The sequence below is a fragment of the Aquarana catesbeiana genome, linkage group LG12 (assembly GCF_042186555.1).
Source record: "Aquarana catesbeiana isolate 2022-GZ linkage group LG12, ASM4218655v1, whole genome shotgun sequence".
Lineage (NCBI taxonomy): Eukaryota > Metazoa > Chordata > Amphibia > Anura > Ranidae > Aquarana > Aquarana catesbeiana.
The window spans coordinates 27,191,024-27,299,347 of NC_133335.1; the positions used below are offsets into that span (position 1 = coordinate 27,191,024).

Sequence of the window (108,324 nt, forward strand, 5' to 3'; positions counted from 1 at the left end):
CCTGCCCCAGGGGTCATGTATCAATGCAAAAAAAAGTTTTAAAAACGGCAGTTTTTTCGGGAGCATTGATTTTAATAATGCTTAAAGTGAAACAATAAAAGTGAAATATTCCTTTAAATTTCGTACCTGGGGGGTGTCTATAGTATGCCTGTAAAGTAGCGCATGTTTCCCGTGTTTATAACAGTCCGAGAGCAAAATGACATTTCTAAAGGAAAAAAAAGTCATTTAAAAGTGCTAGCGCTAGTGCCGGCTATTAATGAATTGTCGGTCCCGACAATACACATAAGTCATTGAAAGTCATTGAAAAAAAAAAAAAAAATGCATGGGGGTCCCCCAAAATTCCATTACCAGGCCCTTCAGGTCTGGTATGAATATTAAGGGGAACTCCGCGCCAAAATTTTAAAAAAAATGGCGTGGGGTTCCCCCAAAAATCCACACCAGACCCTTATCCGAGCACGCAACCTGGCAGGCCTCAGGAAAAGGGGGGAACAAGAGAGCACCCCCCCTCCTGAACCGTACCAGGCCACATGCCCTCAACATGGGGAGGATGTCCCCATGTTGATGGGAACAAGGGCCTCATCCCTACAACCCTTGCCCGATGGTTGTGGGGGTCTGCAGGTGGGGGGCTTATCGGAATCTGGAAGCCCCCTTTAACAAAGGGCACACCCAGATCCCGCCCCCCCTATGTGAATTGGTAAGGGGTAATTGTACCCCTACCATTTCACATAAAGAAAGAAAGTGTCAAAAACACAGGAGACGGCTCGGGACAAGTCCTTTAATAAAAATAAAAAATAAAAAAGAAGAGGATACCGGGGTTATGCCAGCTAGCTTCTGCCATAGCAACGATATCCCCCTTCAAAGTAAGGACGTATATCGGCGTGTGGCGGTCTGGAAGTGGTTAAGCTAGAGTATCTCAGGTCTCAGTAAAAATTATATTTATGTAGCACTGTTTCCACAGGAACTGCTGGAATACTTGTCCCCTGGGCTTCCCACTGATTATCCTGCAGCCAGTTACACAGTATTTCACACAGCCAGGTGCACACACTCTTCTACTCATTGTTTCCAGTGACCAGTCTAGGGGATTTGTTTTATTTGGAGAACTTGGATAGGAGAAGGGAATTGGTAGAATACGCCAAATGAACTATTCACAGGCGAGGACAACTCTCTCTGTAATACTGTGGAAGCAGATGATCTGCTGAACCATACAAGGTCTGTATGGAAGAATAAGTCCCTCTGTAGCAGAAGAGACTCAGTGGACTTTGTCAGTGCACACAAGTCTTCAAGACACTAACATACCTCCCAACATTTTGAGATTATTAATGAGGGACACCTACTAGCAAACGTATGTAGGCATATGACACGCCCCCCTGACACACCCCCTTAACCGGTTGAATATTGGGCATTTTCACCCCCTTCCTTCCCAGACCAATTTTTAGTTTTCAGCGTTGTCGCACTTTAAACAACAATTGCGCGGTCCTGCGACGTTGTACCCAAACAAAATTGACGTCCTTTTTTCCCCACAAATAGAGCTTTCTTTTGGTGGTATTTGATCACCTCTGCGGTTTTTATTTTTTGCGCTATAAACAAAAGAAGAGCGACAATTTTGAAGAAAACACAATATTTTTTACTTTTTGCTATAATAAATATCCCAATTTTTTTTTTTGAAGAAAACAAATTTTTTCCTCAGTTTCGGCCGATACATATTCTTCTACATATTTTTGGTAAAAAAAAAAAAATCGCAATAAGCGTATATTTATTGGTTTGCGCAAAAGTTATAGCGTCTATAAAATACGGGATAGATTTATGGCATTTTTTTTTTTTTTAATTATTTATTTTTTTTACTAGTAATACCGGTGATCGCGATTTTTTTTTTGTTTACACACACAGATCCACGGTCCGGCCCGGTTAACGGGGGAATCGCGGGTGCCCGGGGGACATCGCGGCCGCCAGGCACACGCAATGGGTCCCGAGCAACGCGGCGCACGCGCGCCCCCTAGGCGGCCGGGAACCCGAGGCTGTCATATGACGTCCACCCAGGATGGGAGATCCCATCTGTGGACGTCATTTGACAATAGGCCGGTATTGAAGTGGTTAAAGGAGAATTAACCAAAAAAAGAGGTTAATTAAATCCACAAGTGCTTTTTTTTTACCACTACTATTCCTTTATATCGGCTCTTAAAATTTACAAATGCAGCAATTTAGAAATCAGATGAAAGGTTAAACTCTGGGAAACACTTTTTGAAAGATAAAAAGTGCATTTTATATACAACTATATAGATCAGACCAAAATGATGGACAAATGATGGGGAATGAGGGACAGAGGGACTTTGCTCCACCAAATCAGGGACAGTTGGGAGCTACGCACTAGCCAATGTCTCCTTTAGCTCACACACCCAGTATGACTTCTATGATGAGGAACATTTTAGCAACACACACTCAGTTTCAAGGATCCCTTCAGGGTCTCTACTCACAAAATGTCCAGGGACAGCTGTTGGCCTCCTTCCAAGCAACACTCTATACCAGTGACACCCGACCAGATCCATGTATTTTCTCCCTCAGTCAGCTTGCACAGGAACCCTGGGTTGTAGCTCTCAGGCTTCAGATCAGGCATCTAAGGCCGCATGGCTGCCTTTGCTGGGGAGAGGCAGCCGCCGCCTCCTCCACCACCACCACCTGTACTTCTCTCCTCAGAGGGGGAGCTGGACTAGAACCCCAAGCCCATGTGCTCCTCAGACTTAAATACAGGCACCCAGCATTCCATGGGGCACATCCCCTTCTAATTGGCCAGGGCTGTATTTGTATCCATGCTCTCATCTGCTAGGTTTCCTCCCATTGTCCAATATGCCTTCTTGCTATTGGATCACTGTGAAACATTGAGACAGCATGAGTCGCACCAGAGCACACTGAGCAGACCTCACTAATCTATCGCTGTTCTCTGTTAAGCAGACAGTGCCTACATTTGCCTGTCTACTTCTCTGTTAAGCAGAAAAGCCAAAAACTATATACAGTGGGGATGGAAAGTATTCAGACCCCTTTAAATTTTTCACTCTTTGTTATATTGCAGCCATTTCCTAAAATCATTTAAGTTCATTTTTTTCCTCATTGATGTACACACAGCATCCCATATTGACAGAAAAACACAGAATTGTTGACATTTTTGCAGATTTATTAAAAAAAGAAAAACTGAAATATCACATGGTCCTAAGTATTCAGACCCTTTGCTGTGACACTCATATATTTAACTCAGGTGCTGTCCATTTCTTCTGATCATCCTTGAGATGGTTCTACACCTTCATTTTAGTCCAGCTGTGTTTGATTATACTGTTTGGACTTAATTAGGAAAGCCACACACCTGTCTATATAAGACCTTACAGCTCACAGTGCATGTCAAAGCAAATGATAATCATGAGGTCAAAGGAACTGCCTGAAGAGCTCAGAGACAGAATTGTGGCAAGACACAGATCTGGCCAAAGTTACAAAAAAATTTCTGCTGCACTTAAGGTTCCTAAGAGCACAGTGGACTCCATAATCCTTAAATAGAAGACGTTTGGGATGACCAGAACCCTTCCTAGAGCTGGCCGTCCGGCCAAACTGAGCTATCGGGGGAAAAGAGCCTTGGTGAGAGAGGTAAAGAAGAACCCAAAGATCACTGTGGATGAGCTCCAGAGATGCAGTCGGGAGATGGGAGAAAGTTGTAGAAAGTCAACCATCACTGCAGCCCTCCACCAGTCGGGGCTTTATGGCAGTGTGGCCCGACGGAAGCCTCTCCTCAGTGCAAGACACATGAAAGCCCACATGGGTGGGGTATGGGAAATATGGGATGCCCAGTAGAAATAATAGCAATTTGCTTGGGAACACTATGTACAGTCCAGTAGATTCACTACATTTCTCCTCATGCACATCGCTTCCTCTCTAATGTTCCAAGCACAAATAGCACATGGTGATCAGGCCTGACAGTGGCTCAGCCAGGCCTTAGTAATTGCCTTTTGCAGGCAGGGACTGCGGGCCCCTATAGTGTAGCAATAGAAAAGTTCCTGGTGCTAGCTGTCCTGTCTCTGGTTACTGGTCACTAAACAGTAACCATGCCTGCCCTCCTGGCTGCAGCTGCACTTTCCACTGCCCTTGACAACACAGTCCCTCCACTGGCTCTGCACCCATCCCAGACTACATGCTCCCAGTCCTCTCAGGCATGCCTCCACAGTCCTCCTGACTGCACTTGTCACTCATCAGCCCTTCTGGCTGCGACCAGTTGTTCCTCTCCTTGAAGACTTGCCCAGCAATGCCCTCTCCTGCTGTCCTCTTTGCTCCTCCTGTCCGAGATGCACTCATGGTTTCTTGAAGGGCCTCGTCCGCACCCGGGCCCAAGGTCGCCCCCGCCCCCCAGATTGGGGAGCTTGCTCGAAGGCCCCAACAGCCTAGCATTCCACCTTCCAGCTCTGAACAACTCCAACTCCTCCCCAACTGGGCTGACCCTGGGTACTTAATGAGGCCTCCCCCCTGCCAATCCAAGTTGGGGATTGGTCAGGGCTCATTAGAGTACCCCAGGCAGCTCCACCTCTCCTCCTCTCTTTCCAGTACCTTCCAGAAAGCTCTAGAAATAAGGCACTTCCCCCCTTCCTGCCCAATCCAATTTTCAGCTTTCAGCTCTGTCCCTGTTTAAATGACAATTGCGCGGTCATGCTACACTGTGCCCACAAATAGAGCTTTTTTTTGGTGGTATTTGATCACCTCTGGTAAAGACCGAAAATCTTGAAAAAAAAACAAACATTTTTCTTACTTTCTGTTATAAAATTTTGTAAATAAGTACATTTTCTCCTTCACTGGTGGGCACTGATGAGGCTGCACTTCACAGGCACTGATAAGGTGGCATTGATGAGCACAGATGAGGTGGCACCAATGAGGTGGTACTGATATGTGACACTGATGGACACTGATAGGCACCACTGCTATGCAGCACTGATGGGCACTCATAGGCGGCACAGATAGGCACTCATAGGTGGCACTGATAGGTGGCACTGATGAACACTGATGAGTGACACTGGTTTACACTGATAGATGGCACTTATGGGCATCGCTGCTATTGAGGCACTGGCAGGTATTGCTGGTGGGCACTGATTGGCATTATGTGTGAGCACACATTGGCACCAGAGATGCCATACCTGTTGGTCATCAGTGGTGGCCATCCCTGGTGGTATCCCTGGTGGTCCTGGGCGGGCATCCGCGGGTGGTGGGGGGGGCTGCGCTGATAAACAATCAGCACAGACCCACCTTGTCAGAGGAGCAGCCAATCGGCACCCTCTACTCGCGTCTGTCAGACGCAAGTGAGGAAAAGCCGATAAACGTTGCTTCCTGTTTACATTGTGATCAGCTGTGATTGAACACAGCTGATCACATGGTAAAGAGTCTCCGTCAGAGAGTTAAGGTGTGTCAGACTGACATGCCACAACAATGATCGCCGCGATGCGCGCCCCCGGGGGCTTGTTATCCTGATCATGTCCGGTCAGGACATAGTTACATAGTTACATAGTAGGCGAGGTTGAAAAAAGACACAAGTCCATCAAGTCCAACCTATGTGTGATTATGTGTCAGTATTACATTGTATATCCCTGTATGTTGCGTTCATTTAGGTGCTTATCTAATAGTTTCTTGAAACTATCGATGCTCTCCGCTGAGACCACCGCCTGTGGAAGGAAATATCCACATCCTTGCCGCTCTTACAGTAAAGAACCCTCTACGTAGTTTAAGGTTAAACCTCTTTTCTTCTAATTTTAATGAGTGGCCACAAGTCTTGTTAAACTCTCTTCTGCGAAAAAGTTTTATTTCTATTGTAGGGTCACCAGTCCGGTATTTGTATATTGAAATCATATCCCCTCTCAAGCGTCTCTTCTCCAGAGAGAATAAGTTCAGTGCTCGCAACCTTTCCTCATAACTAAGATCTCCCAGACCTTTATTAGCTTTGTTGCCCTTCTTTGTACTCGCTCCATTTCCAGTACATCCTTCCTGAGGACTGGTGCCCAGAACTGGACAGCATACTCCAGGTGCGGCCGGACCAGAGTCTTGTAGAGTGGGAGAATTATCATTTTATCTCTGGAGTTGATCCCCTTTTTAATGCATGCCAATATTCTGTTTGCTTTTTTAGCAGCAGATTGGTATTGTATGCCATTGCTGAGCCTATCATCTACTAGGACCCCCAGGTCCTTTTCCATCCTAGATTCCCCCAGAGGTTCTCCCCCCAGTGTATAGATTGCATTCATATTTTTGCCATCCAAATGCATTATTTTACATTTTTCTACATTGAACCTCATCTGCCATGTAGTTGCCCACCCCATTAATTTGTTCAGATATTTTTGCAAGGTTTCCACATCCTGCGGAGAAGTTATTGCCCTGCTTAGCTTAGTATCGTCTGCAAATACAGAGATTGAACTGTTTATCCCATCCTCCAGGTCGTTTATGAACAAATTAAATAGGATTGGTCCCAGCACAGAACCCTGGGGAACCCCACTACCCACCCCTGACCATTCCGAGTACTCCCCATTTATCACCACCCTCTGAACACGCCCTTGTAGCCAGTTTTCAATCCATGTACTCACCCTATGGTCCATGCCAACGGACCTTATTTTGTACAGCAAACGTTTATGAGGAACTGTGTCAAATGCTTTTGCAAAATCCAGATACACCACGTCTACGGGCCTTCCTTTATCTAGATGGCAACTCACCTCCTCATAGAAGGTTAGTAGATTGGTTTGGCAAGAACGATTCTTCATGAATCCATGCTGATTACTGCTAATGATACCGTTCTCATTACTAAAATCTTGCATATAGTCCCTTATCATCCCCTCCAAGAGTTTACATACTATTGAAGTTAGGCTAACTGGTCTGTAATTCCCAGGGATGTATTTTGGGCTCTTTTTAAATATTGGTGCTACATTGGCTTTTTTCATCATGCTGCTATATGGTGGGCGGCAAGTGGTTAAAGCTAAAATCCAGCCTAAACCAATATTGTCTAAAAATAAAAAACATGTGTATCCTTATTTGAATGTTGGTGTTGGTGTTGCAATTCTGTGCAGTAATCCAACGTTAAGTATGAACTTAAAAACTTTGGACATCAAAGTCGCATGATAAGCCGTTCCCCATGTTTTCCAATGATAACCATTCATATATGTGCAACGCAGCGACTTCAAAGTAGTTCATGCACTGCTTTGGTCCGACTTTCGGACCTGAATGTTACACACAGCTGTCCATTATCACTGGTCAAAGCCAAAGTCGTATGCAAGTCATACCCGTCCAAAGTAGCGTTAAAGTTGCACTCCAAAGTCAACGCAACTTTGGAATCATAGAAGTGTGAATGGAGCCTTACCAAATTGTCATTCAATTAGGGTTTACATATAAGCTAAAATCCACATTTGTATACTCCTCCTGCACTCCCCATTGGGATATTTCTTAACTTCTGTGACTATAAAGGCAATTGAGATACAATTTAGGTGTAATGAATGATAGACAGCGCCTGCTCCACCTTAATAGTATACTAAATCCCAATGTAATAGCCTGTGTTTGACTATATCTTATTTGTGTCATATGGATGTCAATGTCCTATAGTGGCTTCCATTAAATATACCAAATAAATAATACAACAGTGAAATTACCATATAAAAGTGCATACATAGATGACTGTGTGAACCAGAGTTAGATGAGAATAAATCCATTAATCAATTCAATAAATCTTTACAGTGACAATTTAAAGTGCATACATTGATAACTGTGCAAAACAAAGTGTTTTCCTTGTGAAAAAGTGCTGGTGTTCCCCCGTGTCCCATCGTTGTCAATACATCCACCTCATGGGGATTGTGAAATAATCCACACTCACCAGATATGTTGGATTCCTTTACCATATAGCAAGAGGAGTCTACTGTGCTTGCAGGTCATTAATGGGGACCAATCCCAATGTGATAGCCTCTGGTTGCTCTGTCAGTGATTGATTGCCTCCGATGATGGCTCCGGGGTTCCAGGGACAAAAATGTGCAAATTGCAGTATGTGGAAAAAGAAACTCCTCAGAGAAAAATCCTCAGATGGTTTATTTGAAAACAGCAGCATACATAAACTCATAAAATGATTCTTAAAACTGCCAATGTGACAGAACTGAACGTCACCAACAATAATGCATCAGCTCTGCTCATGTGTGAGATGTGGTCTCTGTTCACAACATAGCGTGCGTTCCACTCTCCGGGCTGGTAGTGACGTTTGGGAGAGTCGTCTTGATGCGTTTCCTCATCAAAGTGCGACGTTATCAAAAGCAGGAGTCTTTTTTATTAAAGTTTTCCCTTTTAAATAGTTTATTGAGAATAAATCATTACATATTAATCATACAATTTTTAACACTGTATAAAAATAACAAATACGTTTTCAGGAATAACTTCTCAAAGTAAAAAAAAAAAAGCAGATAATATAATATTGCAGTAGCGTAGATACAATATAAAAGGAATGTGGGAATTTTAACAATCAATATAAATATAGGATATGATTCTTATGATGAATATTTCTATAATAGATTGTATAAGGGAGATATAGATAATGTATCATATATTAGGGAGTAAAGGGTAGAGGTCAAAATATTTATTAATTAATCAGTTATCATTAGGATGTCCTAAAAAAGTATCCAGACATCCAGGGCCAAGGTCCGGCTATGTGGCCCGGTAAATCCCAGATGACGGGTACCTAACAGAACACCCCTATTGCAGATCAGGAAAAGTTGTTTAAAAACTGATTAATATCCTACTATCAAGGTGTAATTCGGTATGAGAGTAAAATAAGATATTCCCACTGTCGTTTATAGTGAAAGTAAAGTAACTTATGTGGGGAAATGGGGTGGGAACTGAAAGGAGGTTGGGAGGGTGTGGGGTCTTCAAAAGGGGGTAGGTTATCTCAATACAAGCATAGTCATATATAATTTTGACCATAAAATGGTGAAACAGCTAGGGTAAAAGTAGGGAGTAGTCTAAATTTGATGGTAGGAAATGGGTTAGCCATGGAAGCTAGAGTGTATTAAATTTATCAAGTTGATCGAGTATAATTGCTTCCATTGTTGCGTGTATCATAGCTTGTGTTATACGTTGTTTCACCGTAACTTCACAAAGTTTGTCTGACTTCCAAGCTTTTGCTATTGTCTGTTTTGCAGCAGTTGTAACGTTTAATAAAAGTTTAAATTGAAGTTGTGTGATGTTTCGTGATTTATTGTTTATGAGAGCTACGGAAGGATCTAGTTGTATAGTAGTGCCAAACATTGTAGAGAGAAAGTAAAATATTTTTGACCAAAAGGCCTGCGCTATGGGGCAAGTCCACCAAATGTGTAGATGAGTACCTGGGTCACTACAACCACGAAAACATTGAGGGGGATATTGGGGAAGAAATTTAGATACTCGTGCAGGTACTAGGTACCACCTAGTGAGAACTTTATAGTTTGTTTCAAGAGCTATAATGTTAGGTGTAGCGGATTTAGTATCTTTCCAGATTTGTACCCAATCTAATGTATCTGGGGTAAGATTTAAATCAGTCTCCCATTTGGAAGTGTAAGATGGAGGAGTGGAGGATGTATGTGTAAGCAATTGGGTATATAGATCTGCAATCAGTCCTCTTCTGTGTGGATCAGATATACAAGTGCGTTCAAAGGTAGTATAGTCCAGTGTTGTCAAGTTGGTGGGGGCATTTTGGGACAAAAAGTTTTCTAATTTGTAAATATCTAAACGTTTCATTAGAAGATATATTGTGGGATTTACTGAGCGTTGGAAATGTTATGATTTTATCGGAGTCATAGAATTGATGTGTCTGTGTTAGACCCGCAGTGTTCCAGGCCGAAAAGGAGGAAGGTAAAGTCCAAGCTGGATAAAAGGAGGGATTGTGTAAAAAGGAGAGGAGAGGATTAAGTGGAGATTGGAGACCAAACCTAGATTTGAGTCTATCCCATATTGAGAGGCTATGCTTAGTGAGCAGATTTGATATTGAACAATGTTGAGAGGTTGACAGCCATAACAGATTTGACGTGGAAAGTGGATCACAGTCCACTGATTCTATTGCTACCCAAAGGGGTGTTTCTTTTGTGGAATGGTATTTTGTTAGTTGGGCTAATTGTGAAGCATAGTAGTATTTTGAAAAATTAGGTACGCCCAGGCCTCCACAGATTCGTGGCATGAATAGTGTAGATTGTGGTAAACGTGGTTTAAGCTTATTCCAAATAAATTGGGCTGATCTGCATTGTAATATACAGAAAAAATGAGCAGGAACATTTATAGGGAGCACTCGGAACAGATATAGAATTTTAGGTAATATTGACATTTTAACCACTGTTATTCTACCCATCCAAGCTAACGGTAAGGAAGACCATTTTTTCATTAAGGTTGTTAGCTGTCATAGCATAGGTGGGTAGTTTGCAGAGTATAAGTCGGCTGGATTTGCAGTAAGAGAGATTCCTAGGTATGATACCTGTGTTGTCGACCATACAAATGGGAGGGAATCTTGTAATTGTTTTTGCATTTCTGATGATAATGAGATATTTAGGGTTTTGATTTGCGTTGGTTAATTTTGAGTCCAGATAAATCGCTAAATTTAGTAAGTATGTCGATGAGGTTTGGAGCTGATATTAGGGGTGAGGTTAGAAATCCCAATACATCATCGGCAAACATACAAATCTTGTGTTGGTGACCTCCCAGCTCAATCCCTTTTATATTTATATTTCATCTTATGAGTTGTGCTAGAGGTTCAATAGCTAATGAGAATAGGAGAGGGGATAAAGGACATCCCTGCCTGGTTCCTCTTTCAATCTTGAAAAGATCAGAGCGGTAACCTGAGTAGTATACATAGGCTTTTGGATTATGATAAAGAGAGGAAATCCATTCGGTTTAGGATTGTGGTTAGCTCTCCGAAGAGCTAATGCTAAAAATGTAGTTGGTTTGTTTGCTTTCATATATAATGTATGTTTTGTTCTACGAAGAGTCTGTACAGCCGAGTCTGTTAGGAAAAGGTCCTATTCCAATTTAGCTTTATCATAGATAAGTTTGGTGGAATTAGAAGGTGATTTCTGAAAATCTTCAGAGGCTTTATAGAAGGTATCCTCTAGGTTATTTGGAATATTTTGTTTAGTTTTACTGTGGTTTTACGGTGGTAAGAGGCTTGGCTGATACAGACTCTAATAGACGGCTTGAGAGCTTCCCATAAAGTCAGTGGATTTGTGTCTGTTGGTTTGTTGTTCACTAAGTAATCTTCAATAGCTTTTTGGATACTTAGACGATATGTAGGGTCAACTAATAAGTTGTCATTTATATTCCAGGATCTATAATTAGGTCTAGGAATCAGGGACGAGAAAGTTGTTATGACCATATTGTGATCTGACCAGGCACATGGGATAATCAATGAATTTTGTATTAGTGGTGCAGTACCAATATGGACAAATTGGTGGTCAATACGAGAAAATGTTTTGTGAGGATGAGAATAATGTGTGTATTGTCTCCTCTTGGGATTTTGTTCACGCCAAGAATCAATGAGTGCATGTTGTTCAAGAAGTTGTCAAAAATTAAGTCGTTGAGGTTGTAATGGTGTAGGGGATTTGTCTAAGAGAGGGTATATCACTTGGTTTGAATCACCACAAATGATAAGGGTACCTTGTTTGTGGGATTCCACTACTGAAAATAGATGTGAGAGAAACGAAAGGGGATTTCTATTTGGAGCGTAATATGAAACAATAGTTACAACATTATCTAACAATAGACCGGTAATTATTATGTAACGTCCTTCAGGGTCTTTTATTTCTTTCTGCATGGTGAAGGGGATAGTATTGTGAAACGATATTAGCACACCTCTTTGTTTCGTTAATGCTGATGCCATATAGACTTGAGGATATTGGCATTTTTATAAATTTAGGGGCAGATGAAACTGAGAAGTGTGTTTCCTGCAGGCATATAACATGTGCAGAAAGTGATGAGGAGTGAAAAGCTTTTGTTCTTTTTTGTGGTGAATTAAGACCCTGGGCGTTAAGCGACAATACGTTTTAAAGACATTTTTTAAAAGCAAATATATAGAATAATAAACACTTCTTGAAAATGTATAATTAAATCGATAAATAAATAAGTAAATAAGTAGGAAATAAAATAAAAATAAGGAATAACAATGAATAAAAAATAATAAATAAAAATTAGATGGGGAAGGGGAAAAAAAAAAAAAAGGAAAAAAAGGGGGGGGGGGGGGGGGTAAAGAAAAGGTAGGAAACGGAGAGTAATAGTAAAACAAATTAACTAGTAACTTAATATACCGATAAGAAAACTAAAAAAAGAGAAGTTATTATGACCTATAAAGAAATATAGCTCCTACGAGGAGCTTGTATCCAAGGGTAGGTGATTTTATCACCTACCGTTGGGTACTAACCATCCAAAGAGTATCCGGCAAAAAGGGTCCGGTAACTCGAGGATCAAGTGAGAGGTGCAGTGGATTGTCTCTGGGACAATTATAGCCTCTTCAAAAGTTGTATAAACATTTATTAAATAATACGAGTCAAGGATGATGTTTAAGGTATTATTAAAATAACTGAAAAAAGGATTAATCTTATAACCTAGGCTTCGAAAATCAGTAAATAAAGGCAATTTATTAAACTGAAAAAACCTGCAGAAAGATGCTGAAGCATTATGGATATATATATATATATAAAAAAAAAAAAGAGGAATCCATCTAAAAACTTAGAATATTACTATATTTATAAACTTATAAAGATAAAGTAATCAACCTTGAAAAGGTAGTATGGTCCTTTCCTTTGAGAGTTCTTATGACTTGTCACTATTAATGAGTGAATCGAAGAGCGAATGGAAAACTCCAACGATAGGTAATGTGATGGTACTGGAGAATCTGTAAATGTGGCTTCATTTCTTTTCTTTTGAGGAGAGTCTGTTGTGAAAGATCTTGAAATATTTGGTAACGCTGACCTTGAAAAATTAATGTGTCTTTATTGCGTGCAGCTTCCATCAGCTGCTCCTTTGTTTTGAAGTAGTGTAATTTTAACACTATATCTCTGGGGGGGCCATCTTCTTTTTTGGGGGTTAATGATCTATGAATTCTATCCATCTCTAAACGTTCAATGGGGATTGAAGGGGATAATTCCTGAAAGAGTGCTGTTATTGTTGATTGTAGATCTATTATGTTTTCTGGTATACCACGGATTCGCAGGTCTGACCTCCGTGCTCTGTTTGCAAAATCTTCTAAACGTAAATTAAGAATTGAATTCTCTTCTTTAAGGGCTTCTAATTCATCAGCATGAGCTGTGGTAATATCATTTATTTCCTCTATTTTGTGTTCTAATATTGATGTGCGGCGCCCTACCTCACGAATTTCTCTTGTAAGTTTTTCAGTTATTGTATCTGAGGTATTTTGGAGGGTTTTTTTGTAAGACACATTCAAATTGGCTTAATAAGTCAGGGCCATTATGAATATCTTGTAATGAAAATAGGAGTTAATCTGAATTCAGAATCAGTGTCAATTAACCACTTGCCGACCGCCTCACGCATATATACGTGAGCAGAGCGGCACGGGCAGGCAAAATCACGTACCTGGTACGTGATTGCCTTCCCGCGGGCGGGGGGTCCGATCGGACCCCCCCCCCCGGTGCCAGCTGCGGTCGGCATTTGGCTGGGAGAGTTGAGAGACGAGGGGGAGGCCATCCGATCGTGGCCCCCCCCTCGCGATCGCTCCCAGCCAATGAGAAACATCCCCTGCCTCTGTATAGTACACAGAGGCAGAGGATGTGATGTCATCTCTCCTCGGCTCGGGAGTTTCCGTTCCAGCGCCGAGGGGAGATGACATGTAAGTAAGTGCACAACACTACACAACACAGTAGAACATGCCAGGCACACTAAACACCCCCGATCCCCCCCCGATCGCCCCCCGATCCCCCCCCAATCACCCCCCCCCCCTGTCACAAACTGACACCAAGCAGGTTTTTTTGTTTTGTTTTGTTTTTTTCCTGATTACTGCATAGTGTCAGTTTGTGACAGTTAGCAGTGGTAGGACAGTGAGTGTTAGGCCCCCTTTAGGTCTAGGATACCCCCCTAACCCCCCCTAATAAAGTTTTAACCCCTTGATCACCCCCTGTCACCAGTGTCACTAAGCGATCATTTTTCTGATCGCTGTATTAGTGTCGCTGGTGACGCTAGTTAGGAACGTAAATATTTAGGTTCGCTGTCAGCGTTTTATAGCGACAGGGACCCTCATATACTACCAAATAAATGTTTTAACCCCTTGATTGCCCCCTAGGTAACACTTTCACCACTGATCACCGTATAACTGTTACGGGTGACGCTGGTTAGTTCGTTTATTTTTTATAGTGTCAGGGCACCCGCCGTTTATTACCGAATAAAGATTTAGCCCCCTGATCGCCCGGCGGTGATATGCGTCGCCCCAGGCAGCGTCAGATTAGCGCCAGTACCGCAAACACCCACGCACGCACCGTACACGCATTGTACACCTCCCTTAGTGGTATAGTATCTGAACGCATCAATATCTGATCCGATCAGATCTATACTAGCGTCCCCAGCAGTTTAGTGTTCCCAAAAACGCAGTGTTAGCAGGATCAGCCCAGATACCTGCTAGCACCTGCGTTTTGCTCCTCCGCCTGGCCCAGCCCACCCAAGTGCAGTATCGATCAATCACTGTCACTTACAAAACACTAAACGCATAACTGCAGCGTTCGCAGAGTCAGGCCTGATCCCTGCGATCGCTAACAGTTTTTTTGGTAGCATTTTGGTGAACTGGCAAGCACCAGCCCCAGGCAGCGTCAGATTAGCGCCAGTACCGCTAACACCCACGCACGCACCGTACACCTCCCTTAGTGGTATAGTATCTGATCAGATCAATACCTGATCCGATCAGATCTATACTAGCGTCCCCAGCAGTTTAGGGTTCCCAAAAACGCAGTGTTAGCGGGATCAGCCCAGATACCTGCTAGCACCTGCGTTTTGCCCCTCCGCCCGGCCCAGCCCAGCCCACCCAAGTGCAGTATCGATCGATCACTGTCACTTTTTTTTGTAGCGTTTTGGTGAACTGGCAAGCGCCAGTGGCCTAGTACACCCCGGTCGTAGTCAAACCAGCACTGCAGTAACACTTGGTGACGTGGCGAGTCCCATATGTGCAGTTCAAGCTGGTGAGGTGACAAGCACAAGTAGTGTCCCGCTGCCACCAAAAAGACAAACACAGGCCCGTCGTGCCCATAGTGCCCTTCCTGCTGCATTCGCCAATCCTAATTGGGAACCCACCACTTCTGCAGCGCCCGTACTTCCCCCATTCACATCCCCAACCAAATGCAGTCGGCTGCATGAGAGGCATTTATATGTCCTCCCAAGTTCCTCTACCCAACGAACCCCCCCAAAAAAGATGTCGTGTCTGCAGCAAGCGCGGATATAGACGTGACACCCGCTATTATTGTCCCTCCTGTCCTGACAATCCTGGTCTTTGCATTGGTGAATGTTTTGAACTCTACCATTCACTAGTTGAGTATTAGCGTAGGGTACAGCATTGCACAGACTAGGCACACTTTCACAGGGTCTCCCAAGATGCCATCGCATTTTGAGAGACCCGAACCTGGAACCGGTTACAGTTATAAAAGTTACAGTTACAAAAAAAAAGTGTAAAAAAAAAAAAAAAACACAAACAAAAATAAAAAAAAATAGTTGTCGTTTTATTGTTCTCTCTCTCTCTATTCTCTCTCTATTGTTCTGCTCTTTTTTACTGTATTCTATTCTGCAATGTTTTATTGTTATTATGTTTTATCATGTTTGCTTTTCAGGTATGCAATTTTTTATACTTTACCGTTTACTGTGCTTTATTGTTAACCATTTTTTTGTCTTCAGGTACGCCATTCACGACTTTGAGTGGTTATACCAGAAAGATGCCTGCAGGTTTAGGTATCATCTTGGTATCATTCTTTTCAGCCAGCGGTCGGCTTTCATGTAAAAGCAATCCTAGCGGCTAATTAGCCTCTAGACTGCTTTTACAAGCAGTGGGAGGGAATGCCCCCCCCCCCACCGTCTTACGTGTTTTTCTCTGGCTCTCCTGTCTCAACAGGGAACCTGAGAATGCAGCCGGTGATTCAGCCAGCTGACCATAGAGCTGATCAGAGACCAGAGTGGCTCCAAACATCTCTATGGCCTAAGAAACCGGAAGCTACAAGCATTTTATGACTTAGATTTTGCCGGATGTAAACAGCGCCATTGGGAAATTGGGAAAGCATTTTATCACACCGATCTTGGTGTGGTCAGATGCTTTGAGGGCAGAGGAGAAATCTAGGGTCTAATAGACCCCAATTTTTTCAAAAAAGAGTACCTGTCACTACCTATTGCTATCATAGGGGATATTTACATTCCCTGAGATAACAATAAAAATGATTTAAAAAAAAATATGAAAGGAACAGTTTAAAAATAAGATAAAAAAGCAAAAAAATAATAAAGAAAAAAAAAAAAAAAAAAAAAAAAAAAAAAAGCACCCCTGTCCCCCCTGCTCTCGCGCTAAGGCGAACGCAAGCGTCGGTCTGGCGTCAAATGTAAACAGCAATTGCACCATGCATGTGAGGTATCACCGCGAAGGTCAGATCGAGGGCAGTAATTTTAGCAGTAGACCTCCTCTGTAAATCTAAAGTGGTAACATGTAAAGGCTTTTAAAGGCTTTTAAAAATGTATTAATTTTGTTGCCACTGCACGTTTGTGCGCAATTTTAAAGCATGTCATGTTTGGTATCCATGTACTCGGCCTAAGATCATCTTTTTTATTTCATCAAACATTTGGGCAATATAGTGTGTTTTAGTGCATTAAAATTTTAAAAAGTGTGTTTTTTCCACAAAAAATGCGTTTGAAAAATCGCTGCGCAATTACTGTGTGAAAAAAAAAAATGAAACACCCACCATTTTAATCTGTAGGGCATTTGCTTTAAAATAATATATAATGTTTGGGGGTTCAAAGTTATTTTCTTGCAAAAAAAAATAATTTTTTCATGTAATCAAAAAGTGTCAGAAAGGGCTTTGTCTTCAAGTGGTTAGAAGAGTGGGTGATGTGTGACGTAAGCTTCTAAATGTTGTGCATAAAATGCCAGGACAGTTCAAACCCCCCCCCAAATGACCCCATTTTGGAAAGTAGACACCCCAAGCTATTTGCTGAGAGGCATGTCGAGTCCATGGAATATTTTATATTGTGACACAAGTTGCGGGAAAGAGACAAATTTTTTTTTTTTTTGCACAAAGTTGTCACTAAATGTTATATTGCTCAAACATGCCATGGGGATTTGTGAAATTACACCCCAAAATAAATTCTGTTGCTTCTCCTGAGTACGGGGATACCACATGTGTGGGACTTTTTGGGAGCCTAGCCGCGCACGGGACCCCGAAAACCAAGAACCGCCTTCAGGCTTTCTAAGGCCGTAAATTTTTGATTTCACTCTTCACTGCCTATCACAGTTTCGGAGGCCATGGAATGCCCAGGTGGCACAAAACCCCCCAAATGACCCAATTTTGGAAAGTAGACACCCCAAGCTATTTGCTGAGAGGTATAGTGAGTATTTTGCAGACCTCACTTTTTGTCACAAGGTTTTGAAAATTGAAAAAAGAAAAAAAAAAATTTTTTTTTCTGGTCTTTCTTCATTTTCAAAAACAAATGAGAGCTGCAAAATACTCACCATGCCTCTCAGCAAATAGCTTGGGGTGTCTACTTTCCAAAATGGGGTCATTTGGGGGGGGGGGGGTTGTGCCATCTTGGCATTTTATGGCCTTCAAAACTGTGATAGGTAGTGAGGAGTGAAATCAAAAATGTATGCCCTTAGAAATCCTGAAGGCAGTGATTGGTTTTCGGGGCCCCATACGCGGCTAGGCTCCCAAAAAGTGCCACACATGTGGTATCCCCGTACTCAGGAGAAGCAGCTGAATATATTTTGGGGTGCAATTCCACATATGCCCATGGCCTATGTGAGCAATATATCATTTAGTGACAACTTTTTGTAAATTTTTTTTTTTTTTTGTCATTATTCAATCACTTGGGACAAAAAAAATAAATATTCAATGGGCTCAACATGCCTCTCAGCAATTTCCTTGGGGTGTCTACTTTCCAAAATGGGGTCATTTGGGGGGGGGTTTGTACTGCCCTGCCATTTTAGCACCTCAAGAAATTACATAGGCAGTCATAAACTAAAAGCTGTGTAAATTCCAGAAAATGTACCCTAGTTTGTAGACGCTATAACTTTTGCGCAAACCAATAAATATACGCTTATTGACATTTTTTTTACCAAAGACATGTGGCCGAATACATTTTGGCCTAAATGTATGACTAAAATTTAGTTTATTGGATTTTTTTTATAACAAAAAGTAGAAAATATCATTTTTTTTCAAAATTTTCGTTCTTTTTCCGTTTATATCGCAAAAAATAAAAACGGCAGAGGTGATCAAATACCATCAAAAGAAAGCTCTATTTGTGGGAAGAAAAGGACGCAAATTTCGTTTGGGTAGAGCATTGCATGACCGCGCAATTAGCAGTTAAAGCGACGCAGTGCCGAATTGTAAAAAGTGCTCTGGTCAGGAAGAGGGTAAATCCTTCCGGGGCTGAAGTGGTTAAATGTGGAGAGGAAGGGTTAGAATTCCCCTTCTGTGTCATTTTCTGAGGTAAAGTTGTGCATGAGGAATGTGCAGCTGCCATTTTAGAAGCGTTTCTAGTCAGAGTTTCCTTGCCTGGTTGTTGTTTCAATTTTGTCTTTTTCCCATTAAACATGGTATGTCGTTGTGCTGTACAAGTTGGGGAATAAGATAGTTACCGTGGATATGCGGTTTTCGACCGTGACTCAATGATATGAGGCTGTTATTGTCCCGGTGACAGCGGAACTCTAAGCATCCATGTCTGCTCAGCAGCCTCGCGCATGTGCTCTCCTTATTAAAGTTTTCCATGTACAAAACAAGTTCAACAAGAACACAGAAAACAATACTATAAATATGCTTGTGTTGCCCACGCAGGGGTCATGTATTTAAAGCACATGATACAAATGCAGGTTGGCGGGAGCAACACCAAGTTAACAATGGTGTGACTGTGTAACCTTCACTGTCAGGTGCCAAAAATTGACATAAAGAGATGGAAACTGACCCAGTTTCCTGCACTTAGCACAACACAAACAGAAATCTAGCTAAATGTCTCTAGACCCTTCGTTATCTAGAAGCTATGAAGCAGTGGTGGGGTTTGTCAACCATTTTGTCAGGGATGGCTCAGCACTTCCTTCTCTGATCTGGCTGCTCAGCTGTCGGCTAATTGCCAGCTCTCATCTCTCTCCACAGTTTACCAGCTGTTGTGGATCTGCTCGTCAGTCCCGCCTACTTAAAGATCTCCAGCTCACTTCATTCCTGCCTTCGCCTTGGTCACATCACAAGAAACCATCTCCTGCGTTCCTGTTTAAAGACTGGCTTTGCTGACATCCCTTCTGGCTCCTTATCCTGCTTGCTGTTCCTCTACTTGGATCCCTGACTTCTGGCCTGGCTGATTACCCAATCTGGTCACTGAAATCTGGCTTGGCTGATTACCCGATCTGGTTACTGAACTCTGGCTTGGCTGACTACCCAATCCGGTTACTGGACTCTGGCTATGCTTTGACTACGCTTACTCTATTTACCTTTTTATTTTTATTAATAAACAAGTGTGATTTTACTGTACTTCTGTCTCGGTTTGGTTCATGGTTTCTGACAGTAGGCGAAGGCCATGAATTCAGAAGATACAGTCAATCCACTTGTTGGTAATATTTTTTCCACATTGGATGAGCAAGATCACCGCATGAATCAGTTTGCCATGGCGTCACAAACGCTCCGAGTCACGCGGCTCGCCTGGAATCCCCCACTGTGGCTGCTCCGGTACAACCTGAGTTGCAGGCCATCCCTGCTGCTGCGCCAGTCTCTGTGCAGGCACCTGCCTTGAGTATTACCTCTATAAGAGGTATGTCTGGTTCCGCCCCGCTTCCCCAGTGATTTGGGGGCAATCCAGTTCAATGCAGAGGGTTTCTCAACCAATTTGAGATATACTTTGAGATGCTGCCCCAGGCGTTTCCCACGGACAGAAACAAAGTAGGGTTCGTGATATCTTTGCTTTCTGAGAGAGCCTTGGCCTGGGCTAACCCTCTATGGGACACGCAAAAACCTGTTGTCTTGCGTTACCCTGAGTTTGTGGCCTCCTTTAAAAGGGTATTTGACATTCCCGCACGCTCCGCTTCTGCTGCCAAGTGCCTCATGTCCATCAAATAGAGTACGAGAACTGTTGCCGACTACGCCATTGAGTTCCGTACTCTGGCAGCAGAGGTTGCTTGCAACAATGAGGCCCTCGTGGCTGCTTTTTCTCATGGTCTCTCGGATTCCATCAAGTATGAGATAGCAGCCCGAGATATACCCACTGAGCTGGAGAGCTTGATCTCGTTTGCCATCCTCATTGACTCCAGACTCAGAGAAAGACTTTCTTTTAAGGAGCGCTTGCAGAAGCCTCCTGTACGTTTGCCTCCGAGCTTTGCAGTCCCACCCGTGCATCCCTCAACTCCCATGCCTCCTGGTACCGAGTCGTTCAGTGAAGATGAACCCATGCACTTGGGCTTCATGCGTCTCTCTGCGGATGGGAGAACCTTTAGGAGGAGGGAGAGATTGTGCCTTTATTGTGGCCAGGCAGGTCACTTTTTGTAGTCTTGTCCTACCCGTCCTGGGAACACCCGAACCTTGAGGTCCTGTCATGGACAGACCTTAGGTGGTGTTGTGTCATCCCCAGTTATCCAGAAGGATAAGCCCTGATTTCGGTCACCCTTTCTTGGGCTAAGTTGTCTATCGAGATACAGGCTCTAATCGACTCTCGTGCTGCAGGCCTGTTAATTGATGTTACCTTTGTATCAAAGCACTCGATTCCACTGCAGCTGCGTGACACTCCACTTGCCATTGAGGCTCTTGACGGGAGACCTCTACAGCCTGCCCATGTGACTCATGAGATGGTTCCGTTGTCCATGGCCGTAGGGGCTCTTCACCATGAGATAATCCAATTCCAAGTGATTTCCTCTCCTAAGTTTCTGCTGGTTATTGGTTATCCTTGGTTACAGAGGCACAACCCCTCTTTTTATTGGCTCCGTGCTGAGGTTCTCTCCTGGTCACCATAATGCAGTGAAACATGCTTCCGGAAGGTAGCCAAGGTCCTGTGTACCTCTTCACTCTCCTCCCTGCCAATGGATTACCATGATTTTAGTGATGTCTTTGACAAAGGTCAAGCCGGTAGTTTGCCTCCACACCGGCCGTATGATTGCGCAATTAACCTTCAACCTGGTGCCACTCCCCCTCGTGGCCGGGTTTACCCTTTGTCGGTCTTGGAGGATAAAGCCATGGAGGAGTATGTTGCAGATGCACTCTCTCTGGGTTTCATCCGCAAATCCTCATCTCCTACTGGTGCTGGTTTCTTCCTTGTGAAGAAGAAGAGTGGTGAACTGAGACCTTGTATTGATTATAGGGGTCTCAATCGTTTCACGATTAAGAATGCCTACCCTATCCCGTTGATTACAGAGTTATTTGACTGCCTCAAGGGAGCAACGGTTTTCACTAAGCTTGATCTGAGAGGGGCTTACAATCTCGTGAGGATTAAGGAGGGCGACGAGTGGAAAACTGTGTTTAATACCAGAACAGGCCATTATAAGTATCTCATAACGCCTTTTGGCCTTTATAACGCCCGGGCAGTTTTCCAGGAATTTATTAACGATGTCCTCCAAGATTTGTTACAGTTATGTGTGGTGGTTTATCTCGATGATATACTCATATTTTCCAGGTCCCTGGAGAACCACCACACATATGTCTGTCGTGTGCTTCAGAAATTAAGAGAGAACAATCTCTATTGTAAACTGGAGAAGTGTGAGTTCCATCGGGAACAGGTTTTATTCCTGGGCTATGTCATTTCCACTGCTGGTTTTTCAATGGATCCAGAGAAACTTTCGGCAGTCCTACAGTGGTCTCGACCTGTGGGATTACGTCCTCTGCAGCACTTCCTGGGTTTTGCCAACTATTATGGGAAATTTATTCGTAACTTCTCGTCTCTGGTCAAGCCCCTGACCGATATGACCAGAAAGAACGGTAACCCACAGAGTTGGTCTCCGGAGTCCATTAAGGCCTTTGAAAGTCTCAAGGCTGCCTTTGTTTCTGCTCCTGTGTTGACACATCCTGATCCTACGTTACCTTTTATCCTTGAGGTTGATGCTTCTGAGACTGGTGTTGACGCCCTTCTGTCTCAACATCCTACCTCTGAGAGTGCTATGCATCCTTGTGGCAACTTTTCCAAGAAATTGTCACCTGCGGAGTGCAATTACGAGATTGGTGACAGAGAGCTGTTGGAGATCATTTTAGCCTTGAAAGAATGGAGACATCTCCTCAAAGGTACCACTGTGCCGGTTCTCATTCTTACTGACCATAAGAATCTCACATTCTTGTCTGAGGCTAAACGCCTCTCTCCCAGAAGGGTGCGATGGGCTTTTTTTTTGTCAAGTTTCAATTACAATGTCTCATTCTTACCCGGTACTAAGAATGTAAGGGCTGACGCCTTGTCACGACAATTTCCCTTCACTTCCAAGCTGGAGTAGGTTCCGATTCCTATGATTCCTCCTGCTCGCATTCTGGCTACAGTTCGCACCAGTCTTACTTCTCCTTTGGGTGACAAAATTCTTGCTGCTCAGGTTGATGCTCCCCCTGAGAAACCTTGTGAATGCTGCTTTGTCCCCGAGTCTCTCCGTACTGCCCTGCTCCAGACTTGCCATTCTCCCAGTGCAGCTGGCCACCCTGGGAAGAATCAACTCGTTTGGCCCATTTCCCAACAATTCTGGTGGCCTAGTCTACGTGCTGATGTAACTGCCTTCGTAGCTGCCTGTTCTGTGTGTGCTCAGAGTAAGACTCCACGACACCTTCCAGTGGGCCTCCTACAACCCATACCCAATGGAAAGAGGCCCTGGACCCACCTGTCTATGGATTTCATTGTGGAGTTGCCCAACTCCCAAGGCAACACGGTTATCCTTATGGTGGTTGACTGGTTCTCAAAGATGTGTCATTGTATTCCACTTAAAAAGTTGCCCACTTCTAAGAAACTGGCTTCCATTTTTGCTTGGGAGATCTTTTGCTTACATGGGCTACCCAAGGTGATTGTCTCGGACAGGGGAAGTCAGTTTGTGTCCCGGTTCTGGTGAGCCTTTTGTGCACAGCTGGGAATTCAGCTTGCTTTCTCCTCTGCGTATCACCCGCAGTCTAATGGTGCCGCAGAACGAGCCAATCAGTCCTTGGAGCAATTCCTACGTTGCTATATTTCTGACCATCACAACAACTGGTCAGACCTATTAGCATTTGCTCACAACAGTGCCTTGAATTCTGCTTCCCGATTGTCTCTGTTTATGGCGAATTATGGTTTCCAACCTTCCATGTTGCCTGACTTGTTTGTTCCGCAGAGTATTCCTGCGTTAGAGGAGCATCTCCGTGGTCTTCATTCCACTTGGGCACAAGTCCAGGAGGCTTTGTGTCATGCTAATGATAGGTACAGACTCCATAATGACCGCAGACGCCTGCCTGCACCTTCCTACCAAGTTGGGGACAGGGTCTGGCTGTCATCTCGCAACCTCCGACTTCGTGCTCCCTCACTGAAGTTCGCACCTTGGTTTATTGGGCCTTTCCGTATCCTTCGCAGAATTAACCGAGTGGCTTACGCGTTGGACCTTCCTCCTAGTATGCGCATCTCAAATGTGTTTCATGTCTCCTTATTGAAACCGTTGGTCTGCAAACGCTTTACCACCTCGGTGCCACGTCCTCACCCTATACAGGTTGAGAACCATGAGGAGTATGAGGTACAATCCATTGTTGACTCCCGTAGATTCCATGGGCGCATACAGTACCTGGTGCATTGGAAGGGGTACGATCCGGAGGAACACTCCTGGGTCTCATCCTCGGACATACATGCCCCTGTCCTCCTCCATGATTTCCATAGACGTTTTCCCCTCAAGCCCGGTGGTCCTCCGAGGGGGAGGGGTCATTGAGGAGGGGGTACTGTCAGGGCTGGCTCAGCCCTTCCCTCTCTGAGCTGGCTGCTCAGCTGTTGGCTAATTGCCAGCTCTCTTCTCTTTCCACAGTTAACCAGCTGTTGTGGATCTGCTCGTCAGTCCCACCTACTTAAAGACGTTCAGCTCACTTCATTCCTGCCTTCGCCTTGGTCACATCACAAGAAACCATCTCCTGTGTTCCTGTTTAAAGAATGGTCTGGCTGACATCCCTTCCGGCTCCTTATCCTGCTTGCTGTTCCTCTACTTGGATCCCTGACTTCTGGCCTGGCTGATTACCCGATCTGCTACTGAACTCTGGCTTGACTGATTACCCGATCTGGTTACTGGACTCTGGCTATGCTTTGACTACACTTACTCTATTTACCTTTTTATTTTTATTAATAAACAAGTGTGATTTTACTGTACTTCCGTCTCGGTCTGTTTCATGGTTTCTGACAATCCATTTATCAACAATACTCTCTATGCCCTATGTATCGTATTGTATGTATTTTTCCCAATATGTTTTGCATAATATGTTTGAATATATGCCAATACTAACCAATATACTAATACCAATATACTAACATTTCAACATGAGTATTTACTTCATTTTTTCGTTATTTATAGCACTGTAAACACTACACCGGAATCTCCTGAGGAAGCTCTGATTGATCGAAACATGTTGAGATGGGTGGTGCCTATTCAGTACGCTTTCATGTAACAAGTGATCTTTTGATATGAATATAAATTCTCATTTTTTTTAGCTTTTGTAATAAAACTTTCATTTTATATGTTGTATTAGTGACTTCTATTCCTACATTTGACACCTTAAAAGTCCGAAGTTTGTTACCTCAAGTCCCTTCAAAAATGCGCACTGGAGCTCATAAACGGTAATTTTTTGGAGTTTGGGGTTTTTTTTTTTAACAGCCCATAAACTCCACTCTATGTTATCCTATGTGTCCATGCACACATGGACGTTTTTTAGCTTTTATCAGCAATGGAGTTTATGGGCTGTTCTCTGAACACCATAAAATTGCGTTCAAAGTGCCGTTCTTCTGACCACTAAAACGCAAAAAAACCCAAACGCGCATAAACTGGCATTAATTAGCGTTCGGCGTTCTAATTTTTCAATTCATTGTGGGAGTTTGGGAATGCATTCTGGGATTTTTGGAGTGTCCACTGTGTATTTTTATTAAAAACACCCATAAACGCTAACACTAAAAAACGTCCATAAACACTAGTACAAAACGCTGGTAAAATCTCATTTTTCAACCAGCATTTTCTGCCAGCAATCTGGCGTCCAGAAAAAGCTTTTTTGAGCTCCAGTGTGCATGTAGCCTAAAATGGGACTAAAACTAAAATGCCATTTTAGTCAAAAGACTAAGACTAAGACTAAAATAAATTTGACTTCAAAATTAACGCTGGTCTGTAATGTTCATACCTCAATACCATAAATAATAACATTATCGATTTTTCACTCCAGCAGTATATAATGAGTTTGGAAATTGTAGAGAAATGTTTAACTAATGCATTACAATTTAATTACACCCATTTGAATTTAGACGACTAAAATTAGTTTTAGTCGACTAAAATGTACTGGAGATTTAGTCAACCAAATACGACTAAAACAATTGCAGAAGACTAAAATGGGACTAAAACTAAAATGCCATTTTAGTCCTAAGACTAAAACTAAATAGAAATTTGCTGCCAAAATTAACACTGCTCCAAACTCTGCAAAGTTGTCAGTCGCTCAGGGATGGAGCTACAGATTGCTTGGAATTCCTAGAACACTTGATTATTATCTATTTAATTATTACAGGTACTTCTATAGTCCCGTTAATTTACTCAGCATTTTACATATATATATTTTACATTCACAGTCGTTTTCAAAGGCTGTGCATTTTTTCTTAACAATATAAAACACCAAGAAGAGCCATCCTGATGTTTGGCATGGCCTTAAAGCTGAACTCTAGGTATGATCTTAAAGCAGAGTTCCACCCATAAATGTAACTTCCACTGATTGGATTCCCTCCCCCCTCCGGCACGAAATTTGGCACCTTTCAGGGGGAGGGGGGAGCAGATACCTGTCAAATCGCCACACAACTACGTAATGTCCGGCCTCCCCCACCCCCGCTCCTTTCTGGGAGACACACAGGTCCCTGAGGACAGCAGGGACCATTCAGAAAGTGCAGCATGACACGCGCAGTAGGAAACTTCCTGTTTTCCTTAGTAATGATGCAGGCGCCTTCACCCGGAGCCGAGGGACGGTTCTGCTTTGGATGCCGACATCGCAGGCTCCCAGGACAGGTAAGTTTCCTTATATTAAAAGTCAGCAGCTGCAGTATTTGTAGTTGCTGAATTTTAATTTTTTTTTTTTACCCAGGCGGAACTCCGCTTTAAATTGCATAGCTACATTGGTCCAGCATGGACTAATGTATATATGCATATCTCATTCCTGAGGTGCTACTGCTGGGGAAGTTAACAATCACTGAAGCCCAAACAAAACAGGAGAACAAACCTAGCACCTCGGTGAAGATCAGCTCAAGAATATCCATTTATTTACAAGGAACATTGTAAAACAGCCGCATAGAAATCTTACGTGTTTCGGCCATTGGATGAGCCATGACTGAGGCTTGAATAGCCAAAACAAGTAGGATTCTATGTGGCTGTTTTCTAATGTTCCTTGGATATCCTTGAGTTGATCTTCACTGAGGGCTTTTTTTCTCTGGATTGTGCATGTATCTTGGTCTACAGAGACTATAATCCAGAGCACCAGTGATCCTCATTAACTGGATTGGAGAGTAGAGGTAGCTTGGGATATTTTACATTTTGTTCTTTAGTTTTTTTTAAATATGTAATCTACAAACTCCTTTTCTTTTCTTCTTCAGATCCAGAACCTCTTGGCGTCTCTTTTTTTTCCTTGTGACTCTTATGTTGGTGGCAATGTATTACTTTTGTCATCCACTGCCCCAGACTGCATTGATTGAGCTCCATTCTCCTGTTCGTCTTCTGACCCTGAATCTGTTGGTGGCTTTTTATTCTCCTTGTCATTGTCTGACACACAGTCCATTGGTGCTCCTTTTTTCTCCTCGCTATCTACTGACTCACTTTCCGTTGGTGGCCCTTTATTATCCTTATCATTTGCTGCCCCAGACTGCATTAGTTGCTCTCCATTCACCTTGTCTTCTGACCCAAACTCTGTTGGTGAACCTCTCTTCTCTATATCATCATTTAAACCAGACCTCATTGGTGGCCCACCTTTCCTCTTATCTTCTGACTCAGACTCCACTTGAGAATCTTCATTTTCATTGTCTTCTCTTGACTCAGTTGGGGTCTCTTTATTTTCCTTGTCACCTTCTGACCTAGACTCTATTGGTGATTCTTTGTTTACCTTCTCAATTCCTGAGTAAGACATTGTTGGTGTCTTTCTATTCTCCTTGTCATTGCCTGACATAGAGTCGATTGGTGTTCCTTCTTTCTCCTTGCTATCTACTGACTCACTTTCCATTCCTTTATAATCCTTATCATTTACTGCTCCAGACTGCATTGGTTGCTTTCCATTCATCTTGTCTTCTGACCCAAACTCTGTCGGTAAACCTTTCTTTGAATGTAATAATCTTTTTAGCCAATGGGATTTCCCTGCACCCTTATTTTCTTGCTCGCATTCTCTGGCTTTGTTTTGAAATTCACTGTCATCTTTTGACCTACCATTCTTTTGGAATCTTTTATCTTCATACTCTATGTCCATAGATTCTGACTCATTGTCAGGTTTTTCCACAGGTGCTGGAGGTTTGAATTTTCGGAGTGTCTCCATGGGTCCCCAGGTAAACTTCTCTTTTGGTTCGTAGTGCTCCCAGGCAAAGAGCACCAGCTCCCTGCGCTCACTCTTGTTCTTCACAGTGAACATGAAATAGTTCAGAGCACTTGTTTTTACATTCTTTAAGTTACCATGACACAAGGTCTCCTTCAGAAAGAACTTGACCAGTGGGACTTGGTAGCGTTCATAGCCTAGTTCCCCCAAACACTTAAGAATACGTGTAATCTTGAGGTTGTTGTGTGTGTTACTGTGAAAAAAAAATCAATACATCGATTGCGAAATATTTATGAGCATGACAACATTGTTCTTTATAAATAGTTATTAACAGCTGTTTTTACAGTGAAAGCACTAAAAGCCAAAATATTGCTCCTGACTAGTGGGCCAGCAACATGTCACAATTCATTCTTGCCCTTTCCAAAAGCACCTTTGGTAGTTATAAATGAATCATCCAGGCAACTCATAATTCCTTCGACAATAGAGCACCAATAGGCATATAGCTATGCAATCTGTAAAGCTGTAAATTAAGGGGTGATAACCACATAAGATGCAAGTCACTTAGAACAGGCCCGGGTCATTGCCAAGTTGTACCCCTGGACTTAGCACCCAATTACTATGCCAGAACTGTAAACCAGATGATCAGGGCAAGTTGAGGTCAAAAGCATCATGAAGCCACCAGCAAAGTAGGGGAGCAGCAGAAGTACCTAACAAAACACAGGGAGAATGAAGAACAGAGGCATGCCATAGGTGGAGTAAGGAACAAGCATGAGTCAGGGGTGACGTGTAATTAAAGGGGATCACGACATGGCAGGGTCAGCAATGAGGAACATACAGTATGAAGTTCAGTGCTGTAACTTTAGGGAAGAGCAACACAGATCTACTAGCGAGATCAACAAGTAATACAACTATATTACAGGGGTACTCAGAAAAAAAAAACCTGTTAATTCTTTTGACAGCCTGCACAATATATGTAATTTTTGATTTTGTATACAGTTCCCGAACTATGCCCTTGCAATGTGTAAACTGGCTGTAAAAGTTATAAATAAAGTTGCATAATTTAAACAATCTCTTTAAAGAAAATTATAAATAAACCAAGTGAAATTGAAACATACAAAGTAAATCGATCAAAAAATATAAACATATGGAGTAAATTGAGTAATAAAAATAAGTGTCCATATGCATAAATAGTGCATTATTAAATACAAAAATAAAGTGAATGTCCGTATACACCAATAGTGCAGGAAATAGTGTCCTTTAAAAAGCGTATACACAAATGATAAGTGTATGGAGGAATGGGTAAATTTGGACAATGAGGTCCACAACAGGTAGAAATTCCGGGTGACCGCCCTCGCCCTTTAATGCCACAACTGACAGAAAAGGGGTCTCAACCTGGAAATGAAGCTCTATATATGATAACCCTTACCAGAGCTGGTGGACCCCCTAAAGAGCATGGTCATAAAATCAGACAGATTAAGCCCTCTGCAGGGACACGTGGATCCTTCAATGTCTCTGGCCCTTTAATTGCCTCAGATAGCTGATGAAAGATTCGCCAAATTGCGATGATGCACTCATCAGATAGATGTTCTCAATCTGGAAAAAACACACTCGGCCTTAAAGCCAGTGAGCAAACAGAGAGGGACTCTGATCGTGTAGTAGGTTAAAAAGTAAAGCTTTAATGCTAAATAAAACGAGCGGAGCTCGCAAGAGGGCATATACAAATAGATTTACATAAAAAACCGGCTAGCTAAAAACAAAACAAATAGAACACCTGTCAGGAAAGGTCTCCTCCGCTGGTAATATCGATCATTTGGCATGCAGTACTGAGGTCCCCCAGCAGGTGTCTCCTGGCAGTTTGGAGCTGTCAGAGGAGCTTTTATCCTGCTGGTATTCTGTCACCTTTGGGCCGCAATACTGGCGTCCACCAGCGGAGGAATCCTGGCAGTATGGAGCAGGTATTCCCCTCTGCAGACAGGTGTCAACTGACCTTAATTAGCAGAGCTGCAGTATAAATACCCGGCAAGTGCACACTCATGTTGCCCTGGTATTGTCCTTGAGCCCTGACCTGCAGCCTCTCCTCTGATCCTGAAACCTGATTCCTGAACCTGATCCTGAAGCCTGATTCCTGATTCCTGGAACCTGTTGATCCGGTCTGTTACCTGAACCCTGGACTCTGAGCTTTGTACCTGACCCGTCCCTCCTGTGATCCATCCATCCTCTCTTGTCCTGTTTGCTTCCCTTCCCAGCTACTGATCTCCTGTTTATGACCCTGGCCTGGCTTGGCTACGATTCTGGTACTCCCTTTTGCTACATATGCTGGTTGTGTATTATCACTGTTTGGTTGTTTGGTTTGTTCACTCTGTATTGGTGGTGTGTTCACATGTATATGCATTTACCTTAATAAACTTACCTTCACCTATTTATGTCTGGCTCACTCTGTTGCAGTCCACACAGTTCTGGTCTTATCTGGTATATGACAGAATACCAGGGCCATCCCTGACCGGAAGTGGCTGCACAGGGGAACCATTTTGATTCAGTTGGTTGCAAACATGAATGCCGATGAGGTTATTTATTTTTCTCTGCTGGCATCTGAAAGTGGTGATTATTGCCGCCAGGCTTTGAAAGGATGGTCTAGTGACCAGTTGTTTGCAACTATACGTTTGGCTCACTCCCTGGTCGATCAGGGTTATATATTGTTTGGGGAGGTGCAGCCTTTGATCAAGATATGTACTGAGCTGGCCCTGCCCTGTATTCCAGAGGGCCGTGATGGTTTCACTCCTCCTTTTGATATGAATCAGGTTGTATCCCTAGTGTGGCTTTTTGAAGATGATCCCGACGATTTTTGTGAGCACTACTCAGCCTGTTCCCCACAGGTGATTGCGGAGTGCACTGTGTCTGCTCAGTCTTTTGTTAGACAGGGAGATTTAAAAGCACAGTTTGTACAACCTATACTTTCAGCATGGTCTGACATGATGCAATCAGCTCCAGTCAAACAAACTACCTCTGCCACCAAAAACCAGCCTACCCAAATGTATGTTTCCCCATCACCCATGTCAACCTCAGTTAAAACTCAGTATACGCTGCTGCCAACCAAATACTCATATCCGGTCTCTGCTCCCTGTACCTATCCTGCATTCAACCCACCTGCTTCTTCTCAGCTGCCTACAAACCCACAGGAACTTCCCCCAGCTACTGTTGCCTCTTCTCTGTCATATCCCAATCCTCCTTTCCAGTCTGCTGTACCCCTCACCTACAGAGCTTCAGTGGCTAAGCCAAAGAAAAAACGAAAGTTTTTTCCAACCAAGATGATCCTGCCAGTAACCCAGTCCGACCTCCCAGTGCTTGCTACCCAGTCCGACCTCCCAGTGCCTGTTATCCAGTCCGATGTCCTGAAGTCCACTTTCCAGCCGGAGGGGCCAGTGTTCCAGCCGGAGGGGCCAGTGTTCCAGCCGGAGGTGCCAGTGCCTACTTTCCAGCTTGATGAGCCTGCTCTCCAGCCTGATGTGCCCGCTCTCCAGCCTGATGTGCCCGCCTTCCAGCCTGATGTGCCCACTTCCCAGCCTGATGTGCCCACTTCCCAGCCTGATAAGCCCACCTTCCAGCCCGATGTGCCCGCTCTCCAGCCCGATGTGCCCGCTCTCCAGCCCGATGAGCCCGCTCTCCAGCCTGATGAGCCCGCTCTCCAGCCTGATGAGCCCGCTCTCCAGCCTGATGTGCCACTGTCTGCTGTCCAGCCTGATGACCCGGAGCTTGCTGCCCAGCCTGTGCCCATGCCCGCTGCCCAGCTTGAAGTGCCCATGCCTGCTGCCCAGCTTGAAGTGCCTGCTGCCCAGCTTGAAGTGCCCGTGCCTGCGCCCAGCCTAATGTGCCTGCTGCCCAGCTTGAAGTGCCCATGCCTGCTGCCCAGCTTGAAGTGCCCGTGTCTGCTGCCCAGCCTGATGTGCCTGCTGCCCAGCTTGAAGTGCCCATGCATGCTGCCCAGTTTGAAGTGCCCGTGCCTGCTGCCCAGCTTGAAGTGCCCATGCCTGCTGCCCAGCCTGATATGCCTGCTGCCCAGCCTGAAGTGCCCGTGCCTGCTGCCCAGCTTGAAGTGCCCAAGCCTGCTGCCCAGCTTGAAGTGCCCAAGCCTGCTGCCCAGCTTGAAGTGCCCATGCCTGCTGCCCAGCCTGATGTGTTCCTGCCCCCTGCCCAGCCTGATGTGCTTCTGTCCGCTACCCAGCCTGATGTGCCGCTGCTTGCTGCCCAGCTTGAGGTGCCCGCTGCCCAGCTCGACACCATGGACTTTCCCCAGCAACGGCTAGTTGGAGCATCCGGAGGTCACTCCTTCGAGGGGGGGTACTGTCAGGAAAGGTCTCCTCCACTGGTAATATCGATCATTTGGCGTGCAGTACTGAGGTCCACCAGCAGGTGTCTCCTGGCAGTTTGGAGCTGTCAGAGGAGCTTTTATGCTGCTTGTATTCTGTCACCTTTGGGCCGCAATACTGGCGTCCACCAGCAGAGGAATCCTGGCAGTATGGAGCAGGTATTCCCCTCTGCAGACAGGTGTCACCTGACCTTAATTAGCAGAGCTGCAGTATAAATACCCGGCAAGTGCACACTCATGTTGCCCTGGTATTGTCCTTGAGCCCTGACCTGCAGCCTGCTCCTCTGAACCTGAACCCTGAACCTGAAGCCCGATTCCTGGAACCTGTTGATCCTGTTTCCTGTCTGTTACCTGAACCCTGGACCCTGAGCCTTGTACCTGACCCGTCCCTCCTGTGATCCATCCATCCTCTCTTGTGCTGTTTGTTTCCCTTCCCAGCTACTGATCTCCTGTTTATGACCCTGGCCTGGCTTGACTACGATTCTGGTACTCCCTTTTGCTACATATGCTGGTTGTGTATTATCACTGTTTGGTTGTTTGGTTTGTTCACTCTGTATTGGTGGTGTGTTCACATGTATATGCATTTACCTTAATAAACTTACTTTCACCTATTTATGTCTGGTTCACTCTGTTGCAGTCCACACAGTTCTGGTCTTATCTGGTACATGACAACACCCGTGTGCCGGGGTCACATGTGGCGTGATTGCCCTACATGTTTCGCAATACCTTGCGTCTTCCTGGGGCCCTAAGAGTTCGCAAGGTATTGCGAAAACCTGTAGGGCGGTGCGTTGTGCTGACGCAATCACGCCACATGTGACCCCGACACACGGGTGTTCTATTTGTTTTATTTTTAGCTAGCCGGCTTTTTATGTAAATATCTGTCTGATTTTATGACCCTGCTCTTTAGGGGGTCCACCAGCTCTAGTAAGGGTTATCATATATAGAGCTTCATTTCCAGGTTCAGACCCCTTTTCTGTCAGTTGTGGCATTAAAGGGCGAGGGCGGTCACCCAGAATCTGTTGTGGACCTCATTGTCCAAATTTACCCATTCCTCCATACACTTATAATTTGTGTATACGCTTTTTAAAGGACACTATTTCCTGCACTATTGGTGTATATGGGCATTCACTTTATTTTTGTATTTAATAATGCACTATTGATGCATATGGACACTTATTTTTATTACTCAATTTATTTACTGCATATGTTTGTATTATTTGATCGATTTACTTTGTGTGTTTCACTTTCACTTGGTTTATTTATAATTTTCTTTAAAGAGATTGTTTAAATTAGCACAACTTTATTTATAACTTGTACACTAGCACCATTAGATATTAGCTGTTTTTTGTTGCTGTTTTTAGTTTTATTCTAGCGAGGTATAATTTTTTTAAAAACTGGCTGTAAAGAATAGAGAACAGCTAAAACTGTAATCAGATATGTATTTCAATTAAAGCTGATCTCCATGTTTCATTTAACTTTAATAGTTTGTTTGGACCAAACAAACTATTTTACTTCACTAATGCCGCGTACACACGAGCGGACTTTACGGCAGATTTTTTCCGGCGGACTTTCCAAATGAACGGACTTGCCTACACACGATCAACCAAAGTCCAACGGATTCGTACGTGATGACGTACGACCGGACTAAAACAAGGAAGTTCATAGCCAGTAGCCAATAGCTGCCCTAGCGTCGGTTTTTGTCCCTTGGACTAGCATACAGACTAGCGGACTTTTCGACCGGACTCGAGTCCGTCGGACAGATTTGAAACATGTTTCAAATCTAAGACTGTTAAACTTTTGAGAAAAAAAAGTCTGCTGGAGCCCACACATGATCGAATTGTCCGACGGACTCCGGTACGCCGGACCAAGTATGCCGGAAAGTCCCCTCGTGTGTACGCGGCATAACAGTTGCAGCAGCTGTCAGCTACCTCACATTATACAGTCCTGTGTCCTGGCAGTGCCATGAGAACTTCCCGTCCTGATCCCGATACAAAATAGAGTCAGGTTGAGTGCTGCTCAGCCATTCAGAGAAGGCTTTGTATTCTTTGAAGGCAGAGGCCTATGATGCGTCTTCAAGAGCTTGATGTTCTTTTACATATACAAAAAAATCTACAACTCACGTATTAAGGTTAGAAAATCTTTCTTTCCAGTTATCTGCCCGGGCCACTTTTCCAGTCTTAGAGTCTACTAGTTCAATGCCATAAAATCCCAGCATGAGCTTATAGGACTGCAGGAGCCTCTGCATTACGGCTTCATCTTTCTTCATTTCCTGAAACAGATGCAACAGAGAGTGGAGTGAGTAAGATCCTTAATGAAGAATAACATGACTGGAGCAGAGCGAGAGAGGAGTTCTGGATGGCACATTAGTTAAGGGCACATATTATGAATGGATTTATTTTTATTTTTTTTTGGTCATACTTAGTGCTGGAGGAAGATATACTTGTAATAATTATTGTTGTTACATTGTTTACTTCTGTATGCAAAGAAGCAACAATTATCATTTTTATTCTTTTTTTTTTTTTTTTTTGCAGGAAATGCAAGTTAACTGATGTAAACACATGAAAATGTAATAAAGTGTGGATCAGAAATCCCAGCCCCTGAATCACAGTGGTGTATATAATGCAGGACTGTTTGGTCAGGAGGTATGCAAACTTAAATGCCTCCACCCAACTGGACATACTTATCTTACCTCCACTCTACTGCTGCTCCATTTTCTCCCTTGAGCAAAGAGAAGCCCCGCATAAGCCCCTAGTCTTGCTTTCATGTAATGCTGCGTATACATGATTGGAATTTCCGTCCGAAAAAACGTGGATGGTTTTTTATTGACAGAATTCCGCTCAAGCTTGCCTTGCATACACACGGTCACACCAAATTCCGACCGTCAAGAACGAGGTGATGTACGACAGGACTAGAAAGTTCAATACCCAGTGCGCCACCCTTTGGGCTCCTTCTGCTAAGCTCGTGTTTATCTTGTGTTAGTAGAAGTTTGGTGAGAGACGATTCGCGCTTTTCAGCTTTCGTGCTTTTCAGTCCGTTACTGCTCTTCAGTTTGAGCTTGTGAGTTTGTATCTGGTTTTCAGTGCGTGTAGTTAGTTCGCTTCTGTTTTTCAGTGCGTTCTTGTCCACTTGTTTCTGATTTTAAGCTCGCTCTTCGCAGGCCTTTCTGTTCTTCAGTGCGTTCTGTTAGTTCGTTCTGACCAGCCGACCGTTTTGAAGCCATGTTGCGGGTACGTACTTGTCGTAGAGTTCGTGCTGTGCGGGGGCTTGGTGTTTGGGTTCTTGCTTTGCCCCAAGCCCAGTCCATGAACAGGGTGGGGAGGAGTTCATGGACCAAGAATTGGTTGCTCCAGCGTGACTAATTCTTTCATATGCCTTTGCTGCGTGAGATCCAGGAGAATAACTCTGATGATTTCAGGAATTTTCTCCGGATGAGGGACCCGCTTTTTCACCATCTGTTGGCTTTGCTGTCCCCTTATATTACGAAGCAGGACACCTGCATGCGGTAAGCCATCACTCTAAAGCAGAGGCTAGTCGCCACGTTGCGGTACTTGGCGACAGGGGAGAGGTCTACGGGACCTCAAGTAATCTACAGGCATCTCCCATCAGGGTCTGGGGTTCATTATTCCAGAGACCTGTTCTGCCATCATACAGGTCCCGCAGAAGGACTATATTGGGGTAATTTTTCTCCTTTAACATCACATTCTATGTATTTAATGTATGCTAATGTATTGTATTTCTTTCATCATTCCCTAATTCCATGATTGTAATATGCTGTGAATGTCCCCTTTGTCCTCATGCATGCTGTAAGCATTTAATGCTGCTTTTTTGTCCTTCATGCATATTTGCCTTCTATCCTGGGCCCATATACACCTAGCCTAGTCACTTAACAATGTATTTTGGCAGCTACATTGTAGTGCTTTACCCTAAACACCCCCTAAAATGTGTCCAAATGTTATTGTTGTCCTTAAATTCAGGCAGAGTGCCAGAGGCTTTTTTTGGGGTCCAACACTCATTTATAACCCCCCCCCCCCCATAAAATGTTTCCAATGGGCCTATCAGAGTGGTGAGGAATCTGATAAGTGGACCTTATATTTTTGTCTTTAAATTCTCCTTAAAATAAATGTTATACTGATGTTGTCCAAGAATGTTTGTGTCAAATCTGCTTGCAATGTTATGTGCAAAATTACTAATATTTTTTTTTTCTTTTTTGACTCCACAGTTTCCTTCAACGCCACAGAAATGGCAGACTGTGGCTTCCCAATTTGCTCATCGTTGGGACTTTCCCAACTGCGGAGGGGCAATCGATGGGAAGCACGTCCACATCATCCCACCACCCCACTCGGGGTCATACTATTTTAACTATAAGGGGTTTCATAGTATTGTGTTGATGGCGGTGACGTCGGCGGCATACGAGTTTCTCTATGTGGACGTGGGGAAGAATGGCCGGATGTTGGATGGTGGAGTCTTTGCCCAGACCGAGTTCTACAGACGTCTCCAGAGTGGTGGCTTGGGATTGCCACCTGTGGAAGAGAACGTTGAAGGACTCCCATTTGTTTTTATCGCTGATGAAGCATTTGGTCTGTGTAATCACCTGATGAGGCCATTCCCTCAGAGGACCCTCACCCCGGAGAAGAGGGTTTTTAATTACCGGCTGGCCAGAGCCAGAAAAGTCGTGAAGAATGTCTTTAGGATAATGGCCAGCCGGTTCCTCTTATTTCTTATGGCAATAAATATGGCAGCGTACAAACTTAACCACATAGTTCTAGCATGCTTCATACTTCACAACTTTTTGAAGAGAAATGCTCCGAATTATGTTGCCTCAGTTGGGCCTGAAGCCGGACTTCCAGAAAATCCACTGACAGCCCTGGAAACTGGCCGTCCTGGCTTGCCCCCCCAAAGCGCCCGTGAAGTGCGTCAAAAATATGTTGATTATTTTAAAAGGTAGGGAGGCCATTGCTATGCCATCAAATTTGTAATTATTTTAGATATTAAAAAAAATTTGATCTGATCAAATCTTTATTTTGATTTACTGCTTGTGTTTCTTTTAGCTGTCTCCTAGGTTCTCCTAGTGCACTTGTAGTGCCAAGTGGTTTTTCCATTATTAAATAACACCCATTGTCACTGTAAACACCAACTTAATACAAAAAATGGTATTGAGTGCGCATGCGTGCGGCGCCGAGAGCGGTCATGAACTGACTGGGCTCCGCTCACCTCCGGCTGGAAAGCTAATTTTAAAGCAATCAGAGACGATCGGACTGCCACCCGACCTCCACAAAGTTACCCGGGCGCGGATTATGCAGCGGGGAGCAGCAGGGAACGTAACAAACAGCCACAAACCCCCTAGAACGACTCGGGCCTCCAGGGCCCAGCAGCTGCAGCCCTCCTCCTCACCTAAAATGGCGCCGGGGAGGAGAGACACTGCACGCGGCGGCGTGCAGAAGCAAACTCCGCAGGAAACGGCACAGCCAGCTAAAGGGACTACAGAGCGCAGCAGCCCCCCAGCCATCCACCACCAGAACTGGACAATTCACCAGACGAACCAGGGAACCGCAGCTCAGGTTAGTCCTCAGACACAGCACAGCCCCCTCCAGCCCAAGATGGCGTCAGCTACAGGAGTTACTCTCTATGGGGGAGGACAGAAACAGCTGACTGCGGCAAGCTGCCCTATAACCACCTTCATGGCTGAAGTACACAGGGACCCTTTCTCATCTCAGTCTGAGGGGGGGCCTTTGTCCCCACGAAGCGAGCAGCCACAGCTATCCCCCCAGTCAGGCTCTCTGGACAGACCCCTATTCACAGATTCCCCAGCGTCCTCCACAGACAGACATATGGCAGAGATCGCTGAAATAGCCCTAAGCCAAAGCAGTGCGGCTTCCTTACAACCACCTGCACCCACAGAGGGATACTCAGGAGACACAGTACTCCTTGCCAGATTTTCGGCACTCCTGCAACAGGAACTATCCAAAGCATGCACTATAATCACCACAGGAATGAGAGATGATTTTCAAAACATAGGAGAGAGATTGGACACGATCGAATCTAAGATGGACGGGACAGTAAAACGTGTGAACCAAAATTCCAAAATGATAACATCCTTACAGGACCAATTGGATCAAGCAAACGCAAAAATCGAGGACTTAGAAAATAGATCGAGGAGGTATAACTTCCGCGTGCGGGGCCTCCCAGAATCGGAAACGGATCTAGAAGAATCGATTCACACCTTAATGAAACAATTGATACCAGACATCGCCCCTCATCAGATGGAACTCGACAGAGTACATCGGGCCCTGGCGGCCCCTCGATCGGATGGTCTACCACGCGATGTGATAGTAAAGCCTCACTTCTACCGTATTAAAGAAAAAATTATGCAAGAGGCAAGAAATCAAGGAGACATAAATATCTCAGGATATCCGATCCAGATCTTCGCAGATATAGCCCAGACAACGATCCAGAAAAGGAGAGCATTGAAGCCGCTACTTAACCAACTCATCGCTCGCCATATTAAATACAGGTGGTCGTTCCCATTTAGACTGTCGTTTTCCTACAAAGGCAAATCACATTCCTTTGCTACCTTCCAGTCAGGGGAAGCTATACTCCAGGATTTGGGACTTATCTCCTCGGAACCGCAAGAGAACAGTGCCCGGATGGACAAAGGTCGACCTGTTTCTCCCCTGTGGTCCCAGCAAAAAAGATCAAGAGCCAGAAATTCCCCATCAGGCACCTGAAGCCAACCTAAGACAACCATCTCACAATTAGGTCCAAGAGACCGTGATACACATTGGTAGCTAGTAACCACACTTAAAAATCCAGACATCTGCGTCTGGTAGTTCCTGAGATTCCTGTTTTACACTAACTTAACAGTAGACATTATTAGAGGTTATAAACTAGGTTTAAAATGTTTCCCAGATGGGAAGATGGCTGCTATTCAAATCTACACTATTGAATTTTCTCTTATTTTTCCTAATGATTGATCCCAGAATTGAGAGAGGAGGAGAGAGGGGAGAGTTTTTCTCCTTTTTCTTTGTTTGTTATTGTTTTTTTTTTTTTTTTTTCCTTCTTCTCTCTCTCTCTCGCAATTTAATGGTGGGTGGACCCGTTCGTCCCCCCTAGACGATAAGATAAATTTGGGCTGGAGGTGAACCACATGCCACTCAAGGTGAACTTGTCTCAACTGGACAGGGGAGACAACTTCACGACTATTACACAGGGGAAATACAACCCCTGCAGTCACACTGCAATGCAGTGTGCAGGCGCCTTTTTGGTGCCCTTTCTACTTTATTTGATTTTTTTCTTCTTTCCTTTTTATTTCTTGGAACTCTCTTTTTGCCATGGGTTCCATATGTTGAAACACTTAGACATAATTCATCATTGTAAAGGTTTTGATAATCTTAACTCTGTCTCTTTTCCCTCCCTTTATCCCATCTATTCCCTGGATGCACTCCTACCCTACGCAAAGATCCACGAACATAACTCTGCAGACTTCCGTTCAGATTTACCGCGACATCAAAAACGTGAGTACAGCCTTCCACATAAACACCATGACGGGTACGAATAAAACTATTTACACCATAATGACACATAACACACAGGGCTTGAATTCCCCCATAAAACGGACCAAGGCCTTCCAACAATACCACAAGATGGGGGCAGATATTCTGTTTTTACAGGAGACACACTTCTCACGGACTTCGGCCCCAAAATATCTCAGTGCAAGATTTCCGACAGTCTTCCTGTCTAACAGACCAGACAAAAAAAGGGGAGTAGCCGTTTGTTTAGCCAAACGGGTCCCCTTTACACCTACTAACGTGATAAGAGACAGAGAGGGCCGATACATAATGGTTGCTGGTAAGATTGATGAGAGTGTGGTCACATTTCTCTCCTACTACGCCCCCAATGTCGGACAGATAAACTTTTTTCAAAATATGCTGGAAGTTATAGCACCCCACTTAGTGGGACATGTGATACTAGGGGGAGACAGCAATACCTCCCTGGACCAGATTCTTGATAAATCAGACCCCCGAAAATCGATCCTGAAACATACTCCTAAACAAAGCAATAAATTAGCACACTTACTACATAGCCATGATCTTATCGATCTCTGGAGGGACACTCACCCCACAGTACGGGATTACACATTTTACTCACATGTACACAAAACGTACTCCCGCATTGACCATCTCCTCACACTGTCTTCCCTGTTACCTTACATCTTGACAACGAAAATAACTCCCATTGCGTGGTCGGATCACTCAGCGGTCCAAGTTACTTTGTCAGACCTCTGGTCAAAGCCACGTCACTCGACCTGGCGATTGAACGAGTTGCTACTGAGTGATCCTGTAATATTCACAGAAGTGGAAAAAGCTATACAACATTATTTTCAAGACAATAAGTCGACAAACTCCTCCCCAGAGATGATATGGGCAGCCCACAAGGCCACCATACGTGGCAGACTAATACAGCTAGCTACTAAGGTAAAAAGGGAACGCACACAAGATATTGAACAACAAGAGGAAGAGTTATACAGACTAATGCGAGAACAAAAATCTGACCCACACACAGACTTGAGGAACAAGATAGACATAGCCAGAACAGCATTAAACCTTAGTCTCACCACAAAAGCAGAAAAATATGTAAGATGGACCAAACATCGCTATTACACAATGGGAGATAAACCCAATAGGCTGTTAGCAAGAAAACTCAACCCTAGACCATACAATCCCGCGCTCCCCAAATTAAGACTACAGACTGGACAAGTGACACAAAACCCTCAGCTTATACTACAGGAATTTTATAAGTTTTATTCAGAGCTTTACGACTCCCCTAAAAATGACTTTTGTGAGAATAAGGTTGAAGGATTCCTAAAAGATATCCAACTCCCCACACTATCTATAGACCACACAGAGGTGATGGAGGCAGAGTTCACAGCGAATGAAGTGGCGGAAGCAATAAAATCCCTGAACCCGTCAAAATCACCGGGTCCTGACGGATTTTCGGGCCACTATTACCGTAAATTTGCGGAAACTCTGGTTCCACACCTTTGCTCTTTCTACAACTCACTAAGAAAGGGATCCCCGTTGCCACCTTACGAAAACAAGGCCTTTATACACGTAATCCCTAAGCCTAACAAAGATCACGGAGATTGCACGAACTACCGCCCCATTTCGTTGATTAACGTTGACCTTAAAATACTGACAAAAATATTGACAACCCGCATGAACTCGTTTATATCGCAATACATACACCCAGACCAGACAGGATTCGTTCCACATAGACAGGACCCGGACCAAACCAGACGCATTATTGATATAATTTCTGCCTTAAACTCGGGTTGGGATGGGGGGGGAAGGAGAGGGGCATTATTGGTTTCATTAGATATACACAAAGCGTTCGATTCGCTATCCTGGGACTACCTTTTTTGTATCCTAAGGAAATACGGATTTGGACCACAATTCTTGACCATTCTTAAAGCGATCTATTGCGACCCCATGGCTAATCTTGTAATAAAAGGCCACCAATCCCAAAACATAAAAATACTCAGAGGGACTAGACAGGGCTGTCCTTTGTCCCCTTTACTATTTATCTTGGCCCTAGAACCACTAGCTATCAAAATTCGTGAACACAAGAACATATTGGGAGTGCGTTGCGGCGAGCGCGAACACAAATGCGCTTTGTTCGCGGATGACATACTATTACTTTTATCATCCCCGGTCACCTCCCTGCCTAATTTGCAGGTAGTACTGAGACATTTCACAGAATTTACAGGACTCAAAGTAAACCACTCTAAATCACAGGCACTTGGGGTCTCCTTGCAGACGCATATAATTCAAGCCCTGCAACAATCATTCCCATTTAAATGGCAGAGAGAGACATTACCGTATTTAGGTATACACCTGACTCCTACCCTGACAACATTGTACAGACACAATTACCCCCCCCTTTTTAAGAAAATTTTAGAAGATCTTAAAAAATGGTCTAATAATCCCCCGTCGTGGCTTGGAAGGCTGTACTCGATAAAAATGAACGTTTTGCCAAAGGTACTATATTTGTTTAGAACTCTTCCGATAGCAATAATAAAAAAAGACATACAGAAATTCCAGAACAGGCTATTGGACTATGTCTGGGGACATAAGAGACCTAGGGTGAACAGGCGAACACTATATACCCCAGAATTGAACGGGGGCCTGGGTATGCCTGATTTACTTAAATACTTTCAGGCGGCACAAATGTCTCAATTAATCAGATTTCACACGCAACAACCTAAACCGCTCTGGATGGCGATAGAATCTTCTCTGTATCCAGACAGAGAGATTAGTCACTTTATGTGGATGAAGGCGAAGGACAGGCCGACAGTCTTGTGCCCAAGTTTGTCGTTCTCATTAGAGCTATGGGATCGACTGGCAGTTACCCACAAGTTTAAATCCCAGCATACCCCCCTAGCTCCGATATTTGGAAACGCTAGGTTCACCCCGGGTCTCCACCCCAAAAACTTCTCGTGGTGGACTAACAAAGGCTTGATGCGTATAGCAGACTTTTGCGACCATAGAGGTGCCTTGTCGAGAGTTGCCTTAAGAGAAAAATATGACTTACCAAATTCGGAACTTTTCCGTTATACACAGATATCACACTTTTTGGCAACATTGAATCGCACCTCAGATCTCACTACCTTTTCCTCAATGGAAAATCTCTGCAGGACTTTCGATAAGCACACGGGTCACATATCAATGATATACAACATCTTAGTCTTGACCTCCCAAAAATTATTTTACATGCAAAAATGGGAACAGGATATGGACACAGTCCTATCGTCTGAAGAATGGAGCAAAATAATACAAAACGCATCTAAATTGATAATTAATACCTCCTTGATTGAGGCGAACTATAAAGTTTTGATGAGATGGTATATGGTCCCGGAAAGGATAGCGACCTTCGTCCCGGGGGCGTCCCCCCGGTGTTTTAGGGGATGTAACACTGATGGCACTATGTTCCACACCTGGTGGACATGCCCCAAAGTGAGGAGATTTTGGATACGAACTTATAACCTTATTTATTCCCTCACGCAAGTGAATTTAATTAAATCACCTATGCACGCACTGTTGGGACGCCCAGTGGAGGGGGCATCAAAATCAATGCGCAGACTTATAGCATTTATATTTATGGCGGCCAGAATCTCAATAGCAAAATCCTGGAAGTCCTGCTCAGTCCCCTTTTACTTATTAAAAGCAAAACTCTCGTGGATAATGGTAAATGAACGCCTTTCGGCAATCTTGAAAGATAAGTTAACTGAGTTCAATAAAATATGGGAACCCTGGATTGGATATCTTACAACCTCATAGGATATCTGACAGGCGAAATATCACACACTTAGTAGGAGTGCATCCACCCCACACACCACTCCCTACCCCCCCTCTCTACTCACCTCTCTTCATCTTTTCCCTTCTTTTTTATTAACAGTTCTAGGACTACTGCATTTTCTGTTCTTTTATCCAGTCTTTCTTTCATTTCATTCTGCTAGAAAAATGGGCATCGCGGGCCCCTGACGCCTCGAGGAGGTGGGGGGCATGCGCGAGAGCCCAATTATTGGATTAAAGGGTTGGTTAAGGTATTGACCTGACTAGTCGGAAACTATAACAAGTAAACTTGACAGTACATGTGAACCAACCGCCTTGCGGTTGAACTATAGAGCATTAACCAAGTATCAACACTCTTTTTACTCGTACAGTTAAAAGTACTTCCTTCTTCACTTAGGTTATGTTTGGAGGCTTATTGGACAATAAGCAGAGACAGAACGGGGGGAGGGGAAAATAAAAACAAAACGGGATATATGCAAGGATTTATGGGGAAGATTCCATCACCAAGTCACAGTGAGTTCCCAAGGGGGTGACTGGTGATAGGAAACAACAGTTATCATACCACATGTTAGCCCTTCTGGGTCATGCATAGGAGTTACAATTGTAAGGTTAATGTATGATTTTTCTGGCTGTAATTAGCTTTATCACAGTTTATGTTGTCTGTCAATGTATGATATACGATGTCCACCCCCCTTTCCCTTTTTCTCTCTTTGTAAACAGAAAACTAAATAAAAATTATTGTTTAAAAAAAAAAAAATGGTATTGAGCATTGAAAGAAGAAGCCACACATTGTTGAGTGTAAAACCTTTTACACCGTGCACATTCACATGTGCGTTGTAAAACTTTTTTTTTTTTTTTTTTAAAGTTTTACCTTGAAAATATTTTTTTAGTACATAAACAGGCATGTTTCAAAACATAACATACACAACTCAGGAACGTACAAAGTTCAACATTGAAAAACTGAAGGCAATATCAGACATTATAGTGTCAAAAATGTGTTGATATTGCCTTCATCAGATGGGGTGATGTCCCCCTGTAAAAGCCAAATTTGGAAGATGCACACAAATTGGGAGTCAAACTGGGCATTTCCTTCCTGATCCCATGCCCAATGTCAACATGGGCTATCTCCCATCATGGGGGATCAATGGATGTGTTTTGGGGGTGCAACCACTTCCTCTCACCTACTTGAGTTACGAGGAAGGGGTTGCACCCACAAAACGCGTACATTGATATCCCCTGATGGCAGATAGCACATGTTGACACACTGTGTGCATCTTCAAAATTTGGGTTTTAAAATGCATAAAAAAATTGGTCTCCAAAAATAGAAAATGGTGTCATTTTGTTGTTCTTTAGATTCTTCCTAGTACATCAATCATGTTCTTCAGCTTTTGTTCTATGTCATTTGTTTTTTGCTTGATGAGGTCTAAATCCTGACTACAAAACATTATGTCCTGGATTAGCATTTGTGCACTGTCACTCGTGAAATGAGTAGATTGCTCTTCCACAACATGCACATCACTTAAAAGAAAAAATACACACCATGTACTATAAATATGCAGGCATACATCTATTACCTGAATCTGTGGTATCAGACACTCACCTGTTGTGGTGTCAATCCCAACCACCTCTCCTTCCTTGTGGTGTCCTCTGTTCCCCTTCTTCAGGAGGTGGGGGCTTCCTGGTGTCCTCAGACGTCCGGAGTCTTTACTCCCCTATGAGAATGAAACAAAAAGGTATACTTAGCAGATATTTGAGGCCAGAAATATGAATGTGAAACATTGTTTGGAAGTGGGGTACGATTGTCTGTTTTGGCAGTTTAAAGCTGAAGACATGATTTTTTCACTTACCAAAGTTGGAATACTTAACTTTTTTGGACAAGTTTCACACATGAAGACACCCCAAGTATCCACTGGAGTACCTGTCTCGGACACCCTCAAAAAAGTTTGTACTTGTGTCCCACACTAGTGCTCCTGAGTATAGATGTGCAAACAGCTGCTAAGTGTCCTCTCCTTACATTACACCGAATCAAGTTTGCAATTCTTTCTAGTTTCAAACACATCTAGACAACAATGTCCTAAACTTCTTTTAATACAAATTAGCATGACCAAATGTAGTTAACCCTGTATCTGCCCAAAACATCTAATTTAGTTGGCAAACGAACAATGTTTTCTACGACCGATTACTGTGCCCATGAAAGTAGCCATTTTAAACTGTACAATAGTAAAGAAAAGCACATGGAGCAGCATGCAATTAATAATAATAATAATAATAATAATCATCAGAAAACACAACTACTTACTTTTTAGAAGCACTTTCTTGATCCTTCTGTACTGATCCTGCTCCCTCAATTTCAGGTCTGACCAGCGTTTCCTCAATTGCTCCTTGAATCGTCGTACCCCAAAATTCCTGTGCAGACTCTTCACAACTTTAGTCATGATCTTGGCCTTTCTCACATTTGGGTTTAGGTACGGTCCATACTTCCCATCATAGTCGTCCCTCTTCAAGATGTCCACCATCTCCACCATCTCTATAAAGGCCATATTTGAGGCCTTAAATCTCCTGCGGGATCGGGACGTTTTGGGCTCCGGGCTTTCCTCCTCGTTACTGCTGTTATGCACCTGCTGTGTCTCCGCCATGTTCCTCTCCCACTGCGACGAAAGAGAAGGGGTGGGGAATATTAGAGAAAGAACGTCAGGGGCGGGCGACGCGGGCGGAGTTTCATACATGCGCAGTGTATATAAAACTAACACGTGTATGTCGTACGTATAATCTGTGGAGGAAGCGCCGAACGTTATAACAAAGGTAACTTTTTAACTTGGGACATCAGTGGCCTATACTGATTCGAGAATAAGGCTTATATTGGGATACGATTAGGAGAGTTTAGCCTGATATTAGTGTTTTTGTCTTGTGTTTTGTCTTGCAGCAAATATGAAACAATTCAAAGACCCGGAATTCATGGGCCAGTTCATAGACAGATACAGGGATATGAGAAATTTGTGGGAGGTTAAAAACCCCTTATATCGAAATAAACCAGCTAGGAGAAACTGCTGCAATTTGTGAAGACGCAGGTCCCCGACGCAGACATCGAGTTTGTGGATAAGAAAATTGGTAGCTTGAGAAGAACATATAGGAAGGAGCTTAATAAGGTCCAGGCTTCCATGAAATCAGGAGCAGCGGCAAAGGATGTGTATGTACCCAGTCTGTGGTACTACAACAGGATGCAGTTTCTGGAAGATCAGATGGAAGCCAAGCAATCACTTTCTACACTTCCATCCACAATTCCCTCAACCCCAGCTGAGGCTTCCGAGGACCAACCTGGCCCTTCCATCCTGGAAGAAGTTGAGGAGCCCAGCTGGAGCCAGGTATAGTATTTTTGAACATATTTATTGTCCAAAAATTATTGTTGTTAACTAGATATTATTACTAACAAATGAATGATTGAACAAAAAGTGTTTTACATATCAATAGACAGTAGGGGCCAAAAATGATTGGGCCAAGAATGAAAAACTCTGGGCTCAGAATGATGGTCTTTTCTATTTATTTGCACAGCAGTATTCGCCCTCGATCGGATGATCAAGGAACGCATACATGCGGCAAGATGTACAAAGAGTCGCCTCTCCACACCTGCCGGGCATCGTACCTATTAAATTTAGTGAGGATTTGGGGATTTTACCCTGTCCAAATTACCTAACAGCTAGCTTCCTGGCACTAATACTCAAGACAATACACAGGTACACAACAAGACAATACACAGGTACTCACAGACCTACGTGCACTCGCAATACACAAGTATACAGTACACAATACACAAGTACTAACGATCCACACACACTACTCAGACAACACTCAGATACTCACACTACACAGGTACTATGACCCCTGTTATAACCTCCCGTTTTAAACTCTTGTTTTTAACTCCCACTTATACCAGCTCCACTTACACCAAGTTCCACAGCCTCAGACTGAGCACGCTCAGACTGAGTCCTACAACCAGTTAAATAGGCACCTGTGAGCAATTAACCACCCCCCTTAATTGATAGACTGATGGAACCAGAGAAAAAAAAAAAAAAGCTATTTAAAAAGTGACAGCAAAAGGCAAATTAAAAACTAAAAGGAAAAGCCCCAAAAATGCAACCCAGCAAACAAACAGTAAACAAACAGCAAACAAACAGCAAACAAACAAACAGCAAACAAACAGCAAGCAAACAGCAAGCAAACAAACAGCAAACAAACAGCAAACAAACAGCAAGACTTGTACACTCTAACTCTTGTTTTTAACTCCCACTTATACCAGCTCCACTTACACCAAGTTCCACAGTCCTACAACCAGTTAAATAGGCACCTGTGAGCAATTAACCACCCCCCTTAATTGATAGACTGATGGAACCAGAGAAAAAAAAAAAAAAAGCTATTTAAAAAGTGACAGTCTCCGCGACTGAATTGCATACAAATGATTGCATTTTCGGACAGGAACTTTTCCCGACCGAAAAATAAAGAACATGCTCTCAATCTTTTGCTGGCTGGAATTCCGCCAGCAAAAAGACAGATGGAGCATACACATGGTCGCATTTTTCAACAAAAAGCTCTCATCAGAGTTTTGCTGGCGGCATTTCCGATCGTGTGTACGCGGCATAAGGACTGTTCGCCTGCCTCTGTACGAAATCACTAGGCCCTGGTGATTGAACATTCTAGCACTGGCTTGTGGAGAAAAGGGAGAAAGTCACATGGTCCCATCTGACCCAAAGTTGACCATGTTTTGGTCTAAGATGTTCAGTCTTATTCAAACCATATAGCTGTCCCAAAGGATGCAAAGATGGCCCTTCTACACCATAAAGTTCCAGGCCTCTTCTCACAGCAACACAAACTGGCTGCTACATATATGTTCCTGGCTGTTACACAAGTGATTGCTAAAGCCTGAAAGAAGCCTACATTCTGCTTTCTAGAAGTCAAAGAACTTGTGAACTTGATGCTGGTTAATGAGAAATTATCCAGTATCTTGGTCCCCATATTCTCAAAATATCAGAACCAAGGCTTACTTACATCTTTCCACCTTTGAACTCATCTAGCCTGAACTACCTATAGCCTACTCATCAGGCTCTGGTCCAGTGTACAAATAGAATCTACTCTCACACATCCCCTCCTGAACCCATCCTCCAGTTGATCCCGTTTTCTTCCTTACCTGAAGCCCTTGATATTCCACCTTAATCTCGCCCATACTCTGGGGTTTTCCTACTGTATCTCCCCTTTCTCAGCCGGCTTCCAATACTCCCTCCCCTCCTTCCCCCTTTCCTGTTTGGACCTACGGGCCTGTATAATAGTATGCACCACTAACCAATGCTTTTCGGCCCATAAGAGGCTCCCAGATAGGGCATTGTTTTAGACTAGGAAGTTTGCTACCATGGAAACCCGACTTTGTATCCTTATCAACTTTTATTCTTATCAGATATTTTAGCCCCTGCATGGGTATAATTATTGTAATCTTCACCTAAAATCACAAAAAATGTATTTAAAACTGAATGTCACATGGTCCCTTTACCCAGAATTTCCCTGTACTTCAATCCAGGATTGGTGAAGGAACAAAGGGAAAGTGAGTAAATGAAGAGAGGCATTTAAGTGAACCTGTTGCTTTTCCTGCATGGGCAAAGCACAGGTTCACTAAATTAACCACTTGCTTACTGGGCACTTAAACCCCCCTCCTGCCCAGACCAATTTTCAGCTTTCAGCGCTGGCGCACTTTGAATGACAATTGTGCGGTCATACAACACTGTACCCAAATGAAATTTTTATCATTTTTTTCCCACAAATAGAGCTTTCTTTTGGTGGTATTTGATCACAGCTGGGATTTTTTTTTTCTTGCTAAACAAACAAAAAAAGATGGAAAATTTTGAAAAAAAAAAAAAAATCATGTTTCATAGTTTGCTATAAAATTTTGCAAACAGGTAATTTTTCTCCTTCATTGATATGCGCTGATGAGGCGGCACTGGTGGGCACTGATAGGCACAGTTAAGGCGGCACTGATAGGCACAGTTAAGGCAGCACAGATGGGGACAGATAAGGTGGTACTGATGGGCACAGGTAAGGCGGCACTGATGGCCACTGATGGGCGCTGATGGGTGGCACTGATGGGTGGCACGGATGTGTGTGCAGCACTGTTGTGGCACTGATGTGGGCGCTGATGGGTGGCACTGATGGGTGGCACTGTGGGCATTGATGGATGGCACTGTGGGCACTGATGGGTGACGCTGGTGGGCACTGGTAGGCGGCACTGCTCCCTTTTCTTAGGTGTCACTGGCAGGGGGCAGATGATTGCCGTGATCGGGACTGATGTCCCGATCACGGCCACCGGTGATCGGCTTTTTTTTCTTCCTCACGCTGTCAGCGTGAGGAGAAAAATAGCCGATTACCGGCTCTGTTTACATCACATGATCAGCTTTAATAGGCTGACAGCTGATCATGTGGCAAGGGGTCGGGCTTGACCCCTTACTCTGATCTGTGATCAGGCGAGTCTCATAGACTCGCTGATCTCCGAGCGCGCCGCGGGCACCCTGCAGGGGGCGCGCAGGCCGCTCGTGCACGGGACGACGTCAATAGACGTCCCGGCAATGTAGATCCGCGCTGTTGCCGTCATTTGGCAATAGCACGGATATGAAGCGGTTAAACTCACTCACATTATGTTGCAGCTGCTGGCTCTTATGGGATTAATATATGGCAGTAATTTCAAAACTGCAGCCCAGGGCTGGATGTGGCCCTTTGCTTGCTTTATTCTGGCCCTTGAGGCAATATTCCCCCCACTGCTAACAGTGGGGGGCATAGTTCCTGCCCCTGACACCAACAATAGGGCACTATTCCTCATTGACACCGATGATGAGGAAGTATTCCCCCCACTGATACCAACAATGGGGAACTATTCCTCCCACTGATACCAATGATGTCTCCCACTGACACCAATGCTAGGGCATTATTCCTGCCCCCTAAAACCAATGATGGGGAGTTGATTACTCTCACTGGCCACAGTCTGGCCAGCTGTAAAGCACCAAGGATAGTGAACTGGCCATTTGTTTAGAAAGTTTGGAGATCCCTGGTTTTGTGGAATTATGGTGGTCATTTCTAAATCCCTAAAATATCAACGTTGTTATTCTGTTAACTGCATTTTATACTTTGTGTTTCTGTTGCTTAACCAGTTGTGGAAACTGGGCGTGCTACACATGAACAAAAAAACAAGTTTGAGGTACACATGGTGCCTGTAGTATGAACTGTACTTCTGTTTGACTGCCGCTTTCTCTCGTGTTTCCCGCAATTCAGGGCTGTCAAAATGACAGCCGCGAGTTGCTGTGTAAATACAGCAGCCATTACAGCTGATGCTATAAAAAAGACTGTCTGACACAATATTTATAAACGCTGCCCAAGAGCAAGATAGAGAAACAGAACGTATAATTGTTACTTACCGTATGTATTTACTCTTTTGTATCTGCTCTAGATTTGATCTTTTTTGTGTATTTGTTTTATTTTACTATTAAAGCTGTGGTCTTTATTTTTCCAGTTTTCACAACCTATGTACAGGTTTCATTGTGACTACATATTTTACAACATTCAGCGATTCACCAACGATGTTCAGTATCTCACAATAACTTTTCTCTTGGACCAGAGGATAGGATCAATGGGAATTATCCATACTCAAGGCTACCTATTATCATAAGGAGTAAAGCGCTCTCCTTCCCCCTACATGCCTTTTGTTTGGACTATTATAGTTTCCCCCTTTTTTGTTAATTTTTTCCATGACATTTTTGACTGACGGACTGACCAACTGGGTAATTTTTTTACCTTTTGTGATTGAATTTGCAGAATCACGATGTCTCCTTGGGAATTTCACGGTTCAGCCCTCATTTTTAGGTAGCTGGGGGTTCATATAGGTGTAGAAGGGGAGTGCTCTATATCGGGGGTGGGAGGATTCCATGGACTGCAGATTTCCATTTCAGTCATTCATACATAATTGCATGGACCATCTGTTTACAGGTCATTATTTGGGAGGCTATAGACAGGTTGGTGGGTTCCCACTCTGTGGGACTTCCTTCTTTTATCTACTATAGGGGATTTAGGGATTTATATATTGCCTTTTTGTATTCTGATTTTATAGCTTAATAAAATTGTGTAGTTTAACTCTTTAGGGTGTGTTATAGTCTTTTTGTTTTTTTATTTTTTATTTTTCTTGTCTCAGTATTTTGATTACACCCCCCGCTATATACCCGGTGAGTGCTACTTTGTATTTATCTAGGCAGGATTCCCATCTTTCTCGTTTTTGGCTCATATGTAAAGGTTTTCCACCAGCTAGTAATGAAGTCATCTCTTAGCCACTGATTCAAAAATGCTACAACATAAGTAAGGATGAATCACAAATTGACTTTAGGCATCAATCCAGTACCTCCATCTCTTTTTCTGTAAGTGGCTTGGCTCTATTGTTCATACCAGGTTCCCGCAGTGGAAAAAGCCTACAATAAAACAAAGATTGCTCAGCAATTACAGCAACAAGGGTAAATATATAGGGGTAGATTTACTAAAGGCAAATGGGCTGTGCTCTTTGCAAGTGCAATTGCACTCTGCATGGGCATTTGCTCCAGAGCACAGTAAATGAGATGAAGAAATACTTTGCAGTGAATATCCAATCACATCCAAGGAAATTTTAAGGAAAACAGCATTTGTGCTTGCACATGATTGGATGATGGAAATCAGCAGAGGTTGCCCTCATTTACTAAATGCCCTTACAGCGTGCAACTGCCCTTGCAAAGTGCACAGTCTATTTGCCTTTAGTGAATCAACCCCATAGAAAGAGACCTCACAGAGAGAATGATGACATCCAGATTTATGCATAAGCTTAGTGATAACGAATTTGAGGTCAGGACTCTATGCAGTCCAGTCAAGTTCCTCCACCCTAAACTCGCTTATCCATGTCTCTATGAACACTGATGTGCAGTCATGTTGGAACAGGAAGGGGCCATCCCCAAACTGTTCAAACAAAGTTGGGAGCATGATATTGTCCAAAATGTCTTGGTATGCTGACGCCTTAAGACCATCACTGGAACTAAGGGGCCAAGCCCAACCCCTGAAAAACAACCCCACACCATAATCCCCCCTCCACCAAATGATTTGGACCAGTGCACAAAGCAAGGTCCATAAAAGACATTGATGAGTGAGTTTGGGGTGGAGGAACTTGAGTCCTGACCTCAACCTGATAGAACACCTTAGAGCGGAGACTGCAAGCCAGGCCTTCTCCTTCAACATCAGTGCCTGACCTCACAAATGCTGCTTCTGGAACAATGGTCAAACATTCCCATAGACACACTCCTAAACCTTGTGTACAGCCTTCCCAGAAGAGTTGAAGCTGTTATAACTGCAAAGGGTGGGCCAACTCAATACTGAACCCTACAGACTAAGACTGGGATGCAATTAAAGTTCATGTGTGTGTAAAGGCAGGTGTCACAATACTTTTGACAATATAGAGTCTACAGTGGCTGGCTGGGCTTTTTTGGGAAAATTAGTAATCACTAAGCTTATGCATAAATCTGGATGTCATCATCCTCTCTGTGCAGTCTTAAGCCTTGTACACACGGAACGATTGTTGGCAGGGGGTTGTCTGTTGACCAACTGTTGTCTTAAAATCTTACCGTTAGTACGCTCCTTCTGACAATTGTTGTCCAACTTTCGGCCAACAAATCCTGGATGGCAGGCTAGTAAATTTTCAGCGGACAACGGTTTGACGTCAGATTTTCATATGGTCAGTACACAAATCCATCACACAAAAGTAGAAAGTACAAACACGCATGCTCGGAATCAATGCTCACCAAACATGAAATTAGCAGAAGGGGCCCAAAGGGTGGCGCTCAAGACCTGAAATTCCTCGTAGTACGTCACTACGTTGTTGTTTTTCGACAATTGTGTACCGTTAGTATGCAAGACAAGATCCTGACACACGCTCTTTTGACAAAAATCAGACGCTTGGTTGGCCAACAATCGTACCGTGTGTACGAGGCTTAATTTATGAAAGCTTTATATGTTCCTCCTAATTAGATTTATTCACATTGTCTGATTTGACACTTCAGCTATAAGTGTCTGGGGGTCAGAGGTCACTCTAAAGAGGAACTTCACACCCTATTTGTAGTTCCCAATTGTTGGGGACCCTCTGAACAGTAAAGGGTTCTCCCAATCTCTGGGTCACGTTTTTTTTTTTTTTTTTTTCAGGGGACAGAGATCTGATTTCACATGCAGCACAACCTACTAGCAAAATCTGGCACTGTGTCATAACCTAAATAAACAATTATTCTATAAGGGAACAATTGTATTCTTTTGACTAGTTTGCCAAGTATTTTAAACTGCACATTGGGTGGCATGCCCCTATCATACTACCTGGAGGGGCTCCTTACTTGGCAATCTCCTTTTCTTTCTACAAGGTACATAAAGGCCAGCCTGCATAGACAAGGGTAAATAATTACCCGTTGCTCTGCGAACACTGACAATCTTCACTCTGTTGCAGAGCTAAGCTGGCTTCAGGGTGTGTCAGATGTCTTGTCCCCAACTTAGCGCTGTGGTTTCTTCCACTGGATGCAAAGTCACAACTGTGCCTGTAGTGACGTAGCAGCTGGTGGACGCAACCACAGCATGCAGAGGGGGGGGGGGGGTGTTGGCAGGAATGTGACACTCCGGGAGCGCCAGATACAGAAGATTTTAGGACTGCATAGCTCTTACAGTGAAGGAAGTTGGGGGATGTTGGCGGTATAAAAAGGTAGGTAATAACCCCTGCCTTTAGGTGGCCTTATTTTAAAAAACCCATATAGCAATAAGTAACTTTATGAAGCTTTGAGTAAAGATTCCACACTATTTTTTTTAACTTTTTGTGAACTTACCATTGAATGTAGCTATGATTTGATTCTAGTTCACAGTAATCAAACTTCCAGTACTTGTGCAAGTCATCTATACGCACTCCTGTATTTGATAAAAAGAACAGGTCATACCTTCAACTGTAGAGTCTAAGATGGAATAAAGAGGTCAGTATGCAAAAGTACAGTATAACAAGCTTAAAGTGTAGCTAAAGGCAAAACCTTTTCATTTCAATTTTTGGATAAGGGAGGGTTATAACCCCTGTCAGTTGTTTTTTCCATCTGTGTCCCATTGGGCATTTCACTTTACTTCCTGTCCCATAACTAAAAACAGGAAGTGTGACGATATCCCTCCAAAGTGAGGCAATCCCACGGTGTCACCAGAACTAGTGTCCCCATTGTAAGATTTCTCCTCTATTATTGTTCTGGGGTCAACCCAAATTTTGGGATTTTCTTTTACTTTCACTCTAGGGCAGGGGTCTCCAAACTTTCTTAACAAAGGGCCAGCTTACTGTCCTTCAGATTTCAGGGGGGCCTGACTGTGTCCATTGGGAGTAGAAATTGTCTTGGCGAAAGTGGGAGTAAACAGTGCATCTTTGACATTATGGGGGAGGAATTCCTCCCACTGACACCTATTGTTGGTGTCAGTGGAAGAAATACTGCCCCATCGTTGGTGTCAGTTTGAGGAATAGTGCCCATCACTAGTGTCAGTGAAAGGATTAGTGCCCCATCGTTGGTGTCAGTGGGAGGAATAGTGCCTTATCGTTGGTGTCCGTGGGAGGAATAGTGCCCCATCATTGGTGTCAGTGGGAGGAATAGTTCCCCATCATTAGTGTCAGTGGGAGGAAGAGTGCCCCATCGTTGGTGTCAGTGGGAGGAAGAGTGCCCCATCGTTGGTGTCAGTGGAAGGAAGAGTGCCCGATCATTGGTGTCCGTGAGAGGAATAGTGCCCGATCATTGGTGTCCGTGAGAGGAATAGTGCCCGATCATTGGTGTCAGTGAGAGGAATAGTGTCCAATCATTGGTGTCAGTGAGAGGAACAGTGCCCCATCATTGGTGTCAATGTGAGAAATAGTGCCTTGTTGTTAATGTCAGTAACAGGAATTATACCCCATTGTTGGTGTCAGTGGGAAAAAAAGTGCCTCAAGGGCCAGATAAAGGCAGGCAATGGGCGGCATCCGGTCCCTGGACCATAGTTTGGAGATCACTGCTCTAGGTAAGAATGGTATACAGGACAACTAGAGAGGGAGAATCTCCTTAACAGGGGGCACAAACAGCAATAAAAACTTACAGGGGTTATAATCCCTCTCCACTCTATCCAAAACTAAAAAAATAAAAAAAAATAAAAAATAGCATTTTGTCTTTAGTTATACTTTAACAATGACCTTTGTGTAGGGGAAGTGGGTAAAGAAGTTACCAAATGCCCAAATGAAACACTTTGTGACTACTATAGTCGCCAAAAACTCACTTAAGATGAGTGCAAGGTTGATCAATCCTGTAAGCATATAGACCTTTCTCTGGTACAGTGGATTAGTAATATGCACAAAATGATATACAAATTATTGTCGCCAATCTTAATTTTCAACTAAAACACAAGATGTATAGAGTATGTGCCATAGAGGATATTTGTTTGTTAAGAGTACCTACGTCCTATATTCATTTACAGAGAAAACATTATTTGAGGATATTATGGACTTTAATGGTACTGTATAAGGACTTCAACACATAGGTAGATATATAAAAATACAGTGTGTTATCCAACACAAATATTTCCATATCTTAAGACCATCTTTCCCAGTTCTCTACATGATGTAGTTTTGATTCACCAGACTGGGACCACATGTCCCTTGTTATAGGGCTCCCATATTCGCCAGAACAGACGCAAACTGTGGCGCTGCACATGTAGTCACATTGTGGGTAAGACTCTACACAGCCCTTGTAATCAAGCATATATTGTCCTTTTTTACCATGCTGTTATAATTATTATTTTCTTTTTTGTAGAAATAAAAATTCTTGCTTGCTCTCTAAGAACTCCTGAAGAAGTGGAATCTTCTCCGCGGAACTTGTCGAGAAGAACCATATGTGTCATGTGATGTGATGCCTTTTGCCATCACTATCTTATTGTCCAGTCTAAAGAGAGAAATCATGTGCCTTCCTGTGGCACAATTTGTTCTTTATATGTGTTTTTTAAAATTGCTGTAATAAATATATTTTTTATACAGTATCTCACAAAAGTGAGTACACCCCTCACATTTTTGTAACTTTTTTATTATATCTTTTCATGTGACAACACTGAAGAAATTACACTTTGCTACAATGTAAAGTAGTGAGTGTACAGCTTGCATAACAGTGTAAATTTGCTGTCCCCTCAAATAACTCACACAGCCATTAATGTCTAAACTGCTGGCAACAAAAGTGAGTACACCCCTAAGTGAAAATGTCAAAATTGGGCCTAATTAGCCATTTTGCCCTCCCCAGTGTCACATGACTCGTTAGTGTTACAAGGTCTCAGGTGTGAATGGGGAGCAGGTGTGTTAAATTTGGTGTTATCGCTCTCACGCTCTCATACTGGTCACTGGAAGTTCAACATGGCACCTCATAGCAAAGAACTCTCTGAGGATCTGAAAAAAAGAATTGTTACTCTACAAAAAAAAAAAGGCCTAGGCTATAAAAAGATTGCCAAGACTCTGAAACTGAGCTGCAGCATGGTGACCAAGACCATACAGCGGTTTAACAGGACAGGTTCCATTCAGAAAAAGGCCTCGCCATGGTCGACCAGAGCAGTTGAGAGCACGTGCTCAGCGTCATATCCAGAGGTTGTCTTTGGGAAATAGACGTATGAGTGCTGCCAGCATTGCTGCAGAGGTTGAAGGAGTGGGGGGGAGGGGTCAGCCTGTCAGTGCTCAGATCATACGCCACACTGCATCAAACTGGTCTGTATGGCTGTCATCCCACAAGGAAGCCTCTTCTAAAGATGATGCACAAGAAAGCCCACAAACAGTTTTCTTAAGACAAGCAGACTAAGGACATGGATTACTGGAACCATGTCCTGTGGTCTGATGAGACCAAGATAAACTTATTTGGTTCATATGGTGTCAAGCGTGTGTGGCGGCAACCAGGTGAGGAGTACAAAGACAAGTGTGTCAAGCATGGTGGTGGGAGTGTCATGGTCTGGGGCTGCATGAGTGCTGCCGGCACTGGGGAGCTACAGTTCATTGAGGGAACCATGAATGCCAACATGTACTGTGACATACTGAAGTAGAGCATGAGCCCATCCCTTCGGAGACTGGGCCACAGGGCAGTATTCCAACATGATAAGGACCCCAAACACACCTCCAAGTCGACCACTGCCTTGCTAAAGAAGCTGATGGTAAAGGTGATGGACTGGCCAAGCATGTCTCCAGACCTAAACCCTATTGAGCACCTGTGGGGAATTCTCAAACGGAAGGTGGAAGAGCGCAAGGTCTCCAACATCCACCAGCTCTGTGATGTCATCATGGAGGAGTGGCAGAGGACTATAACTATAGATTGCAATAATGGTGTTTTGGCTGTTTTTTTTTCTGGGCGTTTGGAATGCCATTCTATAACTATACCCAGTGACTCCAGTGGTGTTTTCAATATTTTGGTCCTTGTTGTTATATACAGTGGTTTTGTCAATAGGAAGATAAAGAGGTCGAACCATCATGGCTACTGCTATCCAATACCTTCCCATAGTCCCATGTTATTGCAAACACAGAGATAGTGCTGAGCTAACATTTAAATATGACTGGTCCTAAGCCTAAAGCGCAGCACTGGTACAGAGGCCAAATATTGAAACTTTATTTCAGCAATGTGAACATCAATAAAAAAAATCCTATAGTCTACTCAACCTCCCTCCCCAACAATTTCCACAAATTTCTCCAGTAGCAATGCAGACCTCAGATGCTGACCAAGGAATTTCCGGCACAGTGTTTACTGTGCAGGATTGGACTTTGTCATAACTATAATGGCTGTATGGGTATAGGTTGGATTTGGCCATAATAATAATAATAATAATGGGCATATGGGTTGGACTTGGCTATAATTATAATGACTGTATGGGTATGGGTTATACTTGGCCATAATAATGGCTGTATGGGTATGGGTTGGACTTGGCCATAAAAATAATGACTGTATAGGTATGGGTTGGACATGGCCATAATAATAATGGCCATATGGGTTGGACTTGGCTATGATAATAATGGCTGTATGGGTATGGGTTATACTTGGCAATAATAATAATGGCTGTATGGGTATGAGTTGGATGTGACCATAATAATAACGGCTGTATGGGTTTGATTTGGTCATAATAATAATGGCTGTATGGGAAAACACTTTAAATATAATAGCTGCCTGGGAACACAACTCAAGCTCAGGGCAGGAATAGCCATTATTCTGTATGATGAAGCCTGGCATATGTGTGGCCATTGCAGAGGACTATATGACTATGAATAAAATAACACTGCCCAGAAGTAAGCATTCATCTTTGGTCCGTATCTGTTTTGAGAGACTAGTTCAAAAAACATGACAATTTAAAGCGTTTTCTTTACTGACCATAAGGTTCAAAGGGTATCTCGTTTTGGTAGAACTTCAGGTTGAGCATTGGCTCCTATTGGGGAAAAACAGATATTCATTAAACAGATTTACTTCCAAGATTTACCCCCAATCTTATGTACAACTCAACAAAAATATTACAACCCTCCCCCCCTTCCACTGAGAGCTCCTTGGACTATTGGTGATCATCAACTCACTGCTGATGTCCAACCTCCGCTCTTTCACCATCATGGGAACCCAACTACATACCACTCCATACTGCTCATCAGCTGACAGATTTCAAATAATTAGCGCTCATGCACACAAGAATACAATATACTGCGTTCAGCTCTGTAATGTACTGTATATGGATCTGAATGCCACAGTATTGTATTCTATGGCCAATCACAGGTCTCTATTGGTATGTAGAATTTTGCTGAGTAAACTAAAACAAGAAAAACCTGCTTCCAAGGTCTAGTTACATTTTGACAATATTCCACGCTGTACACATGGAAAAACGTGTGCAAATGTTAACTACAGTATCAATTGTAAACGCTGCCAATGATATCGGAGCCGATATTTAAACAAGCGATGTGTAGACAGGTGCAGAAGGCCATCATTCTCAATGACAGAAGGCCGAGGTCATTCTGCCCATGTGCAGCCACTGCTTACTACAAATTGTTTACTGTGTACATTTTGCTCTGAATGAGACCATGATGATATGGTGGTGGTGCAGGTGCAGAATGGCCTCGGCCTTTAGTCATTCAGATTAATTGAAGGCCAATTCTGCGCATGTATTGCATGAATGACATTCAGTGCAAGAAGTAAATATCAACAAGGTGTAGGGGCCAGCAGTACAGGTGCAGAACGTGATACACCTCAACCCATACAAACATACGTTCATGTACAGTATGTCCATATAAGTTATAATGCAGTACAGTCCTCTTCCTCCTTCCTTGCTCTGTTTAATATACCATTGTAAGCAAAAGAATTGTTGCTCTACATAAAGATGGCCTAGGCTATAAGAAGATTGCCAAGACCCTAAAACTGAGCTGCAGCATTGTGGCCAAGACTATGCAGAGGTTTAACAGGACAGGTTCCACGCAGAACAGGCCTCGCCATTTTCGACCAAAGAAGTTGAGTGCATGTGCTCAGCATCATATCCAGAGGTTGTCTTTGGGTAATAGACGTATTAGTGCTGCCGGCATTGCTGCAGAGGGTGTAGGGGTGGGGGGTCAGCCGGTCAGTGCTCAGACCATATGCCGCACACTTCATCAAATTGGTCTGCATGGCTGTCGTCCCAGAAGGAAGCCTCCTCTAAAGATGATACACAAGAAAGCTCACAAACAGTTTGCGGAAGACAAGCAGACTAAGGACATGGATTACTGGAACATGTCCTGTGGTCTGAAGAGACTAAGATAAACTTATTTGGTTCAGATGGTGCCAAGTGTTTGTGGTGGCAACCAGGTGAGGAGTACAAAGACAAGTGTGTCTTGCCTACAGTCAAGCATGGTGGTGGGAGTGTCATGGTCTGGGGCTGCATGAGTGCTGAAGGCACTGGGGAGCTACAGCTCCCCAGTGCCATGAATGCCAACATGTAATGTGACATACTGAAGCTGATCCCCTTCCTTCGGAGACTGGGTCACAGGGCAGTATTCCAATATGATAACGACCCCCGACCTCCAAGATGACCACTGCCTTGCTAAAGAAGCTGAGGGTAAAGGTGATGGACTGGTCAAGCATGTCTCCAGGCCTAAACCCTATTGAGCATATGTGGGGCATCCTCAAATGGAAGGTGGATGAGCGCAAGGTCTCCATCATCCACCAGCTCCATGATGTCGTCATAGAGGAGTGGAAGAGGACTCCAGTGGCAACCTGTGAAGCTCTGGTGAACTTCATGCCCAAGAGTGTTAAGGCAGTGCTGGAAAATAATGGTGGCCACACAAAATATTGGCACTTTGGGCCCAATTTGGACATTTTCACTTAGGGGTGTACTCACTTTTGTTGCCAGGGGTTTAGACATTATTGGCTGTGTGTTGAGTTATTTTGAGGGGACAGCAAATTTACACTGTTATACAAGCTGTACACTCACTACTTTACATTGTAGCAAAGTGTCATTTCTTCAGTGTTGTCACATGAAAAGATATAATAAAAAATTTACATAAATGTGAGTGGTGTACTTACTTTTGTGAGATACTGTATATCCCCCAAAAATGAACTTATCCCAAAAATGGTTAAACCAATTAAAAACTATAGAGAGGACATGCTATAAACATTATATTCTTATATATGTGATATTTGTAATTCAGTTCATAAACTACATACATTTCCATAAACCTAATTTATACATGAGACACCATATTGTAGTATGGATGCAGTAAAGACTGCTGCACTTGGTTTCATTATATAGGTTATTTTAAAGTCCAACTCTGGGGAAACTTAAACATTATGTCTTGCAGTGGGGCAGCAGGTTTAAGGGTTAACTGCTCATTTAGGTTTAAGGGACAGAGAAAAGATGATCTACTTACCTGATCCTCTGCTCCTCCCCACAGCTGGACCAGTCCCTGCAGCATCTTCTCCCTCCATGCTCTAGTGGTCTAAGACAGAGGTCTCCAAACTGCGGCCTGTGGGCTGGATGTGGCCCTATGCTTGCCTTTATCCGGGGGAATATTCCTTCCACTGACACCAGAGATGGGGGTAAACTGGCCCTTTGTTTTGAAAGTTTGGAGACCCCTGGTTTAAGATGTTATCAAGATCAATGCAGGGCCCTTCATTGGACATAAGAACGTTGAGGAACAGTACAACGCTGGAGCACAGGGAAGTGGAAGATCAGGTAAATAAAAGTTCTTCTCTTCTTCCCTAGACTGCACCAGCACTTAGCCATTATAGTGCGCCATTACAGTGCAGGCCCATACCTACTGGGAAAAATTTTTACATTTCCCAGTATTGGGCTTTAGGAATTCATATATTTCACTTAAATTCCACAGCTATTCTGCTGTTTCAAACTGCCTGACTTAATTTTACCCCGCTTTCACTAAAGTTTAAACTTTGAGTAAAGTTTAGAATTATCCACAGGCTATTTCCTGGTGTAATGCAAAAAGTGGTTAAGCTGTAAATCAGGTATTTGAGTAGATTCATGCAGCCGCTCATATCCTGGATCTTTGATAAAAATACAGAACAAGAAGCACTAATGGTTAAAACCAGTCCATATCCACTCATCAAGGCTGAATTCATTGTGAAGCTCAATTTCAGAGTGACAGAATGTAAACAAGAGCACAAAAGAACACCTAAAAGTTTGGTACTTACATTATATTTGATCAGGACCTCAATATAAGCCTCAGTATTTTAGTTCAATGTGCTCCCAATATGATAAATAAGTAAAACTCAATCATAAGTTCACGTACATAAGAATAAATGATGTGATTTATAAGCTGGATGACAAATATCACATACATGATGATGAATCCTCTCTGGTCTAGAGTTTTACCCCTTTTTGGAAGTCTTATTAAGATACGATGTTGGGATAAATTCGATTTTCCCATGTAGCGGTACCACAGTAAGGGCTGCTGAGAATTGTGGTTTGTCTGTCACCCTGCCCAGCCCTGCATTCACTCTCAGGCACTCCGAGACATAAAGCAGTCAGTGAACTTTTTTTTTTGTGTTGATGAGGGGTATAACTTGGATGGGGATGGGAGCTATGGGATGCCCAGCGTGGATAAATAAAAAACAGTAATTGGTTTTGGGACAACTATGTACGCTCCCTGTACTCCTTCAGCTTCCTCCTGCACAAACTTGCTTGAAGCTCATTACTCCTCACTCCATCAGCACATCACTTGCTGCAGACTGTTACTTCTAGTCACCTCCAGCACATCACTTGGTTCCCCAGGAACAGCTAGCACTATTTGTTGGTTAGGCCTGACAGTGACTCAGCCAGGCCTTAGCAAATGCCCTTTGCAGGCAGGGATCGTGGGCTACAATGGTGTAGCAGAAAAGTCCTTGCGCTAGATGCCCTAAATATGGCTACTGATCCCAGTTAGCCCCCTTCGGGCCCTGCCAGCCCTCCTGGCTGCAGCTGCCCCCTTCCACTGCCCTCTTCCACCACAGTCCACACTTCTGGTTCTGCACCCATCTCAGACTGCAAGCTCCCAGTTCTCTCAGGCAAACGTGCCTCCCAAGTCCTCCCGACTGTGCCCACGCACCAGCTATCCTGGCTGTGACCAGTTGTCCTCCCTGGAGTCTCTTAGCAGTGCTCTCTCCCGCTGTCCTCTCCCTGCTTTCTCTTGTGCCTCCGGTCCAGGACCTTTTCATGTGTTCCTGAAGGTGGTCCCGACTGCACCCAGGCCCAAGGTCACCCCCCTGGATAGCTCCCTTAAAGGCCCCGACAGCTTCCGCAAACCCTCTCACTCCAGCTCTTCCACCCGACAACTCCTCCCCAGCTGGGCTGAGCCTGGGTATTTAAGAAGGCCTGCCCCCTGCCAATCCAGATTGGGGATTGGTCAGGACTCCTCAAACACCCCAGGTGGCTCCACGTCCGCTTCCACCTCTCTTTCCAGAAAGCACTAGAAGCCCCTGGAAAGAAATGTGTCCTGATGAAACCACTTGTGAGTCACCCAGCCCTACCCTGAGCCACTCCCAGCCCAGAATGAAAACAAACAGTCCTAGCAACCAAAAAAAAGAGGGGGGAAATTTGCACTAACCACCAAATACTAACAAAAAAAAAAAAAAAAAAATATATATATATATATATATATATATATATATATATATATATATATATATATATAAATATATATAAGTGCACAAATAATGTGACTATGTATAAATAAATATATATAGGTGCACAAGTGATATGACTAAATATAAAAATAGCGTGATTGAATGCTGCACCTCTATAGGTCAAATACTAAAACCTAAAACAAATCAAAAAGAAAGAAAGAGATGCGCAAAAAAACGCTACAAATACTGATGAATATTGAAATAAACAAATTCTCAAAGAAATATATAAAAATATATATAGAACATTGTAACGTGAGAAAATAGTGTATCAAAACATATAGTCCATGTGATATGTGAAAAATAAATGAAACCAAAAGAATCAAAAAAAGAGAACAATATATAATAATAAAATCAAATCAAAAAAATCCCAAAGTAAATCTTAAAACCTTAACAGAGATCATCCGTTTCCAGTGGATGCCTGTTAAGGGGAGGCGCGTCGGGTGGAGCATGAGCCTGTGACATCATCACGCTGATACACCGCGGCTAGTTCTAACCTTTACCTGCCTTGATTTTATGGATTTTTTACTTGTATGATTCTTTTGAAAATAAAGACCTTTGCTGGAACATACTGCACCATGAAGTCCCCTTTGTTCCTCTTCATATGAGAATCTCCAGATCCTTGCTTTCATAAAAGTGTCCCGGGAGTGAAGTTTGTCTTTGCTGGTTCCTGGATAAACGGGTGGATCCTTTCCTGCTTTCAATCACCTCAAGTTCACCTCCCGGCAGGCTAATGCACAAGCGCTTCTGATCGCTATCATTTGAGATCCAACGGATCTGGTAAGCAGTTTGTATTTGCACTCTATGCACCGTATCCCAGATGATTTAAATGAGGAATATGTGTCCTGCTGTCTGGAGATTAATTGAAGGACTTTGCCTTTCTTAAATTTGAAGATTTACTTTGGGATTTTTTTTATTTTATTTTATTATTATACATTGTTCTCTTTTTTTGATTTATTTGGTTTCATTTATTTTTGCACATATCACATGGACTATATGTTTTGATGCACTATTTTCTCACGTTACAATGTTCTATATGGACATGAACTATATGTTTTGATACACTAATTTCTCACATTACAATTTTCTATATATATTTTTATATATTTCTTTCAGAATTTGTTTATTTCAATATTCATCACTATTTGTAGTGTTTTTTTGCGCATCTCTTTCTTCCTTTTGATTAGTCCTAGCAACCAGCTAAGCCTGCTTAAATTTACCTATCCTCTCTAGCACACTACAAAGGGTGCTACACCCATATACATCAATAAGCTATAACAGTATGACCACCTGTCTAATATGGAGTAGATCCTCTTGCCAGCAGACCAGCCCTGACCAGTCAAGGCATGGACTCCAAAGCAACATCCACATGAATGGCATGATCCGAGATTTCCTAGCCGCCCAAAGCATCACACTGCCTCTGCCACCTTGCCTTCTTCCCATAGCGCATCCTGGTGCCATCTCTTCCCCAGGTAAGCGATGCACACACACACATGGCCATCCACATGATGTAAAAAAAAAAAAAACCTGACTCAGACAAGACCTTCTTCCATTGCTCTGTGGTCAAGTTCTGATGCTCACATGCCTATTGTAGGCGCTTTTAGGTGTGGCCATGGGTCGGCATGGCACCCTGACCTGTCTGCAGTTAGACGACCCCATACACAACAAACTGCTCTGACACCTTTCTATCGGAACCAGCATGTACTTTTTCAGCAATTTGATCTACAGTAGCTCTTCTATTGGGTCGGACTATGCAGGCCAACTTTCGTTCCCCATATGCATCAATGATCCTTGGCCGCCCATGACTCCACTGGTTTGCCTGTTTTCTTCCTTGGATCACGTTTGGTAGGTCCTGACCAATGCAGACCAGGGACATCCCTGGTTATAGAGTTGCTCTAACACCCTGTTTAGCCACTACATTAAATTCTTACGCTTGGACATTTTTCTTGCTTTCAGCACTTCAGGTACAACATGTTCAGATGCTATTGTAACAATACTGTATAATCCATAGCTCCCAACTGTCCCTGATTTGGAGGGACTGTCCCTGATTTGGAACAAAGTCCCTCTTTCCTCCTCATTTGTCCCTCATTTTGGTCTGATCTATATAGTTGTATATAAAATTCACTTTTTATCTTTCAAAATGGGTTTCCCAGTGCCAAACCTTTAATCCAAATTCTACATTTCTGCATTGGGAATTTCAAAAGTCAGTATAAAGAAATAGTGGTAAAAAAAAAAAAAAGCACTTGTGGGTTTAACCAATCATTTTATGTATAATTCTCCTTTAAGGGGGTGTGGCAGGGGGGGTGTCCTATGCCTGCATACTTTTGCTAATAGGTGCATCTCAGAAAGTTGGGAGGTATGTATAATCAGTGTTATTCATATTACCTGTCAGCAGTCATAATGTTATACCTAAACAGTATATATATATTTCTCATCTGCATAAAAAACTTTTTTTTAGGAAATATATAAAAAGGAGTTATTTTTATATAATAGGGTCTTTAAATGGATACAACACTAGGAAATGTGCATGCATTGCAGCGATATACTGTATATATATTTTTTTATTTTAAAGGGGTTGTAAACCCTCATGTTTTTTCACCTTAATGCATTCTATGCATTAAGGTGTAAAACCTTCTGTCACTGACCAGCCCCCCCTGAGCCCCCATTATACTTACCTGAGCCCTGTGTTTCCCACAACGGGAACGAGCACACCAGCTGCAGGTGGTGTCACGTGTCCTGATTGGATAGATTGATAGCAGCGCAGCTATCGGCTCCCGCTGCTGTCAATCAAATCCAATGACGTGAGCGCCGGTGACGAGTCCTGCTTTCTGTGTCAATAGACACAGAAGCAGGACGGGTGTCCACGAAGGAGAGTGGGAGGCAATGCCACTAAATCAATTTTAAATGTATTCATTCCCCCGATTGATCAAAAACAAGTTAATCTGCACAATCTTTTGAATGAACAACAGTTTAAGAAACAGCATCCCTGCCCTTTCTCAAATTTCTGTGTCAATGGTAGGGATGAGCTTTGTGTTTGAGTCGAATGCATGTTCGACTCGAACATCGTGTGTTCGGTCATTCGCCGAATTACGAACGTTATGGGCTGTTCGCGGCAAATTCGAGTGGCGCGTCATAATTCACTGCGGCATCGCAGTGCATTGCTGGCTGATGATTGGCCAAGCATGCACTATGACCCGCATGCTTGGCCAATCATAGCGCTGTGGGTACAGAGAGCCAGAATTGGCCAAAGCCAAGGAGGCTTTGGCCAATTATGGCTCAGGGGGTTTAGTACACAACCCACACTATATTTGGCCGCCCCTGTGGCGGCCTTGTGTAGTGTGTTGCGGTGGAGACTGGAGAGAGATAGATAGACAGAGAGACAGTGTCATTTGATTTAAGTTAGATAGAGTAGGCATGTCGAGTCAGTTAGCTGCACTTATGCCCCGTACATACGGTCGGACATTGATCGGATATTCCGACAACAAAATCCATGGATTTTTTCCGACGGATGTTGGCTCAAACTTGTCTTGCATACACACGGTCACACAAAGTTGTCGGAAAATCCGATCGTTCTGAACGCGGTGACGTAAAACACGTACATCGGGACTATAAACAGGGCAATAGCCAATAGCTTTCGTCTCTTAATTTATTCTGAGCATGTGTGGCACTTTGTCCGTCGGATTTGTCTACACACGATCGGAATTTAAAGGATCGGATTTTGTCGTCTGAAAATTTTATAGCATGCTCTCAAACTTTGTGTTTCGGAAATTCCGATGGAAAAAGTCAGATGGAGCCCACACACGGTCGGAATTTCTGACAACAAGCTCCGATCGCACATATTCCATCGGAAATTCCGACCGTGTGTACAGGGCAATACAGTGTATTGTGTATATATATGCATATATATACATATACATATATACACACTGTATTCAGTTTAGCTAGATCCGTTCCTGTTATTCTCTTCCTAATATACTGACAGGCAGGTGTTTTTACAGTATTTCCAGTTAGTGTACTGTGTACCCTGCACAGTTGCACCTACAGCATAGCTACCTAAAGCCAGGTGCTTGTGTAGGCTCTTGACGTATTTCCAGTTAGTGTACTGTGTACCCTGCACAGTTGCACCTACAGTATAGCTGCCTGAAGGCAGGTGCTTGTGTGCTTCTTCTGATCCTACTAATAGCACAGGCAGGCTCTTGAAGTATTTCCAGTTAGTGTACTGTGTACCCTACACAGTTGCACCTACAGTATAGCTACCTGAAGACAAGTGCAGGTGTTCTCATACTAATAATACTACAGGCAGGCAGTTGATTCTGCTAGCTGCAGTATAATCGGTATACATATACATCCCAGTTTTGTGCATCTACATCTCCCTGCAGGCCAATAGTATGTCTGGAAGGCCAACAAGGAGAGGCAGACAGTCACAAGCCAAAAAAGAGGGCAAGCAGGCTCTGTGTCTAGAGGCAACAGTTCTGGTCGTGGACACGGTGCATCCTCATCAGCACATGACCGTGGGACACGCTTGGCCTTTTTTTCGGCAGCTGGCCGTGCTGAGCCGCAACATGTGGAAGACTTGGTCAAGTGGATGACCAAGCCGTCCTCATCCTCTTCATTGGGGATGAGCTGAACACCCCCCGGCTCGATTCGCACCAGAACCTGCGAACAGACCGAAAATTCGCACGAACGTTAGAACCCCATTGACGTCTATGGGACTCGAATGTTCGAAATCAAAAGTGCTCATTTTAAAGGCAAATTTTCATGGTATTGTCCTAAAAAGGGTTTGGGGACCCGGGTCCTGCCCCAGGAGACATGTATCAATGCAAAAAAACTTTTAAAAACGGCCGTTTAGTTCGGGAGCAGTGATTTTAATGATGCTTAAAGTAAAAAAAAAAGTGAAATATTCCTTTAAATATCGTACCTGGGGGGTGTCTATAGTATGCCTGTAAAGTGGCGCGTGTTTCCCGTGCTTAGAACAGTCCCTGCACAAAATGACATTTTTAAAGGAAAAAAAAGTAATTTAAAACTGCTTGCGGCTTTAATGTAATGTCGGGTCCTGACAATATGGATGAAAATCAGTGAGACAAAACGGCATGGGTACCCTCCAGTCCATTACCAGGCACTTTGGGCCCTGTATGGATATTAAGGGGAACCCCACACCCAAATTAAAAAAAGGAAAGGTGTGGGGCCACCAGGCCCTATATACTCTGAACAGCAGTATACAGGCGGTGCAAACAAGACAGGGACTGTAGGTTTGTTGTTAAGTAGAATCTGTTTGTAATTTTGAACTGGTACATTTTTAAAGTGTGGCTCCAGCCAAAAAATCTGTTTTTAAGCTTTTTGGAAAACATAGGGAAGGGTTATCACCCCTGTGACATTTGTTTTGCTGTCTGTGCTCCTCTTCAGAAGATTTCACCTCACTTTTTGTCCCAATGACAAATGTTTTTTGAAAATTTGGGGTTTTTAGTGAAACAAGGATTGGTGATAAAGCATCAGTGGAAAGGAGAAAAGTTTTTCCCATATTAACTCTTACAGGAGAGAATTTCCCTTCCTAGGGGTAGATTTCATCTCACTTCCTGTTGTCTCCGTCCGTTTGCAAGTAGGAGTCATTTGTAAGTTGGATGTTTGAAAGTAGGGGCCTGCCCTATATACTCAGCAGAAATTTGGGCCTTAGGTGTTGTTGTGGCCTCAACACTGTAAGCCCTCACAGCGCCCTGCTGTGAAATATTAGATCAAGAATTGTAATTACATGCCCCTGTTGAACAGGGCCAGAAAAATTGGGCCTTTGGTGATGGTGGTGGTGGTGCTGGTGCCACAACACTGTAATGCCCCGTACACACGGTCGGACTTTGTTCGGATATTCCGACAACAAAATCCTAGGATTTTTTCCGATGGATGTTGGCTCAAACTTGTCTTGCATACACACGGTCACACAAAGTTGCTGGAAAATCCGATCGTTCTAAACGCGGTGACGTAAAACACGTACGTCGGGACTATAAACGGGGCAGTGGCCAATAGCTTTCATCTCTTTATTTATTCTGAGCATGCGTGGCACTTTGTCCGTCGGATTTGTGTACACACGTTCGGAATTTCCGACAACGGATTTTGTTCGGAAAATTTTATATCCTGCTCTCAAACTTTGTGTGTCGGAAAATCCGATGGAAAATGTGTGATGGAGCCTACACACGGTCGGAATTTCCGACAACAAGGTCCTATCACACATTTTCCGTCGGACAATCCGACCGTGTGTACGGGGCATAAGTCCTCACAGTTAATCTTGGTGGGCGCAGAAACGGGCCCTGCTGTGAAATATTCGATCAAGAATTCTAACTATATGTCCCTGTTGAACAGGGGCTGAAAAATTGGGCCTTAGGCACTGGTGCTGGTGCCACAACACTGCAACCTCTCACAGATACTCTAGTTGGAACGCAGGAACGAGCCCTGCTGCAAAGTATTGCATCAAAAATTGTAATTACATGCCCCTGTTAAACAGGGGCTGAAAAATTGGGCCTTAGGCACTGGTGCTGGTGCCACAACACTGCAACCCCTCACAGATACTCTAGTTGGAACGCAGGAACGAGCCCTGCTGCAAAGTATTGCATCAAAAATTGTAATTACATGCCCCTGTTAAACAGGGGCTGAAAAATTGGGCCTTAGTCACTGGTGGCGGCGCCCAGAACCAAAAATGTTCTTACAAGCTATCAGCATGATCATTGAGGAAGAGGAAAATTACTCAGGGATAGTCACTCAGCATCAGCATAGGCAGTCTTTGAAGGGATCTGACATTTCAAAAAAAAATATTCGGTTACATCAGCATCAGGTGCTTGGTAGCTAGTGGTGATCCAAGACGGATTAATTTTTATGAAGGTCAGTCGATTAACCGAGTCGGTGGACAGACGCACCCTGTGATCGGTTACAAAGCCTCCAGCAGCACTGAATGTGCATTCCGAAAGAACGCTGGATGCAGGACAGGCCAGTAGCTCAATTGCATACTGTGCAAGCTCTGGCCAGTGATCCATCCTCAAGACTCAGTAACCTAGAGGATTTTCGGTGGGAAAGGTGTCCAAGTCAGATCTTGCCCCTAGGTACTCCTGCACCATGTAAAACAGACGCTGGCAATGGTTGCTGGAACCGATCATACCTTGGGACTGCGGACTAAAAAATTGTCTGAATGCATCGGTCAGACGGCCACCTTCTCCACCGCTCCTTCTTTGACTGACCGAGGCCTCAGCAACATGTTTTTTTCACTAAAAACCCCACATTTTCTAAAAGCATTTGTCATTGGGACAGGAAGTGAGGTGAAATCTTCTGAAGAGGAGCACAGACAGCAAAACAAATGTCACAGGGGTGATAACCCTTCCCTATGTTTTCCAAAAAGCTTAAAATAGATTTTTTGGCTGGAGCTAAACACGTTAAAAATGTACCAGTTCAAAATTACAAACAGATTCTACTTAACAACAAACCTACAGTCCCTGTCTTGTTTGCACCGCCTGTATCCTGCTGTTCAGAGTATATAGGGCCTGGGGGCCCCACACTTTACCTTTTTTTTAATTTGGGTGTGGGGTTCTCCTTAATATCCATACAAGACCCAAAGGGCCTGGTAATGGACTGGGAGGTACCCATCCCGTTTGTCTCACGGATTTTCATCCATATTACCGGGACCCGACATTATATTAAAGCCATAAGCAGTTTTAAATGACTTTTAATCCTTTAACTATGTCATTTTGTGCAGGGACTGTTCTAAGCATGGGAAACACGTGCCACTTTACAGGCATACTATAGACACCCGCCAGGTATGATATTTAAAGGAATATTTCACTTTTTTTTCCACTTTAAGCATCATTAAAATCACTGCTCCCGAAAAAAACGGCTATTTTTAAAACTTTATTTTGTATTGATACATGTCCCCTGGGGCAGGACTCGGGTCCCAAAACCCTTTTTAGGATAATACCATGCAAATTAGCCTTTAAAATTAGTACTTTTGATTTCAAACGTTTGAGTCCCATAGACTTCAATGGGGTACAAATGTTCGTGTGAATTTCCGGTCTGTTCACAGGTTCTGGTGCGAACCGAACCAGGGGGGGGGTGTTCGGCTCATCCCTAGTCAATAGACACAGAGCAGGACACGGGAGCGCTCCCGCATGGGTGTCCACGAAGGAGAGTGCTTCTCTGACGGGATACTCGAGAAGAGGAGGAGCCAGGAGCGCCACGGAGGGACCCCAGAAGAGGGGGATCGGGGCCACTCTGTGCATAGCCATCTGCACAGTAGTGGTAAGTATGACATGTTTGGTTTTTTTTTTGATTTGTTTATTTAAAAACTGAACCTTTACAACCCCTTTAGGTCTGATAGTGGGATGTAATCAATTTTAAATGTATTCATTCTCCTGATTGATCAAAAACAAGTTAATCTGCACAATCTTTTGAATCAACAACAGTTTTAGAAATGGTATCCCTGCCTTTTCTCAAAATTAAATGTGTTTTTCTATTTAGGCCCTTAAAGTTGAAATCTGGGTTTCCTTTCTCTTTAAATAGTTCATTTGGGCCAAGCTGACCCAAACAAACTATGTAAAGTGTTAGGAAACATGGACTTTACATGGTGTTTAAAGCCCTGTTGTACATGAATTGCAAGAGACTATCAAGCCAAATCCAGGTACATACTTTAGTTTCAATTAAAAGCATACAATTTAATGATGTATTCATGAATACAGAGCTGTATAAATTAGTGGCTTTTATATACGCCTGGAGATCAGATTTAATAGTCCTTGAAGAACAAGTCTATAATTTGTGCGTTTGTGGACCTTGGAAGAAGGACTTACCGGGTAGCCATGTCTGTCTCGCTGTAAGTCCTGAGCTGCTCTGCTTCCCCAAGGATGCTGAAACAGAAAAGCAAACAAAATCAACAAATGATACTTCTATTCAAATGTCTATCTATAGAAGTGTATATATTTTATGTTAACTTTGTTTTGAGAATTACTGGCTGGTGTTGTAGAAGTTAAAGTGGATGTAAACCCTCACATTTACCCAGTGAAGTGAAAACCCTTAGATGATACACAGAGATGAAACAAATCTCCCTACATAAATGTTGCTTGTATATCTGCTGTCTTCAACTTTATATACTGTTTAGAAAGTGCACATCCTGTTAGATTTTCTCTTCCTGGTTAGCACTGCAGAGAAGCCTAAGCGTACAGCCATGACAGCTGATTGGAGGAAAGGCACACACCCCCCTCTCCTCATAGGTAGAGACTTTCAGATATGTTTGTTGAATAGTTCAGGGCTCTGCTAAGCTATTTATAGCATCCTCCCCAACACAAAACTCCAGCTGCTTTTATTATTTGTGAGGGAGAACTTGTCATTTTCCAGCTGATAACAGAAGAACCAGGAGACAGCCACAGGACACAGTGCTTTGAAGAGAGATAAGAAAAAACACTACAGATATATTTGCCCAGCCCAAATTTCATGAATCGGGTTTACATCCACTTTAAAGATTTTCTGCTGTGTCATGTCGCCCCCTAGTAGGGGACTTACCTCCTTTTGAGAGTTGATATGCTGTATACAGGGGAGGACCGGATCTTAGGGAAAGTCCAGGCATGGGAGTAGTGTGGTGAGGAGCAGCTGCCACTATGCGATTGCCAGAGCACTGGACTAACCTTTTAAGGGGACCTAGTCACGGGTTCCAAGTCACGGGTTCCCACCAAGATGGATTTTAAGTCTTATTACTGGAGAAAGACTTTTTTTTCAGCCCCCTCTGAGCCCCCATTATACTTACCTGAGCCCTGTGTTTCCCACAACGGGAACCAGCACACCAGCTGCAGCTGAAGTCTGGGCCAGCTTGGCCCAAATGAACTATTCAAAGAGAAAGGAAACCCAAACAAACTATTTAAAGTAAATAAAAACAAGGTGAAGCTGCGCTAATGCCCCGTACACACGATCCGATTATCGGACGAATGATCGTCCATTTTTATTTGCATGCTAATCTCACGTCGAATCTGATGAATTTACTAAAGTCCCGAAAATTCCCGTATGACAGAATAAAAATTCGGAAGTGATGTCATGTGTTGCAATACATTTGTATTGCATTTTCGATAGCTGTACTTATTAAACGAAAATCGTACGATTTGACATCGTATGGAAAAAAATTCTGTGCATGTCCGATAGAATAATATCGGATGAACTGTCCTGATCGGCTCTCGAAAGCTCTGTACTAACGATCCGATTATCGTACGATCGATTCGAATGCGGCATTTTTCATACGATTTTCGGATCGTGTGTACGGGGCATAAGTATTGATTAAACCAGAGAAAAGGGAATATAGGGATTATGACGGTGCCAGGAAGAACACAATATGTTCCAATATTAAAATAGGTAATTTTTATTAATACACAAAAGTTGTAAAAAATAAACAATAGAATCACAAAGACATGGTGTGCATAAATGCTAAAAACATATCTGTAGCGAGCTTCACGTCACTTGGCCTCATGGATGTAACGGCCAATGCAGTAGGTAGGTATTTTAAGTACCCGACATGTTTCGCCAGTATTGGCTTCTTCAGGGATAGGTTATTAATACCTAGAGCGCTACAGTAATTCTATGAGAGAAATATAACAATCAGTAAATGTAGTGAGACAAATGATACATCGAATACAGGAAAAATATCAAAAATCCAAATATATACATGTTTGCGAGCTGTCAGTGTAGACTAACCCCCACCACCAATCAAAGAGCACCAAGGGGACCTTCTCACATATACAACATCGGGTAGCCAGAAACCCCCCCACCCCAAAACAACCACCCAACCAGACATTCTACAGATGGAAATGAGGTACCTGCAAGTCACCAAGGGGGTGCCACACACTTCCAGGGCTAAACCTCCAGCAAAGATCACAGTAGGTAGCTGCAGGGGGCAATAGGAACGACCTGGCCAGATGTATATCTAGAGAGGTATAATTGTTTGCAATGAGTTCATTATCATAATTTTTTGTGTGTGTACACACGCCAGGGATGTTACAGGACACCGACGTACTGACCGCTATCTGACCCAGTAGGCATCTTTATGGACCATCTATGTTTGGGGCATAAATAGACTTACCTTTTGCTGACACTATTTGTTGCTTTCCAGCCTATTTCATTTAGTGCTATTACTGGCTGTAGGCTTTTTCCTAGCCCAGCATCTCACTCTATATCTACTTAGTGGTAAGTGTTAACTTACTTCGTTCTTTGTTGGTGTAATTCATTCACTGATCAGCTAAAGTGCATTTTGCAATCACACTTCCCCTCAAATAATTTCATAAATGCCACAAAATTCTCTCCTGTTTATTTATTTAATTTAGAGAGATACGTTTCCTGTTGTTGTTTAGAGTTCTTCTCTACGCCAAGGATCTACCGGTGTCCTGTTACTCATTTTAAAGAGTGTTACTTTGTAAGTAAATTAACTGGAGACTATGTTAGTCCCATACAATCTCTTTATCTATTAACTAATGGGAGCCATATGACCCCCTTAGAAAGAAAAAATTATGATAATGAACTCATTGCAAACAATTATACCTCTCTAGATATACATCTGGCCAGGTCCTTCCTATTGCCCCCTGCAGCTACCTACTGTGATCTTTGCTGGAGGTTTAGCCCTGGAAGTGTGTGGCACCCCCTTGGTGACTTGCAGTTACCTCATTTCCATCTGTAGAATGTCTGGTTGGGTGGTTGTTTTGGGGTGGGGGGGTTTCTGGCTACCCGATGTTGTATATGTGAGAAGGTCCCCTTGGTGCTCTTTGATTGGTGGTGGGGGTTAGTCTACACTGACAGCTCGCAAACATGTATATATTTGGATTTTTGATATTTTTCCTGTATTCGATGTATCATTTGTCCCACTACATTTACTGATTGTTATATTTCTCTCACAGAATTACTGTAGTGCTCTAGGTATTAATAACCTATCCCTGAAGAAGCCAATACTGGCGAAACATGTCGGGTACTTAAAATACCTACCTACTGCATTGGCCGTTACATCCATGAGGCCAAGTGACGTGAAGCTCGCTACAGATATGTTTTTAGCATTTATGCACACCATGTCTTTGTGATTCTATTGTTTATTTTTTACAACTTTTGTGTATTAATAAAAATTACCTATTTTAATATTGGAACATATTGTGTTCTTCCTGGCACCGTCATAATCCCTATATTCCCTTTTCTCTGGTTTAATCATTAAATCTTGGGATGAGGTGCTGTATTATATTGAGGATCGCCCAGCTACATAGTAATCTTTGGGGCATAAGTATTGATGGTAAAAACCGAATGAATTAGGCCAATGAGTTTACCAGTGGCAAAACGGTAAAAATAACTCAGTAATAAGGAGGCAAATACCCCAATACTAATAACATGTGAATGTGAACACAAGGTGAAAATAACAAAATTGAAATTAACTACATGAAACCATGAGTACATATGTGGATGGGTAAAAAGAACCCCACAAAAATAAAAAATAGAAAATGAGTGAAAAAATGAAAAAAAAACTGAGTCTTGATGATTTAAACAAAACCAAAAAAGAGTCCATATGACATGTGATATCCGATGAAAAAAAACAACAAAATAGTCGATGCACGATATGTGAGTTTGATCACGGTAAAAAAAAAAGTTAAACCACCACAGAATCGTGTAGAGGATAGGAAAGATGCCTCCACCTACAGACACACTGCCACTTACCGAAACAATATGGTCCCTTATGACAGGGGACCCAGGAGCGCAAGTGGCTAATAAACCAGCCTGGGGTCTCAGTGGCAGACATACACCTCCAATTAAAAACATACAATTTAATGATGTATTCATGAATACAGAGCTGTATAAATACTGTCTTTTATATACGCCTGGAGATCAGATTTAATAGTCCTTGAAGAACAAGTCCATAATTTGTGCGTTTGTGGGCCTTGGAAGAAGGACTTACCGGGTAGCCATGTCTGTATCGCTGTAAGTCCTGAGCTGCTCTGTTTCCCCGTGAATACTGAAACAGAAAAGCAAAACAAAATCAACAAATGATACTTCTATTCAAATGTCTATCAATCTATAGAAGTGTATATATTTTGTTTTAACTTTGTTTTGGGAATTACTGGCTGGTGTTGTAGAAGTTAAAGTGGATGTAAACCCTCACCTATACCCAGTGACGTGAAAACCCTTAGATGATACAGAGATTAAACAAATCTCCCTACATAACTTTTACATGTATATCTGCTGTCTTCAGCTTTATATACTGTTTAGAAAGTGCACATTGTGTTAGATTTTCTCTTCCTGGTTAGCACTGCAGTGAAGCCTGAGTGTACAGCCAAGACAGCTGATTGGAGGAAAGGCACACACCCCCCTCTCCTCATTGGTAGAGACTTTCAGATATGTTTGTTGAATAGTTCAGGGCTCTGCTAAGCTATTTATAGCATCTTCCCCAACACAAAACTCCAGCTGATTTTATTATTTGTGACCAGAACTTGTCAGAAGTTATCCAGCTGATAACAGGAGACAGCCACAGGACACAGTGCTTTGAAGAGAGATAAGAAAAAACACTGCAGATATATGTGCCCAGCCCAAATTTCATGAATCGGGTTTACATCCACTTTAAAGCGGGGGTCCACCTATCTATCGTTTTTTTTTTTTTGGAGTTAATTCACAAACTTTTATTCTCATGATTATCTACTCACATGTTCTGTGTAATAAGTCCGCCTGTGTCCGATTTCGTTGTAAAGAATAACTTATAAAATTCACTGAAGGCGGTTTCCATCTTCATTGTGGGCATTTGAAGCCCACAAGCATGCATTTCCTGGATGCGGTGAATGCTGTGCTCCCAGCATTGACTGAGATGTTGTGATGACGCTGTTGCACAATGCATGCTGGGAAGCCTGAGACTAGCTCCCAGGGGACTGAGGGAGGTCTGGGAGAGGCTAGAAACACGCCTACTCCCATGGGAGGAAAACCAGGAAGTGCTAAGAAGATTAGGAAAAAAAAAAGGTATTTACGGCAATTTAAATTTTTTTACACAGCATGTCAGCATCTAGGCAAGGAAGAGAATGCACAGAGATAATGTTCAAAATTTGGGTGGAACCCCGCTTTAAAGATTTTCTGCTGTGTCATGTCGCCCCCTAGTAGGGGACTTGCCTCCCTTTGAGAGTTGATATGCTGTATACAGGGGAGGACCGGATCTTAGGGAAAGTCCAGACATGGGAGTAGTGTGGTGAGGAGCAGCTGCCACTATGTGATTGCCAGAGCACTGGACTAACATTTTAAGGGGACCTAGTCACAGGTTCCTAGTCACAGGTTCCCACCAGGATGGATTTTAAGTCTCATTACTGGAGAAAGACATTTTTTTATACAAGGTACAGGCCACACCACAAAAAATGGGATAGCACAGCCAGTTGCACAGCCAAAGGCATTGTAATGCAGCTTATGGACAGTTCTGTAACTAGGAGTGCCACGTACTACCTGAGGATGTACAGTATATTGCCAAAAGTATTAAGGCATCTGCCTTTACATGCACATGAATGTTTGACCATTCTTCCAGAAGCGCATTTGTGAGGTCAGGTACTGATGTTGGATGAGAAGGCCTGGCTCGCAGTCTCCACTCTAATTCATCCCAAAGGTGTTCTATCGGGTTGAGGTCAGGTTCATGTCTTTATGGACCTTATTTTGTGCACTGGTCAAAATGATTTGGTGGATGGGGGATTATGGTGTGGGGTTGTTTTTCAGGGGTTGGGCTTGGCCCCTTTCACGCACCTCACTGAGCGGCAGGGTCTCTATCATAGAGCCCACTGCAGAACAGAACGTCCTTAGTGACCGAGCCTGCAGCCACAAAATGCAAGGCTTTGTGAGATGAGGTGAGGTGGCTGACCGCTTTGCCTTTTGGCCGGACAAGGTTAACAGTACATCGTACTGTGTCATTAATTGCTGGTGGAGTCAAGTCAATGTTCTGTATTAATTTTCTTAAAATGACTTTGTAGTCAGTGCCAGGACAGGAGTCACTGTTGGGACAAAAGACAAAATCCTGTGTGGGGCTCTAAAGTGTTGTATGGGCCTCCGGACAGAGAGTGTTGTGTACCCACACCACCTGGGTGGTCTCCTGGCTGTACAGATTGGCGAGTTGTGGCGTGATTGGCTCTTTCAAACTATATTTGAACATAGACATGGATATTTGGATGCTTTAGATGGGCTGTTTTGTGGTAATATTCTGCTATATCTATTATCTTGCAGGCTCTCCTGCCTGATTAGACATAATGATGTATTGATAATGTAATTCTTTATCAATTGTTTATCAGAGGTGAGGCTGCCTTATCTCCATTGATGTTGCCTTGTATGGCTCAGCTTATTGAATTTCTATCTGAATGCAACCTTAATCGCTTTTCTGATTTGGATATTGGCCGCAAGTCTTGTATATAGAGTTATTTAGATACTCAGTAAGTGTCTATGCCTTATTCCTTTTGTATCCCTTTCTATTATGGTTGGCTATTCTGTGTAGTAATTGTTGCCACTTGTTTTTGATCATTATAGCCTCTTGTTTATACTACATGTATGTTGGAACCTAGCCCATCCGGCTTATCCTTTCGTTTTGGTCCCCCCCCCCAGGACGATTCTTCCTTCTTATTTGTGTGTGTGTGTCTCAGTGCAGACAAGGTGAACACAATTTCAGTTTGGCACACCACCTTTGAGTCCAATGGATCTTGTTTTAATCATTTTTATCTCTATGTATGTGATAACACAATGTATGGAAACATGATGTGTTCTTTTTTTGTTTCAATATAGTGAGACCTGTTTGTCTCAAATTACCCCTGACGAAGACAACCAGCGAAACGCATTGACACACAGGGGCTCACTCATCCTATATGGTGTAACAACTTACTTTTTTAAGTATCATGTCCATATTGTCTATATTTTACACATATGTCTATATATGTTTTTAAGCTCTATATTTTTTTGCTTGAAATTTTTTATTGTATTGTACCAATTTTTTATACCTCATGCTGTCTTGATTGCATTTAAAGTCCAAATCAAAAGGTCTTTCCCCTTTTCCTTTTTTACCCACACTAAAGTAACGTCTACTGTATATTGCACCTGACCTGTAGTTCCACAGTAGCCCCTAGGGGGTGACCTACTTGTCTATCTATCATACTAGTACAGTGGAACCTTGGTTTACGAGTAACGCGGTTAAGAAGCTTTTTGAAAGACGAGCAACTTTTGTTTAATTCTGACTCGGTTTGCTTGTGTTTTCTCACAAAACTAGCATAATTCAATCTAATGGGCAGTGCAGTACCGCATTTGGCCAGAGGTGCGGGGGCACCAGGGACACTCGGAACGGTTTGGAGTCCTTTGGAAATACTCGTAATGACTCAGAAACACTCCGTTTCCGAGCCTTTCCGAGTTTAGCCGAGCTGTCCCCAAGTATTTCCGAGGCTCTCCGGCGCCCCCCACCTCTGGCCACATGCGGTATTGCATGTAATAGAAGTCAATGCGGAACGGATTATCTTCGTTTCCATTTACTTCTATGGGGAAACTCGCTTTGATATGCGAGTGCTTTGGATTACAAGCATTCTCCTGGAACGGATTATGCTCGTAATCCAAGGTTCCACTGTATCTTCTCCTGCAATCTACCAATCTTTAAACTACATAACACAAAAACTGCAATATATTTCTCTTAGAATTCTACCAATACTTTCCTTATGCTGGGCACACATCAATATGAAGCCCGCAGAGCATTGCAACCATTATTAATGTATCTCAGGGTATTGCACAGGCTCCTGCATTTCTTTACCCCCAGCCCCAGGTCTGTATGAAGTGCAATGGACAACAAGCGGGGTGAGATCAGTGCTCCATTGAGATTTGTGAGTTACTGGGACTTGTAGGCTTCCCTTTCACAGATCTCTAATTGAAATATATACACGATTCCTGTAAACTAGGTGGAGGGTGGGCCTGCTCTAGTCACATGATCAGTTCTAAAAGAGTAGTCTCTCAGTAAATTGGGGATCAAATCATATGACCAAACAGGACAATTCAGGGGGTGATCTTTACACATACGGTATGCAAAACACTGCTGGTTGGTTGCATGGTTGAATTTTTTTGTCAGCTTTAGGAAACCACACATTGAAAGAAGAAAGTCACCCAGCGCACAACAATGCTGGGTCTGCACAGTTAGTTCAAAAAATATATATATATACATCTCTGTATATATGGGCGGTATTAGTCCTTAGTATGGTGGTAGTAGTCCATGCCAACTTCAGGTGTGTAACTAACTGTTCAGGTGCCAGCCACCCCCAGAGCATATCCAGAAGAACTCTGAGAATGCAAAAAGAGGAAAGGAGGGAGGCGCACCTAAGTGTAGTATTAGAATATACGTTTGATGCATAAAGTAATGCACTTACATAAAAGCAGAAATCAAGGGCATATCTGTGTGAAAGACGTCCTCCCTATACCGAGGTCGGCCCTCCGGGTGACGTACTTTCTCTCCGTGCCGTCCACGCTAGGCTGCCTGGATCCTCTCCCTTTCCTGGTTTGGAATCAGCGCCCTACACAGTTCCTGACAAGATCTAGACGCCTGACACGATCAGGGCGCCTGACACGATCTGGACGCACCCCTCGAGGAGGACGTCTTTCACACAGATATGCCCTTGATTTCTGCTTTTATGTAAGTGCATTACACATGCTATTCTAATACTACACTTAGGTGTGCCTCCCTCCTTTCCCCTTTTAGGAAACCACACATGAGTTAAAAGGAAAGGTAATTTTTAATAAAATGAAATGATATGGCTCATGACATTGCAGACATTATATACATACATTTTTAGCAAGAGTTATGCAACTCTATAAAAAGAAAAGCATCAGTGTCGTGTATTGCAACCCATCTACTTCTCTTTATTCTGCCCTGTTCTGTACAGTACTATAAAAGATAAAATGGTAACTGATTTTGGAACAACAAAAGCAGTAGATCAAACATTTTCAAGACCCTTGTTTTTGAGGTTCTTACCTGACGATTTTTTTTTTTAGGATTTGACTGCTTTAGAAGCTTATGGTCTTCATCATCTTCCCAGGTAGAGTCGTATTCTGAGTCCCACACTGGTTCATCATAACTCCAGGAATAACCACGGCCAGACATCCTTCCAATATCCCAGAATAATCAGAGACTATAAGATTGAAATAGCAAATTAGAAGCCACTTCTGCTCAGCACTCCATGGCTGTCATTGGTTGGGGTAAGAAAAAGACAAAAGCACGGCTCCTAATGCCTCCATGTGATGGTATGTGCACTAAATGTCTTACAAAATAAAACACAGGGATACTTCTGTTATGTGAATGCTCAACACCAACATATAAATAGAAGCAATACCACATTTTTGTTTTAGATTTTTCACATAAAAAAGTGATTTTGGACATTGTTGTGGAAATGTTATTAAGATGCATTTAATATGTATTGTCACAGTGTCTCCCAGTGTTAGTTCTCCTGCAGCCCGGTCTAAAGAGCGGACTGTGGCAGACTGACGCCGGTTGAGACCCGTTTGGTAGTGGAAAGCTTCCTGAGGTTGAAGAGAAGTGTTTGCAGAGTGGGGATATGTCCGCCAGCGAAGGGCCCCTGTGCAATGCACAGACGATCATCTGGGGGAGGGGGGTGTTCACTCAGAGAAGACATTATCGGTTATGGGGGGGATGTACTCTCGTGTCTCTCTGTGTGTCTGATCAGCACGTTGAGGGGCTTCGGTGTGTTCCTGCAGATAATCTCCCATCCTCAGGAATGGTAGAATAATATGCGTTCTCTGAACAATGCAGAATAAGGATTCACACCAATGGTAAAAACGGGAGTCTTTGTGTGCGTTGTGGTCGGGGGCTATGTTCATGATTTCAAGGCCAGCCATGTGGCTTTCTTTGTCTTACTGGAGAGCACAGCTTAGGAGGTACAAGGGGGCGGGGAATCATACACACTGCCCCTTCACAGACACACCCAGAACTTCCCCTACTCATTGTTCATTGGTTGAGATTTGTATAACTCCTCCTGTTTGCCTGTGCTTGATTGGCTGATTGTGAAGCCATCAATCTCCATTGTTAAGTATGCTAAATAAATAAAACACAGGCTCCAGAAACAAGTCGGCCTGTGGAGCTAAGGATGTGAGGACGGTGGTTATGTCCGTTTTACTCGGGAAACAGGGGTCTACTAAGATCCATTATACCAGAAGGCTGACAGGGCGCTTTATTAGCGCAGGAGACATGGATTACGCGTAGCGTATAGTGCAATTTCCACATCAACATTGACAAGTTTCCCTGGTTAGGACCATGAAAGGACCCAATGCAACACCATAGCTGTATAATGTACATCACTGATCATCTTCCATGTGCTAATTTTCATCCAACACATTTCCTGGAACAAGGTCCACTTTTCCAAGGATGTACATGCAGCCTAAGTGATCAACATCTTATTATAAAGCTGACATATCATATAAGTTACAAGCATACCCACATTACTTGACTATTATTTGATATACAGTAAACACCAGCCATTCTCAACCAGGGTTCCTCCAATGGTGGCCAGGGGTTCCTTGACCTGTGGCTGATTGGCCTACCATTTGATGGCGTTTGCATAGTTTCAGGGCCAGTGCCACTTTCCATTTTTCCCACTGACCCCAATAAAATCGATATTATTAAGGGTACCCCGAGACCCAAATTTTTTTTTAGGGGTTGCTCTGGAGTAAATAAGGTTGAAAAAGGTTGGTATAAACTTATCAAAATAGAGACCTCATGTTATTACTCTTTTTCTTTGAAATTCTGGTCTTTGCAATATCTGTTAAGAGAATAAAAGATATGCAAAAAGTGAATCATTCCCCCTGACTCCCCATTAGAGCCCTTGCACACTGGGGCGGTTTGCAGGCGCTATTGCGCTAATAATAGCGCCTGCAAACTGACCTGAAAGTGCCACTGCTTTCATTCCAGTGTGCAAGCCCCGAGGGCTTGCACACTGGAGCGATGCGCTGGCAGGACGGTAAAAAAAGTCCTGCTAGCAGCATCTTCGGAGCGGTGAAGGAGCGGTGTGTATACCGCTCCTTTACCGCTCCTGCCCATTGAAATCAATGGGACGGCGCGGCTATACCGCCGGCAAAGCGCCTCTGCAGAGGCGCTTTGCGGTGGTATTTAACCCTTTCTCGGCCGCTAGCGGGGCGGTTTTACGGTAAAACGCCGCTAATAATAGCAGCGTTTTACCGCCGACGCCGCCCCCCGCCCCAGTGTGCAAGGGCTCTTACTCTTTATTTAATTTGTCTCAACAGAAATAGGCCATTTAAGTAGGTAACTAAGAAATTAATGGGTTTATTTCTTCCGGGTTTAATACTTTAATGAGATTTTAGGGATTGAGTTTACGTACACTTCATTTATCTAATATATATTACTTCTGTACTTCCAGATATGGGGGAACATGTGAAATCCCCCACCCCCAGCCGTCTCAAAATGTAATGCTTGGTCCCCGAGCAGCCAATCACCATGCTGACTTGCTGTCACATGGGAAGAGTGCACAAACTTGTGTAATGCTGGCCATACACTATACCAAAAATTGGCTGAAATTCGGTCATTTGGCCAGTTCGTTCGTTTTTCGGGCAGTTAATGGGCACAAAATCGATAATCGTTGGGACAATTTTGAGCAGAAAAAAAATAAAGTTTGGACATTTTCTGTCAAACAAACGATAAATTGAAAAGGTTAATGTGTTTCCCGTCCGAACTGTTTGCACTAGGTATATGTAAAAAAAAAACGAACAAAAAATTGATTCATTTATGTGCACTGAACGATTTATCGGTCATTACATGATGGATGGCACTACTCGTTTGATCTCACGGCCGAATGTTCGTTTTTCGAAAATGGGTTCGGCTGATTTCTCGTATAGTGTATGGCCAGCATAAGTTTCGACTTACTCAGAAGATTTTAGCTTACACTAGAAAGGGCGTGGGGGTGGGGGTGTTGGGTCAAGGAAGTGAGAGAGCATAAGGAAGTGAAAGTGTAAGTCTCCAGGCAAAACCTTTTCTTAGTTTTCGATAGAATGAGGAAGGGTTTGACCCTCTTTCAATGTTTTATTGCTGCCTGTGTCACCATTAGGGAGAGTAACCTCTTTATTTATACTGGTGACCATAATCACCAAAATAGAAACTGAGGGGAAATCCAAAATTTTAGAGTTGTCCCCAGAACAAGCAACAGAAGGAAATCTTCCAATAGGGACATCTTTTTTGGGTCTAAGTCTAATGCCGCGTACACACGAGCAGATTTTCCGCCAGAAAAATCTTGGATGGTTTTTCCGACGGAATTCCGCTCAAGCTTGGCTTGCACACAAACACGGTCACACAAAAGTTCGCTGAACTTTCGGCCGTCAAGAACGCGGTGACGTACAACACTACGACAAGCCGACAAAATGAAGTTCAAGGCTTCTGAGCATGCGTCGAATTGTTTCCGAGCATGCGTAGGAATTTTGCGCGTCAGAATCGCATTTTCAGGTAGGAACTTTTTCCGACCGAAAAATTGAGCACATGCTCTCAATCTTTTGCTGGCGGAAATTCGGCCAGCAAAAGTCCGATGGAGCATACACACGATCACATTTTTCTACCCAAAGCTCTCATCGGTCTTTTGCTGGCCGAATTTCTGATCGTGTGCACAGGGCATTAGAAGGGAATTCCCCTCTCCTCTAACAGTGGAAAGGTGTCCTTGGATACTATTATAAAAATGCTGACAACTGTGGCAGTGAAAATATGTACAATGAAAGTGAAACATGTACAGTGAAAATATGTACAAAAAAATGTTTTCCTGTCTTGTAATTGTGAAAGGCTTCCTTTTTTAATAAAAAGTTTTTGCATTTTACAAGGTAAAATTCACATAGCAATATACTGTATAGTATTATAATTAGCAGCACTCCTACCTGTTATCCGGTGACACCCAGTAAGCCCAACACTTGTCCCACAATGTGGGTCCTTTGCTGTCCCTGTAAGTTGAAGAGAACAAACTTTTAATCGCCTGATTCAGGCTCAGCACAGTTATACTAAATTCAAGTTTCACTTTCTTTTATGATCTATGCAGTTTATAGAAAACTATCATTATATAACCAGCGTTCTGCAAGCACTCAGCCTCCCAAAATAGAAGAATCCAAATGGATCCTTTTTTCCTATAGCAAGCAGATCCTTACTTTTATTTTCCAGCCTGCAGTGGCAACATGGAAGGTAGACGATGACTGATGACTCCATGACTTCTAATGCCAATAGTACTTACCGTATTTCAAGCCCACAGTGTATATTTTGGAATGGCCTTTGTGCAGTAATGAATATAAAACTAATTAGACAATTCCTTTCATTGATAGGACTAAAATAAATTATCTGATTGGTATCCATTTGCATAACATTGTTACATAAAAGTTAGGGTGAAAAAAACTACAAAAAAAATAAATTTGAGCTCTAAACATCCTGTGTGTGTGTCGCAGAAGACAAGCACCACACAACTCGCACACGCGCAGTAGGAAACCGGCTGTGAAGCCGCAAGGCTCCACTGCCGTTTTCACTTAGTTAGAATGGCGGCACCTGCACCCAATCCGATGAACGGATTGGCCTTGGGGGGGGGGGGGGCCCGACATCACGGACTCCTTGGACAGGTAAGTGTCCTTATTAAAAATCAGCAGCTACAGTGTTTGTAGCTGCTGACTTTAAAAAATAAATAAATGTTTGTGGCTGGAACTCTGCTTTAAGTACGGATCAGTGCTTAGAGCAGTGGACTTCAAACTGTGGCCCAGGGGCTGGATGCGGCCCTTTGCTTGCTTTTATCAGGTCCTTGGGGCATTATCCCCCCCCACTGTCAGCAATGACGGGCCACTATTTCTCCCATTGATACCAATGACGGGGCACTATTTCTCCAACTGACACCAACAATTGGGCACTATTCCTCCCACTGACACCAATGATGGGGCACTATTCCTTCCACTGACTCCAACGATAGGACACTATTCCTCCCATTGATACCAATGATGGAGCACTGTTCCTCCCGTTGACACCAATGATGTATTACTATTCCTCCCACTGACACCAATGATGTATTACTATTCCTCCAATTCATACCAATAAATGGGACACCATTACTGCCCCTAATACCAATGATGGGGCATTGTTTACTCCCACTGACGTCAGGACATTTTCTAATCCCACTGGCCACCCTAAAGTTTGATGGACAGTAACCTGGCCCTTTGCCCAGAAAGTTCAGGGACCCCTAGCTTAGAGGGTCTGGATAAAGACACAACAGAATCTGGACAGACTACTTACAGCAACATCCAAAAATAGGCTCAAATCAGATACCCTTTTTTTTTTTTGCATTCTTCAATTATAAGTTCTCAAATTACAAAGCAGAAGTAAGGAAACAAACAAGACAAATATTACAATCCACTGCATAGTCGTTAAAGTCTTATATGGTATAAGCTATAGTAGTTATCCAGAAAGCATTTTACATAATGGGAGTTGTACAAGGGTTCCCTAAAGATGGAGGGAAAGCCAAGCAGAGAACAGACCGGGGGTCCCTAAAACGGGATGATAAAACCATAAGTATTGGCAGTGGAGATCCAAGGTCCCGTACCAGGAGGGGGTGATAAAATACATCCAACTTTACAGATTGCGTAGTAAAAGGGAACCTAATGCTTACTATGCAATGGTTAAGGCGAGTAGTTACCGAAGGACAAGAAGGGGGAACTAAAGGTGGTATTTAAATTGGGATTTATTGTGTAACTTGTATTAGGATATTTAAGAGGGGAATGGGGTTACATAGGAGGCAGAGAAAAGAAGAAGCGGGTGGGGGAAGGATAAGAGGGAGAAGGGTGGAGGTGCCACCTGCAGGGGGCACACAGGCAGAACAAGGGGATGGGAGGTAAGATGGTATTGCAGAGGGGCCCATAATCTCCAGCAGTCCACCCACAGCATAGCTTTGACATCAGCAAATTCAGGCAGCTAATAGTTGTTTAAATTCTTCCGTGCATGTAAATTCAATCCAGTAACACCAAATATTTCTGAATTTGATATGTGTGTGTGTTCTTTATGAAACTTGTGAGAAAATCATATACAGTTGTGCTCATAAGTTTGCATGCCCTGGCAGCATTTATGATTTCTTCAGATAATATGAATGATAACACAAAAACTTTTCTTTCACTGATGGTTAGTGTTTGGCTGAAGCCATTTATTATCAATCAACTGCTCTTTTTAAATCATAATCACAACAGAAACTACCCAAATGACACTGATCAAAAGTTTACATACCCCAGTTCCTACTACCGTGTATTGCCCCCTTTAACATCAATGACAGCTTAAAGTCTTTTGTGGTATTTGTGGATGAGGCTCTTTATCTTCTCAGATGGTAAAGCTGCCCATTCCTCTTGGCAAAAAGCCTCCAGTTCCTGTAAGGTAAGGTCAGGAGACTGAGATGGCAACTCCAGAACCTTCACTTTTTTCTGCTGTAACCAATGACAGGTGGACTTGGCCTTGTGTTTTGGATCATTGGAATGTCCAAGTACGTCCCATGCGCAGCTTCCTGGCTGATGAATGCAAATGTTCCTCCGGTATTTTTTGATAACATACTGCATTCATCTTTCCAACAATTTTGACCAAATTTCCTGTGCCTTTGTAGCTCACACATCCCCAAAACATCAGCGATCCACATCCGTACCTTTCATCATAGGCCTTGTTGACTGCTCTCCAAATGTAGTGTTTATGGTTGTGGCCAAAAAGCTCAATTTTGGTCTCATCACTCCAAATGACTTTGTGCCAGAAGGTTTGTGGCTCGTCTCTGTGCTGTTTGGCGTATTGTAAGTGAGATACTTTGTGGCATTTGCGTAGTAATGGCTTTCTTCTGGCGACTCGACCATGCAGCCCATCTTTCTTTAAGTGCCTCCTTATTGTGCATCTTAAAACAGCCACACCACATGTTTTCAGAGAGTCCTGTATTTCACCTGAGGGTATTTCTGGGTTTTTATTTGCATCCCGAATAATTTTCCTGGCAGCTGTGGATGAAATTTTAGTTGGTCTACCTGACCATGGGTTGGTTTCAACAGAACCCCTCATTTTCCACTTCTTGATTAGAATTTGAACACTGCTGATTGGCATTCTCAATACCTTGGATATCTTTTTATATCCCTTTCCTGTTTTATACAGTTCAACTACCTTTTCCCGCAGATCCTTTGACAATTCTTTTGCTTTCCCCATGACTCAGAATCCAGAAACGTCAGTGCAGCACTGGATGGTGGATGAAAGATGCAAGGGTCTCTCAGGAGTCCAGAAACTTATTGACCTTTTATACACACACACACTAATTACTAATGCGCAGTACCAACCACTACGGAGCCGCCGAAAATAGCCAAACATAAACAGCTGTGAGTCAGCTGTACACCGCACCTGCGCAATGAACATGACATTGTGCCAGACGCTGCCACACACTCCTGATGCTCGTGCTACTCTGCAAGGGGCGGGTGTATTACTGTTATATTGTGTAAGCTGATAACTTAGGGTGGTTTTAACAATACACTACACGTCTTTGCGGGACGTGTTTAAAAAAATGAAGGGCGGGTTTTGCAATCTTGATGGGCGATTTCAATACTTGCCAGTCGTGCAAACCCGCCCATCAACATTGCAAAATCCGCCCTTCATTTCTTTAAACACGCTCCGCAAACAGCTCTGCCCATTAATTTAAAACTCGGCCTCTTCTGTAGCCATCCGCACCTTACACGATATCATAGTAATACACCCGCCCCTCGCAGAGTAGCATGAGCATCAGGAGCGTGCGGCAGCATCTGGAACAATGTCGTGGTCATTGCGCAGGCGCCGTGTACAGCCGACTCACAGCTGTTCAGCTTCGGCTATTTTCGGCGGCTCAGTTGTGGTTTGTACTGCGCAAGCGCTGCACCATACAGGGGGGGTCATTATCCGCCGGGGGGACCTTTCTCGGCAGAACACCGGGTGAGCAGTCACATGAGCGGAATGTATTTTACAGTCACAATGAGGAATTAGGTATGAAGCTGGATATTTTTTACAAGAGAAAAAACAAACAAACAAACAAAGAAATCCAGAGCAGGGCCTGTCTGCTGACAACGTGGTCACAACCTAAAACTGGCACACCAATGTTTCGCTGACCTCCCACTTTTGACAGAATCAGCAGTTCTGTGTAGGTCATTGAGGGCTAAAAATTCCTTTTCTGAGGTGGTTACCATGTTGGGTGAAGATATGGGAGAAGCACAGGATTTTCTGCCCACGTCTAATAAAATCAGAACCTTTGGTAAATACATGTGCCAACACCCACTGGGCTAAACTTACATAGCCGCACTGCCCATTCCAACAGAGGCCTCAATGTGAATATGTCACTGCACAACAGTTAAATTACCATTCATGAATACACAGCCTTGAATGAAGAGACAAATGGGTTTGTGCTCTACTTACACCTCTGTGCTGACAGTTCCCTGGCTTCCCCATTTGCACATTCCACTGTGTTAACTCCTAGTGTGCTGGAAGGTGCAAACGGGGAAGGCAGGGAACTGTCAGCACAGAGACAGTACAGGGAACTTCACAGGACTGTTTGTCAGCTGTGGATGCTAATCCCTCCTGATAGCAGCAGTGTGTGAATTCCTGTACCCTGAAGAGCACCGGATTAGTGCACTTTTTAAGGGAGTGAGGTTATTTTTAATTCAAAGCAGAGTTCCAGTCAATTTTTTGTTTATTAAAAGTCAGCAGCTACAAAAAAGTGTATCTTCTGACTTTTAATAAAAAGACACTCACCTGTCCCACAATCCAGCGACGGGGCCACCCAAACCCTCCCTTCTCTCTCCATGCCTGTCCACAGCGCTGGCAATACTACTGTCGGCATCCGGCTGTGAAAGCTTGCAGCTTCACAGCCGGGTGCGCATGTCTCACTGCACTGTCATGCATAGCCGGGCAATCTTTTGGGACTTGTGATGTGTCCCAGAAGATTGCAGGGAGAGAGGGGCTGCCTAGGCAGCCCAAGCGGAAACGGGAGCTCGTCGGTAATCGCGATGCATCGCCGAATCGAATCGTTGACCGGATAATCATAGTCGAATCGTGAGACCAGTGAAGATGCGCACCTCTAATTGCGACATGCTACCCCATACTAAACATGAGTATGGAGGGTCTTGCTGGGGGGTCTTAAAGCTCAACTCCATGTACCATAAAGAGATAAAAACAGAATTTCCAAGCAACTTTGCAAAAAACAAAACAAAACAAAACACAACCGCACAGCTCTAGCTGCAGTAAACACCTCCCCTCTGGTGCTGTCGTCCAGTTGAGATCTAATTAAAGGGCAAGTCTATTTACATGCTCTATCAGAACACAGCAAAAGACAAATGTTTAAAAACCTTTCCAACTCCACCTATAAGTCAGACGTTGGGCTCAGAACACGCTCTGGTTTTACTCACCTCTCTTATTCGGTGACACCCAAAGCAGAATTTCACTTTTCAACTGGAAATCTCCGGTGATAAAAAGTTTTCTCCGGCAACGTCCAGGAGAAAAACGAGACAAAGTGTAACTCGGGAACCAGTTACGCCACAATGTATCGGCTCTCCAAGTTTCACTTTCTATTCCTATATTTGTAACTTAAAGGACACTCCCACAGTCAGCAGTCTGGGGTACTAACCACGCCCAGATTTTTTCACTCCATTTATTGCCCAAAGCTAAGGATATAAAGGGATCTCCTGGGGATTTTGAAGTACAACCTTCATACAGTATAGAAGGGCACTAACCTGATAGTTTCTCGGTTTTGTAAGAACCGTAGATGGTAGGGAATATAGATAGATGGGCTATGTGTATTTTTTAAATGAGTCTTATGATGAAATAAAGATATAAATGTTATAAGAAATATATTTATACCTCTTGTTCCCTAATCCCAATGACCAGATGGGGTGAGACCTCCCATGTCAACATACCCAATGCTGATGAGGATTTTATTTGTTAACTTTTTGGACTATACATAGTCAGCTTCTATTTACTTGTCACACCTAGTAGATACAATCTGGTCTACGTGCATTACTGCCCTTACATTTCTTTTTACATTCATTTTCTTTTCTGCTTTTCTTTGTGTCCCTTAAAATTTTATTTATTTTTTTATTTTACATTGTTCATGGTTTAATCTGTTAAAAGGCAATGTGAGAGATACATTTGTGCACCATTTTATCTTTTTCCTTAATAGCAATGATTATCTCTGTGCCTATATGACTTGTATTTACCTGTTATACTTCAATAAAACGTTTGTAAAAAAAAAAAAAAAAAGAAATATATACATTACTGTCAAATCAAAGGTCATTCTCCAATATTGAAGCACTTGACCTCCGGAATTTTTACCCCCTCCCCCCCCTTCTTGACCACTTTATTTTAACTGACAATTGCGCAGATATGCAATGCAGTACCAAAATAAAATTGATGTAATTTTTTACCCACAAATAGAGCTTTATTTTCGTGGTTGTATGGTTATTTGACCACCTCTCCATTTTTTTTTGCGCTATAAACAAAAAAAAACTGACATTTTGAAAAAAAAAAAAAAAAGTTTTACTTTCTGCTATAAAACATATCCAATAAATAAAATCTAATTTGTAGGTACTGAAAACATCTCCTAAACCTGCACAGCTTAGGAGATATTTACCACATACGCTTGTTATGACGTCATCGGCGCATGAGCACTGAAGAAGCAGCTCGCTCGTGCCATTTCTTCAGCAGCCGTGCTGTGGCTGGCGGCTCCCGCATGCATGTGCCGGAGTAACATCATCATGGCTCCAGCCAATTACAGCGCCGGAGACTGCAAACCCGGAAACATGTCGCTGGTCAAAGCGGTGTGCGGGGGCCACTGCAACAGCTTCGATCTAAAGTAAGTATTTCATAATGAGCTAGTATGTGATTCATACTCATTATACCTTTTCCTTACAGGCTTTTTTTTTGGGGGGGGGTTTACAACCACTTTAACCACTTGCTAACCAGCTCACATACATTTACTGTGGCAGGACGGCTCTCCTGCACAAACCGATGTACCTGTACGTCGGTCTGTGCAAGGAGGATAACGACCGCGGAAGCCGTGGACTCAATGTCCACCGGCGACTCGCGATCGATGTGTGCAGAGGCAGAACGGGGAACTGCGATTCTCCATTCTGCCAGATGACATGTCAGAGATGTTCTGTTCCCAGTGATCAGGAACAGTGATCTCTGTCATGTCCCAGGCAGCCCATCCCCCTTACAGTTAAAACACACACTAGGGAACACACTTAACCCCTTGATCGCCCCTAGTGTTAACCCCTTCCCTGCCAGTGTCATTTGTACATTGATCAGTGCATTTTTTAGCACTGATCACTCTAATAATGTCACTGGTCCCCAAAAAGTGTCATTTGGGGTCAGATTTGTCCGCCGCAATGTCGCAATCCCACAAAAAAAAAAAAAAAAAAATCGCAGATCTCTGCCATTACCAATAAAAAAATAAATAAAAGTCAATAAATCTATCCTGTAGTTTGTAGACGTGATCGCTTTTGCGCAAACCAATCAATATACGCCTATTGTGATTTTTTTTTTTTTTTTACCAAAAATATGTAGAAGATTATATATCGGCCTAAACTGATGAGTAAATGTGTTTTTTTATATATTTGTTTGGGATATGCATTATAGCAGAACGTAAAAAAAATTCTTTTTTTGTTTATAGTGCAAAAAATAAAAACCGCAGAGGTGATCAAATACCACCAAAAGAAAGCTCTATTTGTGGGTAAAAAAGAAGGTCAATTTTGTTTGGGTACAACATTGCACAACCGCACAATTGTCAGTTAAAGCGACGCAGTGCCGAATCGCAAAAAATGGCCCGGTCATTAAGGGGGCAAATCCTTGCGGAGCTGAACTTTACCAATTTATCAATTAACTGTAGTAGAGGTACTAACCTTGGGGGTAGTGCTGGACCCGGATGCAGCCACTGGGTCAGTTTGAGCGGGTGCTCCATCCTCAGGGGTGTCCTCAGTCTCCATAACGAGGAGGACTTGAGCCAGGCAGGAGAACGATCTGTAGCTGCTGAACGCTGTGCGCTTGTAGTGCTGCAATCCTAGCAGCACATCTCCAGCAGCGTGACATACCGAGCTGGTCCTTTAAATGAAAAAGATTCTGCGACCGAAACTGCGCCACGCAACTTCCCATTCCGGCGCCATCTTGCCGCGTCACCAGAAGTGCTTCATCTAACGCCATCTTGGTACACCCCAAAAGGAGAAATACACGAGGAAGCGCTCCTCCGAACCCCCAGGTACTCAGACGCCGGACAACCACGCTGGGGGGTAGCAGTTGCAAATGTCTCCACAAAGGCAACTAACCACAAAAGAGGGGGCCTTTTTCAGACTGCAAAAACAGCAAATACTGCAGACATGGTCACAACCGGTCTGAGTATTACTGAAAAAAGGGGGGCCCCGCTAACCACAGTCACCAGACCTAAAGAAAAAAAAACAAACATAAAGGGTGTGTTCTCCTGGTGGTCTGGAAACACAAAACAACTGAGAGTCAGAGGAGAGGGGGGGCCTTTTAAATTGTGTCTGGTTTGTTTCCTGTAGAAGGTGGAGCCAATCATCTCCGAAGTAGCTGTCCTGGAAGATGAAGGGGGAAACCTAGTTGTCACAGGTTATGGAACAAGAAAACACTGCGCTACTAGACTAAAGCTAATAAGAGCTGCAGTTCAAATGTGCAATACACAATAATGGGATAAAAACAAAGAAAAAACTGCGCTAAACCCTCATACCATGTGTAAAGGTATATATGAAAAGACACCAAATTGATTGTGGAAATATATGTGAATCCTCTAAAGATTAAATAAGATAACATACAAATCAAAAATGGACAATCAATATTGTATAATAAAAGTCACAAAAGTACAAAATAGTGAAACATGAACAAAAAAAGTCCCAGGACCGAAAAGGAAATCTTCTAAAAAGATGGGAAGAGTCCCCAGTTGGCTCTTATAGGGATTAGTGTATGAAAGTGAAAAGTGAAAACGACACCCCTTGCAGTGATCCTCCACCTTTAAAAATACATGCTTACCAGATAGTAAGCTCAATAAGCTTGTAGATTAACCAAGGGCCGGATAACCAGCAAGTATTGGAACATCCCTCAAAGTGGACTTTTTGCTTCTAAAGTCAGAATAGCAAGAGGCCAGAGGCCAAGATAAGATCAACACATAAAACTTAGGCTGTATATAAAGAGCAACAAATGACACCATGAAACTACATGAGCAATGCACATCTAATGCAGGTGAAAAACACAAGGTGCAGGTGACCTGGGTTGTGGCAACCGCCTCTTGCCCCATGCATGTCCGTGGTACATTGATTGAGTGATGTCCTGATGCTGCTGGATGCCCGAATACAAGGTCCTATACAAACCTGGTTTGCCTGTCATCTGCCACGTCAACAGAGGGATGTTCCAATACTTGCTGGTTATCCGGCCCTTGGTTTATCTACAAGCTTATTGAGCTTACTATCTGGTAAGCATGTATTTTTAAAGGTGGAGGATCACTGCAAGGGGTGTCGTTTTCACTTTCCACTTTCATACACTAATCCCTATAAGAGCCAACTGGGGACTCTTCCCATCTTTTTAGAAGATTTCCTTTTCGTTCCTGGGACTTTTTTTGTTCATGTTTCACTATTTTGTGCTTTCGGCACTTTTGTGACTTTTATTATACAGTATTGATTGTCCATTTTTGATTTGTATGTTATCTTATTTAATCTTTAGAGGATTCACGTATATTTTCACAATCAATTTGGTGTCTTTTCATATATGCCTTTACACATGGTATGAGGGTTTAGCGCAGTTTTTTCTTTGTTTTTATCCCATAGTTGTCACAGGTACCCAGTACCTCTCCTGGTGCTGCTTGAACCCCCGGAAGGAAGTTCACCTCTCCCCCCTGCCTCCCAGGTCCCAGAAGATTGCCCAGCCCTTCACAACGCGCAGTGCACACCCGGCTGTGAAGCCACAGCCGGGCGCCCACAGTGACAATGCCGGCGCCGCAGAGAGGTGGGGGAGAGGAGCGAGGCTTCGGGCGGCCGCATCTCTGGACCATGGGACAGGTGATTAAAGAAAGTGAGGGTGTGAAGACGCAGTTGCAGTTGCTGCTACTGACGACTCCTGTCTTAACCCCCCTAGAAATTAGAAAAAGTGGGACTATTCCGGTACTCAGATATTGGTGTATCGTAATTGATGTAAGGATAAGTTAAAAAAATCTTGTAAAAATTTACAAATTTTAATCAAAAACAGAATAAAATTACAGTTACAATTACAATTGCAGTTATAAACAAAATCACTCCATATCATCATAGAAGGGAAATACCACACTAACAAAGCAAGAGTGATTTTGTTTATAACTGCAATTGTAATTATAACTGTAATTTTATTCTGTTTTTGATTAAAATTTATAAATTTTTACAAGATTTTTTAACTTATCCTTACATCAATTACGATACACCAATATCTGAGTACCGGAATAGTCCCACTTTTTCTAATTTCTAGGGGGGTTAAGACAGGAGTCGTCAGTAGCAGCAACTGCGACTGCGTCTTCACACCCTCACTTTCTTTAATCAGGATGTTTTGGGATGATGGTACCTTTATCTACTATTAACTATTTGTAACTTAGGCCGCGATATATTTTTCTACCATGGGACAGGTGAGTGTCTGTTTATTAAAAGTCAGCAGCTACACTTTTTGTAGCTGCTGACTTTTAAATGGGTGGAACTCCGCTTTAAGCTCAATGCGTCTAGAGCAGGGATAGGCAATTAGCGGACCTCCAGCTGTTGCAAAACTACAAGTCCCATAATGCCTCTGTCTCTGGGTGCTATGCTTGTGGCTGTCAGTGTCTTGCTATGCCTCATGGGACTTGTAGTTCTGCAACAGCTGGAGGTCCGCTAATTGCATATCCCTGGTCTAGAGGATCTCAGGTCTCAGTAAAAACCTTAGTTAACCTTAGTTAACGGTAACGGTATTTCTACGAGTCTTTCAGGACAGCACCTGGAGAGAGCGCAGCTCCACCCACTTTCCCAGGAAACACTGCAGTCAATTTTCTTTATAGACCGGACACTTCCACCATGGCCTCAGTTGTTTTAGAGTACCTCCAGCCATGCTGAAATTAGATAAGCAGAACATAGCAATAACACCACATTTTATAATACTTTAGAGTGGGTCATCGGTGCTGTCCTGAAGGACTCGTAAAGTCTAACTAAGGTTTGCTCACCTCGTCTTTCAGGACAGCACCTGGAGATGATAAAAGAGTACTTACTCAAGGGTGGGACCACCGCCTGTAGGAATTTTCTGCCAAAGGACTGCTCTAATGCAGAGAGCAAATCCAACCTGTAATGGCAGGTAAAAGTGAAGAAGCTTGTCCACGTAGCCGCCTTGCAGATCTGTCCAGGAGAAGCCCCTGCCCATTCCGCCCAGGATGCTGCTACTGCCCTGGTTGAATGGGCCCACACTCCTGCAGGAGGATCTACCCCTGAAGCTTTATAGGCTTCATTGAAGGACATTTGTAGCCACCTACATGCGCAGTAGGAAACAGGCAGTGAAGCCGCAAGGCTCCACTGCCGGTTTACCTTAGTTAAGATGGAGGCGCTGGCCTACCTCTGGTTAGTGCCTTAAAAATTCTAATAATAAGCGGATCCTGGGATAATTGTCTCTCCAGGAACACCGAAAGAGCAGCAATTTGCACCTTTAGGCTGCTAGTCGCCAACCCTTTTTCCATTCCTTTGTGTAGGAATTCCAACACGGAAACAACTGCCTAAATTTGCCTAAAAACAAAAAATAGTGCTGTGCTGTTAAGTAATGCTGACTAGTATGCTAATAAACTAAAAAGAGCATATGTAGTAGAAACACCTAGTAATACTACATAGACAAAGAACAATGAACGTGCAAATAAGCCAATATATCAAAGTGTACTGTGCATATCACTAAAAAAACTTGATATAATAATCAATAAAATTAAATTAAAATGTCCTCCGAACAGCAACGAATGGTCCTCTGAAGAGTGATAAATAAAAAAAATGTAAAAAGTGCAATATACAAAAATAAAGTGACTATCTTTCTTCTGTGCAAAAAGGAGAAGGTGAAGTGCAGCATGATTTTTGCTGGTGACAACCTCCTCAATACACTTCTGTGCATGTGCGTCCAATTTAGATTTGTGGTGCGGGGTGATGGCCCAAAAGTGATGGCCTCTTCCTGAAAATGGATGGCCTCTTACCTCACGGCTGTAAGAAGTGTGTCCACCAGTGTCCGCTCCTGCAGATCAGGCAACCTCTGCCTCGTGGTGTCTGCTAGCAGGGAATGCTGGGTCTCCTCTAGGGACCGCCCCCTAGCTTCCAGACAGGCTGGCGTCTGTGAAACTAATAAGCAGGCCCCTCCGCTGGTGTGCTGCTGTAACCCCTTGTTAGATGAACTGAAGTTAGCAGGCATGCCAATACTAGCAGTACTTGCCCAGGCGGTCACTCGGCACCGACTGTGCCCGAGCAACTGAAAACTAATGACCACTGACTTTTCCGGTGGTTGCCAGTAGCAACAATAAAGTTTGTAACCAACGCCTCACTGAAGGGATCACTTGTAGCACAGTCCCGCCCGCAGGCACCGCAGGCTTACCCCGATCACCCCGGGCAACAGCAGGCACACTTTACTGTTTAAAGCAGGAGTTTGAAGCATAAGTTCATGATGTCCAGCATTAGCAGAACGCTGGACATATTTGTAATCCAAGGTTAGACATCCAGTAATAGCTAGTAGTAATGACTAGTAATAGTCAGTGGTGGCATCCCTGTAGGTCCTGGGCGGACATCCACGGGATGGGGGGTTCTGCGCTCATAAACAATCAGCACAGACCCCCCCCTGTCGACAGCCGATCGGCTCTCCTCTACTCGTGTCTGTCAGACACGAGTGAGGAAAAGCTGATAAACGGCTCTTCCTGTTTACATCGTGATCAGCCATGATTGGACACGGCTGATCACGTGGTAAAGAGTCTCCGTTAGAGACCCTTTACCTAGATCCAAGTTGCGGTGTGTCAGACTGACACACCACAACAACGATCGCTGCGATGTGCGCCCCCGGCGGCTTGTTATCCTGATCACATCATATGACGTCCGGTCAGGACGCTCCTCCTGTACACTCCCCATGTGTAGGATCTTCCTACACATGGGGTCACTGCTGCTCCCTCTCCTTGTGCAGGCTGACTGGTATTGTCTCCACCCCCTTCTGTAGTTTTCACTTTCAATCGTTTTTATTGAAAGGGATTTTTCAGAGTTACATACAGTATTGATCATTATAACCATGAATTAGTTTACATAAGATGAAGAGTGCTACATAATCATCATTACTTATAACAGGTTTATGTTATGAATGTTCATTTAGAGGGGGTGCGCAGTTCACATACTTTCCTCTTCTTGTTCGGAAAGGAGAGAAGAGAGCTAAAAAGGGGGAAAGGGAGGAGAATCAGTAAAGAGGGGAATGAACAAGAATATCTAGGGATTATATACTTTCAAGTGATTGTAAAGATTTTGGGTTTTTTTTTGCTCAATTGGCTTGAGATCAGGTGATTGACTCGACCATTGCAGAATATTCCACTTATTTTCCTTCAAAAGCTCCTGGGTTGCTTTACTGGTGTGTTTTGGATCATGAACCCACTGAATTTGCTTTTGTGAAGTCTTCTCTTGATTGTAGACTTTGACAATGATACGCCCACCTCCTGGAGAGTGTGCTTCACTTGTCTGGGTGTTGTGAATGGGTTTTTCTTTACCATAGAGAGGATCCTGCCATCATCCACCACTGTTGTCTCCCGTGGACGTCCAGGCCTTTTTATGTTGCTGAGCTCACCAGTGCGTTCTTCTTTCCTCAGAATGTACCAAATCATTGATTTGGCCACTCCCAATGTTGCTGCTATCTCTCGGTTGGATTTGTTTAGTATTTGAAGCCTTACAATTACCTGTTTCACTTGCATGTACAGCTCCTTTGAACGCATGATGTAGGTTCACAGCAATAGATTCCATATGCAAATACCACACTTATGCCCCGTACACACGGTCGGATTTTCCGATGGAAAATGTCCGATCGGAGCGTGTTGTCGGAAATTCCGACCGTGTGTGGGCTCCTTCGGACATTTTCCATCGGATTTTCCGACACACAAAGTTGGACAGCAGGAGATAAAATTTTCCGACAACAAAATCCGTTGTCGGAAATTCTGATCGTGTGTACACAAATCCGACGGACAAAGTGCCACGCATGCTCAGAATAAAGAAAGAGATGAAAGCTATTGGCCACTGCCCCGTTTATAGTCCCGACGTACGTGTTTTACGTCACCGCGTTTAGAACGATCGGATTTTCCGACAACTTTGTGTGACCATGTGTATGCAAGACAAGTTTGAGCCAACATCCGACGGAAAAAATCCTAGGATTTTGTTGTCGGAATGTCCGAACAATAGGGATGAGCTTCGTGTTCGAGTCGAACCCATGTTCGACTCGAACATCGGCTGTTCAACCGTCCGTCGAATTGCGAACGATATGGGCCGTTCGCGCCAAATTCGTGTGGCGCGTCACGGCCCATAATTCACTGCGGCATCGCAGTGCATTGCTGGCTGATGATTGGCCAAGCATGCACTATGACCCGCATGCTTGGCCAATCACAGCGCCGTCAGTAGAGAGAGCTGTAATTGGCCAAAGCCAGGGTGGCTTTGGCCAATTATGGCTCAGGGGATTTAGTACACACCCCACACTATATAAGGCCGCCTGCACGGCGGCCCTGTGTAGTGTGTGTTCCGGTGTGCTGAGAGATAGAGAGAGAGAGAGACAGTGTCATTTGATTTGAGTTAGATAGATTAGGCAGAACAGTCAGTCAGTTAGCTGCACCTACAGTGTATTGTGTATATATATGCATCCCAGGTGTTGCATATATATATATATATATATATATATATATACACTGTATTCAGTTTAGCTAGATCCGTTCCTGTTATCTTCTATCTAGACTATTTACATTTAGTGCAGTGCGTCCTGCTCACAGTGTTCAGCTAGATCCGTTCCTGTTATTTACATTTAGTGCAGTGCGTCCTGCTCACAGTGTTCAGCTAGATCCGTTCCTGCTATTTACATTTAGTGCAGTGCGTCCTGCTCACAGTGTTCAGCTAGATCCGTTCCTGCTATTTACATTTAGTGCAGTGCGTCCTGCTCACAGTGTTCAGCTAGATCCGTTCCTGCTATTTACATTTAGTGCAGTGCGTCCAGCTCACAGTGTTCAGCTAGATCCGTTCCTGCTATTTACATTTAGTGCAGTGCGTCCTGCTCACAGTGTTCAGCTAGATCCGTTCCTGCTATTTACATTTAGTGCAGTGCGTCCTGCTCACAGTGTTCAGCTAGATCCGTTCCTGTTATCTTCTAGACTATTTACATTTAGTGCAGTGCGTCCTGCTCACAGTGTTCAGCTAGATCCGTTCCTGTTATCTTCTAGACTATTTACATTTAGTACAGTGCTTCCTGCTCACAGTGTTCAGCTAGATCCGTTCCTGTTATCTTCCTACTGACAGGCAGGCTTGTCTGGTTACAGTATATAAAGCTACCTGAAGAAAATTACAGGTGTTCTATTTGATCCTATTAGTACCACGGTCAGGCAGCTAGACTATTTACATTTAGTACAGTGCGTCCTGCTCACAGTGTTCAGCTAGATCCGTTCCTGTTATCTTCCTACTGACAGGCAGGCTTGTCTGGTTACAGTATATAAAGCTACCTGAAGAAAATTACAGGTGTTCTATTTGATCCTATTAGTACCACGGTCAGGCAGCTAGACTATTTACATTTAGTACAGTGCGTCCTGCTCACAGTGTTCAGCTAGATCTGTTCCTGTTATCTTCCTACTGACAGGCAGGCTTGTCTGGTTACAGTATATAAAGCTACCTGAAGAAAATTACAGGTGTTCTATTTGATCCTATTAGTACCACGGTCAGGCAGCTAGACTAGTTACATTTAGTACAGTGCGTCCTGCTCATAGTGTTCAGCTAGATCCGTTCCTGTTATCTTCCTACTGACAGGCAGGCTTGTCTGGTTACAGTATATAAAGCTACCTGAAGAAAATTACAGGTGTTCTATTTGATCCTATTAGTACCACGGTAAGGCAGCTAGACTATTTACATTTAGTACAGTGCGTCCTGCTCACAGTGTTCAGCTAGATCCGTTCCTGTTATCTTCCTACTGACAGGCAGGCTTGTCTGGTTACAGTATATAAAGCTACCTGAAGAAAATTACAGGTGTTCTATCCCAGCTTAGTGCAGCTACAGGCCATTAGTATGTCTGGAAGGCCAAGAAGGAGAGGCAGACAGTCACAAGCCAATAAGAGAGGGCAAGCAGGCTCTGTGTCTAGTGCTGGTTGTGGAGACGGTGCATCCTCATCAGCACGTGGCCATGGGACACGCTTGGCCTTTTTTTCGGCAGCTGGCCGTGTTGAGCCGCAACATGCGGAAGACTTGGTCGAGTGGATGACCAAGCCGTCCTCATCCTCCTCATCCTCTCTCACCCATGCCCAGGGTGCTTTGTCTGGCAAAGCAGCGGCCTCTTCCCTCAGCTCAATGTCATCAGTGACTCCTTCCCTAGCTCCACCATGTCCTCATGAGGATTCCCTCGAACTGTTTGACCACAGTGTTGGGTACATGCTCCAGGAGGATGCCCAGCGTTTGGAAGGCTCTGATGATGATACTGAGCTCGATGAAGGCAGTAACATGAGCATGGACAGAGGGGGTGCCCAAGAAGGACAGCAATCTTGCAGTCATGCTCCCCCTGCTGCAGCATACTGCCAGGTTTGCTCCAGTGATGAGGAGGGAGGGGATGATGAGGTCACTGACTCAACGTGGGTGCCTGATAGGAGAGAGGAGGAGGAGGAGGAGGAGGAGGAGGAGGAGGCGGCACATCACCAACGAGGCAGGATGCCCTCCAGGGGCCAGCCTAAGGGCAGCACATTGACTGCATCACACCCCAAAGCTCCACATGTGCAGGGCGCTGCAGTCTCTGCGCGTTATTCAAAAAGTTCTTTGGTGTGGGCCTTTTTTGAGACGAGTGCATCAGATCGCACCGCTGCTATTTGCAACATATGTCTCAAGCGTATCCCGCGTGGCCAAAACATCTCCCGCTTGGGTACCACATGCTTGACCAGACATATGTTGACCTGCCATGCAGTTCGTTGGCAAGCGTATCTAAAAGACCCACACCAAAGAACAAAGAGGATCTCTCCTTGCTCCTCATCAGCTGAGATTTCCAACCCCACTAGACCTTCAGTCCTCTCTGAGACCTGCAGTGAGAGGAATGAAGGTGTAGAATTAGGTGTGTCACAGCCAAGTACTTGTGGGCAATCTGCTTTTGGTACACCGATGTCAGATTGTACCAGGCAAATTTCCCTGCCCCAGCTGCTGCACCGCCGAAAGAAGTTTGCTCCCAGCCATCCACATGCCCAGCGGTTGAATGCTAGCTTGGCAAAATTGCTAGCACTTCAACTGCTGCCTTTTCAGTTGGTAGACTCTGCCCCCTTCCGTGAGTTTGTGGAATGTGCGGTTCCTCAGTGGCAGGTACCCAAACGCCACTTTTTCTCACGGAAGGCGATTCCGGCTCTCTACCGGCATGTGGAAGGCAATGTCCATGCCTCGCTGGACAGGGCGGTCAGCGGTAAGGTGCATATTACCGCTGACTCATGGTCCAGCAGGCATGGACAGGGACGTTACCTAAGTTTCACGGCGCATTGGGTGACTCTGCTGGCAGCTGGGAAGGATGCAGGACAAGGTGCAGTAGTGTTGGAGGTTGTTCCGCCACCACGCCTCCAAAATGCTGATTGTGACACACCTCTCTCCTCCACCCTCTCCTCTTCTTCTTCCTCCATGGCCTCTTCCTCGGAACCTCGGCTCCGTAGGCGTTCAAGGGGCTACGCAAGTACGCAGGCCAAAAGATGCCATGCGGTGCTTGAGCTGGTGTGCTTGGGGGACAGGAGCCACACTGGAGCAGAGGTTCTGTCAGCTCTGCAGGGGCAGGTTCAGAGGTGGTTGACGCCACGCCAACTTAAGGCAGGAATGGTGGTTTGCGACAATGGCACCAACCTCCTCTCTGCCCTCCGACAGGGACAAATGACCCATGTGCCCTGTTTGGCTCACGTCCTTAACTTGGTGGTGCAGCGGTTCTTGGGCAGGTACCCGGGCTTACAGGATGTCCTGAGGCAGGCCAGGAAAGTCTGTGTGCATTTCCGCCGGTCATATAATGCCAGTGCTCGGCTGACGGACCTCCAAAAGGAGTTTAACCTGCCCAAGAACCGCCTAATCTGTGACATGCCCACCAGGTGGAACTCAACGTTGGCCATGCTGCAGCGGCTGCACACGCAGCAGAGGGCCATCAATGAGTACCTGTGCGACTATGGCACCAGGACAGGGTCAGGGGAGCTTGGTTTTTTTTCCCCACGCCAGTGGGCCATGATCAGGGATGCATGCACTGTCCTGTCACCATTTGAGGAGGCCACGAGGATGGTGAGCACTGACAGTGCATGCATCAGTGACACTGTCCCCCTTGTCCACCTGTTGGAGCACACGCTGCGTGGAATAATGGACAGGGCACTTGAGGCAGAACAGAGGCAGGAAGAGGAGGACTTCCTTAGCTCTCAAGGCCCCCTTTATCCAGACAGTGTTCCTGCGTGCCCGCCGATCACACAGGAAGAGGACGAGGAGGAGGAGGAGGAGGAGGAAGATTGTGTCAGTATGGAGGTGGAGCCTGGCACTCAGCATCAGCAGCAGTCTTTAAGGGATCAGTCCCAAGGAACACATGGACTTGTATGTGGCTGGGAGGAGGTGGCTGCGGACGTTGTTGTCCTTAGTGACCCAGAGGACTCCGGACCGAATGCCTCAGCAAACCTACGCTGCATGGCCTCCCTGATCCTGCAAAGCCTGCGTAAGGATCCTCGTATTCGTGGTATCAAGGAGAAGGACCAATACTGGCTGGCAACCCTCCTTGATCCATGTTACAAGGGTAAGGTTGCGGACCTTATCTTGCCATCGCAGAGGGAGCAGAGGATGAAACATCTTCGGGAGGCCTTGCAGAAAGGTCTGTGCAACGCGTTCCCAGAGACTGGGAGGTTACAAACTCCTGTTTCTGGACAACGTGTTGCTGAGGCTTCGGTCAGTCAAAGAAGGAGCGGTGGAGAAGGTGGCCGTCTGACCGATGCGTTCAGAGAATTTTTTGGTCCGCAGCCCCAAGGTATGATCGGTTCCAGCAACCATCGCCAGCGTCTGTTTTACATGGTGCAGGAATACCTAGGGGCAAGATCAGACTTGGACACCTTTCCCACCGAAAATCCTCTGGGTTACTGGGTCTTGAGGATGGATCACTGGCCAGAGCTTTATTAGAAATGATAGAAGGGTTTGGCGCTGTTCCTATTTAGTTTCCTACCTCCATATAGGTTACTAGATTAAAATAAATTCTTAGGTGTACCGTGCATATATCAAATATTAAATACAAATTAACAATATGGATTCCCAAGTATACCGTGCATGTGTCAATTAAATATTCTGCTACAATATTGTGCAATCATAGGTGATACATAGACATAACTTAAATGCTTACATATGTAATATTGCTAGGGAGGGAAGAAAGGGGGGGGGGGAGGAGGAAAGGGGGGGGGGAGGGAGAAGGGAGTGAGATAGGGAGGTGGGGAGGGGGTGTAGGAAATCTGTTCCTAAGGAAAATTACAATAACAAGATAAAGTGCACATGTGCTGGTGCAATCCAAAAGGCAACAGTGACAAGATAAAGTGCAAACGTGCTTCAAAATTCTTTAGTAAGTCTCTTGTGCCATATTCTTGTGCTGTGGTGATAATCCTTCACTTATAATATCTCTTTGCTCTGAAAGTGCAGCCACTCACCAGATCACTTCACCCCTGCGGGGGTAGTAGGCAGTTACAGTTTTATCGCCACTGTACAGCGGGACGCTCCCGTAGACGTCCTTACGACGAAACGCGTAGGGCGTGGCCTAATCTGTGCTTCCCAAACATCACCTCCTGTACCAGCGCTGAAGGATATTTATGACGGTTTTGACGTTTTTACCATTTCGCTTGATTTTTACTGTAAAAGTGTGAGTACCCTTTCATTTTGTGTAATAAAACTTTTTTAAAGCAATTTTACGCTATGGGCACTCCCTCTCTCTTTATATATGATATACCACGATCCTGAGCCCGCCAGCGATCGCTGTACAGTGGCGATAAAACTGTAACTGCCTACTACCCCCGCAGGGGTGAAGTGATCTGGTGAGTGGCTGCACTTTCAGAGCAAAGAGATATTATAAGTGAAGGATTATCACCACAGCACAAGAATATGGCACAAGAGACTTACTAAAGAATTTTGAAGCACGTTTGCACTTTATCTTGTCACTGTTGCCTTTTGGATTGCACCAGCACATGTGCACTTTATCTTGTTATTGTAATTTTCCTTAGGAACAGATTTCCTACACCCCCTCCCCACCTCCCTATCTCACTCCCTTCTCCCTCCCCCCCCCCCCTTTCCTCCTCCCCCCCCCCCCTTTCTTCCCTCCCTAGCAATATTACATATGTAAGCATTTAAGTTATGTCTATGTATCACCTATGATTGCACAATATTGTAGCAGAATATTTAATTGACACATGCACGGTATACTTGGGAATCCATATTGTTAATTTGTATTTAATATTTGATATATGCACGGTACACCTAAGAATTTATTTTAATCTAGTAACCTATATGGAGGTAGGAAACTAAATAGGAACAGCGCCAAACCCTTCTATCATTTCTAATATATCTCAGCTGTCCCCATTTTAGGGTGACTGCCTGTTGGGAGGCAGCAGTTCCAAACTTTACCAATTAAGTCTTTATGTCCACTGCGCGGGTTCACCATCCCTTTACTGGCCAGAGCTTGCACAGTATGCAATTGAGCTACTGGCCTGTCCTGCATCCAGCGTTCTTTCGGAACGCACATTCAGTGCTGCTGGAGGCGTGGTAACCGATCACAGGGTGCGTCTGTCCACCGACTCGGTCGATCGGCTGACCTTCATAAAAATGAATGAGTCTTGGATCACCACCAGCTACCAAGCACCTGATGCTGATGTAACCGAATAATTTTTTTTTAAATCTCAGATCCCTTCAAAGACTGCCTATGCTGATGCTGAGTGACTATCCCTGAGTAATTATCCTCTTCCTCCTCAATCATCACGCTGATAGCTTGTAAGAACATTTTTGGTTCTGGGCGCCACCACCAGTGCCTAAGGCACAATTTTTCAGCCCCTGTTTAACAGGGGCGTGTAATTACAATTTTTGATGTAATACTTTGCAGCAGGGCTCGTTCCTGCATTCCAACTAGAGTGTCTGTGAGGGGTTGCAGTGTTGTGGCACCAGCACCAGTGCCTAAGGCCCAATTTTTCTGCCCCTGTCTAACAGGGGCGTGTAATTACAATTTTTGATGCAATACTTTGCAGCAGGGCTCGTTCCTGCGTTCCAACTAGAGTGTCTGTGAGGGGTTGCAGTGTTGTGGCACCAGCACCAGTGCCTAAGGCCTAATTTTTCAGCTCCTGTTCAACAGGGGCATGTAATTACAATTCTTGATCTAATATTTCACAGCAGGGCCCTGTGAGGGCTTACAGTGTTGTGGCCACAGCAACACCTAAGGCCCAAATTTCTGCTGAGTATATAGGGCAGGACCCTACTTTCAAACATCTAACTTACAAACGACTCCTACTTGCAAACGGAAGGAGACAACAGGAAGTGAGATGAAATCTACCCCTAGGAAGGGAAATTCTCTCCTGTAAGAGTTAATATGGGAAAACAATTTCTCCTTTCCACTGATGCTTTCCAATCCTTGTTCCACAAAAAAACCCAAATTTTCAAAAAACATTTTTCATTGGGACAAAAAAGTGAGGTGAAATCTTCTGAAGAGGAGGAAAGACAGCAAAACAAATGTCACAGGGGTGATAACCCTTCCCTATGTTTTCCAAAAAGCTTAGAAAAGATTTTTTGGCTGGAGCTAAACACGTTAAAAATGTTCAAAATTACAAACAGATTCTACTTAACAACAAACCTACAGTCCCTGTCTTGTTTGCACCGCCTGTATACTGCTGTTCAGAGTATATAGGGCCTGGTGGCCCCACACCTTTCCTTATTTTAATTTGGGTGCGGGGTTCCCCTTAATATCCATACAAGACCCAAAGGGCCTGGTAATGGACTGGGGGGTACCCATGCCGTTTGTCTCACTGATTTTCATCCATATTGCCATGACCCGACATGACATTAAACCCGCAAGCAGTTTTAAATGAGATTTTTTCCTTTAAAAATGACATTTGGTGCAGGGACTGTTCTAAACATGGGAAACACGCGTCACTTTACAGGCATACTATAGACACCCCCGGGTACGATATTTAAAGGAATATTTCACTTTTTTTTTTTTACTTTAAGCATCATTAAAATCACTGCTCCCGAAAAAACGGCCGTTTTTAAAAGTTTTTTTTGCATTGATACATGTCCCCTGGGGTAGGACCCGGGTCCCCAAACCCTGTTTA

At 43.7% G+C, this 108,324-nt stretch overlaps 1 protein-coding gene across 3 annotated transcripts; it reads right to left on the reverse strand.

Annotated features, from left to right (window-relative positions):
• Positions 1 to 26,705: 26,705 nt before the first annotated feature.
• On the reverse strand, positions 26,706 to 91,351 carry LOC141114043 (uncharacterized). Of its 3 annotated transcripts, XM_073607489.1 has the most exons (10): positions 91,190 to 91,351; positions 85,667 to 85,729; positions 81,756 to 81,912; positions 76,707 to 76,763; positions 72,592 to 72,648; positions 59,027 to 59,081; positions 54,482 to 54,560; positions 52,006 to 52,072; positions 34,359 to 34,507; positions 26,706 to 28,128 (listed from the first exon to the last, which is right to left on the reverse strand). In XM_073607489.1, the coding sequence occupies exons 3-10, from the start codon at positions 81,882 to 81,884 to the stop codon at positions 26,994 to 26,996; spliced, it is 1,728 nt and encodes a 575-aa protein (XP_073463590.1). In that variant the 5' UTR covers positions 81,885 to 81,912; positions 85,667 to 85,729; positions 91,190 to 91,351; the 3' UTR covers positions 26,706 to 26,993. The 3 variants fall into 3 exon arrangements, with proteins under 3 accessions (XP_073463590.1, XP_073463591.1, XP_073463592.1); XM_073607490.1 differs by lacking the exon at positions 85,667 to 85,729; XM_073607491.1 differs by lacking the exons at positions 81,756 to 81,912; positions 85,667 to 85,729; positions 91,190 to 91,351 and adding an exon at positions 77,449 to 81,397.
• Positions 91,352 to 108,324: the final 16,973 nt, after the last annotated feature.

What these genes read in the sequence shown, in the direction of transcription:
- LOC141114043 (XM_073607490.1), bottom strand. Translation starts at nt 81,884, where the DNA reads ATGTCTGGCCGTGGTTATTCCTGGAGTTATGATGAACCAGTGTGGGAC. An exon ending in GAGACAGACATGGCTACCCG is followed by an intron (nt 59,082 to 72,591) that starts GTAAGTCCTTCT and finishes TTTCCCCAATAG; the next exon opens with GAGCCAATGCTCAACCTGAA. An exon ending in AGATTTTCTAACCTTAATAC is followed by an intron (nt 28,129 to 34,358) that starts GTGAGTTGTAGA and finishes TTTTTTTCACAG; the next exon opens with TAACACACACAACAACCTCA.